This window comes from Bufo gargarizans, chromosome 5 (assembly GCF_014858855.1).
Source record: "Bufo gargarizans isolate SCDJY-AF-19 chromosome 5, ASM1485885v1, whole genome shotgun sequence".
NCBI classification, from domain to species: domain Eukaryota; kingdom Metazoa; phylum Chordata; class Amphibia; order Anura; family Bufonidae; genus Bufo; species Bufo gargarizans.
Window position 1 is genome coordinate 467,013,019 of NC_058084.1, and position 144,179 is coordinate 467,157,197.

Genomic DNA, 144,179 nt, shown 5'->3' on the forward strand with positions numbered 1-144,179 from the left:
TATCCTGTGTGATACTGTCTGCTGAGCTGTGTATCTAATCCTATCCTGTGTGATACTGTCTGCTGAGCTGTGTATCTAATCCTATCCTGTGTGATACTGTCTGCTGAGCTGTGTATCTAATCCTGTCCTGTGTGATACTGTCTGCTGAGCTGTGTATCTAATCCTATCCTGTGTGATACTGTCTGCTGAGCTGTGTATCTAATCCTATCCTGTGTGATACTGTCTGCTGAGCTGTGTATCTAATCCTTTCCCGTTTCGTCCTCCGGCAGCACAGAATGGGTTAACTTCGTTGTCATCTTTTTCCAGGACCGCCCACCTAGAACATATTAGTTAATAATTAATCAATGAATTAACTCTCCTATAAAATGCCTCCTTGTGTTTTTTTTGTCCTCACCTGAGGATGAAGCCCACCTATTGTCCGGCCGTTATACCTTGTTGTGACAAGGTTCAGAGGCCTCAGTATGGGGACAGCCATGTGTTCATGGCTCCATGCTTGACCAGCTAGCGCCAGGTTTTGATTGCAAGCACCGGCAGTGAGCGATGGCAGTGTGGAGACAGCCATGGGTTCCTGACCTGACCGCTAGCGCCTGCTTGGATCGGGGTCTGAAGTCTTCACAATAGGAGCCGCATGTACCTGCAGTGGGAGCTCCGATGGCCGCACTTCCAGGTTCGTGGAACGCATATGGAACGCAGACGCAGGCAGAGCGTCTGACATAATCTGAAGCGGCCTCCCTCCCGGTCTGGCGCCAAATTTGAATTGAAAAGTGCGGTTTTGCAGAGCTCCGGTGCCTGTGTGCCTGGCAGCCAAGCTCTAGCGTTTTTAAAGGTATAGGCCTGTCCTATTGTCAGGCAAACCTTGTGTTAAATGTGGTATCCTAGTTCTTTATTCTGCTTAATATTTAAAATTCTTAATAAATCAGTTTTTTTCTATTCAGATGTCCAGTACGTCCGGCAGAGGGGAAAAATGTTCCCGCAAGAGTAGGCACAGGATGTGCCAGTCATGTGAGCAGCCACTTCCAGATGACTTCCCTCAGGACCTCTGCATAAGGTGCCATCGGGATACCCAGGAACCCTCTCCGCCAAGAAAAAAACGGAGAGCCAGCTCCCCCGTCTGTATTTCTTGTCTCCAGCCCCTACCGGATAACCACGCCACCAATATCTGTGAGCAATGTTCTCATGCTGATGAGTCTTCTGATGACGAAACAAGCAAAATGGTTTCCCTCTTTAAATCCTTCCTTAAAAAATCCAAGGCAAAGAAGAAAGGTACCAAGAGGAGACCGCATTCCCCATCCTCGTCCGAGAAATCGTCACGCTCCGAAGGAGAGATCTCCTCATTTTCTGATTCTCCCGTTATGGAGGATAATTTTTTATTTGATAAGGCGGACACAAATCAGCTGATTAAAGAGGTCAAGAATATTATGGAAACCAATAAAGAAAAATGCAGCAAACATAATGAAGAGGATCTTTTTTATTTTCCTAAAAAGAAGGCGTCAGTGTTCCCTGGGCACCCAGTCTTGGATGCGGTAATGTCTAAAGAGTGGGAACATCCGGTAGGAAGAATAAACCTAGGTTACAGATTCAGAAGTGTATACAAGACGGATCCAGTGGAATCATCCTCCTGGGGTACCCCGGCTAACGTGGACCCGGCTGTAGCTAGATTGGCTAAAAGATAATTTTTTCCTTCTGACGATTCATCCTTGTTGAAGGATCCTATGGAAAAAAAGCCTGATGGTCTCCTCAAAAGACAACATACATATCTTGCTTCTCTTAATAAAGCAGCGATGGAGACCGTTCCTGTTGCTCGAGCACTTAGAGTGTGGCTCAGTCATCTGGGCAGGGATATTGAAGATGGGGTATCAAGAGAAGAACTTCTCAAACAATTACCTACACTCAAATCAGCAGCAGAATTTCTCTGTGATTTCCCGGTTGACACAATACTTTTATGTGCCAAGAACATGGCGTTAGCCCACTCGATCCGTAGATTTCTCTGGCTGAAGATTTGGTCTGGCGACTCTTCTTCGAAAAACAACCTGTGTGCCCTCCCCTTTGAACCTGGGAAGCTGTTTGGATCACAGTTAGATAAACTGCTGGAGGCTAATAAGCAAGATAAGGCCTTGAACTTTCCGCAACCCAGACGCAGGGACAAGACCAGGTTTTTTCGTCCCTATAGGGGACAAGATTCAAGAAGATCAAGTTTCAGAGGACAGTCTGGACGAGGAAGATCTGATCGAAGAGCCTGGACCTCCTCAGAAAAGTCCAAAAGAAAGGGAGAGGACATCAGACCTCCAAAATCTGAGTTCTGACGCCAGAAGACAGAAAGTAGGAGGTCGGTTGTCTCTCTTCTACGAGAACTGGTGTCACATCACTTCAGACATCTGGATCCTAGAGATAAGAAGAGGTTATTGATTAGAACTTGATCATATACCAAGAAACTGATTTGTACTCAGCAAAGGAGAGAATCCACACGTCTTTCTACTACTAAAAGAGTTCCTAGGCAAAGGAGTTCTGGAAGAAGTTCCAAAGTCTCCGAAAAATTTGGGGGTATACTCCAGGATCTTCTGTATTCCAAAAAGAGATGGCAAAAGTCGGTTGATTATAGACCTCCGCTACCTGAATCGTTATATGAAGAAAATTCACTTCAAAATGGAGACAATAATTGCCATTTGGTCTATGCTCAGCCCCAAGAGTCTTTACGAAGATAGCTGTTGTAATTGCAGTGACACTGCGCCTCCAAGGGATTCAGATATTCCCCTACCTGGACGACTGGCTAATTTACAGCAGAATCGGAAGGCCTACTACATTTACATCTAAAGAAGACTATAGAACTCCTACAATCGGTGGGATTCCTTGTGAACTGGGAGAAGTCGGATATCGTCCCAGCTACCTCCAAGACCTTCTTGGGATTCACAATAGACACAAGGGCTATGAAGCTCTATCTTCCCCTGGGAAAGTAGGGACCCTGAAGAAGGAAATAAAAATATTGCTGTCGCTTCATTCCCCATCAATCCACAGAGTGATGAAGACACTCTGCCATCTCACGTCAGTCTCAGATGCTGTTCCCTGGGCGAATATTCACAGCCGAGATCTGCAACAAGATATGCTACGTGCCTGGCGTCGGAAGAAATTCAAATTGGACGCAAGAATGAGGATGAGACCCTCTACTATCCAGAGCCTCAGATGGTGGCTACGCACGAGCCATTTGACTATAGGAAAGAATTTCCGGTTTCTTACCCCAGTGATCATCACCACAGATGCTTCCGGTCGAGGATGGGGGGCTCACCTCCAGGACAAATGGGTGCAGAGTCTCTGGTCTTCCAAGGGAAGGAAACAATCCTCCAACTACAAAGAGATGAAAGCAGTCCTGTTAGCCCTTCACCGGTTCAAAACCTATGTATCAGGGAAACCAGTGTTGATCCGGTCAGACAACCTACCAACCGTATTTTATTTGAACAAGCAAGGTGGAACAAGAAGCTCTCGTCTTCTGAGGCTATGCAAGAAGATATTCAAGTGGGCAGAATTACATCTGCTGGAATTAAAAGCAATGCATATCAGAGCTTGCTACAATACTCGAGCGGACCATCTGAGCAGGAAGACGATCAATCAAGCCAACTGGGAGCTCAACCCAATCATCTTTCAACAGATCATAGCCAGATGGGGGACGCCAACCTGGGATCTGATGGCGTCAGCAAAAAACAAGAAGATGGACAGATTCTGTTCTCTAAACAGTCACGACAACCCCACGGTGATAGACGCATTTTCCATGAATTGGAGACACCTGACAGTCTACATCTTCCCTCCAGTTCCCCTTATCCCGAGAGTCCTGAGGAAAATAGTAGAGGAGAAACCTCAAGCCATAATAATAGCTCCTTTTTGGCCAAGGAGATCGTGGTTCCCTCTCCTGTATCAGCTGTCCAAAGGCCACTTCTGGAAAACTTCCTCCACGTCCGGATCTTCTGAATCAGAATGGGTTGCATCACCAGAGTCTGGGCCGTCTACACCTTACTGCTTGGAGGCTGAAAGAAATAGATTAGAGGAAAAAGGCCTCTCTCAATCAGTTGTTAATACACTGCTTTCTTCTAGGAAAGACTCTACGAATAGAAAATATGCTAAAGTCTGGAGAAGGTTTATGTCCTGGATGTCGGAGACTGGCCATGAAAATATTAATGTTTCCTCCATCCTTCAGTTTCTTCAAGATGGATTCCAGAAAGGGCTGAAGCCCAATACCCTAAGGTCACATATGACCGCTATAAATTCCATGACTGAGAATAAATACCTCCATCATCCGTTGATCGTGAGATTTTTTACAGCGTTCAGAAGACTTAATCCTACGCATAGGGATCCGTTTCCGGTCTGGGATCTTTCCTTGGTTCTGAAAAGACTGACCCTTTCTCTATTTGAACCATTGGAAGAGGCTGACCTCAAGTGGCTCTCTTACAAAGCACTTTTTCCTCACAGCAATCACTTCTGCAAAGAGACTGGGGGAACTCCAAGCCTTGTCGTCCAAGTTTCCATACTTGCGTTTCCTTCCGGATGGAATTCTGCTCCGCACCATGCCATTCTTCATGCCCAAGGTTCCGTCTTCAGTAAACAAAAACAGGGAAGCATTCCTTCCTGTATTCTGTCCGGAGCCTCTTGATGAACAACAGAGTCTCTGCCATACCTTGGATGTGAAGAGAGCATTAGAGATCTATCTCCAAAGAACAGGAGAATTCAGAAGCAGTGAAAACCTATTCGTTCTTTTCTCTGGCCCAAGGAAAGGACTCTCTCCTTCCAAAGATACCCTTGCGAGATGGATAAAGTCCACGATTCTGGAAGCTTATTCTCTTGAGGCCATACCTCCTCCTTTCCCCATCAGAGCACACTCCACCAGAGCCACAGCCACTTCCTGGGCAGAGATGGCGCAGGTTCCGATAGAAGAGATTTGCAATGCGGCATCTTGGTCTTCATCTCTCACCTTCGTGAAACACTACCGTCTGGACATCAACGCTACGAGCTCAGCCTTTGGCACTGGAGTGTTGTCGGCAGCTCTTTCTGAAACTCCCCCCCTTTGAGGTCTATGAAAATCCCATTCTGTGCTGCCGGAGGACGAAACGGGAAAGGGAAAATTCTTACCGGGATTTTACTTTCCTTGAGTCCGGAGGCAGCACAAGTATACCCTCCCTAATAAATAAAAAATTTTTGGGCATCCACTATGTGTCGGAGTCTATTCTTTTAAACACAAGGAGGCATTTTATAGGGGAATTAATTCATTGATTAATTGTTAACTAATATGTTCTAGGTGGGCGGTCCTGGAAAAGGATGACGACGAAGTTAACCCATTCTGTGCTGCCTCCGGACTCAAGTAAAGTAAAATCCCGGTAAGAATTTTCCCTATCCTGTGTGATACTGCCTGCTGAGCTGTGTATCTAATCCTATGTGGTACGGTCTGCTGAGCTGTGTATCTAATCCTATCCTATGTGGTACGGTCTGCTGAGCTGTGTATCTAATTCTATCCTATGTGGTACGGTCTGCTGAGCTGTGTATCTAATCCTATCCTATGTGGTACGGTCTGCTGAGCTGTGTATCTAATCCTATCCTGTGTGATACTGTCTGCTGAGCTGTGTATCTAATCCTGTCCTGTGTGATACTGTCTGCTGAGCTGTGTATCTAATCCTGTCCTGTGTGATACTGTCTGCTGAGCGGTGTATCTAATCCTATCCTGTGTGATACTGTCTGCTGAGCTGTGTATCTAATCCTATCCTGTGTGATACTGTCTGCTGAGCTGTGTATCTAATCCTATCCTGTGTGATACTGTCTGCTGAGCTGTGTATCTAATCCTATCCTGTGTGATACTGTCTGCTGAGCTGTGTATCTAATCCTATCCTGTGTGATACTGTCTGCTGAGCTGTGTATCTAATCCTATCCTGTGTGATACTGTCTGCTGAGCTGTGTATCTAATCCTCCTGTGTGATACTGTCTGCTGAGCTGTGTATCTAATCCTATCCTGTGTGATACTGTCTGCTGAGCTGTGTATCTAATCCTATCCTGTGTGATACTGCTGCTGAGCTGTGTATCTAATCCTATCCTGTGTGATACTCTGCTGAGCTGTGTATCTAATCCTATCCTGTGTGTACTGTCTGCTGAGCTGTGTATCTAATCCTATCCTGTGTGATACTGTCTGCTGAGCTGTATCTAATCCTATCCTGTGTGATACTGTCCTGCTGAGCTGTGTATCTAATCCTATCTGTGTGATACTGTCTGCTGAGCTGTGTATCTAATCCTATCCTGTGTGATACTGTCTGCTGAGCGTGTATCTAATCCTCTCCTGTGTGATACTGTCTGCTGAGCTGTGTATCTAATCCTATCCTGTGTGATACTGTCTGCTGAGCTGTGTATCTAATCCATCCTGTGTGATACTGTCTGCTGAGCTGTGTATCTAATCCTCTCCTGTGTGATACTGTCTGCTGAGCTGTGTATCTAATCCTATCCTGTGTGATACTGTCTGCTGAGCCGTGTATCTAATCCTATCCTGTGTGATACTGTCTGCTGAGCCGTGTATCTAATCCTATCCTGTGTGATACTGTCTGCTGAGCCGTGTATCTAATCCTATCCTGTGTGATACTGTCTGCTGAGCCGTGTATCTAATCCTATCCTGTGTGATACTGTCTGCTGAGCCGTGTATCTAATCCTATCCTGTGTGATACTGTCTGCTGAGCCGTGTATCTAATCCTATCCTGTGTGATACTGTCTGCTGAGCCGTGTATCTAATCCTATCAGTGTGATACTGTCTGCTGAGCTGTGTATCTAATCCTATCCTGTGTGATACTGTCTGCTGAGCCGTGTATCTAATCCTATCCTGTGTGATACTGTCTGCTGAGCCGTGTATCTAATCCTATCCTGTGTGATACTGTCTGCTGAGCCGTGTATCTAATCCTATCCTGTGTGATACTGCCTGCTGAGCTGTGTATCTAATCCTATCCTGTGTGATACTGCTGCTGAGCTGTGTATCTAATCCTTCCTGTGTGATACTGCCTGCTGAGCTGTGTATCTAATCCTCTCCTGTGTGATACTGCCTGCTGAGCTGTGTATCTAATCCTCTCCTGTGTGATACTGCCTGCTGAGCTGTGTATCTAATCCTCTCCTGTGTGATACTGCCTGCTGAGCTGTGTATCTAATCCTATCCTGTGTGATACTGCCTGCTGAGCTGTGTATCTAATCCTGTCCTGTGTGATACTGCCTGCTGAGCTGTGTATCTAATCCTATCCTGTGTGATACTGCCTGCTGAGCTGTGTATCTAATCCTGTCCTGTGTGATACTGCCTGCTGAGCTGTGTATCTAATCCTATCCTGTGTGATACTGTCTGCTGAGCTGTGTATCTAATCCTATCCTGTGTGATACTGTCTGCTGAGCTGTGTATCTAATCCTATCCTGTGTGATACTGTCTGCTGAGCTGTGTATCTAATCCTATCCTGTGTGATACTGTCTGCTGAGCTGTGTATCTAATCCTCTCCCGTGTGATACTGTCTGCTGAGCTGTGTATCTAATCCTATCCCGTGTGATACTGTCTGCTGAGCTGTGTATCTAATCCTATCCCGTGTGATACTGTCTGCTGAGCTGTGTATCTAATCCTATCCTGTGTGATACTGTCTGCTGAGCTGTGTATCTAATCCTCTCCTGTGTGATACTGTCTGCTGAGCTGTGTATCTAATCCTCTCCTGTGTGATACTGTCTGCTGAGCTGTGTATCTAATCCTATCCTGTGTGATACTGTCTGCTGAGCTGTGTATCTAATCCTATCCTGTGTGATACTGTCTGCTGAGCTGTGTATCTAATCCTATCCTGTGTGATACTGTCTGCTGAGCTGTGTATCTAATCCTATCCTGTGTGATACTGTCTGCTGAGCTGTGTATCTAATCCTATCCTGTGTGATACTGTCTGCTGAGCTGTGTATCTAATCCTATCCTGTGTGATACTGATCTGCTGAGCTGTGTATCTAATCCTATCCTGTGTGATACTGTCTGCTGAGCTGTGTATCTAATCCTATCCTGTGTGATACTGTCTGCTGAGCTGTGTATCTAATCCTATCCTGTGTGATACTGTCTGCTGAGCTGTGTATCTAATCCTATCCTGTGTGATACTGTCTGCTGAGCTGTGTATCTAATCCTATCCTGTGTGATACTGTCTGCTGAGCTGTGTATCTAATCCTATCCTGTGTGATACTGTCTGCTGAGCTGTGTATCTAATCCTATCCTGTGTGATACTGTCTGCTGAGCTGTGTATCTAATCTATCCTGTGTGATACTGTCTGCTGAGCTGTGTATCTAATCCTATCCTGTGTGATACTGTCTGCTGAGCTGTGTATCTAATCCTATCCCGTGTGATACTGTCTGCTGAGCTGTGTATCTAATCCTCCCCTGTGTGATACAGTCTGCTGAGCCGTGTATCTAATCCTATCCTGTGTGATACTGTCTGCTGAGCTGTGTATCTAATCCTATCCTGTGTAATACTGTCTGCTGAGCTGTGTATCTAATCCTATCCTGTGTAATACTGTCTGCTGAGCTGTGTATCTAATCCTATCCTGTGTGATACTGTCTGCTGAGCTGTGTATCTAATCCTATCCTGTGTAATACTGTCTGCTGAGCTGTGTATCTAATCCTATCCTGTGTAATACTGTCTGCTGAGCTGTGTATCTAATCCTATCCTGTGTGATACTGTCTGCTGAGCTGTGTATCTAATCCTATCCTGTGTGATACTGTCTGCTGAGCTGTGTATCTAATCCTCTCCTGTGTGATACTGTCTGCTGAGCTGTGTATCTAATCCTATCCTGTGTGATACTGTCTGCTGAGCTGTAGAATGTATATCAATAAATTAGAATATAAAAAAAAATGCATTTATTTCAGTAAGTGACCTCATATATTCTATAGATTCATTATACAAATGTATAGATTATATGAAGTCACTTTTTGAATTTAATTACTAAAATAAATCATTTTTTTATGATATTCTCATTTATTGAGATCAACGTGTAAACCAGTCCTGTGGCATCCGGAAGCGTACTCCCAGAAGCGTACTACAACCACCATCATGCGGTGCCTCTCGCTATGATACATGTGTTGCCATTCATAATAAAGTGATCATTTATTGAAGTATTATAGATACATTGTATAAGACGTTAGTTTATGATTTGCAGTTGGATTCTCTGACTACGACTACAGCGATTTTATCATTTCTCACTCTGATTATACGGAGCACATTTGAAGTATGCGATTACTTTTTTGCGGTGCGGACAGACCACGGACCTATTCAAGTTGAATGGGTCCGCATCCGTCTGCAGAATCCGCACGGATTTTGCCCGTGCATTGGGGACCGCAAATTGCGGTCCTCAATGCACAGAACGGCCAATCAACAGCCGTGTGCACGAGTTACAACGCACACGCGGGTCGTGACACACGTGAGTAATGTGGACGGATCGCCCGCCCTGAACTGACCCTTACCATAACTACTCTGCTACAATATGTTCCTGGCAAACTCAGCTCTGCTGACTCCTATATAATGTGATCTGGTGAAGGTTTTGTTGCGGATGGGGCCCGATGTTTACATACCACGGGGCCAATTCGCTGAACACTTGTGGGGTGCGGCAGGTTGTGGGCGAGGACCTCCCGCACTATACTGAGACTACACGCTGTCATTTCCAGGGTTTTCTTGTCTCACTGCCCGAGGACTTTCCTCTTCCAGAACCTGCTCCATCTTGCCGGCTCTCTATTTCCCTGACTTGGGCCTCCTGACCGGCTTCTCGCCCGCTCACCCTTCCAACCGACGCTGCGGGATGTGTTGCGTCCTTGCTCTTTGTCGCCAAGTCTATGCCTACTATTGGGGAGCCCAAACCTTGCCGCCATTTGCCTTGGGTTCCTTTCCACTGCTGCAGAAAGCTCAGGACCCTCTCGGGAGGGCCGATCAGATCCAGCGAGTTGTTGGTGCCGGGCGCTGAACAGATGTCACGCCCAAGTAACAACCTCTGGATCAGTTCCTCATCAGCGCCGCGCGGCAGTTCAATGTTTGCTTCCCGAAGACCACGGTGATAAGCGTCAAACATCCTCATTGCGTCATTACACGCCTCTTTGAAGAGTTCTGGCTGCGCCGGTGTCTGGGGGGTCAATGTGATGCTGGTAAAGCCGTCGCGATTTCTGAATTTCATTTGGATATTGCGTTGTCTAAGAAAGTGATCGATGGCGTCTTGTCGACATGTTCTTAGGTATCTGACGACTGCAGGGTCTACATGGAAGGTATGGGACAGCAATGTGGCGGCGTCGGCGGTCTGGATGCGCGTTGGCGTCGGCGGTCTGGCTACTTTTGGGGACGAGTTTTGAGGACTCGTCCTTGGATGTTGGGTTGTGCTACCAAGACGGTTGCGATTATCTTCTGTGACATCTTGTGCCAAGTGTCCTCTGCCCTCGGGCCGTCTTCCGCTGGATGATGAGGGTGACTTCCGGTCTGGGGTTGTGGACGGATTCTGGGGGGCTCGTCGCCCCCTATCTTCTGAGCGATTTCCGCTTGCTGCAGGTGAATTGTGTTTAGGTTTCTCCCTAGAGAGGATCCTGTACAGGTCCTGGCAACATCTCTTCAAATCGCAGAACTCCCCTTGGATGCCAAGGACCACATCGCGCTCACAGTATACACTAAGCTTATGTTGTAGCAGGAGCCGCTTCACCTCTGGCACATCGCTGAAATACGACAGGTCCAGGAGAGTCTTCACGGGCATGGAAAACTGTGGTGCAAGCCAGAAGGTGAAGGGTTAAAAAAAAACAAGACGATCGCCAAGTCCCGTGCTAATGAAGTTCTGCAACTTTCCAATACTTTGTGTTCCAATTTCTTATTGTTTCCAAGATCTCAGCTTGCTGTTCATAGATCTGATCCTGATCACACAGCTGAGGGTTTGTTACAATGTATCAGTCCAGGGTTCAGGACTGGAGAGATATATTACTGCTGCTGATGACTATATCGAGCAGGAGCAGGCGGTTCAGCTCTGGATTTATATTGTTTCCATTCATTGACAGCAAGCAGAAAATAACAAGTAATTGAAACACAAAAGTATATGAGAAAGTCTATTTTACCAGAAGTCGGAGTAGAGCGGTGTCACAGTCCTCCAGACTCTGGGACTAGTGCCGGACTGTGCGGAGAACGACCGCGCTGACTGATCACCTACCTGTGAGCCGCGAGGCTGGGGGCGCCTCACCTCCAGAGGGTGGGTACAGTCCTCTATTACCAGGGAGTGCTTCCTGCCCAGAATCCTCTTTGCCACTATAATAAAAAGTGCGTTACTTTGTGCGCCAACACTTCATAACCTGCTGCAAATTAAAGGGGAACTCCACCTACAAGATAAAACATTAGTGTACACAGCTCCGACGCGGATCCATGCGCTGCCAGACAATCCCGGTGAAGTGTCATCTTCCATATAGTCGGGGGCAGAGGAAAGGGAGCACGTGATCAGACTACACGGGGGTCGCTTGTCGTCTGTTACCATGGAGACGCATAGGTCTGCATGGGAGCTGTGTACAATGCGCAAAACCTAAAGAATAGCAGATAGTAAATCACCTTCCTCGTCTTCAAACACCAGCGAGGCCACGCCCTCCTCCCCCGTGGGGTATCGAACCTCGACTTCATATGCGCCCCCATTTCTCGGTCGCAGGAAGTGCAATAAAAGCTGATCTCTGATAAAATCGTCATCGTACGGGCGGCGGGGGAGGCCGGACACTTCTATCACTCGTCTGTCAGCCATGGCGGCGGCGGACTAGTCCGAAAAGAGATAACAGAAGACTAGACCAAGCATGGACCATACAGACCGGCAGTGCAGGGGTTACTACATCTATACAGACCGGCAGTGCCGGGGTTACTACATCTATACAGACCGGCAGTGCGGGGGTTACTACATCTATACAGACCGGCAGTGCCGGGGTTACTACATCTATACAGACCGGCAGTGCGGGGGTTACTACATCTATACAGACCGGCAGTGCGGGGGTTACTACATCTATACAGACCGGCAGTGCAGGGGTTACTACATCTATACAGACCGGCAGTGCGGGGGTTACTACATCTATACAGACCGGCAGTGCGGGGGTTACTACATCTATACAGACCGGCAGTGCGGGGGTTACTACATCTATACAGACCGGCAGTGCAGGGGTTACTACATCTATACAGACCGGCAGTGCAGGGGTTACTACATCTATACAGACCGGCAGTGCGGGGGTTACTACATCTATACAGACCGGCAGTGCGGGGGTTACTACATCTATACAGACCGGCAGTGTAAGGGTTACTACATCTATACAGACCGGCAGTGCAGGGGTTACTACATCTATACAGACCAGCAGTGTAAGGGTTACTACATCTATACAGACCAGCAGTGCAGGGGTTACTACATCTATACAGACCAGCAGTGCAAGGGTTACTACATCTATACAGACCAGCAGTGTAAGGGTTACTACATCTGTACAGACCGGCAGTGTAAGGGTTACTACATCTATACAGACCGGCAGTGTAGGGGTTACTACATCTATACAGGCCGGCAGTGCAGGGGTTGCTACATCTATACAGACCAGCAGTGTAGGGGTTACTACATCTATACAGGCCGGCAGTGCGGGGGTTACTACATCTATACAGACCAGCAGTGTAAGGGTTACTACATCTATACAGACCAGCAGTGTAAGGGTTACTACATCTGTACAGACCGGCAGTGTAAGGGTTACTACATCTATACAGACCGGCAGTGCAGGGGTTACTACATCTATACAGATCGGCAGTGCAGGGGTTACTACATCTATACAGGCCGGCAGTGCAGGGGTTACTACATCTATACAGACCAGCAGTGTAGGGGTTACTACATCTATACAGGCCGGCAGTGCGGGGGTTACTACATCTATACAGACCAGCAGTGTAGGGGTTACTACATCTATACAGACCAGCAGTGTAAGGGTTACTACATCTATACAGACCAGCAGTGTAAGGGTTACTACATCTATACAGACCGGCAGTGTAGGGGTTACTACATCTATACAGGCCGGCAGTGCAGGGGTTACTTGCACCACTCGGCCGTTGCCTGGTAACCAGTAGCTCAGCCGTTACCTGCTCTGAGTGTCCCGCTCGCTGATTGGCTGGTAACAGCTACCACTGTGTCTATAGGGGCCTTCTACGGGCCTTTAACCCTTCATCTTCCGGTTGCACGTTTTAGATAATCACAGGACGGCGGTAAAACAGCGGCTGCAGTGTGGACGGCGTTCTGTGTCCCTGAGAACCGCCCGGGCGCCCCTCACCTCAGCGGGTTCCAGGCGCGCTGCCTCCAGAGGTGGCTTCTGACTCCAAGAAGCGAAAGTGAAAGTTCCAACAGAAAGTTCCCGCCCACATTGCAACTGACTGCACGCCCCCAGTATATAGTGAGTGGTTTATACAGGACACAGGGCAGGATATAGAGAACAGTATATACAGGACACAGGGCAGGATATAGAGAGCAGTATATACAGGACACATGGCAGTATATAGAGAACAGTATATACAGGACACAGGGCAGTATATAGAGAACAGTATATACAGGACACAGGGCAGTATATAGAGAGCAGTATATACAGGACACATGGCAGTATATAGAGAACAGTATATAGAGAACAGTATATACAGGACACAGGGCAGTATATAGAGAACAGTGTATACAGGACACAGGGCAGTATATAGAGAACAGTATATAGAGAACAGTATATACAGGACACATGGCAGTATATAGAGAACAGTATATAGAGAACAGTATATACAGGACACAGGGCAGGATATAGAGAACAGTATATACAGGACACAGGGCAGGATATAGAGAACAGTATATACAGGACACAGGGCAGGATATAGAGAACAGTATATACAGGACACAGGGCAGTATATAGAGAGCAGTATATACAGGACACATGGCAGTATATAGAGAACAGTATATACAGGACACAGGGCCGTATATAGAGAACAGTATATACAGGACACAGGGCAGTATATAGAGAACAGTATATACAGGGCAGTATATAGAGAACAGTATATACAGGACACAGGGCAGTATATAGAGAACAGTATATACAGGACACAGGACAGGATATAGAGAACAGTATATACAGGACACAGGGCAGGATATAGAGAACAGTATATACAGGGCAGGATATAGAGAACAGTATATACAGGACACAGGGCAGGATATAGAGAACAGTATATACAGGACACATGGCAGTATATAGAGAACAGTATATACAGGACACAGGGCAGGATATAGAGAACAGTATATACAGGGCAGGATATAGAGAACAGTATATACAGGACACAGGGCAGGATATAGAGAACAGTATATACAGGACACAGGGCAGTATATAGAGAGCAGTATATACAGGACACAGGGCAGGATATAGTAGAAAATTGGTACCTGGAATTTTACTTTCCTTGAGTCCGAAGGCAGCACAGAATGGGTTAACGTTGACCTCTTTAGTTTCCTAGGACCGCCCACCTAGATTTAAACAATCAAACAATTAGTCAATCACATAATCAGTACACCTATAAGGTCTGGTGAATGCAACTGCCCCTTGTATTAAAAAATAGATCCACACAGTTGCAGAACAGAATACAGTTTATCGGGGAGGGTACGCCTGTGCTGCCTGTGCTGCCTGTGCTGCCTGTGCTGCCTGTGCTGCCTTCGGACTCAAGGAAAGTAAAATTCCAGGTACCAATTTTCTACTTTCCCTTATCGTCCTCGGCAGCACAGAATGGGATTTTTATAGATTCCAAAGGGGGGGATTATACTGAAGCTGAACTTAGAATGCCTGTGCCAAAGGCTGAGCTCCTGGACTCGATGTCGAGGCGATAATGCTTTGCGAAGGTGGAAGGAGTGGACCAGGAGGCTGCGCTGCAGATTTCTTGTATAGACACCTGTCCATATTCCGCCCAAGAGGCTGCTGTCGATCTTGTGGAATGAGCCTTGATGGAAAGTGGTGGAGTTTCCCCCTCTAACAAGTAGGTTTCTGTGATGGTGTTCTTTATCCACCGGGCGAGTGAATCCTTGGATGGCGTTCGCCCTCTTCTCGGTCCAGAATAAAGCAAAAAAAGACTTTCGTCTAACCGGAACTCTTCCGTTCTTCGCAAATATGTTTCCACTGCTCTCTTTACATCCAGCATATGTAACTGCTCCTGTTCTTCATCCGCCGGATTTGGAAAAAATGTAGGCAAGAAGGTTTCCCTATTAATATTCATAGTGGAAGGAACCTTTGGTTGAAAAGAAGGCATAGTTCTAATCAATATCCCATCGGGAAGGATTCGTACATACGGATGTCTGGAAGATAACGCTCGTAGTTCCCCCAATCTTTTCGCCGAAGTAATGGCTACAAGAAACAGGACTTTGCAGGAGAGATATCTGATGTCCACCTGTTCCAACGGTTCAAAGGGTGGCTTTGTGAGTCCCCTTAGTACTAGGGATAGGTCCCACACAGGAAATGGTTCGAGCACCACTGGTCTCAGCCTCTTCAAGGCCTTGAAGAATCTGACTATCAGAGGATGGAATAGATATTTATTCTCTGTCAAGATATTAATGGCAGTCATCTGGGATTTTAAGGTATTCGGCTTCAAGCCCATATCAAATCCTTCTTGAAGGAACTGAAGAATACTGGAGATGGTTATTTCCGCATATCCTTTCCCAGACAACCAAGACCGGAATTTTCCCAATACTTTGGCATATTTCACGTTGGTAGAACGCTTGCGGGAATTCATTAGTGTGTCAATGACCGAAGCTGGTAGGCCCTCTTCTTCTAATCTGCTTCTCTCAACATCCAGGCCGTGAGGTGTAACCGGTCTAGGTTCTGATGGAATAGACCCTGCTGGAGGAGAAGGTCGGGAGCACATGGAAGCTTCCAATAGTTCCCTTCGGACAGCTGGAGAAGAAGAGGAAACCATGACCTCCGGGGCCAAAATGGTGCTATCAATATTACTTTGGGTCTTTCTACCGCAATCTTCTGTAGAACCCTCGGTATGAGGGGTACTGGCGGAAATAGGTAGACGAATAGGTGACTCCAAGACATCGAGAAGGCGTCTACCACTGTCGGCCCGTCGTGCTTGCTCAGGGAACAGAACTTCTGGAGTTTCTGATTTTGTCTGGAGGCCATCAGATCCCAGGTTGGACAACCCCATCTGGCTATGATTTGCTTGAAGTAAATCGGATTCAAACCCTACTCGCTCGGACTGACTGTCATCCGACTCAGACGATCCGCTTGTATATTGTAACAGCCTCTTATATGAATCGCTCTTAATCGCAAAAGATGTGATTCTGCCCAGGTGAAAATCCGTTTGCATAACTTCATTAAGGACGGGCTCCTCGTTCCTCCCTGTTTGTTCAGGTAGAACACAGTGGAGAGGTTGTCTGAGCGAACCAGCACCGATTTTCCTTCCAGGAGAGTCTGAAAATGGACCAGCGATTCCAGAACAGCCTTCATCTCCTTGAAGTTCGAGGACTGTTGCAGATCCTGGGGAGACCACTTCCCTTGGATCCATCTGTTCTGTACATGAGCTCCCCAGCCTCTGGCTGACGCATCCGTGGTGATTACCATCGGTGACAGATACTGAAATGATTTCCCCACTGTGAGCTTCTCCGTCTGCAACCACCAGTCCAGACTCTGAATAACGGATGGTCTCAGGCTGACTCTTCTCTCCAAGTCGCAATGACTGGTGCGTCTTGCCTGTATCATATTCCATTGAAGGTGTCGCATATGGATCTTCGCCCAGGGGACTGCATCTATGGTAGAAGTCAGATGACCCAAGGTCTTCATCACTCTGCGTACAGATGGCTTGTGAATGGCTCTTAAGGTTCTCACTTCCTCTCTGATCTTCTGACTCTTGTCTGAAGGAAGGAAAACCTTCATGCAGCGGGTGTCTATCACCATCCCCAAGAATCTTTTTGACGTCGTAGGGGAGAGCTGAGATTTCTTCCAACTCATTATGAAACCGAGGGACTGGAGAAGAGAGATGACTGTACGGAGATGAAGTTGTAGCTGTTCCTCCGTTGCTGCTGCCACTAGCCAGTCGTCCAAGTAAGGGTAGACTTGAATGGCCTGTAAGCGTAGATGTACTGCAGCCACCACTGATATCTTGGTAAAGATTCTGGGCGCGGATGTCAGCCCGAAGGGCAATGCTTTGAATTGAAAGTGCAGGATTCTCCCTGCTCTCCTGACGGCTACTCTTAGGAATTTCCTTGAGGAAGCTCTTATGGGTACATGCAGGTAGGCGTCCTCCAGGTCCAGGGAGGCCATGAACTGATCTCGCTGAAGAGTGGACACCACCGATCTTAATGTTTCCATCTTGAAATTGATTTTTTTCAGAAAATGATTCAGGTATCTGAGGTCTATAACGAGACGCCAATCCCCGCTTGCTTTTGGGACTAGAAACAACCTGGAGTAGACTCCCTTTTTTTCTTGACCTCTTGGTACCCGTTCTAAAGCTCCTTTCTTTAGAAATTGGTCCACAAGGTGATCTATACGAGGGTCTTCTCTTTGATACAGAAATCTGCTTCTTGGCTGATGAAGAAACTCTAGCGAGTATCCGTCTCTTACGAGATCCAGAACCCATTTGTCTGTAGTGATTCTCTCCCAGTTGTTGTAGAAGTAGGATAAGCGCCCTCCTACAGACTGGCTTTCGACATCAGAAATCAGTCTTGGAGTTCTTACTGATGTCTTCCTTTCCTCTCGCTTTTTCAGACGAACTGGGAAGGATTCTTCTGTCTGACCGGCCTCTGCTAGATCGCCCGCGATAGCCTGTTCTGCGGTAAGGCTGCCTGTTAAAGGGACGAAAACTCCTCGGACGATTCTTGGTCTTAAACTGAGGGAACTTCAGGGATTTCTCATCCGAATTGGATTCTAACAGCTTGTCTAGCTGAGAGCCGAACAATCTCCCAGGCTCAAAGGGTAAAGCACAGAGGTTGGTCTTAGAGGCAACATCTCCTGCCCATAGCTTGAGCCACAAGGTTCTTCTTATTGAATTTGAGAGAGCCATATCTTTAGCCAGGAATCTCAGCGAATCCACTGGAAAGTCGCACAAAAATTCAGCGGCCATTTTAAGGGACGGCAGTTGAAGAAGCAGGTCTTCTCTGGAGACTCCGTCCTCAATGTCCCTTCCTAGGTGACTTAGCCAGATTCTGAGGGCCCGAGCCACTGGTACTGCGGCCATGGCTGCCTTACTTAACGTGGCCAAGTAAGAATGCAGCCTCTTTAACAAGTTATCCGCTTTTCTGTCCATCGGATCCCTCAGCAACGCGGAGTCATCTGCAGGAAAAAAGGACCTTTTAGCCAGCCTTGTTACCGCAGGATCAACTCTGGAGGGAGCCTCCAAGCTTGAGGACTCAGAGGAGTCGATTTTATAGACCGAGCGGAATCTTGAGCCAGGATCCATCTTTTTCAGGGGACCTTTACATTCCTTCTGGAATATGGAGTCCAGCACTGGATGGCTTGGGAGGACTGAAGCTTTTTTCTTTGGAAAATAGAAGAGACTCTCCTTGTCCTGTGCAGCGACAGGGTCTTCCTTAGTCTCCATTATTCCCTTTACTTCTCTAATTAAGCGATTCGCATTCTTCCTATCAAAAAGGAAATTTTCCTCCATTTTAGAGACTTCCCAATCGGAGTCTGAATATTCGCTCTCAGCCGTCAGAGACTCGTCAGAGGATGAGGAGACAGGATCGCGCTTTCTCTTTTTGGCCTTCTGTTTCTGCTTTGTCAGAAAGGACTTAAAGAGGCTCATTAGCCTTCTGGACTCTGCGTCAGACTCGACCTCCGGCTGAGTACAGGAAGCGCAGATATTGGACCGCGAATCCTCAGGTAAGGGCTGAATGCAAGAAATGCAGCGGGACTGCTTCCTCCTAGACCTCTTGGATCCAGACGATCTATGAGAATGGACGGAATCCGCCGCCGTACAGTTGTCACAGTAGTCCTCTCGCTGCTCATCAGGTAGGGGCTGCTCACATGACAGGCAATATCTGTGTCTGTGCTTCTTAGACTTCTTTCTCCCTGAACCAGGAAGCCCAGACATCTGGAACAGACAAAACAGACATACAAATGAGCAGAACAGCAAGGTGATCTCTGTCAGAAGGGACCCAGCTGACACAATACCTTAAGTTCACAGGAGCTCGGCTGCCAGGCACTTATGGCAGCTTGCTCCAGCCTGCATCCACTTTAAATATTCGAATCTGGCGCCCTGGACGCCGCCTGGTGACGTCAGCCGCTCCTGCGGCTTCCTATTGGCCCCCAGAGGGCGCGCTGACTGATGACGTCAGACGCTGCCCGAACCCGGAAGTGCGGCGGCCTCCGATCCTAGAGGCATGCTGGGGATGTTAAGCGCCAGGCGCCGGGCGCACACGCTGGGGAGTTAGGTGCCGGGCGTCGGGCGCACATGCGCAAATCTTCGGCAGGGTAGCGGCTATCAGACCGCAACGGATCCCTCCTGCCGGTGCGCACATCGTGGATGCGGCATAGTGCCAGCGCCAAGGACACACCCGTGGCACTGCTGGACACTTGGCCTGGAGCCTGGGACACACCCCACGGCATAGATGGCCGATCTTCACCACACCAGACAGGTGGGCAGATTCCTCAGACATGAGGACATAAAAAAAATACAAGGGGCAGTTGCATTCACCAGACCTTATAGGTGTACTGATTATGTGATTGACTAATTGTTTGATTGTTTAAATCTAGGTGGGCGGTCCTAGGAAACTAAAGAGGTCGACGTTAACCCATTCTGTGCTGCCGAGGACGATAAGGGAAAGAGAACAGTATATACAGGACACTGGGCAGTATATAGAGAACAGTATATACAGGACACTGGGCAGTATATAGAGAACAGTATATACAGGACACTGGGCAGTATATAGAGAACAGTATATACAGAACAGTATATACAGGACACAGGGCAGTATATAGAGAACAGTATATACAGGACACAGGGCAGGATATAGAGAACAGTATATACAGGACACAGGGCGGTATATACAGGACGGTATATAGAGAACAGTATATACAGGACACAGGGCAGTATATACAGGACAGTATCTAGAGAACAGTATATACAGGACAGGGCAGTATATAGAGAACAGTATATACAGGACGGTATAAAGAGAACAGTATATACAGGACACATGGCAGTATATAGAGAACAGTATATAGAGGACAGTATATACACATGACACAGGGCAGTATATAGAGAACAGTATATAGGGACACAGGGCAGTATATACAGGACGGTATATAGAGAACAGTATATAGGGACACATGGCAGTATATAGAGAACAGTATATAGAGAAGAGTATATACAGGACACAGGACGGTATATAGAGAACAGTATATACAGGACACATGGCAGTATATAGAGAACAGTATATAGAGAAGAGTATATACAGGACACAGGACAGTATATAGAGAACAGTATATACAGGACACAGGGCATTATATATACGACGGTATATAGAGAACAGTATATACTGGACAGTATATAGAGAACAGTATATACAGGACACAGGGCAGGATATAGAGGTCGCGGCAGTATATACAGGGCAGTATATTGAGGATACAAGACAGTATATAGGACACAGGGCAGTATATACAGAACACATGGCAGTATATAGAGGACACGGTAGTATACACAGGACGCGGGGTAGTATATAGCTGGTCAATGGGCAGTCATACTGAGAGTTATAGCCGTATAGTTGCATTTTGTGTATTGTAGTCTCCGTTATATAGAGACCAGGACCCCAGTATGTGACACGGGCGCTGCCCTCAGACACAGGGGGACGTGCAGGAGTGACTACATCTATATAGACCGGCAGTGTAGGGGTTACTACATCTATATAGACCGGCAATGTAAGGGTTACTACATCTATATAGACCGGAAGTGTAGGGGTTACTACATCTATATAGACCGGCAGTGTATGGGGTTACTACATCTATACAGACCGGCAGTGCAGGGGTTACTACATCTATACAGACCGGCAGTGCAGGGGTTACTACATCTATATAGACCGGCAATGTAAGGGTTACTACATCTATATAGACCGGCAGTGTATGGGGTTACTACATCTATATAGACCGGCAATGTAAGGGTTACTACATCTATATAGACCGGCAGTGCAGGGGTTACTACATCTATATAGACTGGCAATGTAAGGGTTACTACATCTATATAGACCGGAAGTGTAGGGGTTACTACATCTATACAGACCGGCAGTGCAGGGGTTACTACATCTATATAGACCGGCAATGTAAGGGTTACTACATCTATATAGACCGGAAGTGTAGGGGTTACTACATCTTTATAGACCGGCAATGTAAAGGTTACTACATCTATACAGACCAGCAGTGTAGGAGTTACTACATCTATATAGACCGGCAATGTAAGGGTTACTACATCTATGTAGTACAGCAGTGTAGGGGTTACTACATCTATATAGACTGGCAATGTAAGGGTTACTACATCTATATAGACCGGAAGTGTAGGGGTTACTACATCTATACAGACCGGCAGTGCAGGGGTTACTACATCTATATAGACCGGCAATGTAAGGGTTACTACATCTATATAGACCGGAAGTGTAGGGGTTACTACATCTTTATAGACCGGCAATGTAAAGGTTACTACATCTATACAGACCAGCAGTGTAGGGGTTACTACATCTATATAGACCGGCAATGTAAGGGTTACTACATCTATGTAGTACAGCAGTGTAGGGGTTACTACATCTATACAGACCGGCAGTGTAGGGGTTACTACATCTATATAGACCGGCAATGTAAAGGTTACTACATCTATACAGACCAGCAGTGTAGGGGTTACTACATCTATGTAGACCGGCAATGTAAGGGTTACTACATCTATGTAGTCCGGCAGTGTAGGGATTACTACATCTATACAGACCGGCAGTATAGGGGTTACTACATCTATATAGACCGGCAGTGTAGGGGTTACTACATCTATACAGACCGGCAGTGTAGGGGTTACTACATCTATACAGACCAGCAGTGTAGGGGTTACTACATCTATACAGACCGGCAGTGTAGGGGTTACTACATCTATACAGACCGGCAGTGTAGGGGTTACTACATCTATATAGACCGGCAGTGTAGGGGTTACTACATCTATACAGACCGGCAGTGTAGGGGTTACTACATCTATACAGACCGGCAGTGTAGGGGTTACTACATCTATACAGACCAGCAGTGTAGGGGTTACTACATCTATACAGACCGGCAGTGTAGGGGTTACTACATCTATACAGACCGGCAGTGTAGGGGTTACTACATCTATATAGACCGGCAGTGTAGGGGTTGCTACATCTATACAGACCGGCAGTGTAGGGGTTACTACATCTATACAGACCGGCAGTGTAGGGGTTACTACATCTATACAGACCGGCAGTGTAGGGGTTACTACATCTATACAGACCGGCAGTGTAGGGGTTACTACATCTATACAGACCAGCAGTGTAGGGGTTACTACATCTATATAGACCGGCAGTGTAGGGGTTGCTACATCTATCTACATTTCTCAGATGAAATGCAGAATGTAAAAGTAAATTCCCCATTAAAGTGTCCTGTCTGACCCATGAAGAAGTACATCAGCGACTTAAAAAGATTAAAATAGACAAATCGCCAGGACCAGATGGCATACACCCCCGTATCCTAAGGGAATTAAGTAATGTCATAGCCAGACCCTTATTTCTGATATTTGCAGATTCTATATTGACAGGGAATGTCCCACAGGATTGGCGCATGGCAAATGTGGTGGCAATAATCAAAAAGGGTCCAAAAACAGAGCCTGGAAACTATAGGCCGGTAAGTTTAACATCTGTCGTGGATAAACAGTTTGAAGGTTTTCTAAGAGATGCTATGTTAGAGCATCTCAACGGAAATAGGCAAATAACGCCATATCGGCATGGCTTCATGAGGGATCGGTCATGTCAACCTAATTTAATCAGTTTCTATGAGGAGATAAGTTCTAGACTTGACAGCGGCGAATCAATGGATGTCATATATCTGGACTTCCCTTTCATCCTAACCAGCAGCACAAGTGGGGTATTTGCCCCTGTGAAGCTGGTCAGGACAGGCGGAATTTTAAATGAACAAAAAATTTCTGCCTAAGTATCCTAATTAGTAATTAACTAATTAAAGGGCTTCTGTCACCCCACTAAAGTGATTTTTTTTTTTTGGGCTAGTGAAATTAGTTATATTGCGATATATGACAATATAATTGTGTTACTTACTTTGATCCAGCAGTTTCTGCAAAAAACGAAGTTTTAATATATGTAAATTCGGTCTCTACCAGCAAGTAGGGCGGCTACTTGCTGGTAGCTGCTGCAGAAATCCGCCCCCTCGTCGTGTTGATTGACAGGGCCAGCCGGGATCTCCTCCTCCGGCCAGCCCTGTCGGCATTTCAAAAATCGCGCGCCTGTGTTGATTCGGCGCAGGCGCTCTGAGATGAGGAGGCTCGTCTCCTCAGCACTCCCTCAGTGCGCCTGCGCCGATGACAAGAAGACGTCATCGGCGCAGGCGCACTGAGGGAGTGCTGAGGAGACGAGCCTCCTCATCTCAGAGCGCCTGCGCCGAATCAACACAGGCGCGCGATTTTTGAAATGCCGACAGGGCTGGCCGGAGGAGGAGATCCCGGCTGGCCCTGTCAATCAACACGACGAGGGGGCGGATTTCTGCAGCAGCTACCAGCAAGTAGCCGCCCTACTTGCTGGTAGAGACCGAATTTACATATATTAAAACTTCGTTTTTTGCAGAAACTGCTGGATCAAAGTAAGTAACACAATTATATTGTCATATATCGCAATATAACTAATTTCACTAGCGCAAAAAAAAAAAATCACTTTAGTGGGGTGACAGAAGCCCTTTAAGCCCCTACCCCATATAACCCGGCCCCTAACTGGACGGGGTAGCTTTTTTATTGTCCTGTGGACTCCAGGACAGGCTAGACTCCTTACTGGAGTCTCCCATAGTTATATTTGTAGTGTTATAATATTATAATATTTTAATTCTGCCTTCTTATCTCCTAGGTATTCGGAGTGTGTCCTGCCCTCTCCTGCCTCGGGTGGGAGCGTGCCTCCGGTGGATAACTTCTGGGCCCATCTACTCTTCCAGTCGTTTAATTAGATTCCAGTCACAGTGCCATACTTTCTTACCTCCGCTGTGTCGCAGAAGCAGTCGCTTCCGCGCTCCTCCGTCGTCTCACAAGAACCGGAAGTGCGTCATTGACGTCACTTCCGGTCCCCGGCTCCGTCCTCCAGCGCTGTGTTCAGCGCTTCGTTTGTATAAAGTTTTCTTAGGTCCGTGCCCTCAGATGGGCTGGGGCACCTAACTGGGGGAAATGGAGAGTTTATATTATTTTAATTAAAGTTGCGATTTTAAGTCTGGAGATCCACCCCCAGGGTGGGGGAGTGACTATAGCTCTTCCCCCTTGCACTATTTAAGGCACCTGTGTGAGGCAGGTCAGTGTTGCTCTCAGTTTTCTGAGCTCAACTGACTTCTGCTGTTTGACTACTCCTGCGCTCAGGAAGTTCCTTGAAGTCACCTTGCTTTTTCTTTCTAAGATGGCATCACCACCTCATGGTAAGGTACTGCTCTCTTTTTAGAGCCATTCTTGGGTCCAAATTCTTATCCTGTTGTCTGTTTCTTAGGCAAATCCACTCACAAGCAGAAACATCTCGCCTGCTCCAGCTGCAGCACCCCGTTGCCGGATTCGTACGAATTCCATCGATGCCCGGGCTGCCGACCCAGACCAATGGACCCAGAACCAACGGTGGTGGAGATGTTTTCCTGGATGAAGCAGTTCATGGATACGTCCATTGCCGAGATCAAGGGAGCAGTCTCTAACAAGAGGCCCAGACAGGCTTCTTATGGTCCTGTACCCATGTCTGAAGACGTCATTTCCATTGAGGATAATTCTTCCTCTGAGGAAGAGAGTTCGGCCTTCCTCTTTCCGGCCGAAAAAACTCAAAGACTGTTACGCTCCATCAGGTCGAGGGACCATGATGTTGAGCAAGGGGAAGCTCCACAGTCCACCTCTAGGGGGCCAAGGGCCTTTAAAGTGGATGAGTCTTTAAAGAAATTAATGGCAACCGAGTGGAAACACCCGGAGAAGGGTCCAGTGTTAACAAAGAGGTTTAAACTAATGTTCCCTCTACAGGATGCGGATTCTTTAGTCTGGGTTCCACCTCCGAAGGTGGATATGGCCATATCGAAGCTCTCCAAAAGAACTCTAGTCCCCTCAGACGACGGCAGCAACCTAAAGGACCCCCTAGACAGACGAGCAGAGTGCACGCTTAGACGCAACTACTCGGCTGCCTCTGCCTCGGTTGCTATAGCGTGCTCTGAAGTATCAGAGTTTATCCGTGTGCGCACTCTCAGAATCCAATCGGACTTGGATTCTGGGGTTGCCCGGGACGACATCCTGGACCAATTTAAGACTCTCTTACTGGGGATTGATTTCTTATCAGATTCCTCCCAACAACAATTAAAATTAGCGGGCAAATCTATGGCGCTTTCTTCAGCCAGCAGGCGCCCACTCTGGTTAAAACCATGGGCTGCAGACAATACATCCAAGTTTAACCTTTGCTCCCTTCCCTATGAACCGGGTACATTGTTCGGTTCTGAATTAGATTCTCTCATGGAGAACTTAGCGGACAAGAAAGGTAAATCCCTCCCCCAGCAGTCCTTTCGGGGTCGAGGAAGAGGTAGAGGAGGAGGTAGATTTCAGGGGGGAGATAGAAACCAAAGGCGTTCTGAAGGTAGTAAGAGAGGTAGGGGTCGCGGTCGTGGAAACGGCAGGGCTGATCTATGACTCTCTACAGCCCGTCAATTCCCCTTTCCCACCCCCCGGAATTCCAGAGGAAGGACCAGTTTTCAGTCCCCCAGTCGGTGGACGTTTGAGTTTATTCAAAAGTTTTTGGATGCAAAAAATTCCAGACCCTTGGGTGCTACAGGTGATAGCATCAAGGTACAAAATAGATTTAATTTCCCTTCCTCGGGACAAGTTCGTCCTAACAAGGACTTTAGCACCCGACAAACAATCAATCCTGGAAGACTCGGTTCTCCAGTATATACGGAAAGGAGCATTAGAGGAGGTTCCTCCTCGCGAATGGCGGCAGGGGGTTTATTCTCCCATCTTTCTGGTACCAAAACCATCAGGAGACTGGCGGATGATCATCGATTTACGTTACTTAAATCGTTTCATCAGGAAGAAGCGTTTCCGGATGGAAACCATTCGCTCTGTATTAAACATCCTGAACCCAGGAGATATGATGGTAACTATAGACCTGAAGGATGCTTACCTTCATGTTCCCATCTACCCAGCACACAGGAAATATCTCAGAGTTGCTGTGGCCTTGCAAGGGGTAGTGAAGCACTACCAGTTTGCTGTATTGCCCTTCGGCATATCCTCAGCTCCGCACACCTTCACAAAGGTAGTGGCTCCTGTGGTTGCCCATTTAAGACTTCTTGGGCTAGAGGTCGTACCGTACTTGGACGATTGGCTTTTAAAAGCCGCAAACGCAGGCGTTCTGCAGAGTCAGCTTCAACAAGCTCTCCAGATTCTCCAGGGTTTGGGTTGGCTGATAAAATGGGACAAGTCGCACTTAGTCCCGTCAACCACGAGAATGTTCTTGGGGTTTGTAATCGATTCACAACTGATGACCCTGTACCTGTCCCCACAGAGGAGGGACAGAGTAATAAAAGCTGCACAGTCTCTTATACCACCCAGATGAGTCTCCATAAGGGTTCTTATGAGGATGTTAGGCCACATGTCAGCTTCTGCAGAGGCAGTTCCTTGGGCCTTATGGCACTTACACCCACTTCAGGAGGAGGTCTTAGCAGCTTGGAGTCGCAAGCCCAAAGACCTAGACAGAATGCACTCCCTGTCGGTAGAAGTCCGTTCTTCGCTCAAGTGGTGGAAGAACCTAAAAGATGGGAGGTCTCTGGTTCAACCTCGTTGGATCACGTTGACCACGGACGCTTCCCTGCTGGGCTGGGGAGCCCATCTGGAGGACAACCCAGTACGAGGTACTTGGAATCCCCAGGAGAAAATCCTCTCATCCAACTGGAGAGAGCTGAGAGCAGTCAAACTAGCCCTCCTTCATTTTGCTCCTCTCATCCGCGGTCAGGCGGTGAGAGTCCGGACAGACAACACAACTGTGGTCGCTTACCTGAACAGACAGGGAGGGACGAAATCCCAAACCCTCCTGAGGGAGGTGGGTTCTATTCTCTCTTGGGCAGAGATCAACCTATCCCACCTAATGGCAGTCCATATCAAAGGAGATCTCAATGTGGTGGCAGATCGCCTGAGTCGGGGCCTACCGGTTCCAGGAGAATGGTCCCTGAACAAGAGTATCTTCTCCATGATAGTCCAGCGGTGGGGTACCCCGGAAATCGACCTGATGGCTACCCGATTGAACGCCAAGGTGAGCAAGTTCTGTTCCCTTTACAGGGAGGACAACCCGGTAGCGATAGACGCTCTGTCCATAACTTGGAGGTTCAGGCTGGCATATATCTTCCCTCCAATTTCCATGATACCGAGGGTATTGATGAAGATCAAGCAAGACCAGACCTCGGTGATTGCCATCATGCCATTCTGGCCGAAGAGGTCTTGGTTCACCCAGCTCATGCAGATGAGTCAGGGCAATTATTGGAGACTTCCCCTAATACAGGACCTTGTGTATCAGGACACAGGTCCCTGTCTAGATCTGAGGAGGCTCAATCTGACAGCCTGGAGATTGACAGGTCCCTTCTAGAAGCTAGAGGGTTATCTGTGGAGGTCTTGAGAACAATTTCTCACTCCAGAGCGGAATCTACAAGCAAAAAGTATTCTAGAATCTACAGAATATTCCTGCAATGGTGTAATGACAGAGAGGTAGTTGCCTCAGACCCTCCTCTCTCCGCTATTCTACAATTCCTCCAGGATGGTCTAGACAAGGGTCTAAGCCCATCTACACTCAGAGCTCACGTCTCTGCCTTATCGGCATGCCTTAGCAGACCGATTTCTCAGGACCACCTAATCAAGAGGTTCCTGAAGGGAGCCGAGAGGCTTAAACCCAGAATCTTGAGACCAATCCCGCAGTGGGATTTAACAGTAGTTCTAAAAGGGTTATGTGTTCCCCCTTTTGAGCCTTTGAATGAGGTAGACTTGAGGTTCTTATCTCTAAAGATCACCTTCTTACTGGCTATCACATCAGCTAAGAGAGTTGGGGAACTTCAGGCTCTGGGGGCTTCCGAGCCCTATTTAAAATTCCTTCAGGACAAGGTCCTGTTAAGGTTTTTGCCAACCTTTTTGCCAAAGGTTCCTACCTTTTCCAATATCAGACGATATGTCTACCCACTTTTTTACCGGCTGCGTCTTCTCCCGAGGAAGAAAGGCTCCGTACATTGGACATCTCAAGAGGTCTTAGGGTGTATTTGGACAGAACAAGCGATTTTAGAAGATCGGAAAACCTTCTTCTGACCTATTCAGGGAAGAACAGGGGTCTGAAGGCCTCCAAACCCACTCTGAGCAGGTGGATTAAAGAAGCAATCCGTCTGGCTTTTCTGTCCCAAGACTTGACGCCTCCTTCCTTTGTCTTGGCCCATTCTACCAGGGCTGTATCCACCTCTTATGCTGAAAAGAAACTGATCCCTTTAGACCAGATTTGTGCAGCCGCTTCTTGGAGTTCTTGAACACCTTCATCTCACATTATCGTCTAGAGGCCAGACGAGCGGAGGGAATGGCCTTTGGACAATCCTTTTTAAGTGCCACCCTCTCCTAAGTGGGGAGTAGGGAGCCCTCCCAATTTGGGTGAGGTTTCTTGCTACTTCCCCACTTGTGCTGCTGGTTAGGACGAAAGGGAAGCGTCAATTTTGACGTAAATTTGTTTTCCCTTAGTCCTAACAGCAGCACACAAATATCCCTCCCCTTGTGTGATTTATTATCAGTTACTTGTTATAAAGCAACCCCGTCCAGTTAGGGGCCGGGTTATATGGGGTAGGGGCTTAATTAGTTAATTACTAATTAGGATACTTAGGCAGAAATTTTTTGTTCATTAAAAATTCTGCCTGTCCTGACACAGGGGCAAATACCCCACTTGTGCTGCTGTTAGGACTAAGGGGAAACAAATTTACGTCAAAATTGACGCTTCTCCAAAGCATCTGACACTGTACCACATAAAAGGTTAGTATATAAAATGAGAATGCTCGGACTGGGAGAAAATGTCTGTATGTGGGTAAGTAACTGGTTCAGTAATAGAAAACAGAGGGTGGTTATTAACGGTACACACTCAGATTGGGTCACTGTCACTAGTGGGGTACCTCAGGGGTCAGTATTGGAGGGGTCACTGTCACTAGTGGAGTACCACAGGGGTAAGTACTGGAGGGGTCACTAGTGGGGTACCTCAGGGTCAGTATTGGAGGGGTCACTGTCACTAGTGGGGTACCATTGGGGTGAGTACTGGAGGGGTCACTGTCACTAGTGGGGTACCACAGGGGTGAGTACTGGAGGGGTCAATGTCACTAGTGGGGTACCTCAGGGGTCGGTATTAGGCCCTATTCTCTTCAATATATTTATTAATGATCTTGTAGAAGGCTTGCAGATGACACTAAACTATGTAAAGTAATTGACACTGAAGAGGACAGTATACTGAATATATACTACAGAGGACAGTATACTGTATATATATATACTACAGAGGACAGTATACTATATATACTACAGAAGAGAGTATACTGTATATATACTACAGAGGACAGTATACTGTGTATATATATATATATACTAGAGGACAGTATACTGTATATATACAGTAGAGGTCAGTATACTGTACATATACTACAGAGGACAGTATACTGTATATATATACTACAGAGGACAGTATACGGCTACAGAGGGGTTTGGATAGATTGGAGGCTTGGGCAGAGAAGTGGCAGATGAGGTTTAACACTGACAAATGTAAGGTTATGCACATGGGAAGGAATAATGCAAGTCACCTGTACATACTAAATGGTAAAACACTGAGTAACACTGACATGGAAAAGGACCTAGGAATTTTAATAAACATGGTGATGGTGAGTACAATAAAGGAAGAGGGGCCTGGATGTATTTATGGAGGGTAATAATATTACAGGCTATAGCTACTAGAGAGGGGTCGTTGATCCAGGGAGTTATTCTGATGCCCGATTAGAGTCGGGAAGGAATTTCTTTTTGCCCCTAAGTAGAGAAAATTGGCTTCTACCTCAGTTTTTTTGTCTTCCTCTGGATCAACTTGCAGGATAACAGGCCAAACTGGATAGACGGAGGGATTTTGGGGCCTTATACCTAAACTATGTTACTATATAGTCTGGCAGTGTAGGGGTTACTACATCTATACAGACTGGCAGTGTAGGGGTTACTACATCTATACAGTCCGGCAGTGCAGGGGTTATGACATCTATACAGACCAGCAGGGTAGGGGTTACTACATCTATACAGACCGGCAGTGTAGGGGTTACTACATCTATACAGACCGGCAGTGCAGGGGTTACTACATCTATACAGACCGGCAGTGTAAGGGTTACTACATCTATACAGACCAGCAGTGCGGGGGTTACTACATCTATACAGACCAGCAGTGCGGGGGTTACTATATACACAGGGGCAGCAGTTGTACCCCAGTATTCACCTCTGGGGGGCTGACGCCAATCACCCTGTGTTATGAGGGGAAGCTGGATCTGGGGTAACACAGACCTCACTCCTGTTCGTCAGCGTCCACGTGGGACATACCACAGATTCCACCCGTTCTATAGATGGATTTATAATCTGCACTGCGGATGGAATGATAATGGCGTTTTTTTTCTGGCCCAAATCTGCAGAGCGTCTGCTAGTTGTGAACATGCGGTGCCCGTAGGACATTTAGCTGTGCTGTGAAAGGGTTAAGGGCTGCCTGGTGCTGATGCCCGACCCTCTCTTCAGAGAGAGCGCCCGCTGTAGTGTAATGTACGGACAGACCGCCCGCTATAGTGTAATGTACGGAGAGACCGCCCGCTATAGTGTAATGTACGGAGAGACCGCCCGCTATAGTGTAATGTACAGAGGGACCGCCCGCTATAGTGTAATGTACGGAGAGACCGCCCGCTATAGTGTAATGTACGGAGAGACCGCCCGCTATAGTGTAATGTACGGAGGGGCCGCCCCCGCTATAGTGTAATGTACAGAGGGGCCGCCCCCGCTATAGTGTAATGTACAGAGGGGCCGCCCCCGCTATAGTGTAATGTACAGAGGGGCCGCCCCCGCTATAGTGTAATGTACAGAGGGGCCGCCCCCGCTATAGTGTAATGTACAGAGGGGCCGCCCCCGCTATAGTGTAATGTACAGAGGGGCCGCCCCCGCTATAGTGTAATGTACAGAGAGACCGCCCGCTATAGTGTAATGTACAGAGACCGCCCGCTATAGTGTAATGTACGGAGAGACCGCCCGCTATAGTGTAATGTACGGAGAGACCGCCCGCTATAGGCCTCATGCACACGACCGTTGTGTGCATCCGTGGCCGTTGTGCCGTTTTCCGTTTTTTTTCGCGGACCCATTGACTTTCAATGGGTCCGTGGAAAAATCGGAAAATGCACCGTTTTGCAGCCGAGGCCGTGATCCGTGTATCCTGTCCGTCAAAAAAATATGACCTGTCCTATTTTTTGGACGGACAACGGTTCACGGACCCATTCAAGTCAATGGGTCCGTGAAAGAACACGGATGCACACAAGATTGGCATCCGTGTCCGTGGCCGTAGGTTGCTTTCATACAGACGGATCCGAAGATCCGTCTGCATAAAAGCTTTTTCTGATCTAAGTTTTCACTTCGTGAAAACTTATTTCCGACAGTATATTCTAACACAGAAGCGTTCCCATGGTGATGGGGACGCTTCTAGTTAGAATACACTGCAAACTTGGTACAAGACTGCCCCCTGCTGCCTGGCACCACCCGATCTCTTACAGGGGGATATGATAGCACAATTAACCCCTTCAGGTGCGGCACCTAAAGGGGTTAATTGTACTATCATATTCTCCTGTAAGAGATCAGGGCTGCCAGGCAGCAGACCCCCCCTCCCCAGTTTGAATATCGTTGGTGGCACAGTGTGCGCCCACCATCGCCCCCCCCTTCCTCCCTCTATAGTTAAAAATCGTTGGTGGCACAGTGTGTGCCCACCATCGCCCCCCCTTCCTCCCTCTATAGTTAAAAATCGTTGGTGGCACAGTGTGCGCCCACCATCGCCCCCCCCTCTCTCTATAGTAGTAACAACCATTGGTGGCAGTGTGCGGCCTCCCATCTCCCCCCCCCCCCCCCCCCGATCATTGGTGGCAGCGGAGTTTCCGATCGGAGTCCCAGTTTAATCGCTGGGGCTCCGATCGGTAACCATGGCAACCAGGAAGCTACTGCAGCCCTGGTTGCCATGGTTACTTAGCAATAGTACAATAGTAGAAGATTCATACTTACCTGCTTGCTGCTGCGATGTCTGTGACCGGCCGGGAGCTCCTCCTACTGGTAAGTGACAGTTCTTTAGCAATGCACCGCACAGACCTTTCACTTACCAGTAGGTGGAGCTCCCGGCCGGACACAGACATCGCAGCAGCAAGCAGGTAAGTATGAATCTTCTACAATTGTACTATTGCTAAGTAACCATGGCAACCAGGGATGCAGTAGCTTCCTGGTTGCCATGGTTACCGATCGGAGCCCCAGCGATTAAACTGGGACTCTGATCGGAACTCCGCTGCCACCAATGATGGGGGGGGAGGGGGGGGGAATGGGAGGCCGCACACTGCCACCAATGGTTGTTACTACTATAGAGAGAGGGGGGGGGCAATGGTGGGCGCACACTGTGCCACCAACGATTTTTAACTATAGAGGGAGGAAGGGGGGGGCGATGGCGGGCACACACTGTGCCACCAACGATTTTTAACTATAGAGGGAGGAAGGGGGGGGGCCGATGGTGGGCACACACTGTGCCACCAACGATTTTTAACTATAGAGGGAGGAAGGGGGGGGGGGCGATGGTGGGCACACACTGTGCCACCAACGATTTTTAACTATAGAGGGAGGAAGGGGGGGGGGGCGATGGGGGGCGCACACTGTGCCACCAACGATATTCAAACTGGGGAGGGGGGGGGGGTCTGCCCCCTGCTGCCTGGCAGCCCTGATCTCTTACAGGAGAATATGATAGTACAATTAACCCCTTTAGGTGCCACACCTGAAGGGGTTAATTGTGCTATCATATCCCCCTGTAAGAGATCGGGTGGTGCCAGGCAGCAGGGGGCAGTCATGTACCAAGTTTGCAGTGTATTCTAACCTGAAGCGTCCCCATCACCATGGGAACGCCTCTGTGTTAGAATATACTGTCGGAAATGAGTTTCACGATGTAGCTCATATCCGACAGTATATTCTAACGTAGAGGCGTTCCCATGGTGATGGGGACGCTTCAAGTTATGTTCGGGTGTCCGCCTGGCCGTGCGGAGGCAAGCGGATCCGTCCAGACTTATAATGTAAGTCAATGGGGACGGATCCGTTTGAAGATGACACACTGTGGCTCAATTTTCAAACGGATCCGTCCCCATTGACTTGCATTGTAATTCAGGATGGATCCGTTTGGCTCCGCACGGCCAGGCGGACGCCAAAACGACTTTTTTTTCATGTCCGTGGATCCTCCAAAAATCAAGGAAGACCCACGGACGAAAAAACGGTCACGGATCACGGACCCCGTTTTTGCGGACCGTGAAAAAAAACTGTCGTGTGCATGAGGCCATAGTGTAATGTATAGAGAGACCGCCCGCTATAGTGTAATGTACGGAGAGACCGCCCGCTATAGTGTAATGTACAGAGGGGCCGCCCCTGCTATAGTGTAATGTACAGAGGGGCCGCCCGCTATAGTGTAATGTACAGAGGGGCCGCCCCCGCTATAGTGTAATGTACGGACAGACCGCCCGCTATAGTGTAATGTACAGAGGGGCCGCCCCTGCTATAGTGTAATGTACAGAGACCGCCCAATATAGTGTAATGTAAAGAGACCTCCCGCTGATAGTGTAATGTACAGAAGGACCGCCCGCTATAGTGTAATGTACGGACAGACCGCCCGCTATAGTGCAATGTACAGAGGGACCGCCCGCTATAGTGTAATGTACAGAGACCGCCCAATATAGTGTAATGTAAAGAGACCTCCCGCTGATAGTGTAATGTACAGAGAGACCTCCCGCTGATAGTGTAATGTACAGAGAGACCGCCCAATATAGTGTAATGTAGAGAGACTGCCCGCTATAGTGTAATGTACAGAGGAACCGCCCGCTATAGTGTAATGTAGAGAGACCGCCCGCTATAGTGTAATGTACAGAGGGACCGCCCGCTATAGTGTAATGCACAGAGGGGCCGCCCCCGCTATAGTGTAATGCACAGAGGGGCCGCCCCCGCTATAGTGTAATGCACAGAGGGGCCGCCCCCGCTATAGTGTAATGCATAGAGGGGCCGCCCCCGCTATAGTGTAATGCACAGAGGGGCCGCCTCCGCTATAGTGTAATGCACAGAGGGGCCGCCCCCGCTATAGTGTAATGCACAGAGGGGCCGCCCCCGCTATAGTGTAATGCACAGAGGGGCCGTCCCCGCTATAGTGTAATGTACAGAGGGGCCGCCCCCGCTATAGTGTAATGTACAGAGGGACCGCCCGCTGATAGTGTAATGTACAGAGACCTCCCGCTGATAGTGTAATGTACAGAGAGACCTCCCGCTTATAGTGTAATGTGCAGAGAGACCGCCCAATATAGTGTAATGTAGAGAGACTGCCCGCTATAGTGTAATGTACAGAGGGACCGCCCGCTATAGTGCAATGTACGGACAGATCGCCCGCTATAGTGCAATGTACAGAGGGACCGCCCGCTATAGTGTAATGTACAGAGGGACCGCTTGCTATAGTGTAATGTACAGAGGGACCGCCCGCTATAGTGCAATGTACAGAGGGACCGCCCGCTATAGTGCAATGTACAGAGGGACCGCCCGCTATAGTGTAATGTACAGAGGGACCGCCCGCTATAGTGTAATGTCTGGACAGATCGCCCTCTATAGTGTAACGTACAGAGAGACCGCCCTCTATAGTGTAATGTACAGAGACCACCCAATATAGTGTAATGTACAGAGACCTCCTGCTTATAGTGTAATGTACAGAGACCGCCCAATATAGTGTAATGTAGAGAGACCGCCCGCTATAGTGTAATGTAGAGGGACCGCCCGCTATAGTGTAATGTACAGAGACCGCCCGCTATACTGTAATGTAGAGGGACCGCCCGCTATAGTGTAATGTACAGAGACCGCCCGCTATACTGTAATGTACAGAGGGACCGCCCGCTATAGTGTAATGTACAGAGAGACCGCCCGCTATAGTGTAATGTACAGAGAGACCGCCCTCTATAGTGTAATGTACAGAGAGACCGCCCTCTATAGTGTAATGTACGGACAGATCGCCCGCTATAGTGTAATGTACAGAGAGACTGCCCACTATAGTGTAATGTACGGGCAGACCTGTCACAGTCTCTCCCGTGACAGGGGCAGAAGATCTAAGAGACTGGCTCACGTGATGTGATCTGACAGCCTCTTAGGTTTCACTGTTCTGTGTTGTTGGTAATGACCACACTTGGTCTCAGGTGTAGCTTTAGTGGTCTTTCCCACTCCTCTATTTAGTCTGGTCTCACCGATCATGCTATGCGGTTGATAGCTCCTTCTGGTTGTGGAAGTGCTGTTTGGTAATTCTTTGAGTTCCTGCTCATCCACATACTTCGGAGTTGTCATTTTCCCTATTTCTTGTATTCCCCTATCTTTTGGTATTAGGCCTGAGGGGGTATCCTGTTCCTTCAGCTGGGAAGGAACAGGTAGTCTTTTGTCCTGACACTCTCCAGGCCCCTTTAGGGTCAGATAGGGCTCTAGGTTCCTGCGTATGAACATTCCTACCGTCAAGGTTTGTTCACACTGATAGTAGTCAGGGCTCAGTTTAGGGATTCACTAGGAGGTGACCTTTCCCTCATTTCCAGGCCTCGTACCTCTTCCCTTCTGTGTAGAGTTTACCACACACACCGTGACAAGACCGCCCGCTATAGTGTAATGTACAGAGAGACCGCCCCGCTATAGTGTAATGTACAGAGAGACCGCCCAATATAGTGTAATGTACAGAGAGACCGCCCAATATAGTGTAATGTACAGAGAGACCGCCCAATATAGTGTAATGTACAGAGAGACCGCCCAATATAGTGTAATGTACAGAGAGACCGCCCAATATAGTGTAATGTACAGAGGGACCGCCCAATATAGTGTAATGTACGAAGGGGCCGCCCGCTAAAGTGTAATGTACGAAGGGACCGCCCGCTATAGTGTAATGTACGAAGGGACCGCCCGCTATATTCCATTTCCCGCTGTTAGTCCCTTAGAATTTAGGATCTATAGGAATTTATATCAATGACCGATTCTCAAGACAGGTCAATGTCAGATCGGCAGGAGTCAAATACCCAGGACCCCCGTCGTTGCTGGATGTCCGTGAGCGCAGTGGCCTTTTCCTTGACCATGTGACATCACGGTACATCAGTCACAGCTCAGCCCCATTCAAGTCAATAGGACTGAGCTGCAATACTAAGCACTGCCACTATATAATACACGGCGCTGTAACTGGTGTGCTGCTGGGAGTCGGCTGTGATCACTGTGGCTCCCTGAAACAACTCAGACCTCCCCCGATGGGATATTGATGACCTATCCTGAGGTGGGCTGCACTACTGCCCTCCCCCAATGGGGCTAATCCTTGCGCAGAACCCCTCCCTATCAGCACACGTGAGGCGTACTGCACACAATTCTGCTGCTGGAGCATAGCCTAAAGGGCAGGTTCACACAAAGGATTTTGATAATGGACCTGTACGTTCTTGGTGCAGTCTAGAAAACCACCAAAAATTCTTGGCCGCATGAACTGCAGCACCGAATCCACATACAAAATCCTCCGCCTGAACATCCCGAGGCAACATGTAAATAACTTAACCGTACCGCGGCGACCGACCGACAGAGGATTACGTTCCTGCAGACTGCGCACCTGACCGCATGGCTATGCAGCAATAATATCTTGCATACATGAGGCAGATCTCCATGTACCGCCATACGGCTGCATCATGCGCTGTGTGGATGGAGAAATCCTCTGCTAGAAGCAGAATCTAACAGAAAATGTCAGGAACACACAGACCACCAGGAAGATGCATTCCACACCAGACCCCGTCTGTGGGGGTCTCCTCCTCCATCACAGCGCAGGTCTGGCAGATATAGAGTGGGTACATTTTATCCTTCATACTATGAAGCTGTTGGGGGCAGGGGTCTAACGTACCGCTATACCGTGGACAATATCAAAGGTGCACGGCTCATTAAAGACTATGTACGAGCGGAATAATCTGGAGGTCCAGGCCCGTGGCATCCTAGGAGCCACAGAACATAAGCTGCACCACACGTTACATGTAGATATTTTATTTTCCTTGATGCTACAGGCGTCAGACCCAGCCGGCGACCGACACCTTCCTCATGGTCAGTTCTTTATGAACAGGCGGCAGAAAATCCGGATCCAGCAATCGTCTGCGGCTTCCAGACTCATCCTCCTGTAAGGAAAAAGCAGAAGGCGGATTAATAAAGGGACAAGAGAAAGTGATGCCACCCGATCCCATGTTTACAACCCCCTTTAAGCCCTTAGTGACCACCCATGCGTCTTTTTACGGCGGTCACTAAGGGGCCTTATGCTGGGCCGCCGCGTCTAAGGGCTGCATGGGTCACCGACTCTCACATGTGAGCCGAGGCCCTGCTATAACAGCCCGGACAGGCAGGAGTGCCAATCCGGGCTGTTTAAACACATTAAATGCCGCAGGCAATGGCACCTGCCGCATGTAAAGTGCTGACAGAAGGAGCGGACTCCCTGTCTCCCATCGACACCCCACAAATGCGATCGTGGGGTGTTAATGTGTGCAAAGGCTGGCAGGGGTCAGATGTAGGCCCCAGACCAGCCTTCAGTGATTTACAGCAGCCTGCTGGTCAATAGCAGAATTGCTAACTTATTCTTAGTTGCCACCGAAAAAAACGTAATAACAAAAACGATCAAAAAGCGCCATTGACTCCAAAATGATAACAATGAAGATTTCAAGTTGCGCTGCAAAAATCAAGCCCTCACACATCTCCACAGGAAAATAAAAAATACAAAAGTTATAGGTCTTGGGAAGCGGCAAAGGGGGTTTATTGCAAAAAAAGTAGTAAAAAAAATAAATATGTATTTGGTATCACTGTAATCGTACTGACCCAGAGAATAAAAGATATTTATACTGAAAAATGAACGCCGTAAATTTTATAACGTAAAAACGCAGTGGCAGTATTGCCGTTTTTCCCCATCTCCCTCCCAGAAAGTAAATCAGAAAGTTATGTGGACCCCAAAATGGTGCCATTTTAAACTACAACTTTTCGCACAAAAAAAAAAAAAAAAGCCCTCAAAGCTAAATAGACTGAAAAATAAAAAAAAAGTTATAGCTCTTGGAATGAGTCAATGAAAAAAAAAAAAATAAAGAAGAAAAATGATTGGTCAGTAAGGCCCAAAAAGGCTGGTTACTAAGGGGTTAAAACACAGGGGCCCGATCCCGCAATTATAGGACTGTACTAGGAAAGACTATAAAAGGACAGCATGAAGTTCCCATAGAACAGACCAAGGACGTGTCTGGGATTTCTATAACCTCCCCCCAATGCAGCAGGGAGAGGCCTCAAACCGTCCCAGGGCTGATCTAGCAGCATCTACAGGAACGGACAGGACTACTACAAGCCCCACCATGCTGGAAGAGCTGCACCCGCTCATCCCCAGCAATATCCCGGCATCTTACCTTCCGATCCAGCTGCACCGTCCTCCTGCTGTCTGTGACCTCTATCAGCCAGGTGTACGTTGTGTGGTTTTATTGCATCATGGCGGATACAGCTGAGGAAAAGAATCAGAGTAAATGCTGGGGTCCTGCAGATATAATACCGCCCTATAGCGTCCATATAACACACACTGGGTGTCTGGGATTTCTATAACCTCCCCCCGGTGCAGCAGGGAGAGGCCTCAAACCGTCCCAGGGATGATCTCGCAGCATCTACAGGAATGGACAGGACTACTACAAGCCCCACCATGCTGGGAGAGCTGCCCTGAGGAGCTTCCCGAGGAGCATACCCACCTTGTACGCAGCTCCACCACCGAGGCGTCAGACAGTCCATCTCCTGAAAGACATGAAAGTAAACGTTAAGCGCAAAGTCCTATTAGGCCAAGAAATAGAACAGGAGAGAAGAGCCTCCAATAGGGGGCGTCAGCGCTGCTGAGGACAGGAGAGAAGAGCCTCCAATAGGGGGCGTCAGCGCTGCTGAGGACAGGAGAGAAGAGCCTCCAATAGGGGGCGTCAGCGCTGCTGAGGACAGGAGAGAAGAGCCTCCAATAGGGGGCGTCAGCGCTGCTGAGGACAGGAGAGAAGAGCCTCCAATAGGGGGCGTCAGCGCTGCTGAGGACAGGAGAGAAGAGCCTCCAATAGGGGGCGTCAGCGCTGCTGAGGACAGGAGAGAAGAGCCTCCAATAGGGGGCGTCAGCGCTGCTGAGGACAGGAGAGAAGAGCCTCCAATAGGGGGCGTCAGCGCTGCTGAGGACAGGAGAGAAGAGCCTCCAATAGGGGGCGTCAGCGCTGCTGAGGACAGGTGAGAAGAGCCTCCAATAGGGGGCGTCAGCGCTGCTGAGGACAGGAGAGAAGAGCCTCCAATAGGGGGCGTCAGCGCTGCTGAGGACAGGAGAGAAGAGCCTCCAATAGGGGGGCGTCAGCGCTGCTGAGGACAGGTGAGAAGAGCCTCCAATAGGGGGCGTCAGCGCTGCTGAGGACAGGAGAGAAGAGCCTCCAATAGGGGGCGTCAGCGCTGCTGAGGACAGGAGAGAAGAGCCTCCAATAGGGGGCGTCAGCGCTGCTGAGGACAGGAGAGAAGAGCCTCCAATAGGGGGTGTCAGCGCTGCTGAGGACAGGAGAGAAGAGCCTCCAATAGGGGGTGTCAGCGCTGCTGAGGACAGGGGAGTGTCTGGGATTTCTATAACCTCCCCCCGATGCAGCAGGGAGAGGCCTCAAACCGTCCCAGGGCTGATCTAGCAGCGTCTACAGGAACGGACAGGACTACTACAAGCCCCACCATGCTGGAAGAGCTGCACCCGCTCATCCCCTGCAATATCCCGCCATCTTACCTTCCGATCCAGCTGCACCGTCCTCCTGCTGTCTGTGACCTCTATCAGCCAGGTGTACGTTGTGTGGTTTTATTGCATCATGGCGGATACAGCTGAGGAAAAGAATCAGAGTAAATGCTGGGGTCCTGCAGATATAATACCGCCCTATAGCGTCCATATAACACACAACAACCCGGATGCAACCTTAATACTATTTTGTCGGGGGAACACAGAAAGATAGGGTTCTCCACAGGAGAGCGCCTGGATCTCTCCTAAACGTCTAGCTGACGTTATGGCTATTAAGAAGGCAGCCTTGAGCGTCAGATATTTTACAGAAATGTCCTGTACGGGAGTAAATGGTGGTTTCATTAGTCCTTTCAGGACCCGGTCTAAGTCCCACTGAGGGGCCCTAGGTGTTATGGATGGTCTTAATCTCGAGGCAGCCCTTACAAATCTTCTCACCCATCTATGGCTGGCCAGGTCTGTGTCATAGCATGTTCCTAAGGCCAAGATCTGTACTTTAAGTGTACTAGGTCTCAAGCCCAAATCCAGCCCCTTTGGAGAAAATCAAGAATATTTATGATGTTTGGGGGGAGAATTTACCAGAGGGTTCAGACCCAGCCTGTTGCAGCATTTCCTCCAGATATATATGGCGGAGGTGACTTTTTTCCTGCTGGATTTAAGGGCATTGATGACCTTTTCGGAAAGACCCCTACTTTTTATTACCTCGCGCTCAGGATCCATGCTGACAATTTGAATAGTCCTGGATTCTGATGGAGGATCGGACCCTGCGATAACATGTCCTCTCGGAGGGGAATTCGCCATTGTTCCTCCAGCACTAATTCCTTTAATATCAGGAACCAGTTTCTCTTTGTCCAGTATGGATCCACTAGGATCACTGTTACGGGTTGGACCTTATCTTTCGTAGTACTCTAGGGATTAATGCCCACAGAGGGAAGGCATAGGCGAGATCCCAGGTCCATCTGATCGAGAATGCGTCCACCGCCCAAGGGTTTTCCCTGGGGTTTATGGAGCAAAAGTGCCCAACCTTCGCATTTTATTTTGCTGCGAAGAGATCTATCTGAGGGGTTCCCCACCTTTTGGAGATCTGTCTGAACACCTCTGGATTTAGGGACCATTCCCCAGGATCTATGGTCCTTCTGCTGAGGAAGTCTGCTTGTATATTTTCCATACCTTTTAGGTGAATAGCCGTGATTGAGGATACATTTTTTTCCTCCCAAAATAATATTCTCTGCGTCAGTTCTAGACTTTGAGATCTTGTGCCTCCCTGGTGTTTTAAGTAGGCTACTGCCGTCACATTCTCGGAGAGAATCTTCAGGTGCTTTCAGAGGACTATCTTTTGAGATGACCTTAGCGTCTCCCCGATTGCCCTTAGTTCTTGGTAGTTTGAAGATATTGCTTTTATGTTGTCTGTCCATCTGCCCTGGTAGTTTGAGGAACCTACTCTCGCCCCCCATCCAGTGCCGCTTGCGTCCGCGAACACCTGAATCTCTGGAGCTTTTATCCAACTTACACCTTTTGACAGGTTTGTCTTTTCTATCCACCAATTCAAATTGGATCTTACGTTAAGGGGGATGGATATGTTTTTCTCTAAGGAGGACTGTTTCTTGTCCCAATTCCTCAGGGTCCAGGACTGGATTATCTTGGTATGAGCCTGGGACCACAATACCGATGTGATGCAGGAGGTCATTGTTTCCAATAGACTCATAGCATTGCATATGGAGCACTTGGTCTGGCCCTGAAATTTTTTTGTTTTTCCTATGAAGGATATACATTTTTCCTGAGGAAGAGATGTCATCTGAGCTCTTGAATCTAAAAGTACTCCTAGGAATTTCATCTTTGTTGATGGGACCAGGCAAGATTTTCTCCCGATTTATTATCCAGCCCAACTCTGAAAACCGATGAATTAGGTAGTTGGGGAGACTGGACGCCTCTGACTGATTTTCCCAGAATGAGGACATAGTCTAGATACGGGAAGATTTTTATTCCCTCTGATCTGAGAGGAGAGATCATTTCACTACTAGCTTTGTGAAAACTCTCGGGGCTGAGGAAATTCCGAAGGGTAAAGCCGCGAACTGGACGTGGTTTACCACTCCGGTGCTGTCCAACAGGACAAACCTTAGATTTTTTGCGAGTTTTCGTGTATGGGAACATTAGTAAGCATCCTTTAAATCTATGGACGTCATGTAATCTCCTGCTTGGATAAGAGGAGTGATGGACGTTATAGATTCCATTTTGAACCTCCTATAAACAATGGACGTATTTAACCCATTCAGGTTAATGATGGAATGAAAGGAGCCGCCTGGCTTCTGTACCAAAAACAGGTTGGAATAATAGCCCCTTCCTTCTTCTGAATAAGGGACTTTTACTACCACGCCTGACTAACTGCAAAACGCCATGCCAAATCCTTTCCAGAACTTGAGCTGTGAAAGGTTATCGAAAACTTTTTTGGAGGGATTGAGGAAAATTCTATCCGATAACAGTTTTTTAAAATACCCAAGGCCCGGGGGTTCTGGGTCGTGGTTTCCCAAAAGGTTTGAAATCTCCTCAACCTTCCCCCCCACTCTGGCGTCATTGCTTGTCAGGCTGTTTGTTTTGGGGATTAAGGAGGAAACCTCTGCCCTTTCCTCCTTTTTGGTAGCTCCACCTACCCGTTTCCCCCTATAGGACCTGGATTGGGTGTTAAGGGACAAAAGGGCTTCTTTTTGTTTTTCTCAGGAAATCCCTCCTTTTTATCAGCCGCTTTCTAGAGTATAGAATCCAGTACGGGACAGAAAACATATTCCCCTGAAAAAGCGATAGAGCATAACTTAGACGCTCTATCGCGTCCCCAAGATTTCATCCGCAGGGCCCTCCTTGCGGAATTTGAAAGAGCAGCATCCTTGGCAGCAAACCTCACGGACTGGACTCGGCTGAGGCATCCGCCAAAAATGCTGTAGCCGATTTGAGGAGAGGAACGGAATTTCCTCTCAGGGTTTTATTCTTAATATGGTTTTCAAGCTCGTTAAGCCAGAAGTACATGGATCTAGCTACGGAGGTTGCAGCTATGTTCGTTTTTATACCGAACATGGATGCTTCCCAGGACTTTTTGAGGAAAGAATCGGCCTTTCTCTCCATCGTATCCTGTAATTGGGAGGTCTTCTTTTTTGAATCAAATCGTTTTTATTAAACCAATAAAGACAGAAGTTCACAGATCAATACAATGTCTTTTCTTACTTCATCCATATCACGGACTCAGCGTACATTGGTATCAAGTCAGTACCGACACATTTATGAATCAAGTATCTGCATGTACAATATATCCATATATAAAACAATAGACACCAGGCATTATAAATGTCTAGACCCTCCCAGACCCCCTCCCGCCACCTCCCCCATCCCAACACCCCCCCACCCCCCCACCCTGTAAACTAGTCTTGTATCAATCTGAGCCTATATAACCACATGGGTATGAGATAACCAATCACTCCACAGTTTGTCAAACTTTTGAGGACACCCTCTTTTCACATACACCCCTTTCTCTAATATCAACATATCATGCACCTTCCTCTCAAACTCCTCCAATGTAGGCGGACTTCCCTGGATCCATCTCATAGCCACCAGCTTCCTGGCCACATACAACAACCGTCCAACAGCCACCCTGACCGATTCATTCCCTCCAATCTCAGACACATAACCCAATACACATACCTTAGGGTCATTTTGAATAACTAACATCATTTTACTATTAATCATGCTCCTTACAGCATCCCAATATTTCCCAATCACCGGACAAGACCACAACATATGCAGCAAATCCGCACCATCTTCCATACATTTCGGACATCTATCATCAGGTCTTACACCCACTTTTTTTAGGAATACCGGTGTTTTGTACACTCTATGTATGATAAATAATTGGGACAATTTACCCTGTTCACTCAAGGACACCCTGGGGACACCTTCCAGTATATCCTCCCACTCATCCTTAGACATAACGCCCAAGTCTGCCTCCCATTTCTTCATTCTCGAGAGCGGAAACCCCTCCAAGAATTTACCAAGTAAAAGAGCGTATACCTGTGATATCAGCCCTCTCTTCCCTCCCCCTGTCAGAAGGACAAGCTTATGAACTGCCTCCATTTGGGCTATCCCACATCCTTTCCGCAGCGTGACCTCAAGAGCATGCCTCACCTGAAGATATTTATAAAACCATCCCTTAGAGATATCAAATTCCTGCTGCAGAGTCTTAAATGATTTACATATCTTGCCCTCAATTAACTGGCCAATTCTCATCACTCCCTGAGCTTCCCAACCTCCAAGTCCAGACAAGTTAAGAAATTCAGGCAATAGATGATTATTCCTAATAGGGGAGAGCTCACTGATTCCACCCACACCTCTCAATTGCTTCACCCTTGCCCAAATCTTTTTCATGAGTTCGATAAGAGGAATTTTCCCCCTCTCAACATGCATACCTGATCCTTCCAGAATACCCATGAGGTCCCTACTACCCAACCAATGCTGCAAAATCTGTCCAGTCATATCCGGCATCTGGAAACTAATCCATCCCTTGAAATGCTGACACTGGGAAGCCAAAAAATAAATCAATGCATTAGGAACAGCCAGGCCTCCTTCAGACTTAGCGTACTGCAATGTTTCCAATTTAATCCTAGCCTGACCGTACTTCCAGATAAGATCCCTAAAAATAGAGTGAATTTTCTTAAATCTATCCAGGGGGATCCATACGGGAGCATTATTCAGTATGTAGAGCAGCTGAGGCATCATAACCATTTTTAACAGGTTCACTCTACCCACCACAGAGAGAAAGAGCCTACACCATGACCTCACCTTAAGCCTGAAAGTAGCCAACAACGGGGACAGATTGAGGACCTCAAAATCCGAAATTCTAGGTGTTATAAAACAGTCCCAAGTATTTAAATTTATCCACCCAGGGAACCAAACTATCTGCTTGTCTACCTGACAGGGCCTGCCCATCAATTGGCATCAGAGAGGATTTTTGCCAATTTATCCGAAGGCCAGAAAAGCCACCAAATCTATCAATCAATGCCATGGCCGCATCCAGGGATGCCCCAGTATCACCCATAAAAAGCAGAGTGTCGTCTGCGTACATAGCCACTTTGTTGTGTAGCCCACCATATTTAAATCCCAGTATATTCGTTGATAGACGAATATGTGCCGCCAGCGGCTCTATTGCAAGAGCAAATAATAAGGGCGACAAAGGGCATCCCTGCCTGGTGCCCCTGGTCAGGGCGAAACGGTCCGACAACCCTCCATTGGCTCTAATTCTCGCCTTGGGACTAGAATACAGGACCTTAACCCACCGGATGAACCGCTCTCCAAAGCCCATGCTTCTCAAGACCCCCCACAAGTAACTCCACTCCACACTATCAAATGCCTTGGCGGCGTCGAGAGCCAGCAAAGCCCTATCTCCACTATTATCTGCCGGGATACTCAGACTAGTGTACAACCTACGGAGATTAATAGCTGTCGATTTCCCAGGCATAAACCCCGTCTGGTCCGGATGTACAATAGTCAGAATCAATTGGGAGGTCTTCTTGACCATCTTTGCCACCTGGATGTCGATTTTCGGAATGTCGTTAAATATTTTTATGTCGGTTGGGTCAAAGAGTAATCTATTTTTCAATTCTCTGGGGACCCCCAGTCTCCTCTCAGGGTCCGTCCACTCAGCCATGATCATATCCTTTATATTTTCGTTTACTGAAAATACTTTAGATTTCTTGGCTCTGAGCCCCCCAAACATCTCGTCTTGGACCGATCAAGGTTTTTGTACCTCCTCTATGCCCATGGTTGCCCTTACGGGACCCAATAATTCTTTCATCTCTTCAGAAGAAAATAAATACTTTTTCCTGTCCTCCACTATCTCTCCCTCTGACAGTGCATTTCCGTTCTGTCTAGAGGTGGAAGCGTCTTCGTCCATGTCCTCTGATTCAGAGGAGGATGGAACGGACACCCGCAGTTTTTTCGCAGGCGGAGTCGGAGGGGCAGATCTGAGAGACGCTAGCGAGGATTGTATCTCGCTCTGAATCCATGATTTGACCTCCATAAGTATGGATGGTTGCTCCTCTTTAACAAGCTCATTAATGCAGACTTGGCAGAGCTTCTTCTTATGATTTGCCGGCAATCTTTTTGCGCATCTAGGGATTTAGGCCTTAGTTCTGGGCTCTTTCATTCCCTAAAAGAGGAGCAACCCGGTAAGCTATTGCAAGAGGTAGCATAACATGATACATGTTTTTCTTTCCCCACAGTGGAACTCACGATCTGAGTCCATCTGGTCTGCAGGGGTATCAGGGGCCGACATCTGGAGCAGGAGCCTTTACTGGGACGCTAGTCCTTTCAAATCTCCCGCCTTGCAGCGATGGATGCGGCGTCTGATGTAATCTTTGTGCGCGCACACGGACCCAACCATCGGCCGGAACAAGGAACGACGCTGCGGCTTCACACAATGAGTCCGCGAGCAACGCGTTCGACGGGTGCGCGGTCAGCTTCCTTCAGGAAGGAAAAGGGGGACCCTGCACTTTGGGGAGGGATTCAGGCCCCCGCAAGAGCAGGAACGAGATCCACTCCATAATCCTCCTCTGCCCAGCTTAGGACTAAGCCGCCGGAGGGCAGAGGGAAGGGATCCCAAAAGGTACTAAAAATAAACGCTGTAATCTTCTCACCTCCAACAGGAGGTCTCTCTGTGAGGTCCCCCCCCGTAGGGACAGGAAACACTGAGGGTGAGAGTGGGTGGTGGCCTTTTAAACTCTGTGTTCCTGCTTAAGCCTATGGCGACTCTTGTGTAAATGTATGGCTTGTGGCTCCTGGTGGTCATACGTTTTGTTTTTGTTTTTTGCCTTTTTCTGTTTGTAAGGTTGGCCACCCCAGGTCTATAGGAATGGACAGGACTACTACAAGCCCCACCATGCTGGAAAACCTGCACCCGCTCATCCCCAGCAATATCCCGCCATCTTACCTTCCGATCCAGCTGCACCGTCGTCCTGCTGTCTGTGACCTCTATCAGCCAGGTGTACGTTGTGTGGTTTTATTGCATCATGGCGGATACAGCTGAGGAAGAGAATCAGAATAAATGCTGGGGTCCTGCAGATATAATACCGCCCTATAGCGTTCATATAACACACAACAGGTGTCTGGGATTTCTATAACCTCCCCCCGGTGCAGCAGGGAGAGGCCTCAAACCGTCCCAGGGTTGATCTCGCAGCGTCTACAGGAATGGACAGGACTACTACAAGCCCCACCATGCTGGGAGAGCTGCCCTGAGGAGCTTCCCGAGGAGCATACCCACCTTGTACGCAGCTCCACCACCGAGGCGTCAGACAGTCCATCTCCTGAAAGACATGAAAGTAAAACGTTAAGCGCAAAGTCCTATCAGGCCAAGAGATAGGACAGGAGAGAAGAGCCTCCAATAGGGGGCGTCAGCGCTGCTGAGGACAGGAGAGAAGAGCCTCCAATAGGGGGCGTCAGCGCTGCTGAGGACAGGGGAGAAGAGCCTCCAATAGGGGGCGTCAGCGCTGCTGAGGACAGGGGAGAAGAGCCTCCAATAGGGGGCGTCAGCGCTGCTGAGGACAGGGGAGAAGAGCCTCCAATAGGGGGCGTCAGCGCTGCTGAGGACAGGGGAGAAGAGCCTCCAATAGGGGACGTCAGCGCTGCTGAGGACAGGGGAGTGTCTGGGATTTCTATAACCTCCCCCCGATGCAGCAGGGAGAGGCCTCAAACCGTCCCAGGGATGATCTAGCAGCGTCTACAGGAACGGACAGGACTACTACAAGCCCCACCATGCTGGAAGAGCTGCACCCGCTCATCCCCTGCAATATCCCGCCATCTTACCTTCCGATCCAGCTGCACCGTCCTCCTGCTGTCTGTGACCTCTATCAGCCAGGTGTACGTTGTGTGGTTTTATTGCATCATGGCGGATACAGCTGAGGAAAAGAATCAGAGTAAATGCTGGGGTCCTGCAGATATAATACCGCCCTATAGCGTCCATATAACACACAACAGGTGTCTGGGATTTCTATAACCTCCCCCCGATGCAGCAGGGAGAGGCCTCAAACCGTCCCAGGGCTGATCTCGCAGCGTCTACAGGAATGGACAGGACTACTACAAGCCCCACCATGCTGGGAGAGCTGCCTCATGTGCCAGGTCACATGACCAGTACAGAACCATTATACCCAGCACCACCCTGTGCAATATCATGTCAGTCCCACGACCAATGGAGAATCTCGGTAAAACCTCGTCTACTTTGTTGGTCTTCAGTGCACTGCTGAGGCCGGTGATTGGCTGCAGGTAAGTAAGTAGAGATGTGCTGGAAGAACCGGAGCGGCGGGGGACTCTTTATTACGGGTCAATCCCGAGTGGTCAGGACAATCCCCTTAAGGGCTCATGCATGCGGCAGTCAATTTGCGGTCCACAATGTACGGTCGACATCCGTACGCTTTCCGCAGATGGATCCAGACCCAATCAACTTGAATGGGTCCGTGGGCAAAAGAGTAGTGCATGCACCCACGGGAGCGCTCTGTAGAGCTTCCGTGCCGCACCGGACCTTCCAGAATGCGGGCCACAATACGGGCACAGCTGTGTGCATGAAATCTGCAGTCACATGTTGTGGCGGCAATCACGGCTGCAGCGGACACACGTGACGAGACGCAAACCGTATATACAGAATTTGTTACTGCGGCAAATACACAGCAAGAAATCCACGAGAAAATCTGCAGCAGATATGGCAAATGTGAACACGGCCTTACACCCAACACACGCTGGGCTGTAACCTCACAGCTTATGGGACCAGATACAATCAGCTTACTGGCCGCAGGACGGATCCGGAGCGAAAGGCGTCAGGTGACATCACACCGTCACAAGTAATTATAACGAGTCGCCACGCCGTCAGTCACATGACCCCAAACTTATAAGTATATAGATACTATTCTATATAATGTACAGATGGCTTGTAATAAGCTTATTACGTACAGCCGGTCATTTACCCACCAGGTCAGCTCTGCGGACGCCCATCATCCTCATTCTTCCTCTGTAATTCCTGAAAGACAAAACAACATCCACATAAGAGCCGAGCAGACGCCTCACCCCAGACCCCGGCCTCAGCCCGCCGCTCACCCGCCTCACCCCAGACCCCGGCCTCAGCCCGCCGCTCACCCGCCTCACCCGAGCTCCGCCACGTGCAGACTGAGCTCCCGGCCCCTCGCACCGCCGCTTCCTTCCTCCCGGCCGCCCCACTGTAACCACAGGATGATAGGAGCGGACACTACGCCGTCTACGGCTCCCACCGGGGGATCACAGACACAGGGCGGTTTATTATATCGTTCGGTGCGAAGGTTTTATCTAATCTGTGCGCAGTGCTGTGGGGAAAGTCGAGTTAAAAAAGGCGGACCCCCCTCCGAAGGCCGAGAATGGTACGGTCTGGATGGATGCAGTACTCGCGTCATACAGCAGAGGGCGCAGGGAGAGAGTCTGTGCACATGCAGAGCTGACTACACATGTGGCAGAGCTGAGGTCTCTATTTGGGGGCTTCAGGGCGACAATACATTATATCAGAGGCTGCAGAGGGAAGGGAATGCAGGCTGTAGAGACATTGTCCTATCACCTGCTAAATCCAAAGGTCATTCCCCGTACTATAGGTCCTTCAGAATAAGTACCCCCACTTACTAATAGAGGGGTCCACCCCACGGTGTCTGGGCAGGGGCCGCTCACTGGTCCAGTCCTTGGGCAGGGTTCACACTGCAAATTTTCAGTGTGGAATTGAACGCAGAACATATCCATGTAAATATCCCCCACAAATATACGCAAATTATATAGGCACAATGCGGCGGAATCTCCCGCAGCATTATTTATTGTGAACGGTTTGAGACAAACTCTGCTCTGCTACATCCGTTCACATCATACACAACCTCCGCTGGGCGACTGGACGATCAGACATTCCACCAATTCTGTATTCATGAATATGGCAGCCATAGCCCTGGGGCCCAGACTCTGAGATGTGTCCTCACTACAAGTCCCAGCAGGCTGTGTGTAGCGGAGGGGGCTGCAGCTGGAGGGTGGAATACGGTTTAGGGTCCGTTCACATCTGACAGCGGCAATGTGCGTTCCGCATTTTGCGGACTGCACATTGCCAGTACTAAGAGAATATGCCTATTCTTGTTCGCTATTGCGGACAAGAATAGGACATGTTCTATTTTTTTCTGGATCGGTAGTGCGGGTCCGCAATCCCGGATCGGCCCCATAGAAATGTATGGGTCCGCAATTCCGTTCCGCAAAATGCGGAATGTAATTGTGGATGTGTGAATGAACCCTTATTCTGAACGCGCAGCGTGCCGCACTGCGTGGTTCCCCCTCCCTGCAGAGGCTGCCATAGCGGCTCTCCTCCCTGCAGAGGCTGCCATAGCGGCTCTCCTCCCTGCAGAGGCTGCCATAGCGGCTCTCCTCCCTGCAGAGGCTGCCATAGCGGCTCTCCTCCCTGCAGAGGCTGCCATAGCGGCTCTCCTCCCTGCAGAGGCTGCCATAGCGGCTCTCCTCCCTGCAGAGGCTGCCATAGCGGCTCTCCTCCCTGCAGAGGCTGCCATAGCGGCTCTCCTCCCTGCAGAGGCTGCCATAGCGGCTCTCCTCCCTGCAGAGGCTGCCATAGCGGCTCTCCTCCCTCTCTGCTACGGCTCTGTTCACATTACATTTCAGCCTTCTGCAGAATGGGGCCCTATGAACACGTTCTGTACACGCACCAGGAGCTTTCCCTGCACCTCAGACTAATGTAATGTGAACAGAGGCTCCGTGCAGTCCGGACCCCCACATCCCACCTCCAGGAGCTTTCATCACCTCCCCTTCTACATCCACAGGCATTATTATGGAGTTGCCCCCCCCCCCCCCCATGCTCCTCTGGGAAGGGTTTCTACATGGTTTTGGGAATTTTTGCCCCTTCATCCAGAGGAACATTGGAGAGGTCAGACCCTGCTGTTGGAGGAGAGGGCCCGGCTCGCAGTCTCTGGATGGGGTTGAGGTCAGGACTCTGCGGCCGGTCAGGTTCTTCCAGACTCCTCCAGCCATGTCTATATGGAGCGTGTGCACCGGGTGCAGTCATGGAGGAGCAGAAAAGGGTCTCCCCCAAACTGTTCCCACAAAACTGTCCACAATGTCTTGTCTGCTGAAGATTTAAGATTTCCTTCACTGGAACTAAGGCCCCGAGGCCGACCTCTGAAACCCTCCATAGCAATGCCCCTCCTACACCAACCCCTGAAGACCCCCCCATAGCATTACCCCTCCTACACAGGACCCCTGAAGACCCCCCATAGCATTACCCCTCCTACACAGGACCCTGAAGACCCCCCCATAGCATTAGCCCCTCCTACACCGACCCCTGAAGACCCAACCATAGCATTACCCCTCCTACACAGGATCCCTGAAGACCCCCATAGCATTACCCCTCCTACACCGACCCCTGAAGACCCCCCATAGCATTACCCCTCCTACACCGACCCTAAAGACCCCACCATAGCATTACCCCTCCTACACAGGACCCCTGAAGACCCCACCATAGCATTAGCCCCTCCTACACAGGACCCCTGAAGACCCCACCATAGCATTAGCCCCTCCTACACTGACCCCTGAAGACCCCACCATAGCATTAGCCCCTCCTACACCGACCCCTGAAGACCCCACCATAGCATTAGCCCCTCCTACACTGACCCCTGAAGACCTCCTGATAGCATTACCCCTCCTACACGACCCCAAAGACCCCCCCCATAGCATTGCCCCTCCTACACCGACCCTTGAAGACCCCCCATAGCATTGCCCCTCCTACACTGATCCCCCCCATAGCATTACCCCTCCTACACGACCCCGAAGACCCCCCCCCCATAGCGTTGCCCCTCCTACACTGACCCCTCATAGCATTAGCCCCTCCTACACCGACCCCTGAAGACCCCCCATAGCATTACCCCTCCCCCTCTCAGCTGCACAATGCAGTCAGGCAGGTAACGCTCTCCTGGTATTCACCAGACGCCAGATACAGAAGAGTGATTGGTCAGTGCACAGAAGCTGTCTCCTCTGCTCCAGAGTCCAGTGGTGGCTTTACCCCCTCCACCCCACGCCTGGCATTGTGCTCGGTGATGGAAGGCTGGCATGCTGCGGCCATGAAGCTCCCGGCACAGTTCTTGTGCTGATGGCGGAGGAGGTCCGGACTCTGCGGTTATGGAGTCACCAGAGCGCTGGGACTTTTATGCACTTGCTCCTCAGCACTCGGAGACCCCGCTCTGCAGCTTTACGTGGTCTCCACTTCGTGGCTGAGTTTCTGTGGCTCCTTACACTTTATGTGGACTATCTAGAAGGGTAGACACGTCAGGAGGCCTTTCACAGTGCCACTGTTTTGGCTGAATGCTATATGAAACTTGATTTTCTTTCCTCCTTGGACGTTGCAATGGTCTGCGTTCTCCGTGATTAATACTGCCATACCACGCTCAGCATAGCTCCACCTGCCATAGAGGATACCTAGGGCCACGGCCACTCGGCACAAACATCTGTCCAGGTCGCAGCGGCCTTTTATTTAATGAATTAAGACTGCACTGTACGGCCTGTCTTCATTGTTAATGGCTGCTCATAACCTTCAATACCGCAGGAGATGAGGGGACACTGATGACTGTGACACACGGCAGGGGATGAGAGGACACTGATGACCGTGACACACGGGGGGGGGGGGGGACACTGATAACTGTGGCGCAGGGGAAGATGAGGGGACACTGATGACCGTGACACACGGCAGGGGATGAGAGGACACTGATGACCGTGACACACGGGGGGGGACACTGATGACTGTGACGCAGGGGAAGATGAGGGGACACTGATGACTGTGACGCAGGGGGAGATGAGGGGACACTGATGACTGTGACGCAGGGGGAGATGAGGGGACACTGATGACTGTGACGCAGGGGGAGATGAGGGGACACTGATGACCGTGACACACGGGGGGGGGGGCAGATGAGGGGACACTGATGACCGTGACACATGGCAGGGGATGAGGGGACACTGATGACCGTGACACACTGTGGCGGGGATGAGGGGACACTGATGACCGTGACACACGGGGGGGGGGGGAGATGAGGGGACACTGATGACCGTGACACACTGTGGCGGGGATGAGGGGACACTGATGACCGTGACACACGGGAGGGGGGGGGGAGATGAGGGGACACTGATGACTGTGACACAGAGGGAGATGAGGGGACACTGATGACTGTGACGCAGGGGAAGATGAGGGGACACTGATGACTGTGACGCAGGGGGAGATGAGGGGACACTGATGACTGTGACGCAGGGGGAGATGAGGGGACACTGATGACTGTGACGCAGGGGGAGATGAGGGGACACTGATGACTGTGACGCAGGGGGAAATGAGGGGACACTGATGACTGTGACGCAGGGGGAAATGAGGGGACACTGATGACTGACGCAGGGGGAGAAGAGGGGACACTGATGAGTGTGACGCAGGGGGAGATGAGGGGACACTGATGACTGTGACGCAGGGGGAAATGAGGGGACACTGATGACTGACGCAGGGGGAGAAGAGGGGACACTGATGAGTGTGACACAGGGGGAGATGAGGGGACACTGATGACTGTGACACAGGGGGAGATAAGGGGACACTGGTGACTGTGACACGGGGGGAGATGAGGGGACACTGATGACTGTGACACAGCGGGAGATGAGGGCACTGATGACTGTGACACAGGGGGCGATGAGGGGACACTGATGACTGTGACACAGGGGGAGATGAGGGGACACTGATGACTGTGACACAGGGGGAGATGAGGGGACACTGATGACTGTGACACACTACCGAACTGTATAGCCAGCGGTCTAATTGACCTTGCGGTTCTCGGCTGCGTCCTGAGCGGCCATGGCGGCACTGTGTGGTCAAACCCTACTAGGTAATCAGGAGGAAGGAACACCCTGCGCGGAGCCTTTCAAACCAATCTTTCAACCACCGTCCGGCAGTTTTCTCAGGAAGCCCCGGTTTGTCGCACTGGGGGACGCCGTAAAACACACTAATTTCCATACAAAGAAAAGCACAAAGTTGTCATCTGCGGCGCAGTAAAAAGAAAACCAGCAATATACTAAAACAGAATTTACAAAACTGTTCAGGGTTAAAGGGGGTTTCTGACTTTACGTAAATAAATCCTGCAACATGTTTAGTGTTTTTCTTCCCCATTCTAAGATCTCTGCTTGCTGTCACTGCTTACACACAGAGTGTTGCCATTTCTTTACTTAAGAGATAGGATAACCGGATTAAGTTGCTTCTGAACTTCTCTTGTGGATTACAGCAGATCTCTGATGGAGGACAAACTCACACAGGCACCATGCTTCTTGTTTCCTCAGGAACACACACTGCTTCTCACTGAGCAGCCTCTTTTTTTTTTTTCTCTGTGTGTGCAACTTTATTTAAACACTTCCTGGTTAACAAACAGACAACATATTCATATGACTGTAGATCGATAGATAAGCTGTATAAGGGCATATAGATAAATGTCATATATCTTAACACCCCCACTTGCTCTAATACTGCTTATGGTACTTTGCTCTCTATTCGCATACATCTTGCCATCTCTATCAGTGTTCTCCAGTTTCTTTCAGCCGTTCCATTTTGATGCGGTGAGTAAGGAGCTGAAGTCTCACGTCTTATGCTCCTCTCTATGAGTAGTGACTGGAAGTCATTCGATGTGAATTCGGTACCATTGTCAGACCTCATTCTCTTGATGGTCCCATAGGGGGCAGTATCAGCGATAAACTTCTCTGTGGCTAGAACTGTGTCCCTCTTGTTCTTCAGAAAGTATACAAACACTGCACCAGAGTAATCATCAGTGAACGCTATGATGTATTCGAATCCGTCCTTTGCAACTGGCTCTATAGGACCTGCTAAGTCTGTGCGCACTAGTTCACGTGGGTATTTTGCACGGGTGTCAGACGCTCCGTTTCTACTCTCCCTTGGGTACAAATCTCACACTTCAGTTTGCACTTATCAGCCTTACCTTGGAGCTTCATTCCATCTACTAGATTCTGTCGTTTCAAGATATCGTCGTAATTACAATGACCAAGGATTTTATGCCATATCTGAATATCGTAACAACTGTCTTCACATCCCTTATAGGTGTCCAAATAGAGAAGCCTGTTGTATTTCTTTATAATACATTTTGTACCATTCTTATGAGCCAGAATACTGTCATCTTGTCGGAATTCCACAGACGCCCCATTCCTTGTTGCTGCTTCAACTGAGAAAATGTCTTGTGGGTATGTGGGGATAAATAATGCGTTTTGTAGCAATGTCCTCATTTGCTTTCCCTTACTGTCCATTAGCTACACTTCTGCGCCGCCTCTCCCGAGTGCGACACCGGAAGTGCTTTTCCCATCTGCCAACTCCATGTAGCGTTTCTCTGGCCTAAACGAGGTGTCAAATCTTTAAAATTTCTTAATGTCTGTAATAATATGCGATGTTGCTCCTGTATCTACCATCAGGCTTTTAGTTACGGGATTGCTTAACTGGTCTTCGCTTATTTTAAAAGCAAATGTTTGTTCTGTATCATCCACTACTTGCTTTACATTGTCTCATGCTTTCCATCTGCACAATGTCTCGCTGCGAGTGGAGCTCCTGCAATAATGACACCGCTGCGTCTTCCCTTTATTCACTCTGCTTGGACATGCGTTGGCTTTGTGACCTTCCTGATTACAACTGTAGCAGATGATGAGGTCTTTCCCCTTTGTTGGTATCACAGGGCTGCCGACCTTCATGACATTGTCAGTGCTCGTGCTGCTACGATGCTTTTCAGTGTCCTCAAAAATCCTTAACTGGGTTTTAAAGTCAGTAAAAGTCATATCTTCTTTACCTTGTGTTTTATGGATTGCAAATGGTTTGAATGATTCGGGCAGGCCTTTAGGAATCATAGCAACTAATAGTCCATCACTGAGGGTCTCTACTGCATGTCTCAGAGCTGTGATAGCGGTTCCTGTGCGTCTGATATAGTCTGTGACACTCGGTGAGATGTTAGTTCTGTGTATAAGTTTATGACACGTGGCTTACCTTGGCCAGCGTAATGATCTCTCAGGATTTTCAGCGCTTTTCTTCCATTATCAGTCGCTTCTCTCATTATAAGAGATAGACTTTTATCATCTAGGAATTAGTTCAGCATAAGCTTCTTCATTCTTACTCCTATCTTGCAGAGGGTCTACTCCATCTGCTGGTTCACACAGGATGGTTTCTTTAAGGTTCATCAGGCGTAGATGGCCTAGGAACTTTGTCTCCCACAGCTCATAATTCTTCTCATCTCCATCGAAAAGTAGCCTGCTCCATCGGCTCGTTCCCTCTCTCCTGGGCCCGTAACCTAAAGCCATTTCTTTACTTAAGAGACAGGATAACCGGATTAAGTTGCTTCTGAACTTCTCTTGTGGATTACAGCAGATCTCTGATGGAGGACAAACTCACACAGGCCCCATGCTTCTTGTTTCCTCAGGAACGCACACTGCTTCTTAGGGCTCTTTCACACCTGCGTTCTTGTCTTCCGGCATAGAGTTCCGTCGTCGGGGCTCTATGCCGGAAGAATCCTGATCAGTTTTATCCTAATGCATTCTGAATGGAGAGAAATCCGTTCAGGATGCATCAGGATGTCTTCAGTTCCGGAACGGAACGTTTTTTGGCCGGAGAAAATACCGCAGCATGCTGCGCTTTTTGCTCCGGCCCAAAAAACTGAAGACTTGCCGCAAGGCCGGATCCGGAATGAATGCCCATTGAAAGGCATTGCCGGATCCGACGTTTAGCTTTTTTAGAGTGGTTACCATGGCTGCCGGGACGCTAAAGTCCTGGCAGCCATGGTAAAGTGTAGTGGGGAGCGGTATACTTACCGTCCGTGCGGCTCCCGGGGCGCTCCAGAGTGACGTCAGGGCGCCCCAGGCGCATGGATGACATGATCACATGGCACGTCATCCATGCGCATGGGGCGCTCTGACATCACTCTGGAGCGCCCCGGGAGCCGCGCGGACTGTAAGTATACCGCTCCCCACTACTACTATGGCAACCAGGACTTTAATAGCGTCCTGGGTGCCATAGTAACACTGAACGCATTTTGAAGACGGATCCGTCTTCAAATGCTTTCAGTACACTTGCATTTTTCCGGATCCGGCGTGTAATTCTGGCAAATGGAGTACACGCCGGATCCGGACAACGCAAGTGTAAAAGAGGCCTTACTGAGCAGCCTCTTTTTTTTTTTTTTTTTCTGTGTGTGCAACTTTATTTAAACACTTCCTGGTTAACAAACAGACAACATATTCATATGACTGTAGAGCGATAGATAAGCTGTATAATGGCATATAGAAACAATGTCATATATCTTAACACAGAGGCTGACAATCAGTGACCTGAGCCTAGAAGAGAGCGAGAAGCTAAAAAACACCATAAACATTTATTGTAGAATCAATAAATATCAGCACATCACAGGAAATACAACAGTCAGCCCCAAAATACCGGGGATCCCCCCCCCTCCCCCATGTCCGGTGCGGGTCCTCAGATCATCCACTGGTCCTGGTCCTGCTCCGCTCCCTCCATGTCGGCCTGAGGAAGAGGAAGACAAGTGAGTCCTGGACCCGCGGGGCACGGAGACGTCACGGGATCGGGCGTCCGCTCACCTCAATCTCGCCGTCGTCTGGAGACTCGTTGTAGTCATTCATCTCGTCCATGTCCTGCATGTCCTCGTCATCCTCAGAGTCTTCCTCACTGTCCTCATCATCCTCGTCGTCCTCCTCTTCCTCCTCGTCGTAAGGCTGGCAAACACAAGGGGGCGCCGTTACTACTACATGGAATGGTACGGCAGCATGAGAACGACCCCGAACCTGAGCGGACACGAAACATGACGTCACAGGCCACATCTCTGCTGCAGTGCATTGTGGGAGAGCTGGTGTTTCCATCAGGACCACACCTCAAACTGAGGCAGAGTGCAATGCATCATGGGAGATCGACCGAGCTGTACAGCCTGCAGCTCTGGATGTGATTGGAGTATGAAACACGATGCAACAGCTGAATTGTAAATGCAGCTCTGAAAGCAACTAGAGAATGAGGCATGACGTAATAGCAGAGTTGTGAATGTAGCTCTGGGTATGACTAGAATACGAGACATCCCGTAACAGCTGAATTATGAAGGCAGCTCTGGATGTGACAAGAGTATGAAACATGACATAACAGCAGAGTTGTGAATGCAGCTCTGGGTGTGACTGGAGTGAAGATCAGCATGTGATCTTCACTCCAGTCACACCCAGAGCTGCATTCACAACTCTGCTGTTATGTCATGTTTCATACTCTTGTCACATCCAGAGCTGCCTTCATAATTCAGCTGTTACGGGATGTCTCGTATTCTAGTCATACCCAGAGCTACATTCACAACTCTGCCCGTACAAAGTCGGGTGACGTCGGCCACTCCGCACGATTCACCCACAGACAGAACAAGGCGACTAATCTAACCCCCCCCCCCCCCCCCCCCCCCCCCCCCCCATCATTACAGCTCTCACCTCGGAGGCAGGCTTTCCTATCGGCACCAGGTTGTTGTCTTTTTCTGCGATGCTCTGCAGCTGTGGAGACAGGTGGCATTAGTGCGGGGGGCGAGGGTCTGGCAGGGGGGCTGCCACCTGCACTCACCCAGGCCTGGTGCTGCTGCTCCTGCTGCTGGAGCTCGTTCTCATCCACACACGGCCGATCCAGGTTAAACCACAGCGACTCCGTGACTTGTGGGAAGAGCGACGGGAACAGCGTGGACATGATCTGCGGAGACACGGGGGTCACCCCCAAACCTATAGGGGGCCCCCGATAACAGCTCAACAGGTGACACCTGGATTACTGCCCCTCCAGTGTCAGTCATCGGCGTCCCCTCACCTCCCCCCGTGTCACAGTCATCGGCGTCCCCTCACCTCCCCCCGTGTCACAGTCATCGGCGTCCCCTCACCTCCCCCCGTGTCACAGTCATCGGCGTCCCCTCACCTCCCCCCGTGTCACAGTCATCGGCGTCCCCTCACCTCCCCCCGTGTCACAGTCATCGGCGTCCCCTCACCTCCCCCCGTGTCACAGTCATCGGCGTCCCCTCACCTCCCCCCGTGTCACAGTCATCGGCGTCCCCTCACCTCCCCCCGTGTCACAGTCATCGGCGTCCCCTCACCTCCCCCGTGTCACAGTCATCGGCGTCCCCTCACCTCCCCCCGTGTCACAGTCATCGGCGTCCCCTCACCTCCCCCCGTGTCACAGTCATCGGCGTCCCCTCACCTCCCCCCGTGTCACAGTCATCGGCGTCCCCTCACCTCCCCCCGTGTCACAGTCATCGGCGTCCCCTCACCTCCCCCGTGTCACAGTCATCGGCGTCCCCTCACCTCCCCCGTGTCACAGTCATCGGCGTCCCCTCACCTCGTGTCACAGTCATCGGCGTCCCCTCACCTCGTGTGTCACAGTCATCGGCGTCCCCTCACCTCGTGTGTCACAGTCATCGGCGTCCCCTCACCTCCCCCGTGTCACATCATCGGCGTCCCCTCATCCCCCCGTGTCACAGTCATCGCGTCCCCTCACTCCCCCCGTGTCACAGTCATCGGCGTCCCCTCACTCCCCTGTGTCACAGTCATCGCGTCCCCTCACCTCCCCCCGTGTCACAGTCATCGCGTCCCCTCACCTCCCCTGTGTCACAGTCATCGCGTCCCCTCATCTCCCCGTGTCATCATCGGCGTCCCTCATCTCCCTCTGTGTCACAGTCATCAGCATCCCCTCATCTCCCCCTGTGTCACATTCATCAGCGTCCCCTCATCTCCCCCTGTGTCACATTCATCAGCGTCCCCTCATCTCCCCCTGTGTCACATTCATCAGCGTCCCCTCATCTCCCTCTGTGTCACAGTCATCAGCGTCCCCCATCTCCCTCTGTGTCACAGTCATCAGCGTCCCCTCATCTCCCTCTGTGTCACAGTCATCAGCGTCCCCTCATCTCCCTCTGTGTCAGTCATCAGCGTCCCGATCATCTCCCTCTGTGTCACAGTCATCAGCATCCCCTCATCTCCCTCTGTGTCAACAGTCATCAGCGTCCCCTCATCTCCCTCTGTGTCCACAGTCATCAGCGTCCCCTCATCTCCCTCTGTGTCACAGTCATCAGCGTCCCCTCATCTCCCTCTGTGTCACAGTCATCAGCGTCCCCTCATCTCCCTCTGTGTCACAGTCATCAGCGTCCCCTCATCTCCCTCTGTGTCACAGTCATCAGCGCCCCTCATCTCCCTCTGTGTCACAGTCATCAGCGTCCCCCTCATCTCCCTCTGTGTCCCAGTCATCAGCGTCCCCTCATCTCCTCCTCTGTGTCACAGTCATCAGCGTTCCCCTCATCTCCCTCTGTGTCACAGTCATCAGCGTCCCTCATCTCCCTCTGTGTCACAGTCATCAGCGTCCCCTCATCTCACCTCTGTTGTCACAGTCATTCAGCGTCCCTCATCTCCCTCTGTGTCACAGTCTATCAGCGTCCCCTCATCTCCACCTGTGTCACAGTCATCAGCTGTCCCCTACATCCTTCCCTCCCCCTGTGTCACAGTCATCAGTGTCCCCTCATCTCCCTCTGTGTCAGTCATCAGTGTCCCCTCATCTCCCCCCATGTGTCACATTCATCAGTGTCCCCTCATCTCCACCTGTGTCACATTCATCAGGGTCCCTCATCTCCACCTTGTGTCACATTCATCAGTGTCCCCTCATCTCCCCCTGTGTCACAGTCATTAGTGTCCCCCTTATCCCCCCCCGTGCACTTGTCACGGAGACCCTATGACTGCACACATGTATGTACACAGGGCAGCCTTCTGCTCACCTGACGGCGTCTCCTCTCGTTGGCTGACCTGCCTCCAGTAAGATGGCGGATAACGGTCCTGTAAACTCCACCCTCTCACGACACTTACCATGGAGTTCAAATACTTCCGCTCACTCCGGCCGGGTGGATGACGTCAGTCCTCCCGCCACGCCCCGTCCCCTCACACACTTTTCTTGTTGCGCTGGATGCTGGGAAGTCTACACCCAACATGGCAGGAGACTTGCAAAGAATCTGTGGCGCCCGGCGAGAGGAAGAGGAGGACGCCTGAGAGGGGGACTGTGAGTGACCCCCAGTGCACCCTGCAATACTGAGTGCCCACCATTAACTGTCCCCTCCTATCACCAGTGTGTCTCACTATTATCTGCCCCCTCCTATCACCAGTGTGTCCCACCATTAACTGTCCCCTCCTATCACCAGTGTGTCCCCTATTATCTGCCCCTCCCATCACCAGTGTGTCCCACTATTATCTGCCCCTCCTATCACCAGTGTGTCCCACCATTAACTGTCCCCTCCCATCACCAGTGTGTCCCACTATTATCTGCCCCTCCCATCACCAGTGTGTCCCACTATTATCTGCCCCTCCTGTCACCAGTGTGTCCCACTATTATCTGTCCCTCCTATCACCAGTGTGTCCCACTATTATCTGTCCCTCCTATCACCAGTGTGTCCCACTATTATCTGTCCCTCCTATCACCAGTGTGTCCCATTATTATCTGTCCCTCATATCACCAGTGTGTCTCACTCTTATCTGCCCTCCTATCATCAGTGTGTCCCACTATTATCTGCCCCTCCTATCACCAGGGTGTCCCACTATTATCTGTCCCTTCTATCATCAGTGTGTCCCACTATTATCTGTCCCTCCTATCACCAGTGTGTCCCACTATTATCTGCCCCTCCTATCACCAGTGTGTCTCACTATTATCTGCCCCTCCCATCACCAGTGTGTCCCACTATTATCTGCCCCTTCTATCACCAGTGTGTCCCACTATTATGTGCCCCTCCTATCACCAGTGTGTCCCACTATTATGTGCCCCTCCTATCACCAGTGTGTCCCACTATTATGTGCCCCCCTATCACCAGTGTGTCCCACTATTATGTGCCCCTCCTATCACCAGTGTCCCACTATTATGTGCCCCCCTATCACCAGTGTGTCCCACTATTATGTGCCCCTCCTATCACCAGTGTGTCCCACTATTATGTGCCCCTCCTATCACCAGTGTGTCCCACTATTATGTGCCCCTCCTATCACCAGTGTGTCCCACTATTATGTGCCCCTCCTATCACCAGTGTGTCCCACTATTATGTGCCCCTCCTATCCACCAGTGTGTCCCACTATTATCTGCCCCTCCTATCACCAGTGTGTCCCACTATTATCTGCCCCTCCTATCACCAGTGTGTCCCACTATTATCTGCCCCCTCCTATCACCAGTGTGTCCCACTATTATCTGCCCCCTCCTATCACCAGTGTGTCCCACTATTATCTGCCCCCTCCTATCACCAGTGTGTCCCAATATATCTGCCCCCTCCTATCACCAGTGTGTCCCACTATTATCTGCCCCCTCCTATCACCAGTGTGTCCCACTATTATCTGCCCCTCCTATCATCAGTGTGTCACACTATTATCTGTCCCCTCCTCCTATAATCAGTGTGTCACACTATTATCTGTCCCCTCCTCCTGTCACCAGTGTGTCCCACTATTATCTGTCCCCTCCTCCTGTCACCAGTGTGTCTCACTCTTACCTGTCCCCTCCTCCTGTCACCAGTGTGTCTCACTCTTACCTGTCCCCTCCTCCTGTCACCAGTGTGTCTCACTCTTACCTGTCCCCTCCTCCTGTCACCAGTGTGTCTCACTCTTACCTGTCCCCTCCTCCTGTCACCAGTGTGTCTCACTCTTACCTGTCCCCTCCTCCTGTCACCAGTGTGTCTCACTCTTATCTGTCCCCTCCTCCTGTCACCAGTGTGTCTCACTCTTACCTGTCCCCTCCTCCTGTCACCAGTGTGTCCCACTATTATCTGTCCCCTCCTCCTGTCACCAGTGTGTCTCACTCTTACCTGTCCCCCCCTCCTATCACCAGTGTGGCCCACTATTATCTGTCCCCTCCTCCTGTCACCAGTGTGTCTCACTATTATCTGTCCCCTTCTCCTGTCACCAGTGTGTCTCACTCTTATCTGTCCCCTTCTCCTGTCACCAGTGTGTCTCACTATTATCTGTCCCCTTCTCCTGTCACCAGTGTGTCCCACTATTATCTGTCCCCTCCTCCTGTCACCAGTGTGTCTCACTATTATCTGTCCCCTCCTCCTGTCACCAGTGTGTCTCACTCTTACCTGTCCCCCCCTCCTATCACCAGTGTGGCCCACTATTATCTGTCCCCTCCTCCTGTCACCAGTGTGTCTCACTATTATCTGTCCCCTTCTCCTGTCACCAGTGTGTCTCACTATTATCTGTCCCCTTCTCCTGTCACCAGTGTGTCCCACTATTATCTGTCCCCTTCTCCTGTCACCAGTGTGTCTCACTATTATCTGTCCCCTTCTCCTGTCACCAGTGTGGCCCACTATTATCTGTCCCCTTCTCCTGTCACCAGTGTGTCTCACTATTATCTGTCCCCTTCTCCTGTCACCAGTGTGTCCCACTATTATCTGTCCCCTCCTCCTGTCACCAGTGTGTCTCACTATTATCTGTCCCCTCATCCTGTCACCAGTGTGTCTCACTCTTATCTGTCCCCTCCTCTCGCTCTTTGGTTTTCTCCCTCGCCCCCAGTGACGTCCATGTTTTCGGTTCCAGATGCGGGTCACACGTGGATGCTGTCACTAGTTTCCATTTCCACGGCTCCAGTCATCTTGCTCCAGCGAGTCTGCCTCCCCACCACACGGCTCCATATTTGCACAGTCCTTCACCTGTGGCTGCTGGGCTGCAGGCATGTCATTGAACTCCCCATCACGGGCGACAGCGACACCACCCCCCACCTCTCCCCGCTCGTCATCTGCCGCCCAGGACCGCAGGAGGAGGAGACTCTGCAGGTGAGAGATGGAAGATGACGGCAAGAAGGCAAAAAAGGTAAGCGGGGGCTGCGCCTCAGGCGGCAGTATGTGGAGGGTAAGCTCTTGGGCTCTTCTTCTGTAATATAAGTTACACGTATTTGTAGACACGGGGTAATTGTCAGCTTTATTTTCAGAGGATTGGGACCACCGTTCGTGTGGCCGTTGTGGGGAGTTATAATGCTGTACATTTACTCCAGTCACATCCAGAGCAGCCTTCAAAGTTTTGTTGCTTTCTTGATGCCTGTCAGGTGGAAGGTCCTCATGATGTCTTCCTGCTGGTTTCTAACTGCAGAATAGTGAGTGCAGCTCTGGAGTACAATACAGGATGTAACTCAGGATCAGTACAGGATAAGTAATGTATGTACACAGTGACTGCACCAGCAGAACAGTGAGTGCAGCTCTGGAGTATAATACAGGATGTAACTCAGGGTCAGTACAGGATAAGTAATGTATGTACACAGTGACTGCACCAGCAGTATAGTGAGTGCAGCTCTGGAGTATAATACAGGATGTAACTCAGGATCAGTACAGGATAAGTAATGTATGTACACAGTGACTGCACCAGCAGAATAGTGAGTGCAGCTCTGGAGTATAATACAGGATGTAACTCAGGATCAGTACAGGATAAGTAATGTATGTACACAGTGACTGCACCAGCAGAATAGTGAGTGCAGCTCTGGAGTATAATACAGGATGTAACTCAGGATCAGTACAGGATAAGTAATGTATGTACACAGTGACTGCACCAGCAGAATAGTGAGTGCAGCTCTGGAGTACAATACAGGATGTAACTCAGGATCAGTACAGGATAAGTAATGTATGTACACAGTGACTGCACCAGCAGAATAGTGAGTGCAGCTCTGGAGTATAATACAGGATGTAACTGAGGATCAGTACAGGATAAGTAATGTATGTACACAGTGACTGCACCAGCAGATTAGTGAGTGCAGCTCTGGAGTATAATACAGGATGTAACTCAGGATCAGTACAGGATAAGTAATGTATGTACACAGTGACTGCACCAGCAGAATAGTGAGTGCAGCTCTGGAGTATAATACAGGATGTAACTCAGGATCAGTACAGGATAGGTAATGTATGTACACAGTGACTGCACCAGCAGAATAGTGAGTGCAGCTCTGGAGTATAATACAGGATGTAACTCAGGATCAGTACAGGATAAGTAATGTATGTACACAGTGACTGCACCAGCAGAATAGTGAGTGCAGCTCTGGAGTATAATACAGGATGTAACTCAGGATCAGTACAGGATAAGTAATGTATGTACACAGTGACTGCACCAGCAGAATAGTGAGTGCAGCTCTGGAGAATAATACAGGATGTAACTCAGGATCAGTACAGGATAAGTAATGTATGTACACAGTGACTGCACCAGCAGAATAGTGAGTGCAGCTCTGGAGTATAATACAGGATGTAACTCAGGATCAGTACAGGATAGGTAATGTATGTACACAGTGACTGCACCAGCAGAATAGTGAGTGTCCTCGCTGTATCAGACGTTATTAATGTGTTTTGCTTGTAGAATTGTGTAAATGGCGCCTGGACTTTGTATTTTCCGGGTGACATGCTTTTTGCGGTGCCTGTTTAGTTGGAGGCTGCCCTCTCCCCCTTATAACCCCACACGTCGGACCAGTCTCCCTGCGGTGTCTGACACTTTCTAATAGACTCGTAATCACTTTTGCCAGTAGACATCGAAATCTACGCATCCTATAATTTACACCAATTTCTGCATTAAATTTTTAAGTTTTCAAGATCTGTACTTGATGTCAGTGAATGGAAACATTCTTGTGTACATTCAGAGCCCCAAACGTTTTCTAACCTGCTGTTTCTGAGGGTTTGGTACAGTTGTATCCAGTCTAGACGAGCACCGATCTCTCTTCAGTCTCAAAGATTTCTTATAATGTTTCAGTGCAGGTAAAATGTATCTGTGACTGTAACAAATCCACAGCTGTGCGAAGTCTTAGATAAGCAGCTTCTCATTATTTACATAGGACTGAAATGACGTGACCAGGACCCTGTGGTTCATGTCTGCGTTTTGTGGCACGTGCAATGCTCCACCTGCTGGTAACAACGTCCTATCCACCCCGGACTGCCCAGCAGCGGTGGGTGACTTCATACCCTGCACAGGTACTAATCTGGTCCCCTGTAGGCCCCTCAGTATAATGCACTGAAGAGGGTTTTCAATTAGGGGAGCGTCTCTCTGCAGTGACCCTCGGCACTTACTCTTTTAAGGGGGGTTCTTTTCTAAGTATGTGGATGGACAGACAGGGCCAAACTGATGAAGGTGTAAATAAGGACCACCTTTATCTGTGCAGTCATATTCTTGTTGTCCACCAGGTGGAGCCATAACTCACATTTCTTTTCCAGGCAGATCTATAGGGAGTTCTACAGGGGAGTGATTATAATGTATGATGTGTGTAAATCGGGGACGGACTGGCCATAGACCCTACAGGGAAGTTTTTGACGTGTCGCCCACTTGTGACATCACCTCAAAAGTCAGAGGGAAGCTAAGACAGTCGGCCATTAAAGGGCATCTGTCAGCAGTTTTGTCCCTATGACGCCGGCTGACCTGTTACATGTGCGCTCGGCAGCTGAAGGCACCTGTGTTGCTCCCATGTTCATATGTGTTATCTGTAACTGCCATGCCCCCTCTCTTTGACAGGACCAGGCAGTAAAAATGTGATCACACCTTACCCTGACCTCTCTTAAAGTCAATTAAAGTGCAGAGGAGGCGCCAGTTGCAGAGAGAGCAGAGCCTCTAGGTGTAACGGCAACGCCCCCATTGCTCTTAGAGGTTCATTTGCATGTATTAAAATTTCATTTTTCACAGCTATGCCGGCATGTATGGACATGAGACCAACACAGACGCCTTCAGCTGCCGAGCGCACATGTAACAGGTCAGCCGGTGTCATGGTACAAAACTGCTGACAGATGCCCTTTAATTTCCTGACTGTGAATGACATTCCCTTCTCCAGATCCTTTCCAAAATGACACTTGAAGACTATTCCTGACCTTAAGGCTCCATTCACACGTCCGTAGAATGGGTCTGTATCCGTTCCGCAAATTGCAGAACGGGTGCGGACCCATTCATTCTCTCCCCATTCAATTGCGGACAAGAATAGGTAGTTCTATGGGGGGTGACGGCCGTGTGTATTGCAGATCCGCAATACACTACGGACTTGTGAACGGACCCTAATTATGACCAGAGGTTGACTTGTAAAGCCTCAAGTCGCTCCTGCCATTGCTGAATTCATTTATGTATTACTTATTGCTTCTGTGCCACTGGGCTGCAGTATAAAGCATTAGGGATAGACAGATTGCCAGCTTTGGAGAAAAGCGTTCAGCCCTTTCTTGGGGTGGCACCAGTGCGACTGATACATCCCGGTATTTGCCCTGTACTTAGTCAGCCAACATGTCCAAAAGGTGAGATCAGAAAGACGCCAGTGACCGACCGCACAGGACATAATGAATCCGTACCACCCGCTCTGACCGAACTGCACTGTTTAACCCCTTAAGGACCCTGGGATTTTCAATTTTAGCATTTTTTCGCCTTCCCATAGTCCTAACTTTTTTATTTTTCCGTTCACATAGCCTTATGAGGGCTTATTTTTTGCGGGACAAGTTGTACTTTCTAAAGGCAGCATTTGCAATTCTGATAAAGGTTTTTATATATTTTTTACACTGTACACTATGCGGTAAAATTGACCTGTTATCTTCATTCTCCAGGTCAGTACGGTTACAGCGATACCACACTTGTATAATTTTTCTTGCGTTTTAATACAGGAAAAAAAAAAAACTTTGAGGAAAATTTTTATTTTATTTTTCATAACCATATCCTGACCCCTATAACTTTTTTTGTAGCTATGTGTACGGGGCTGTGTGAGGGCTCATTTTCTGCGGGGCGATCTGTTCTTTTCAGTGATACCAATTTTAAGTGTGTGCGACTTTTTTTTAATTCACTTTTCATGAAAAAATTATTGGGTAGTTGAAGTGACAAAAAATTGCAAATTGGCTGTTTTTATTTTTTCCCCCACTACACCATTTGCTGTATGCCATTAATATTGTTATATTTTAATAGTAGGGGCGTTTTCGCACGAGGCTATGCCTATGATGTTTACTTTTTTTTATTAGTTAAGTACTTTTATTTTAAAGGGGTATTCTCATCACGCAGTTTTATACTTACCTGCTCTCGGCGCATTGTCCACTTCCTGGTTTCGGCAGGGGGCGGGCTCCATCTTGATTTGAAGTCTTCTCCCGGCTGGGCCGCGCGCTGGACTGAACACGCACGCCGCCGCGCATGCGCCCTGGTGACTTCTTCCAGGCAAGTATACTATACTGGCCAGGAAGAAATCACTATAGCGCATGCGCGGCCTCGGCGTGCGCTTTCGGGACTGAGCGCGGCCGGCCGGGAGAGGAGCGGCCAACCCGATTCCTGAGAAGAGCGGTGGCCGTAACCAGGGGAGAATTGGTTAACCAGGGGTGGGAATTGGTTAATTAAATATATTTAGAAAAATGATCACCGTTAAATCATTAACAGATTTAACAGTGATCATTAAGATGATAATACCCCTTTAAGGAAAGGGGGGGTGATTTAGAACTTTTTTATTTATATATATATATATTTTTTATATTTGTAAAAAAAAATATAATATGTATACTTTTTTTTTTTTTAAGTCACCATGGGTGACAATAACTGGCAATCATTCGATTGCCCATAGTATTCAGTGATGGCTAAATAGCCATCATTGAAGACTTCATTTGCACTATATCAATACAAGGCTGCCACCTAGTGGCCTGTATTGATATATACATCTAATTGACTGAAGTCGGCTTGAGGCTTCGGTCAATTAGATCGAGGTAACGGGTACCCCGATCTCAGCCGGGGAACTCTGTTACCAGACCGGAAGTGCGTGACTTCCGCTTCCGGTCTGCGCAGATGCCGTGGTCACATTTGACCACGGCATCTGAAAGGTAAGAAGTATGCGATCAGCCTTATGACTGATCGCATACATGCGCCGCGGGTCTCTGCTATTTTAAATAACTAAGGCGCCCGCTGCACGTGCGAGCGGGCGCCATGTTTAGGGATCGGACCCATGACGTACAGCTACGTCATGGGTCCTTAAAGGGTTAACAGTAAATCAACACCAATTCGAATATTTTGCTCCTAATCAGTCACTGCTGTGTGTGAATAAACTCAGACACCAGCCCAAAAAAGCGGAAAACACACAGCAACATAATATATAAAATTATGGTTCAATCTCTTTTTTATTAAATCCTGTTCATCATCCAATAAACACGGGTTGAGGCGACCTTGGTTCTACAGCGGTAGAGAGGAGGGAATAGCCGAGTCATACACCAGTGTAATGGAGAGGACGTCACCTAGGCTCATAAGGAAGAATGTGGAGGGAACGAGTCAACCTGGATGAAATCCTAGCGTGAGGTAAGTATCTGAATTATGCAGTATGGAGACAAAGAGCAGCTAGGAAGGAGTTCTAAGACATGACATGGACTGACATAGAAGGGGGAGGGAGAGGTGAGAGTATATAAGGTCAGGGGAAGATATGGAGACACATCGGCCATTATATTGACCAATTAGAAGGCTTACGAGGACGTAACGCTAGGGGTCAAACAGGTCGAGAATTGTGCGGATTTACGGAATAGAAACCATGGCTCCCCCATTTGTGCAATAGCAGATCCCATACCTCTATCTTCTGCACCCAGTTCCTCCATGCGAACTAGGCCGTCCAGCTTATCTTCTGGAGCTTCTCAGTCGACCTCCATCTACGAGGTATAATCGGCCTCATCGCTAATACAAAGAGCCTAAGTGGGCCTTTCTTGACCTGTTGTAGCCCGTGAATACGGATAGTAGGGCTATCGTAGGTGAGGGACGTACATTAGTCAGGTAAAGGGAGTTGTATAAGGCGAAAACGTCCTCCCGCAGGTGTGCGACTCCTGGGCATTCCCACCGTATGTGTAACATGGAGCCTAGACCTGCTGAGCATCGCCAACCTGTATCCGGCACTGAGGGATAATACAGGTCCTTCTAAAAAAATCAGCATATTGTGATAAAGTTCATTATTTTCTGTAATGTTCTGATAAACATTAGACTTTCATATATTTTAGATTCATTACACACCAACTGAAGTAGTTCAAGCCTTTTATTGTTTTAATATTGATGATTTTGGCCACAGCTCATGAAAACCCCAAATTCCTATCTAAAAAAATTAGCATATTTCATCCGACCAATAAAAGAAAAGTGTTTTTAATACAAAAAAAGTCAACCTTCAAATAATGATGTTCAGTTGTGCCCTCAATACTTGGTCGGGAATCCTTTTGCAGAAATGACGGCTTCAATGCGGCGTGGCATGGAGGCAATCAGCCTGTGGCACTGCTGAGGTGTTATGGAGGCCCAGGAGGCTTCAATGCGGCGTGGCATGGAGGCAATCAGCCTGTGGCACTGCTGAGGTGTTATGGAGGCCCAGGAGGCTTCACTGCGGCGTGGCATGGAGGCAATCAGCCTGTGGCACTGCTGAGGTGTTATGGAGGCCCAGGAGGCTGCAATGCGGCGTGGCATGGAGGCAATCAGCCTGTGGCACTGCTGAGGTGTTATGGAGGCCCAGGATGCCTCGATAGCGGCCTTAAGCTCATCCAGAGTGTTGGGTCTTGCGTCTCTCAACTTTCTCTTCCCAATATCCCACAGATTCTCTATGGGGTTTAGGTCAGGAGAGTTGGCAGCCAATTGAGCCCAGTAATACCATGGTCAGTAAACCAGTTACCAGTGGTGTTGGCGCTGTGAGCAGGTGCCAGGTCGTGCTGAAAAATGAAATCTTCATCTCCATAAAGCTTTTCAGCAGATGGAAGCATGAAGTGCTCCAAAATCTCCTGATAGCGGCTGCATTGCCCCTGCCCTTGATAAAACACAGTGGACCAACACCAGCAGCTGACATGGCGCCCCAGACCATCACTGACTGTGGGGACTGGACACTGGACTTCAGGCATTTTGGCATTTCCCTCTCCCCAGTCTTCCTCCAGACTCTGGCACCTTGATTTCCGAATGACATGCAAAATTTGCTTTCATCCGAAAAAAGTACTTTGGACCACTGAGCAACAGTCCAGTGCTGCTTCTCTGTAGCCCAGGTCAGGCGCTTCTGCCGCTGTTTCTGGGGAATGCGGCACCTATAGCCCATTTCCTGCACACGCCTGTACACGGGGGCTCTGGATGTTTCTACTCCAGACTCAGTCCACTGCTTCCGCAGGTCCCCCAAGGTCTGGAATCGGTCCTTCTCCACAATCTTCCTCAGGGTCCGGTCACCTCTTCTCGTTGTGCAGCGTTTTCTGCCACACTTTTTCCTTCCCACAGACTTCCCACTGAGGTGCCTTGATACAGCACTCTGGGAACAGCCTATTCCTTCAGACATGTCTTTCTGTGTCTTACCCTCTTGCTTGAGGGTGTCAATGATGGCCTTCTGGACAGCAGTCAGGTCGGCAGTCTTACCCATGATTGCGGTTTGGAGTAATGAACCAGGCTGGGAGTTTTTAAAAGCCTCAGGAATCTTTTGCAGGTGTTTAGAGTTAATTAGTTGATTCAGATGATTAGGTTAATAGCTCGTTTAGAGAACCTTTTCATGATATGCTAATTTTTTTAGATAGGAATTTTGGGTTTTCATGAGCTGTGGCCAAAATCATCAATATTAAAACAATAAAAGGCTTGAACTACTTCAGTTGTGTGTAATGAATCTAAAATATATGAAAGTCTAATGTTTATCAGTACATTACAGAAAATAATGAACTTTATCACAATATGCTAATTTTTTTAGAAGGACCTGTATTGGTGGAGCTTTACCGGGGTCCTGTACCACCTTATAGTTGAGTTCCTGTAATCTGCATGACGTTGATGTTTTGTGGGTACATAAGGGCCTCCTCCGTGCTCTTCTGGAAAAGTGACACCTAGTTCTTCTTCCCAAGCAGACATAAACTGAGGAGCATTTACCGGGGCGTTGGCTGCTTCGTCCCCGAACTCTCCGGTTTTTAGCATCTTATATATGAGGAGTGCAATAGGGCGTCCAGGCGCTGCGTCTGCTGCACACAAGTTTGAGAAGTTGGACTGTAGCTTCGGCCGAGGTGCCAGGGATCTGAGGAAGTAATGAAACCAGCGTCCACGAGGGTGTGGGAAGAGATGCAATACATCACTGAGAGGGCGCAGGTCTTCATCACTATATATTTCCCCAATTTTAAGTACATTTTCACTTGTGGACTGAAAAGTGGGAAGGGATTTAAGGCCCGGGGGTAAGGTTGGATGGTCTGCTATGATTGTAAGAGGACCCGGTACAGTGACTAGGCCGAGCGTGGTGGCAGACTTACTCCACAAGTATTAGTGGCGAGGTCTGGAGCTGTTATCTGACTAGTGGGGAGCCGAAAAATTCCCGAAGCTGGAGCTGGTGCTAAATTGTGTTCTATTTCCACCCACAATTTCGTAGAGCGATTATGTACTTGATCAAGTATACAGTTTGCGATCACTGCCTGTAATATGTGAGGAAATTAGGGAGACCCACTCCCCCGTGGCTCCTGGGGCGCGTTAGTAATCTGTAAGTTTCGTCCCCTTGACCTTTCCAAATAAACTGTGAGGTCAATCTCCTAAGGCCCGTTTAAAATGTTTGTCTGGGTAGTATGTCCATCCTGAGGGCGCTTATCTTGCCGAACCAGGAGAGTTGGAGAGGTGACCGTTTCTGCAGATCTAGCTCCACAGATCCCAACAGGAGTTTATAATTAACCACTTCAGCCCCGCTAGCTGAAACCCCCTTAATGACCAGGCCACTTTTTACACTTCGGCACTACACTACTTTCACCGTTTATCGCTCGGTCATGCAACTTACCACCCAAATGAATTTTACCTCCTTTTCTTCTCACTAATAGAGCTTTCATTTGGTGGTATTTCATTGCTGCTGTCATTTTTACTTTTTTTGTTATTAATCGAAATGTAACGATTTTTTTTTGCAAAAAAATGAAATTTTTCACTTTCAGCTGTAAAATTTTGCAAAAAAAAACGACATCCATATATAAATTTTTCGCTAAATTTATTGTTCTACATGTCTTTGATTAAAAAAAAAATGTTTGGGCAAAAAAAAAATGGTTTGGGTAAAAGTTATAGCATTTACAAACTATGGTACAAAAATGTGAATTTCCGCTTTTTGAAGCAGCTCTGACTTTCTGAGCACCTGTCATGTTTCCTGAGGATCTACAATGCCCAAACAGTAGAAAAACCCCACAAATGACCCCATTTCGGAAAGTAGACACCCTAAGGTATTCGCTGATGGGCATAGTGAGTTCATAGAACTTTTTATTTTTTGTCACAAGTTAGCGGAAAATGATGATTTTATTAAAAATAAAAATTTTCTTACAAAGTCTCATATTCCACTAACTTGCGATAAAAAAATTCTAGGAACTCGCCATGCCCCTCACGGAATACCTTGGGGTGTCTTCTTTCCAAAATGGGGTCACTTGTGGGGTAGTTATACTGCCCTGGCAATTTAGGGGCCCAAATGTGTGAGAAGAACTTTGCAATCAAAATGTGTAAAAAAATGGCCTGCGAAATCCGAAAGGTGCTCTTTGGAATATGTGCCCCTTTGCCCACCTTGGCATCAAAAAAGTGTGACACATCTGGTATCGCCGTACTCAGGAGAAGTTGGGGAATGTGTTTTGGGGTGTCATTTTACATATACCTATGCTGGGTGAGAGAAATATCTTGGCAAAAGACAACTTTTCCAATTTCTTTATACAAAGTTGGCATTTGACAAAGTGAGGGGCATGGCGAGTTCCTAGAATTTTTTATTTTTTGTCGCAAGTTAGTGGAATATGAGACTTTGTAAGGAAAAAAGAAAAATCATAATTTTCCGCTAACTTGTGACAAAAAATTCTAGGAACTCGCAGTGCCCCTCACGGAATACCTTGGGGTGTCTTCTTTCTAAAATGGGGTCACTTGTGGCGTAGTTATACTGCCCTGGCAATTTAGGTGCCCAAATGTGTGAGAAGTACCTTGCAATCAAAATCTGTAAAAAATGGCCTGCGAAATCCGAAAGGTGTACTTTGGAATATGTGCCCCTTTGCCCACCTTGGCTGCAAAAAAGTGTCACACATCTGGTATCGCCGTACTCAGGAGAAGTTGGGGAATGTGTTTTGGGGTGTCATTTTACATATACCCATGCTGGGTGAGAGAAATATCTTGGCAAAAGATAACTTTTCCCATTTTTGTTTATACAAAGTTGGCATTTGACCAAGATATTTTTCTCACCCAGCATGGGTATATGTAAAATGACACCCCAAAACACATTCCCAACTTCTCCTGAGTACGGCGATACCACATGTGTGACACTTTTTTGCAGCCTAGATGCGCAAAGGGGCCCAAATTCCTTTTAGGAGGGCATTTTTAGACATTTGGATCCCAGACTTCTTCTCACACTTTCGGGCCCATAAAAAGCCAGGGCAGTATAAATACCCCACATGTGACCCCACTTTGGAAAGAAGACACCCCAAGGTATTCAATGAGGGGCCTGGCGAGTTCATAGAAATTTTTTTAGCGGAAATTTTTTTTTTTTCTCACAAAGTCTCACTTTCCGCTAACTTAGGACAAAAATTTCAATCTTTCATGGACTCAATATGCCCCTCAGCGAATACCTTGGGGTGTCTTCTTTCCGAAATGGGGTCACATGTGGGGTATTTATACTGCCCTGGCTTTTTAGGGGCCCTAAAGCGTGAGAAGAAGTCTGGAATATAAATGTCTAAAAATGTTTACGCATTTGGATTCCGTGAGGGGTATGGTGAGTTCATGTGAGATTTAATTTTTTGACACAAGGCTCCATTCAGACCCTGTAAGGCTCCATTCAGACATTTTTTTGGCCCAAGTTAGCGGAAATATATATATATATTTTTAGTTTTTTTCTTACAAAGTCTCATATTCCACTAACTTGTGTCAAAAAATAAAATCTCACATGAACTCACCATACCCCTCACGGAATCCAAATGCGTAAACATTTTTAGCGAGCGATCGCCGCTGGCAGGCTGGAGATCCACTCGCTTACCTTCTGTTCCTGTGCGCGCTATAAGTGCAAAATGAGAGAGGCGCCTTCATGGTGGGTGGATTTATGTCCAGTTTGACTTATTGGTCTTATCTCCTATCCAAGCCAAGAACAAAACAGGAGGAAAGAACACAAGTCGGGGTGAAAGTATGAAAGTTCAGATGAAGTATTAGGACAAGGGGAGTAAGTAAGTCGGCCCGGGACACAAAACTACTAATCAAAATCCGCACTAAGGGTCCATTCACACGTCCTGTTTTTTTTCATCCTGAAAAACGGTCCGTTTTTTGCGGATCCGTTGTTCCTGAAAATGTTTCCGTATGTCATCCGTTTTTTGCGGATCCGCAAAAAACGGGAGCATGTATACATTTCAATAATCAAATAAAGTTGTTTGGATTTCTTTGAAAAAAAATTTAAAAAAAAAAAAAAAAAAAAAAAAAATTTGTTATGTGTTTCCAGGAACGGAATCCGCAAAAAACGGATGACATACGGAATGACATCCGAATGTCATCCGTTTTTTGCGGATCCATTGACTTTGTATTGTACCAGGATCCGATTTTTCAGGACAAGAATAGGACATGTTTTATATTTAAACGGACATGCGGAACGGAACAACGGAAACGGACAGCACACATTGTGCTGTCCGATTTTTTCCAGGACCCATTGAAAATGAATGGGTCCAGATCTGGTCCTGATCTGTTCCTGAAAAAACGGAACAGATCAGGAAAGAAAAAACGGACGTGTGAATGGACCCTAAGTGCGGTAATCCCTATGTTGGGTGGGAGAGGTCAAGGGCTGGACAGCAGCCTTACTAATCTCCAGCATTAATACAATCTGCATAATGTGAAGTCTAACAGGACAATTATCTGGATTATAACGGGTAACAGTGGCTAGCCTCAAATACAACAACTTCTAACCGTTATAGGAGAACTTTAGCTCTGAGGAAGTGAAACAAACGCAAATGGAGCCAGTCTAAGTTGGCCTTTAGATGTGCCCTCACGGCGTCTTGAGGAGCTAAGGCGCTTGGCTGAGGATGGCTGCCATCTGTCACGGTGCGGGGCGGCTTGGGTCGTACAGGAGATCTACAGGTGGCAGGTCGAGTGTTTCCAGTATGATTTACACACTGCTGTTTTCCAATCCTTCCTGGCAGTCAGTTGGAAAGGCTATCCCCATCTGTAGACAATGGAGTCATCTCTGAGATTTACCAGAACGGGTTGTAAGTCCTTGCGTATCCTTAAAGTACGTCTGGCAGGATCAGGTAATATGAGGAGGTCCTTATTTCCAGAGGTAGGCGACTCAGAGTTTCTTGCTGCTTTATGGATGGCTTCCTTGTCCTTGTAAACAGGAATCCGACATATCATGTCCCGTGGTCTGGAAGGGTCACCAAGAGCCCTGCGAATCCTGTCTATTTCAGTGGGGTTGCCTGCGTCTCTGTGCCTGCGCTCATGGGTCCAGGTATTGTGGTCTGTCAGGGTGCTGGAACGCCCGGGTTCTGTGCAGGACCGTCTGTCCCGCGCTCATTCTCCCCCAACATGGCCTCCGTTCTGGCTTCGGCCCTATCTGCTGGCTGACCGGAGGAGCCGAAGAAGCGGGAGATCCTTCTCGTCCCGGGGTCCGCTGGTGCAGGGGTTGCTGCGTGTTTTCCGTTTTTCTGGGGTGGTATCACTGATTAACAGTAGCCACACCTCAGGCTTGTCGGACGGGTGGTGTAGACCGGGCCTCTCTCTGTATAATCTAATCCATCAGTAAGACGCCGCTCTCCGGATTCCTGCACCTCCCCCGCCCCGGGCGACATGGTGTTTATTCAGAGCAGGTGAGCAGCGCTCCGTCCTGGAAACTCTCCGAGTCCTGCACATTCTCAGGCCCGTCAGTTGATCTGCGTTTCCAGCACCGCTGCCAAAACATTCAAAACAGGAAAGCAGAACATGCCGGGTGTTGTCTGCCGCAGATCTCCTGCCTTACCTTGTGTGCCCCCTATGGGTGTGCAGTCCCCGGACCACAGCGCAGCCGCAGACACCGGGACCGCGTGGTATAATCGCAGCAGCAAGGAACACGACACGTGGCCTGCATCTGTAACATAATGCGCCAAGTACCAGCGGGGGAAGGGAAGCGACAACTGCACTGAGCAGACTTCTGTGTCTCAAATGTGATTGTCAGTATGAAAGACGATTTGGACATAGACTTAAAAAACTAGGCTGGAGAACGTGACTATACCAATAACTGTAATACAGTGCCCGCCATCTGCAAGAATATCCAGTGCATTAATCGTCACACCCTCACTGTCCTCGCATTGTGTTCTCTCGCTCCTGGTTCCCCATAGTGAGAAGGTGAGAAATCTTTACTGAGAGGAAAACTAACCTCTCACATGAGCATAAGTCTTCAGCCCCTCTGGCAGTGATTCCAGCCTCCAGTCTTCTTGGAGATGATGCCACAAGGTTTACTCCCGGATGTGGGGATTTTCTGCAGATCTTCTCCAGTTCTGTCGGGTTGGATGGGGGCCGTCGGTGGACAGCCATTTTCAGGTCTTTCCAGAGATGTTCTATTTGGTTCAGGGCTCTGGCGGGGCCCCTCAAGGACATTCAGGGTTGTCCCTAAGGCTACTTTCACACCTGCGTTTAGGTGCGGATCCGTCTGGTATCTGCACAGACGGATCCGCTCCTATAATGCGAACGCTTGTATCCGTTCAGAACGGATCCGTTTGCATTACCATGAACAAAAAAAAAATTATGATAATGCAAACTGGTCCGTTTTGACTTGCATTGAAAGTCAATGGGAGGCGGATCTGTTTTCAATTGCACCGTATTGTGTCAGTAAAAACGGATCCGTCCCCATTGACTTACATTGTAAGTCAGGACGGATCCGTTTGGCTCAGTTTCGTCAGACTGACATCAAAACGCTGCAGGCAGCCTCCAGAGTGGAGTGGAGGCTGAACGGAGGCAAACTGATGCATTCTGAACGGATCCTTATCCATTCAGAATGCATTGGGGCTGAACGGATCCATTTTGGGCCGCTTGTGAGAGCCTTGAAACAGATCTCACAGCGGACCCAGAAACAGCAGTGTGAAAGTAGCCTAAGCCGCTCCTGTGTTGTCTTGACTGTGTGCTTAGCAGTATTATAACTATAATACTGCTCCTATGTACAAGAATATAACTACTATAATACCGCTCCTATGTACAAGAATATAACTACTATAATACTGCCTCCTATGTACAAGAATATAACTACTATAATACTGCTCCTATGTACAAGAATAAACTACTATAATACTGCCCTATGTACAAGATATAACTACTATAATACTGCCTATGTACAAGAATATAACTACTATAATACTGCTCCTATGTACAAGAATATAACTACTATAATACTGCCCTATGTAAGAATATAACTACTATAATACTGCTCCTATGTACAAGAATATAACTACTATAATACTGCTCCTATGTACAAGAATATAACTACTATAATACTGCCTATGTACAAGAATATAACTACTATAATACTGCTCCTATGTACAAGAATAAACTACTATAATACTGCTCCTATGTACAAGAATATAACTACTATAATACTGCTCCTATGTACAAGAATATAACTACTATAATACTGCTCCTATGTACAAGAATATAACTACTAATACTCCTATGTACAAGAATATAACTACTATAATACTGCTCCTATGTACAAGAATATAACTACTATAATACTGCTCCTATGTACAAGAATATAACTACTATAATACTGCTCCTATGTACAAGAATATAACTACTATAATACTGCTCCTATGTACAAGAATAAACTACTATAATACTGCTCCTATGTACAAGAATATAACTACTATAATACTGCTCCTATGTACAAGAATATAACTACTATAATACTGCTCCTATGTACAAGAATATAACTACTATAATACTGCTCCTATGTACAAGAATATAACTACTATAATACTGCTCCTATGTACAAGAATATAACTACTATAATACTGCTCCTATGTACAAGAATATAACTACTATAATACTGCTCCTATGTACAAGAATATAACTACTATAATACTGCTCCTATGTACAAGAATATAACTACTATAATACTGCTCCTATGTACAAGAATATAACTACTATAATACTCCTATGTACAAGAATATAACTACTATAATACTGCTCCTATGTACAAGATATAACTACTATAATACTGCTCCTATGTACAAGAATATAACTACTATAATACTGCTCCTATAAATACCTGCTCCATGTAGAATATAACTACTATATACTGCTCCTATGTACAAGAATATAACTACTATAATACTGCTCCTATGTACAAGAATATAACTACTATAATACTGCTCCTATGTACAAGAATATAACTACTATAATACTGCTCCTATGTACAAGAATATAACTACTATAATACTGCTCCTATGTACAAGAATATAACTACTATAATACTGCTCCTATGTACAAGAATATAACTACTATAATACTGCCTCCTATGTACAAGAATATAACTACTATAATACTGCCTCCTATGTACAAGAATATAACTACTATAATACTGCTCCTATGTACAAGAATATAACTACTATAATACTGCTCCTATGTACAAGAATATAACTACTATAATACTGCTCCTATGTACAAGAATTAACTACTATAATACTGCTCCTATGTACAAGAATATAACTACTATAATACTGCTCCTATGTACAAGAATATAACTACTATAATACTGCCTCCTATGTACAAGAATATAACTACTATAATACTGCTCCTATGTACAAGAATATAACTACTATAATACTGCCTCCTATGTACAAGAATATAACTACTATAATACTGCTCCTATGTACAAGAATATAACTACTATAATACTGCCTCCTATGTACAAGAATATAACTACTATAATACTGCTCCTATGTACAAGAATATAACTACTATAATACTGCTCCTATGTACAAGAATATAACTACTATAATACTGCTCCTATGTACAAGAATATAACTACTATAATACTGCTCCTATGTACAAGAATATAACTACTATAATACTGCTCCTAGTACAAGAATATAACTACTATAATACTGCTCCTATGTACAAGAATATAACTACTATAATACTGCTCCATGTACAAGAATATAACTACTATAATACTGCTCCTATGTACAGAATATAACTACTATAATACTGCTCCTATGTACAAGAATATAACTACTATAATACTGCCTCCTATGTACAAGAATATAACTACTATAATACTGCTCCTATGTACAAGAATATAACTACTATAATACTGCTCCTATGTACAAGAATATAACTACTATAATACTGCTCCTATGTACAAGAATATAACTACTATAATATCCTATGTACAAGAATATAACTACTATAATACTCCTATGTACAAGAATATAACTACTATAATACTGCTCCTATGTACAAGAATATAACTACTATAATACTGCTCCTATGTACAAGAATATAACTACTATAATACTGCTCCTATGTACAAGAATATAACTACTATAATACTGCTCCTATGTACAAGATATAACTACTATAATACTGCTCCTATGTACAAGAATATAACTACTATAATACTGCTCCTATGTACAAGAATATAACTACTATAATACTGCTCCTATGTACAAGAATATAACTACTAATACTGCTCCTATGTACAAGAATATAACTACTAATACTGCTCCTATGTACAAGAATATAAACTATAATACTGCTCCTATGTACAAGAATATAACTACTATAATACTGCCTATGTACAAGAATATAACTACTATAATACTGCTCCTATGTACAAGAATATAACTACTATAATACTGCTCCTATGTACAAGAATATAACTACTATAATACTGCTCCTATGTACAAGAATAAAATATAATATAATACTGCTCCTATGTACAAGAATATAACTATAATACTGCTCCTATGTACAAGAATATAACTACTATAATACTGCCTCCTATGTACAAGAATAAACTATAATACTGCTCCTATGTACAAGATAACTAATAATACCTCCTATGTACAAGAATATAACTACTATAATACTGCTCCTATGTACAAGAATATAACTACTATAATACTGCTCCTATGTACAAGAATATAACTACTATAATACTGCTCCTATGTACAAGAATATAACTACTATAATACTGCTCCTATGTACAAGAATATAACTACTATAATACTGCTCCTATGTACAAGAATATAACTACTACAATACTGCTCCTCTCTATAGAAGTATATCCTCTGACATTTCTTGTCAGTGGGTTGTGATATTTTGCAGTGTGTGGCCCTCAGTCCTCACTGAATTTCCCATACAGTGGTGGTATGGGGCTTCCTCCTCCCTCTGTCCTGTGTATGGCGGTTTTTCTCTGGGGGAAGCTGTTGTCCTCGGTGCCGTCAGTTCCTGGGAATTGTCCTTTCCTCCGGTCTCAGAGGCGTGGCGCCTCCTCCCTGTGTATAAGAGCGCAGGCTATATTTATCGTGCACACAATGGATACCGCCGGCCTCCGCAGCTTCATCTGAGGGCTCTCCGCTCCTCGTGTCATGGTACGTCCGTCACCCACGTCCTGGGGTCGCTGTTTTTGTTTCCACACGTTTTTAGTTTACACTGGATGTGGGTGACAACCACTGATGGCTGTCAGTAAAGTGCTCGTACAGGTTGTCAGGCAGCATTTGAAACAACAATGCATGTTATGTCCGCCTGTGTCCTACCTCTTTGTCTGTATGTGTGTCACTATTGACTGTAGTTCTTTAATTCTATTCATGATCCTATTGGCAGAGGATAAGCCAAGCTGTTTGCAGTATGATTTAGAAATAAGCTAATGCGACTTGCGGAATAAAAATAAATCAGTATTGGCTGATACATGTTACCTGCACTGATACATTGCAACGAACATTCACCAGGCTGCTGACATGTTTGCCTCATGGGATTGTCTAGGCAGTCGGAGCAGTTTCTCTTCTGTGATATTTACTGGATCAGATATGCACAGAGAAGTCCAGCTCACTCAGTCATCTGAATCGCCCGCGTGCACGGAACAGGCAGGTCGCCTATGTAGCATTAATCGTAGAGCAAAGTTCCAGCACTCGCGTTTTCTTGGTAGCCAAAATCCTCAAACTTTGTTCGAAGCGCGTCAATGTTGCTACACTAGTGGGTGCATGTCCTGTATATTATTTTCTACTGCCTGAATAAAGAGGAGGATTTTAGCTACCAAGAAAACGTGAGTGCTGGAACTTTGTTCTATTGTTAATTTACTGGATCAGAACTGTTTTCATATTTCTATTCACTGACAGGAAGCAGAAAGTTAATCCATGCGAAATTTGCAGTTGAACATCATCACACATGGAGTGTATATGAATGCTGTGGGCCCCAGCATATCCCAGTCTACATTCACTAGTATGGGGAGCTCATTGCCTTCAGATTTATACAGCTCCTGTTGAGTTCTATACTGGCGCTATAATCTGTATGCAGTGAGCTCCCTCTAGTGGTGGCTGTATAATCTGTATGTAGTGAGCTCCCTCTAGTGGTGGCTGTATAATCTGTATGTAGTGAGCTCCCTCTAGTGGTGGCTGTATAATCTGTATGTAGTGAGCTCCCTCTAGTGGTGGCTGTATAATCTGTATGTAGTGAGCTCCCTCTAGTGGTGGCTGTGTAATCTGTATGTAGTGAGCTCCCCCTAGTGGTGGCTGTGTAATCTGTATGCAGTGAGCTCCCCCTAGTGGTGGCTGTGTAATCTGTATGCAGTGAGCTCCCCCTAGTGGTGGCTGTGTAATCTGTATGCAGTGAGCTCCCCCTAGTGGTGGCTGTGTAATCTGTATGCAGTGAGCTCCCCCTAGTGGTGGCTGTATAATCTGTATGTAGTGAGCTCCCTCTAGTGGTGGCTGTATAATATGTATGCAGTGAGCTCCCTCTAGTGGTGGCTGTATAATCTGTATGTAGTGAGCTCCCTCTAGTAGTGGCTGTATAATCTGCATGTAGTGAGCTCCCTCTAGTGGTGGCTGTATAATCTGCATGTAGTGAGCTCCCTCTAGTGGTGGCTGTATAATCTGTATGTAGTGAGCTCCCTCCAGTGGTGACTATAATCTGTAGGTAGTGAGCTCCCTCTAGTGGTGGCTGTATAATCTGCATGTAGTGAGCTCCCTCTAGTGGTGGCTGTATAATCTGCATGTAGTGAGCTCCCTCTAGTGGTGGCTGTATAATCTGTATGTAGTGAGCTCCCTCTAGTGGTGGCTGTATAATCTGTATGCAGTGAGCTCCCTCTAGTGGTGGCTGTATAATCTGTATGCAGTGAGCTCCCTCTAGTGGTGGCTGTATAATCTGTATGCAGTGAGCTCCCTCTAGTGGTGGCTGTATAATCTGTATGCAGTGAGCTCCCTCTAGTGGTGGCTGTATAATCTGTATGCAGTGAGCTCCCTCTAGTGGTGGCTGTATAATCTGTATGCAGTGAGCTCCCTCTAGTGGTGGCTGTATAATCTGTCCGCAGTTAGCTCCCTCTAGTGGTGGCTGTATAATCTGTATGTAGGGAGCTCCCTCTAGTGGTGGCTGTATAATCTGTATGCAGTGAGCTCCCTCTAGTGGTGGCTGTATAATCTGTATGCAGTGAGCTCCCTCTAGTGGTGGCTGTATAATCTGTATGTAGTGAGCTCCCTCTAGTGGTGGCTGTATATCCTGTATGTAGGGAGCTCCCTCTAGTGGTGGCTCTATATCCTGTATGTAGTGAGCTCCCTCTAGTGGTGGCTGTATAATCTGTATGTAGTGAGCTCCCTCTAGTGGTGGCTGTATATCCTGTATGTAGGGAGCTCCCTCTAGTGGTGGCTCTATATCCTGTATGTAGGGAGCTCCCTCTAGTGACGAATGTATAATCTGTTGGTGGGGATTGTATTTACCTGTTGTCCACCGCTGGGTTCTGACTCTGCAGCTCCCGTCTCTCTCGTCATTAGCATCCTGTCGCTGGATCACATGCTGCACAGGGGACAGGTCACTGCTGCGGTCAGTGATTGGTTGCAGCAGTCACGTGTCCCCGTCTACAGTATGTTGATGCTTAGAGAGAAGGAAGCTGCAGAGACGGTGGAGGAGCCGGATCCCAGTGGTGGGGACCAGGTAGGTACGATCGCCACCATGGTCTGGCCATTCTCAGGTCTGAAAAAAACTTTGGATCACCCCTTTTAATGCGGACTTCTTTAAGCCACTGAGCTCCTGTACAGAAATATTATGAAATGAATGATGGGTAGAAGGGCCCCTAATTGTAAGACTGTGGGGCCCCATGAAATCTGTCAATACCTCTGATGGCAGCAATCTGTCATCTTCAGTTAGAGTTGCTCTCAATTTAATTCTGAGGACGCTTGCTCAGTACATTGTAACTGGAGACGAGGCTTCCCGGTGCCTCGCGCCGCCGCCACCCTGCACCTCGCGGCCTCCTCTTACACCAGATGCTGCATTGTGCTGTTTGGCAGGAAGCTGTGGTCCCCGCTCCTTCCTCCTCAGTGACTGGCGTGCGAAGAGTGCAAGTGTCGGGGCCGACGTGAGATTTCATGCAGACGCGTGTAGTCACCGGCTACATGTATACAGATGGAGGGAGAGGTAGGAGGAAGGGAAGGCGGAGGGGAGCTGCGGGGTTTGGCACCTCCATAGATCTCAGCTAGAAATGTTGCAATATTCCTTAAAACTGGATGTTTAGATAAGAAGTACGTGTGCCTGTTACATTCCATTCTTATGCTTGGCTGCTTGGTTCATGAATCAAACTCCAAAAGTGCAGTGAGGACTGACACTGAGCAGGAGCAAGGGTAAATGTATATATCTATGGCTGACAACCCTTATTCATACTGTAATGGAGGGGGATACTGGTTGTCACCCAGATAACGGAGAAACCTCTAAATTGGGTATTCAAAGAACATAGCACAAGGACTGATATTTTTTGGTGATTTTTGGGGGAGGGAGGGGTCCCTGCTCTTTGTTTGTGCTGTCACCCCGTTGTGCAGAAGGATTGTGGATGAGGCGTTGTGTGTGTTTCGCCAGATTGTGGGTTCATTGCTGCATCCTCCTTCTCACCGTGCAACGCCCAGTTCCTGTTACTTAAGCTGGTAGTCCTCTGCAGGTGCCGGTCACAAATCATGGTCCCAAATGTTCTCAAAAGATGCAGACATAAAATTTAAGGGGTCTTTACCATTTCCAGAAATCTAATTACTACTACAGCCTGCGATGAGGACTGAATCACTGAGACAGTAGAGATATTAATGATGTCGTTAGGCAACACTTCCCTAGCAAACAGTCTGTCTCCGATTGCTGGTTTCTTCAGGCAGTGCTGACGTCAGACTTCTCTCTTCCCAGGCTGTAGTAATCAGATTTTTCATGATTTCTTCAGGCAGTGCTGACATCACACTTCTCTGTTCCTGAGCCGTAGTAATCAGATTTTTCATGATTTCTTCAGGCAGTGCTGACATCACACTTCTCTATTCCTGAGCCGTAGTAATCAGATTTTTCATGATTTCTTCAGGCAGTGCTGACATCACACTTCTCTATTCCTGAGCCGTAGTAATCAGATTTTTCATGATTTCTTCAGGCAGTGCTGACATCACACTTCTCTGTTCCTGAGCCGTAGTAATCAGATTTTTCATGATTTCTTCAGGCAGTGCTGACATCACACTTCTCTGTTCCTGAGCCGTAGTAATCAGATTTTTCATGATTTCTTCAGTCAGTGCTGAGGTCAGACTTCTCTCTTCCCAGGCTGTAGTAATCAGATTTTCCATGATTTCTTCAGGCAGTGCTGAGGTCAGACTTCTCTCTTCCCAGGCCGTAGTAATCAGATTTTTCATGATTTCTTCAGGCAGTGCTGACATCACACTTCTCTGTTCCTGAGCCGTAGTAATCAGATTTTTCATGATTTCTTCAGCCAGTGCTGACATCACACTTCTCTGTTCCTGAGCCGTAGTAATCAGATTTTCCATGATTTCTTCAGGCAGTGCTGAGGTCAGACTTCTCTCTTCCCAGGCTGTAGTAATCAGATTTTTCATGATTTCTTCAGGCAGTGCTGACATCACACTTCTCTGTTCCTGAGCCGTAGTAATCAGATTTTTCATGATTTCCTCAGTCAGTGCTGACATCACACTTCTGTTCCTGAGCCGTAGTAATCCGATTTTCCATGATTTCTTCAGGCAGTGCTGACATCACACTTCTCTGTTCCTGAGCCGTAGTAATCAGATTTTTCATGATTTATTCAGGCAGTGCTGACGTCACACTTCTCTGTTCCTGAGCCGTAGTAATCAGATTTTCCATGATTTCTTCAGCCAGTGCTGACATCACACTTCTCTGTTCCTGAGCCGTAGTAATCAGGTTTTCCACGATTTCTTCAGGCAGTGCTGACATCACACTTCTCTGTTCCTGAGCCGTAGTAATCCGATTTTTCATGATTTGACCTCTCGTCTCATCCTCTCTCCCAGCAGCCTGGAATTGTGTCTCCATTCAAACGTGTGTTTCTGAAGGGAGAGAAGGGCCGGGACAAGAAGGCTCAGGAGAAGGTGACGGAGCGGAGGCCCCTGCACACAGTGTCCGTGTCACAGGCGGAGCATCGCGTGGAGCCGGACGTGCTGCTCAACGATTACATAGAGAAAGAAGTCAAGGTGAGAGGAGTGCGTGGGGGCGTACGAGGGCCGCTGTACACCTGATGATCCGGGTCACGTCCATAGTATTGATTGGTGCAGGTTCCCGGTGCCGTACCAGCAGGGGACAGTGTATGTGGGGAAAAAGGTTGACGTGAACTCTGACTGTTGTGACTGTGACGAGTCACCAGGGGGCGATCTAATGTGTCTCTTCTCCAGTATTTAGGGCAGTTGACCTCAATCCCCGGATACCTCAACCCTTCCAGCCGCACAGAAATTTTACAACTTCTTGACAATGCAAAGGTGCGTGACAGACCTTATTGAACCATATATCATACTGCTCCAACAGCTTATGCTCTTTCCTCCCACCATACTTTACACTGCAAATCGTCTTGTTCTGATTGGCTGCAGTGTATAAACACAAGCTGAGCAGGAAGTCGATGCGTAGAGAGAGGATTACATTATAGTGTGGACTGAAGATTATAAACGCACAGATTGAGGGGATGGACCTCTATAAGGGGTGGGGCTTTGGTAAGGGGGAGGGGCCTCATCTTCAGGGGGGATTGGGAGGAATCAGCCCCCAGCCATATACAGTGACGTGCGCTGCAGTGCATTGTGGGAGATGTAGCTCATACCAGATTATTGCACTCTCCCAGTCTTCACATTATTGTCTTGGTTGCTCAGCGCCTGCACCAGCTTCCTGCGCAGCTCACCCAGGAGCACGACGCGGTCATCAGCCTGTCCGCCTATAACGTCAAGGTGGTGTGGCGGGACGGCGAGGACATAATACTGCGAGTCCCCATCCATGACATCGCCGCCGTCTCCTACATCCGGGACGACTGCCTGCACCTGGTGCTCCTCAAAACAGGTACGAGACGCAGGCGATTCCTGTAATCCGCCATCTGATAATCCAGAAAGTCTGATTTGCGTTTCTGATCTGCAGCCCAGGACCCCGGCATCTCTCCCAGCCAGAGCCTGTCCGCCGAGAGCGCCAAAGCACTGACCTCTGGATCCCTGTCGGAGTGCGGGACGGGCCCCGTGGAGTCCTGCTGCCTGGTCATCCTGGCCACAGAGAGTAAAGTAAAGACTTCCGCCAACGTACTGACCCCCGGTTCCGCACGGCGAGCTGTCGCTTACATTCATGTCTTCTTCCTCCCGCCAGGCGGCTGCGGAGGAGCTGTGCTCCCTGCTCGGACAGGTCTTTCAGATCGTGTACACAGAGTCCACCATCGACTTCTTGGACAGGGCCATATTCGATGGGGCGTCCACCCCCACCCGCCACCTGTCGCTACACAGTGGTACGTGGAACCTGCGCACCTTGAAATGTCTCTTTACAGATCATTAAAGAGGACCTATCAGCAGGATCAGCCCTATTAAACCAGGCACAGTGCCCGCTGCGGGTACGTTTCTGATGTAAATCGGTTGTGTTTATTATTATTATGCACATTAGGTGTTCGGTGCACCAAGGGACAGGCCTGAGCCCCTAGGAGCACCTTAGCTCCCCCCCTTGAATGATAGGCGAGGAGATGTAATCCCGCACCATAGATTGCGCATGCGCAGTACGCCGGCAGATGACTACTGCATGTGCACCTATACTGTAAGTCATGGAGCAGGAACAGGATTTCAGGCCTAGGCAAGTGAGGCTGTCAATCAAGGGGAGGAGGCAGCGTGGCAACCGAGACACCGCATCTGCGCTACGGTGCACCGAGTGTCTTGGGTCTGCCCCTTAGTGCACTGCGCACCTAATTTGCATGATAACTAATTGCACATGAACAGTGCAACCGATTTACATGAGAAACGTTTGCTTTCCCTCCGCAGGACCAACCCTACCACATCTGGTGCCACCTTTCAATAGGGTTGATCCTGCTGACACGCTCTTTTAAAGGGATTGTCTGGGATTTTAATATTGATGACCGATTTAGCCAGTGGAAGAGGCCGCAGTGAGAGCCACATTCAAGTGAATCTACATGTAGTACCACTGACAACCACTATAGAATAGATGGCGCTGTACCTGGTGGTGAAGATGCTGTGGCGTTTATCTAACAGCTGAGAATGACCCCCTCGTGGCGTATCCTAAGGATTAGTGAAAATCCTGCACAACCCCTTTCCGGTCAGAAGGTGCTATGGTAAATCTGAGGGGCTGTCCCTGCGGCTTCTGCTACACGTTGCGTCCTATCTGGGGTCCAGTCAGAAGAATGGCAGGTGCAGTCCTATGTAAATAAGACGTAATCGCTGAACCGTTCCACATCTTCCTCATAGACTTTGTGTTTCCATTCATCGTAATTTCCTCTGCTGTCCTGCAGTGAATAGGAACATAGTTATAAATATGCAGAGATTTAAAAATATCCTGCACAGACCTAATAACATCTCAAGGCTGAGGGGTTGTCACAATGTATCCAGTCCGGACAATCCTCGGAGCTAGACACCTCAGCAGCACAGATCTCCTGTCACAATGTGTCGGTGCAGGTAAAAGCGTCACATAGGTTCAGCTCTTCAGCCCCCGATGTAAACCAGGATGATTCCATTCACTGACAGCAAGCAGAGAGGATGAATGGAAGAAAATTGCAGAACTTGTCCTTTAGAGATTACGGTTCTTGCAAAAACGGCGCCATCCTGTCTCTACAGGTGGTGTGTGGTATTGCAGCTCAGCCCCATTGGTGTGAGCTGCAGTCCCATGTACAACTTGCGCACAGATGTGGTGCTGTTTTTAGAAGGGATCGGTCATGTCTTTCTAATCCAGTGTGACCCCCTCCCCCCTTTAACCAGGCTGCTCTCATGCTGCCCCCCTGGTATCCGTATTAATGGCGGTGTGTTTATTTCAGATGACTCTTCGAATAAGGCGGAGGGGAAGGAAGCCTACGACCTGGATGCGGGAGCCTTGTAAGTCATCCTTGTGCCAGTGCATTGTATATACGGAGTGCCCCTTTTACTGCAGCGCCTATGGCTTGCAGGAGGGGGACCCCCTGATAAGCTGTAGTAGAGCATATGACAAGAGCGCCCCCTATTGCTGGATGTATCGGCCGGAAGAAGGGTTTTTCCCAACCTGTAGCTGATGCAAAACTACAACTCCCAGCATGCTCGCCATTAATGACCCTCTCACGTTCTGCATGGTCGTCTTTCCTGACAGCTCCTTTCAGGACTCGCCAGATATCGAGGGAAACTCTCCGCCTCACAACAAGACGGCGAGCGAGAGCGAGCTGAGCGCCACGGCGGCGGAGCTGCTGCACGACTACATGATGACGGTGAGGAAGTGGTTGGGTCCGTCGCTCTAGGATCATGTGACCACATCCTACGGGACATGTGGACCCCGATACCTGTCTGAGATGTGACCGCAATTCTATTCAGTCACCTCTTCAAGGGAAAGTATCTGGAAAAGCTGGGTGACAACCAACGTGGCTAACTTTACACCTCCCCTCAAAAGTTGTCACTCTGTTTTCTCAGGCCTCTCAATGGCAAATCTGTCCAAACAGGTGAGGAAAACCTCCCCCGCTCATAACTAGCGAGATGCTGTCAGCCAGAGGTCTAGGGATGGTCACCCAGCTTTTCCAGGGACAGATGGGAGTAAAGCAGGCTGTGGTTTCATTGCTTGTTCATGTCCTGTTTCAGCTGAGGACGAAGCTTTCCTCCCAGGAGATCCAGCAGTTTGCGATGCTCCTCCACGAGTACCGGAACGGCGCCTCCATCCACGAATTCTGCATCAACCTCCGGCAGCTGTACGGGGACAGCCGCAAGTTTCTGCTGCTCGGTAAGGAGTCGGCAGCGGGCAATCGCTAGCTAAAAACGGGGAAATGACGCGCAGCGCGTTCCTGTACATCACCAGTGTGCCAGCTGGCGACTTTCTCAAGCACTCGCGAAGTCCGCGTGAAATAAAAAGCCTGCGCTGATACATTGTAACAAACATACAACTGACACCTTGTAACAGTCCGGTCTGCTGTAGACTTGCCGCCTCTGTGGATCTGGGTGACGACCACTAATATAGCTGTAGTCCAGACCCTCTGCACACGAACCTGGAGGCGCGGGATGTGCAGAGGTAGAGGCGCGTGCGTCGCAGTGTGACCGGCAAGATTAATGACCACGGACTGATGCGTTTTAGCTGCGCTGATACAGTGTAACAAACTGTCAGCACAGGAGAGAGATTTGTGCAGCTGCCTTCAGCTCCCGGAGGACTGGGTAGAGTACAATTCAGGGCAGGTTTTCAGTCTCTTGCCGTGAGCGAAAATATTCATATTTACTGACAGCAAGCAGAGATCTTGGAAAGGTTGAGGAAAGTAAACACAAAGCCTGTAAGAAAGTTGCAGACCTCTTCTTTTTCCGTTTTCCAGCTCCTTTAACGCCACTTTCCTCTTATCTTCTGCTCAGGACTTCGGCCGTTCATCCCCGAGAAGGACAGCCAACATTTTGAGAATTTCCTGGAGACCATCGGTGTGAAGGACGGCCGCGGCATAATCACGGACAGCTTCGGCAGGTACAGGAGGACCATGAGCACCGCCTCCAACTCCACCACAAACGGCAACGGCGCGGCGGAGGGATCAGACGACCAGTCGGTGCCGTCTGAAGGAGACGAGTGGGACCGGATGATCTCCGACATCAGCAACGACATTGAGGCTCTGGGGTGTAGCATGGACCAAGACCCCCCACCACCGGGGCCCCCAAATTACTCCTGATCCCCACCCAGGACTGAGTCGTCGTCAGGTCAATGCCACTGGCGGGTATTGACGCGTTTCCACGCCTCCCGCCCTCCATATTGCAGGTGCTGTCCCTAAGCTGTTGGAGCATCGGTGCCCACTAGATGGCGCCATCACCTTCCCTTTATTACTACAGAGAAACTTTGGTACCCAAATTTTGTTGCGCCACAAGACTGCGTCAGTGACCCTCATGTGGGCGACTTTTCTACTCATTTGTTACACCCCAACCCCTTCGTACATTTTCGGCGGTTTCTACGATGAAGTTTTCTACTTTGCACAAGAACTTTTTTTTGTTGTTTCGCTTGTTTTTCAAGTTGTGTTTTTTTTTTTTAATATAAAGTTCAAAGATGAAAAGAAGAAAAAAAAACAAAAAGTTTACCACAATGTGAATCCGGACAGACGGCGTGTGCTTGTGTATGTTGTATTCTCACCAGTATTTGCCAGCTCCAGGGGCATGGGCCTGCAGCTCAGCAGACAGGGCAGGATGGGCGCAGCCCTTGGTGGTGCCCTAGGGTTACACGAGCTGGATCTCAGGCTGGCGGCCCGGGGCACCGCTTCTATTTATAGATTTTGTTATCGTTTGTAGGACATTTTTGTGCTGTTTACAAGAATCGGATCCCGGTTCTACCACATCGTCTCTGTCTTAGCAGTGGGTTCTGCCAGCGTGCCAACGCCTCGTCTCATGGTCTGGTGTAAAGCCTGCAGGTTGCAATAGTATTCAACCCCTTGGATTCCGCGTGTTTCTCACTCTTTTACACTAGTCTCATCCAGAGCTGTGTTCAAGGTTTTCCACTCTCCTTGACCCTGTTCACACATGTCAGTCTCTTAGTGCCCGCTCTGCAGCGGTGCATTGAGGGAAATGTAGTGCACCAGACTGTATACATTGCATTTCCCACCACATTGTGCTTAGTGATGCCATTCAGGCTGCAACTGTGAGAACGGTGCGGATGGTTTCCGAGGATAACCAGCGGAACTGCTAATGCAGCTCTGGATGTAACTAGAGTACAAGCTATGAGTCTGAATTAGTACAAGATAAATGCTGCAAAGCATTTACCTAGTTCCATAATATTATATAGAGGTGTAACCTGTGGGTCAGTGGTCTCTAACCCTCCAGCTTTTACAATGTATACTGGGAGTTGTAGTGCCATGACGGGTTGAGAGCCACAGGTTGCAGACCACTGCTGCTTTCAAATATACTTTGTTCAGTATCAACGCTTGCTGTCAGTAATTAGAAGCCTTGTCCTGTTCTGGTCCTACTCGTGCAGCTGAAGGTTTATTACATACGAGCTTTCATCAGCAAGAACATGAATGTACAGATACATTGCAGCAGACCCTCAGCTGTGTGGGTGGGACTACGCCTCTGAATGTAAACAAAAATCCTAATATTCACTGACAGACCCTCAGAATCTACATTCTGCAAGTGTTTGAACGATGAACCCCATATTCCAGGATTTCCCAGAATTCCCTGCAACCCGGTCAGATAGCTGTGGGAGCCAAGATAGGCAGGCCGATTGGCTTACAATTGTGTTGGGCCACGAGGACTGTGTACTACGGGGTTACAGGCCGCACCCTGAGTCTGAGGAAAGCTCTTACAGTTCGTCCTAGCAGAGTCATGCCAGTACAGCTATTTCCTTTACATTTAGCCAAGGTGGAGTTCCCCTTTAGTCCTATCCTACTCCCGCGAGAGCACAGGTAAGTCTGCGGCGGCTATCTTTAGGTCAGGTGAGGCGGCTGGTGATTTGAAGGTTTGTACTTTGAAGTTTGTCTTTTTTTTTGTTTTACTTTTGGATTTTTAGTGCTTTTTATATGCTTTGTTTACTTATATGTAATATTTTATCTGTAAATATACACAAGCATCTAACCCGACTCCTTCCTGACTCCGCACCTGATGCCAGATCCGGAAACTGCACTGCAGATCCTGCTCCGCCATGTGGTTACATAGTAGCGCCAGAGGCTGCACGGAATTAAAGGGGTGTTCCCAGCTTTTACAATGTAGCATATCCCTAGGATACACCATGACACAGCGGGTGCCCAGCGCTGTGACTCCGACTCCTTCATGAATGGCCAATAATTTAGTAATAAACTTCCCATAGTAAAATGGTGGCGACTTAGACCTTATTTATCAGAATAGAATTTCTGACGTTTCCTGCATTTAATAACTGGGAAATGCAATAATTGTAAGAAATCTATGAATTTTCTCAGAGGGCTCCCTACGTATGTCCTGGAAATGTAAAGAATTGTGCTAACTGGGAATAGAAACCTGTAAGAAGTGCAGCTGCTGTATTCAGGGGCTGTCTGGGAACAAATCATTTTTCACAGAAGGCTGCAGCCTCCGCTATAGGAAGATTCATACTTACCTGCAGCTCTGGTCCTGTGCGCCGGCTCCCGTGTGTCTGTCTTCTGGTCCGCGGCTCGTTTACTTCCTCTCCGACATGATCATCTGCTCCGCTGCAGCCAATGACTGGGTTTAGTGGTGACGTCTCCCCACAAGACAATGTGTTATTGCGCTGCAGCAGAGCAGAGGATCGTACCCATTCCGGGGACCAGAAGATGGACTCGCAGGAGTCTGCAAGTAGAACCAGAGCAGCGGGACGCAGGTAAGTATGGGGCTCCTGTGAAGGAGTTACTTATTCCCAGACAACCCCTCTAACGCCCCTTTAATCCTGTTCTGTTTAGCAGTTCTGAGATGACTGCAGGCATGCCCAGTACTGAACGTCCTCCTCTGGTCTTCACCACTGAGCATGTGCGGCACAGAATCTGGCCTTGTAATTTAAGGGCCTTGGAGAAGCATAAAGATATCTAGTATAAGGGAGAGGTGAGAACTGACTATCACCACTAGAACACCCTTTTTAAAGTTTGGGGGCAACACAGGAGGTGAGAACTGATAATCTATCATCACTAGAACACCCTGCTTATCACTGTTTATAGGATATGGCACAGGAGAGGTGAGAACTGATAATCTATCATCACTAGAACACCCTGCTTATCACTGTTTATAGGATATGGCACAGGAGAGGTGAGAACTGATAATCTATCATCACTAGAACACCCTGCTTATCACTGTTTATAGGATATGGCACAGGAGAGGTGAGAACTGATAATCTATCATCACTAGAACACCCTGCTTATCATTGTATATAGTAGAAGGACAGGAGAGGGGAGAACTGATTTTATTACATGACACGGAGGCTCCTATTGCTTTCTCTTTCTTTACTAAGGACCAAAAATACAAAACCAAAACAAGTTAACAAGGCCCTCCCCCATATGACCCAGTATAATAGTCCTGGATCCCAAAGACTCCTCCTCTTTCTTTGCTGCTGCTGTCCACAGATAAGTACTCATTGTGTGGGCAAATCATTTGGGGGGCTTGGTACTGAACGGGGACTTAGAAATATCCCCTCATATCAGTTTTCCTTACATTTGATCCCCTCATATCATTTTTTCCTTACACATCTATTCCTTCGGCCGCTAAACGCCTTTGTCCGTTATCGCCATTTCAAAATGGAGGGCATTCACCTCCTCAGGGACATGCTCCTACACGGAGATTTGATGGTCAAGTTAGACTTGAAAGATGCCTATCTAACGGTTCCAGTATCCGAAACATCCAGGGACCTCCTTCGTTTCCGATGGGACAAGGAAGTATGGCGATTTACATGTCTTCCCTTCGGACTTTCCTCAGCTCCTTGGGCTTTTACAAAGTTGCTACGTCCTGTTGTCTCCTGCCTCAGCAGTCGAGGAATCCGTTTAATTATCTATCTAGACTATATCCTCCTCATGGCCCAGGACCGATTAACCCTGCTGACGCACTTAAACTGGACTATGGACCTCTTATCCCGGCTAGATTTCCTACTCAACCTGGAGAAATCCTGCCTGACTCCGGCCCAGGTATGGAATTTTTGGGCTTCACGATAGACTCGAACACAGACGCTCAGCCTTCCATCTTCCAAAGTCCGAGCTATCCGCAAGGAGCTTTGCCACTCTCTTTCCCTCCCGCAGGTCTTTCCAGCCCCCCTACAGTACCGTGCCATACAACGCCTCAAGATCGTCCACCTTCAGGCGGGTCTCTCTTATGCGGACTTGATCACCCTGGACAAGGCAACCAGGGCCAAGTTGACTTGGTGGAGCCACAATTTGGAGGCCTGGAACGGCAAGGTGATTTTCGGCCCTCGTCCAGACTTTACGATCGATTCGGATGCGAGCCTGCTGGGATGGGGCGCTTACTGCAACGGAGTGACCACCGGAGGACGCTGGTCTGCGGAGGCATCCACCTTACAGATCAACGCTCTGGAACTTCTCGCGGGCTCTTTCGTGATTCGCAGTTTTGCGAACAGGCTGGCCAGGGCCTGCATCAGACTGCGGATGGACAACATTTCAGCAGTTCGCTACGTCAACGCCATGGGAGGCACGCATTCGACTACCCACCTAGCTCTGGAATTTTGGACCTTCTGCCTCGCCAGGGACATCACCGTAGTCGCAGAGTATCTGCCCGGCCTCCACAACACTCACGCAGACTGGAGTTCACGTTTTCTCTCTGACTCCAGCGATTGGAAGCTAGACACGATGGTATTCTCTTCCATATCCTCCCTATGGGGACCTTTCTATTTGGACCTCTTCGCGTCCCGCTTGAACACTCAGCCTCTCCGCTTCTACAGCTGGCGTCCGGACCCAGACGCGGAAGCGATAGATGCCTTTTTGCAAGACTGGTTGGGAAATCTCATGTATGCCTTCCCACCATTTGCTATGATTCCCTGAGTCTTAGCTCAAGTTCGCCAACAGAGGGCCGAACTAGTCCCGATTGTCCCGTTCTGAACCACCCAATCTTGGTTCCCTCAGCTATTGGAATGCCTGATACAGTATCCTCTGCTTTTCCCAGCGTTTCCAGACCTCCTATTAGATCCCTCAGGTCTACAATATCCCCTCATACTAGAGGAATCCCTGCAGCTCCTGGCCTGCAGAGTCTCGGGGAACCCTGGCACGTCTCAGCGGTTTCGGATTCAACTAGACTTCTTCTGGAAGACGCATGGGCTCCCGGAACCAGACGATCCTATCGTGCGGCCTGGAAATCTTGGACTGACTGGTGTATGGTTAGGCACGTGGATCCCGTTTCAGCCCCTGTAACGGAGATTCTGGAGTTCCTCACATCTCTTTATGATAAGGGGAAGGCGTATCGTACGATCAATTTGTTTCGTTCGGACATTTCTGCCTCTCATCAGGGTTTTAATGGAATTTCTGCGGGTCAGCACCCTTTGGTATGCCGCCTTCTTAGGGGCTCCCGCCTCTTGCGCCCTCCTAGGCCCCATTTTTCGTCCACCTGGGACGTGTCTTCAGTCTTATCTCTATTCTCGACCTGGCCGATCAACACAGACCTCTCCTTTCGACAGCTTTCCGCTAAACTGGTTTCCCTGTTCTGTTTGATCTCTTGTAAGAGAGTCTCGGACGTTAGGGCCTTTGATTACGACGCTCGTTCTTTTACACTGGAGGGTGTGAGGTTTAATATCATTCGACGCACCAAGACCAATATTCGGTCGGTGTCTTACCCGTGTTTCCCGGAAGCTCCGTCTCTCTGTCCGGTCGCCTGTCTGAGAGAATATGAGTCTCGTACTGCTTCATATCGCGTTTCCACTTGCCCTCAGCTTTTTCTATCTTACCACCGTCCTTTTCACCCCGTTACCAGCGTCACCTTGGCTCGAGGGGTAAATGGGTTATGTCCCAAGCGGGAGTGGACACCGCGGTATTCACCGCACATTCCACCAGAGGTGCTTCAGCGACTTCCATGGCAGTCGCAGGGGCACGATTGGAGGACATTATGCGACTTGCAGACTGGTCACAAGTTTCAACGTTTCGTGAGTTTTATTTTCGTCCTCCTCATGTTTTCTCCTCAGTTGTGAGTCAGCTTTAAACTCGCAATAGGAGCCTCCGTGTCATGTAATAAAATTGCATGATTTTCCTAACCTGTGACGTAAAGTCATGATTTTATTAAAGACACGGAGGCGAGTATTGCCCCTCCCCCGTTTTTTCTACCCTCCCTTCTTACTATGTTTATCATTATTTATTCTTTAGAGCTTGTATTATCCTTGTACTGTACTTAGAGTATCGATATATTGGTAGATATCTTACTAGACTATGCCTTATCCACATTCTTACAAGGTCAATTACCCTTTGTTTCTATGATTTTTCTTTTCATAGGATAAATCTACTATTTGCACTGCAAACGATGATTGTCGTTTCTTCATCTTCGTTCTTTAACAACTCTGGTTCCATGATGGTTTCGTCTTAGTTTTTTGTTTGGCTGGAGTTTCGAGTTGTGATGTTCAGTTTTCAAGTAGAGAGTCATCATCAAAGAAAGAGGAGGAGTCTTTGGGGTCCAGGACTATTATACTGGGTCATATGGGGGAGGGCCTTGTTGCCTTGGTAACTTGTTTTGGTTTTGTAATTTTTCTTTGCTGCTATTGGTCACAGTAAAGAAAGAGATAGCAATACTCGCCTCTGTGTCTTTAATAAAATCATGACTTTACGTCACAGGTTAGGAAAATCATGCAATTATCTATCATCACTAGAACACAATACTTATCACTGTTTATAGGATATGGCACAGGAGAGAAGACAGGAGAGGTGAGAACTGATTATCTATCATCACTAGAACACCCTGCTTATCATTGTATATAGTAGGACAGGAGAGGTGAGAACTGATTATCTATCATCACTAGAACACAATGCTTATCATTGTATATAGTAGAATGACAGGAGAGGTGTGAACTGATTATCTATCATCACTAGAACACAATGCTTATCATTGTATATAGTAGAAGGACAGGAGAGGTGAGAACTGATTATCTATCATCACTAGAACACCCTGCTTATCATTGTATATAGTAGGACAGGAGAGGTGAGAACTGATTATCTATCATCACTAGAACACAATGCTTATCACTGTATATAGTAGAATGACAGGAGAGGTGAGAACTGATTATCTATCATCACTAGAACACCCTGCTTATCATTGTATATAGTAGAAGGACAGGAGAGGTGAGAACTGATTATCTATCATCACTAGAACACCCTGCTTATCATTGTATATAGTAGAAGGACAGGAGAGGTGAGAACTGATTATCTATCATCACTAGAACACAATGCTTATCACTGTATATAGTAGGACAGGAGAGGTGAGAACTGATTATCTATCATCACTAGAACACCCTGCTCATCATTGTATATAGTAGGACAGGAGAGGTGAGAACTGATTATCTATCATCACTAGAACACAATGCTTATCACTGTATATAGTAGAATGATAGGAGAGGTGAGAACTGATTATCTATCATCACTAGAACACAATGCTTATCATTGTATATAGTAGAAGGACAGGAGAGGTGAGAACTGATTATCTATCATCACTAGAACACCCTGCTTATCATTGTATATAGTAGGACAGGAGAGGTGAGAACTGATTATCTATCATCACTAGAACACAATGCGTATCACTGTATATAGTAGAATGACAGGAGAGGTGAGAACTGATTATCTATCATCACTAGAACACAATGCTTATCACTGTTTATTGGAGAAGGGAGAACTGATTTATCACCTAGAAAACTGCTTATCGCTGTTTTTATAAATTAGGGTCTTTACATTGATAGAACATAAAATATATTTATGATTTCTAAATTTATATGAAATTTAAACAACTAATTACACAATATTATTAATAACCTAATATGTTTTTTTGAAGCTGGGGTCATTACATTTCTGCCAACTTTACCCAAAACTAGCGACTCTACAGCCATGCTGGTACCCCCGTGATCATAAGAATTAAGGGGAATGCAGTGATAAGTTAGCGCTGCCATCCCTATGTTTTCCCTTCACTGTGGCTCCCCAGCCATCAGGGAACTGCAGTGAGAGACCCTTAATGGGGCTGTGCTGCAGTCCTCTGCCGTCCTTTTTAGTCTCAGCCTTGCATCTATCCTGAAGAAAAAAGCTATTATTTTTTGTGTATACAGCTCTAAGACAGAGCAATTTTCTCTGTGGTTGCACATAATTAACCGTCCCTCCTGAGTGCTGTAGTGCTTCCACATTAGAGATATCAGCTGCATAATGAGAGGGGGAGGTCTAAGCTCTGATCCTGCAGGAACACTAGCAAGGGATGCCTACTGGGCTCTAAAACTGCAGCACTGCGGGCAGGGAACACCCACTGAGCTCTGTACTTGCAGCACTACAGTGAGGGATCCTCCTGGAGCGTTGAACCTGCAGCACCACTAGCAGTGAATGCCCACCAAGGGTACTTTCACACTAGCGTTGTTCTTTTCCGGCATTCAGTTCCATCACAGGAGCTCAATACCGGAAAAGAACTGATCAGTTTAATCGAAATGCATTCTGAATGGAGAGCAATCCCTTCAGGATGCATCAGGATGTCTTCAGTTCAGTCTTTTTGCCATTTCGGGACGGAGAAAATACCGCAGCATGCTGAAGTTTTCTCTCCGGCCAAAAAGACTGAACACTTGCCGGCATTAATTTACATTGAAGTGTATTAGTGCCGGATCCTGCGCAGACTGAAAAAAATGCAAAAATAAAATACAATGTAGACCGGATCCGTTTTTTCCAGATGACACCGGAGAGAGGGATCCGGCATTTCAATGCATTTGTCAGACGTATCAGTTTACATACGTTTTGCCGGAGCCGGCAGGCAGTTCCGGTGATAGAACTGCCTGCTGGAATCTTCTGCTGCAAGTGTGAAAGTAGCCTTAGCTCTGAAAAAGCATTGCAAGTCAGGAATGCCTACTGAGCTGTGAAATTGCAGCACTGCAAGCAGGGACCACTCACTGAGCTTTGAATCTGCAGCGCTATAAGGGTGCATTAACATCACCGTTTAGCTTTCCGTTCTTTTGTTCCGTCAGAAGTAGAGGGAGAGAGAAAAAAACGGATCCTGTTGCATCAGTTATGCATAGGATCCGTTTTTAGTTTTTTTTACAGGATCCAGTTGCATCAGTTTGAGCCATTTCTGTCTGAGATGCGTTTTTTTAGGGTACTTTCACACTAGCGTTTTTGTTTTCAAGCATTGAGTTCCGTCCTAGGGGCTCAATACCGGAAAAGAACTGATCAGTTTTATCCTAATGCATTCTGAATGGAGAGCGATCCATTCAGGATGCATCAGTTCAGTCCCTCTTACGTTTTTTGGACGGAGAAAATACCGCAGCATGCTGCATTTCTCTCTGGTCAAAAATCCTGAACACTTGCCTGAATGTATTAGTGCCAGATCTGGCATTAAAATTGTCGCATTGACGGATTCGTTCTTCCTGTCCGCGCAGACCTTTAAAAATGTGAAAAAATAAATACCGGATCTGTTTTTTCCAGATGACATTACATTCAGATCCGTCTCACAAATGCATCCGTTTGCGTCCAGATTGCCGGATCCGGCAGGCAGTTCCGTCGCCGGAACTGCCTGTCGGAATTCTCTGCTGCAAGTCTGAAAGTAGCCTAAAAAGTGGATGATAACTGATGCAACGGGATCTGTTTTTTTACAGGATTTTTTTTTCTCTCTTCTTCTGACGGATCAGAAGAACAGAAAGCTAAACAGTGATGTAAATGTACCCTAAGCAGGAAAATGTCTATCGAGCTCTGTGCCTGCAGCAAAACACATGGGGACCGCTCACTAAGCTCTGAGCCTGCAGCAAAACACATGGGGAACGCTCACTAAGCTCTGAGCCTGCAGCAAAACACATGGGGAACACTCACTAAGCTCTGAGCCTGCAGCAAAACACATGGGGAACGCTCACTAAGCGCTGAGCCTGCAGCAAAACACATGGGGAACGCTCACTAAGCTCTGAGCCTGCAGCAAAACACATGGGGAACGCTCACTAAGCTCTGAGCCTGCAGCACCACTAGCGGGAAACTCCCACTAAGCTCTGAGCCTGCAGCACCACTAGCGGGAAAACACCTACTGAGCTCTGAACCATTACAAGCACCTTGTATCTGCAAAACTTGCTTTGCTCCCCAGTATGAACCAAGCCTGTGAGATAATGGATTTCAAGTCCCCACTTCCATCGAATGCCATGATAAAAAAAAAAAGAAACCCTCAGGGCCGCGCTGTATCAGGCAAGGTTTATTGAGCAGCTTTGTTGGTGCATCGTAGTAGGAATATATGCAGGTCTAGTACAGAGGCAGGTAATGAATAGCTGTGCATCTATACAGGAGTGTGGCGGGAGGATCCAGCATCACATGCAGCCCAGCAGCTACATGGTTAATTCCTGCAGAGCAGAAGAAATTAGTTATCCCAGGAGCGGATATATCTACAAATAATGTCAAGTAGCTGCAAGTTATGCTCCAGTCACACCCAGAGCTGTATTCACAATTCTGGCTCCTGCTTCGGATCACTGTGCCTACAGATTCAACCCTACAATCCTAGCCGTAATGCTCTGCATTTCTCGCCCGCTGGCACATTATATATGTACACCATGCATTCTCCATTGTGTGCACCGATGTAACACAGAGAGAAGAAGAAGAATAGCTCCTACGATGCATCTGTGCTCTGCATTATAGGAGCCTGTATACAGCATGCTGCTGGAGTGGTGACTAACAGAACTGTGAATGCAGCTTTGGGTGTGACTGAAGATGTGAAGTAGCACATACTATAGTCTTGCAGCCTTACTGCAGCTTTCACTGTGAGTTGAGGCGGAGTGACTGTACTCACCATGATGGCGTTGACGATGTCATTGTTGTTGTGCCTCAAGGCTCGCACTGCCTTGGCCCGGGAGACGTTGGCCTGCGCCATCACAAGCTCAATGTCCCGCACCTCCAGTCCGGTCTCGTCCACCTGCCGAGGAGAGAAACAAGGTCAATGGAATCAGCTTAAAGGAGCCCTCCAAACAAAACTGAGGGGACAGAGCATGACACAGGCTTCTACACCCTGTGCAGCGTGCCATACAAAAGCGTGCACTAGGTCACGGTCTATCGCAGGGTCTCTCTATAAGGGCTCATGCACACAACCGCTGTTTTGCGGTCCGTTTTTCACGGATCCGTTGTTCCGTATCAGAGTTTTTTTTCTCTGATTTAAGTCCTCTTCCGTTCCGTTATTCCACAAAACATATCCGTATGCGATCCGTTTTTTTTGCAGATCGGAAACGAAAACAGTAACTTATTAATCACCATACACATGAGCAATATGGGCTGGGCATAGCATTTCTACAATATGGATCCGCGAAATACGGATGTTTTCCATGTGCGTTCCGTATTTTTTGCGAACCCATTGACTTGAATGGGGCCTCGGACCATGATTTGCGGACAATAATAGGACATGCACAACTTTTTTTGCGGAACGGAAATACGGAAACGGATTGCACACGGATTACCTTCCGCTGTTTTTGCGGACCCTTTGAAGTGAATGGTTTCGCATACGGAAGCGGAAAGAAAATACGTTGGTGTGCATGAGCCCTAAGAGAAGGGCCCCCTATAAACCAATCCCAGTCCCTCCGGGCCAGAAGGCACCTGCAAGGGTCTGGGACTAGTAGCCATTCCTCAGCCGAAGCTGGACAAGCGCCAGTCTTGCTCTGGCTGCCACCCCAGGTGTTGGCCAAGAGCCGAAGTCGAGGTTTGGCCAAGGGGTTTTGCCCCCTGAGGACCTCAATCAGGAAGGTTGGCAGCGTCTCACCTCCTCCTCCTCCTCCTCACTCTCCTCCTTGATGGTCAGGGTGGGCGCCGTCTCCGTGATCAGCGGCGAATGCTCCATTGGGACTTTGAACTTCTCGGCGGCCGCTTTGTGCACTTGCTGCGAGAGATCTTCAATCTGATGGACAAGAGAAAGCGAAGATTCAGAGGCAAGAAGATGGCTGCCACCAGTGTGTCCCCCCGCCCTACGGTGCATGTAATGAGGGTAGGGTGGTCAGGATTGGGGAGTATGAGGTCACGTGACACCAGTGGGGTCACAGAAGAGCAGATGTTACTGAGCAGGTGCGGGTCTATGTCAGAGGTAGGGCAGGCTCTCCTGATGCCTGGTGCAGCGGCCCATCCTGCATGGCGCCCTAGACAGCTGTCTACTTGGCTAACCCCCCGGTCTACGCCTGTCACCTTGGCTTCTCCAAACACGATATAGATGTCAGATGCAGGACTCTTGAACACGTCTGGCTTGGTTATGACGAATAAGATGTTCTTGGATTTCCGGATAGTGATCCTGCTGACGCCGTGAATCTGCCGGAGGCCGAGCTTGGACATTGCCTGGAGGAAAGGTGGAAATGGGGTGATTTATGGTAGAAAAAAGGTAAATGTGAAGTAGTCATCATCTTTCGGAAGAAAACATGGAGGCATTCTTCTAGAAACAGCGCCTCTCTTTTCCACAGGTCTTGTCTCGTATTGCAGCTCGGCTCTGTTGAACTGAATAGGTCTGAGCGGCAGTACCAAACCCGACCTGTGGAAAAGAGTGGTGCTGTTTCCTGAAGCAAGTCACCATGTTTTTCTAATTTCATATTAATTTCTTTAAACAGATCAGCCGTTTCTGGGAGAGTTGGTTGAGATTTAATATGGCCGCCACTACAGTTCCCATATGGGCTGTCTCCCAGCTCTATGGAGACCACCATCCAGGAGTCTGGGAAAGCTGGGTGATCAGCCCTTTAGAGACACTTTTCATACAGCTGGACTCTGGAGGGTTAACGTCTGTACACATTAAGCATCATGTTTGCTTCTTCACTCCTGATCTTCATAAACCTGTGTTGTGCTTGCTCTGGGGTTGCCATGGGAGCATCAGCAGACTCCGTGGACTTCCTGTCATGTGACCTCCACTCTTATGAATGTGGGTTTATGAGCCGAGGACTAATGACGGGAAGTCCAAGTGGAGTTAGTCAGTTGATGCTACCATGACAGCAGCACAGAGGAAATTAGGAAAGAAGATAAGTTGAAGATTAGTAAAAGTTCATTTTTAACATGGAGCTCAGTGGATTTATCAAAAGTTAGCTGCCCATAGCAACCAAACAAATGCCAATTTTTATTTTCCCAGATCTCATAACAACCAGAGTGCAGCTTTCATTTTACCAGAGCCAATAACAACCAATCACAATGCAGCTTTCAATTTACCACAGCCAATAACAATCAATCACAGTGCAGCTTTCATTTTACCAGAGCCAATAACAACTAATTACAGTGCAGCTTTCATTTTACCACAGCCAATAACAACCAATCACAGTGCAGCTTTCATTTTACCAGAGCCAATAACAACTAATCACAGTGCAGCTTTCATTTTACCACAGCCAATAACAACCAATCACAGAGCAGTTTTCATTTTACCTACCAGAGCAGTGATGTGACTGGTTGCTATGGGCAACAGAAGCAGTTTTCCTATTGGACAGCTTTATCAAGTCTCTTGAGCCCTACCATTTTAAAGGCACAGAAGCCCTTTTCACAGATAAGATGGAAAATTCCTCAGACGTACGTCTACCATTAGTGGCCGTGGTCTGGGGGCTGCAGCCATGTGTCACTTATAACCCCCAAACACTTCTGTCCTCTTAAAGCACTAGTATTTTTTAACCCACTCGTGCAATAGACCTCAGAAGCGAGTGCGCCCCCTGGAGTTACACTACTGATCACAGCACTGTCCCTTTAAGAGCGTCAAGCGTTCCTTCGCAGGCAGCAGCCATTAAAGGGCTGTGTCTGTGTGAACCATTTCCATCGACCACCTCATGAATGATTCACTCACCTTCCTGGCCTTCTTCTCGCTCCGGCTCTGCTTGGCCTTGCTGATGGATTCCTCTCCGGAGCCCACGCAGTGCGCCAGCTGGTTCTGCAGGAAGACAAATGGACGAGCGGCAGTCAGAGAAGTTTACCCGCTGATCGTCCCCTGAAGCCTCTCTAAGAAAAGCCGAGCGCCAGTGAAATGTTCTGCAGATATCTGCTCACCAGCAGTCACCGGCCAGAGCCAGAGGTTCCCAGCATGGAGGTGCCAGGGCGGGCTGGGAGAGTCAGGAGCCCGCACGTCTTCACGTAGTGGGCATATTTACCAAGGTTTCTGTTGGTAAAATTGGGACGTATAAACCCGCCCTTGGGAACGCTCCGACCGCCAGGGAACACCCATTTATGGCCGGGGTTTGTGTTATCCCCACCCATTTTCAGCCGAGGATATCACAAATTTGCTAGGACAGTCTCCAAAAAGCAGGGATAGTCCTGGCAAATTCGGGACAGGTGGCAACTATGCATGGGTCAGCGGCACAATACCTGGCTGGAGGTGCTCCGGGGCTCCGTCAGATCGGCTTCTTCCAGCTCAGGGAGCGATTCATCGTTACTTTCTGTGTCATTACAGGAACCTGCAGAAAAGGCAAGTATTCAGAGGCAAATCCTAACCATTTTTCAGACAGAAAGGTTGCAAGTCACCAGTTCTGTAGGCGCTTCGTTTGCCTGATACAGAGCTCCAAACCCTGTGCATAGACATAGTTACATGATGCAATCCTGTCTGCAGCTATCCACCACTAGAGGGAGCTGAGGAGATTACTACATACAGATATATACAGCCACCACTAGAGGGAGCTGAGGAGACTACTACATACAGATATATACAGTCACCACTAGAGGGAGCTCAGGAGATTACTACATACAGATATATACAGCCACCACTAGAGGGAGCTGAGGAGACTACTACATACAGATATATACAGCCACCACTAGAGGGAGCTGAGGAGACTACTACATACAGATATATACAGCCACCACTAGAGGGAGCTGAGGAGATTACTACATACAGATATATACAGCCACCACTAGAGGGAGCTGAGGAGATTAATACATACAGATATATACAGCCACCACTAGAGGGAGCTCAGGAGATTACTACATACAGATATATACAGCCACCACTAGAGGGAGCTCAGGAGATTACTGCATACAGATATATACAGCCACCACTAGAGGGAGCTGAGGAGATTACTACATACAGATATATACAGCCACCACTAGAGGGAGCTGAGATTACTACATACAGATATATACAGCCACCACTAGAGGGAGCTCAGGAGATTACTACATACAGATATATACAGCCACCACTAGAGGGAGCTCAGGAGATTACTACATACAGATATATACAGCCACCACTAGAGGGAGCTCAGGAGATTACTACATACAGATATATACAGCTACCACTAGAGGGAGCTGAGGAGATTACTATATACAGCCACCACTAGAGGGAGCTCAGGAGATTACTGCATACAGATATATACAGCCACCACTAGAGGGAGCTCAGGAGATTACTGGATACAGATATATACAGCCACCACTAGAGGGAGCCGAGGAGATTACTGGATACAGATATATACAGCCACCACTAGAGGGAGCCGAGGAGATTACTGGATACAGATATATACAGCCACCACTAGAGGGAGCTCAGGAGATTACTGCATACAGACAGATATATATATATATATATCGCCACCACCTAAAGCCCTGCTACACAGTAACGCCTGATATAGAAATATGTGGTCACCATTTGGCAAAAAGGGTTATAGGTTGAACATGAACAGGATAGGATTATACAGTCCAGCTGTAAATGAAAATGTTCCCGTCCACCGACAGCAAGCAGAGATCTTGGAAATGGTGTGGAATTGAAACAAAGCGCATTACCAGATGAGCGCTTTAACTGAGTATAATGAATATTCAGTGCAATTCAATCTGCTCCATCTGACTCTGCTCATGCCTTACCTCTGTGACTGAGCGCCTCACACCCTTGCTGCCTCAGAAGAGGTTTGCTGATGCCCAGCAGGGTCACTGCCGAAGTCTCCCGCAGCAGGTGCATCTCCTGCCCTTGGGACGTTAGCTCGCTGTCACTGGAGGAGGTCGGTTCAGATGGGGGGAAGGTCATTTGGGTTTTCTTTCCCACCTGTTCTTGGCTATGTACGGTTCTTGGAAACCGGCTGACCTCTGTGCTCAGATTGGGGGTTGTAGTGCTGCCTTCAGGAGCTGAAGGCAATAATATGAAATGTATTGATAATGAAACAAGTGACAGAAGAAATATATTGTAGTCAATTATAACAGGGGCCCCTCCCCCAGGATGGTCTTCTGACTATGACTACATTACCTAATGCAGACTTGGGGGGCAATATGGGGTACACAAAGTAGCCCTCATCTAGATGACCTGGTATGGATTCAGGAATAGTTGACCTGATGTAACAGGCAACCAAGTAAAATTACCTGATGCAAGCTTTTTGGAATCCAGGTGTTCAGGAGCAGGCAGGTGCTTGATTACTTTTTGATCCTGGGGTTTACCATCAGGAATGGGGGACAGAGAATTCATGGGAGGCACTTTACTTATAGCAGAGCCAGGGTTCATAGAGTCTGGAGTAGGCGATACAGCAGCTTCAGTTTTGGGCGCTACATGCAGGCAGAGCTTGTGGTCAATGTCCACTTTGGACAGCTTGCCCTGGTGGTCACTATTAGTTGGGCTCTTGCTGAGGAGGTTAGTGGTCCTCAGTTCCTGTTTAGGCTTGTTCTCCGCTTTCTTCACCTTATGGGATGACTGATCATGTAAGTTTTCAGGCGCAAGACAAGTCTTCTCTGCAACTTTCTTTTCCTTCAGGGGGCTTCTATCTACGTTGCCAGACCTCAATGTCTTATCCTGACTTATCTCGATCCTTGGCTGTGTTTCCATATCGTGTGTAAATCCAGCCATTTGCTTCCTGGATTCTCCATTATTCGCCTTAATTTTCTTGTTTTCCGATGAAGCTACGACCTCAAGATCAACATCTCTACTATCAATGACCTGAGTGGTTTTAGTTGAGGATATGGAAGAACTGACTTCTGAAGAACTTGACCGACTAATTAGATCCAATGCCTCCAGTTTACCGAATGAACCTTGCAGCAGCTTGGACATTTCCTGAATGTCTTTAGTCATCTCCATTTTGTCTGTCCTTGGTTTGGACGTTAAACCTGACAAGGCAGTGGCCAACAGTGGAGGGTCGCCTTGTCTTGTGTCACCACATAGTTCATGTTGTGTACTCATTCCTTCCGTTCTGTTAGATATCGATGGAGAACTTTTTAACTTGTGATGAGTTTCTTCTAGTTTCCGAGCTTTACTAGCCGAAGTTCCTTCTAAGTTAACATTTGATAGCAAACTGCGTGACATGTTCTCATCTTGTGAATTATTGTTACATAGCAGCTTGACCTGCTCTGTGGCGTCTGGACACATCAAGGCAGATTTGTGATTTTCTGAACAATTTTTATCTGAACTGTCAGTGCAGAGAAGACTTTGGTGGAGTGAGGAAGATGGAAGGGTCATTGGGTAATATGCAGTATCTCCTATGCTTGGTGAGATACATGAGTCTGGATCGTTATCAGTGGTTGATTCATTTTCTAGGGTCTTGTCTTCTTTACCATTTTTATCATGAGACAGATTGTTTTTGTTGAGTTGCCTATTTCCTTCTTCAAGTTCCAAAGTTTTTGCCAATTCTGTAATACTGGTTACTGTAATGTCAAGTTCTGGCTGACTATCAAATTCGAGAGCTTCTTGACTATCTCCATTCTTCTCAGCTTGTTTGCTGTTCTGCAGAACATCTTCCCTGTCTGGTGGTTCCTTACAAACAGGATGATCATGTAGATTACTTGACTCGCTTGTTTTGGAAACTTGGCACCCGATGGGTCCTTGGTTGTCCTCGGCTACTGACTCATCAGGTTTGGAAGGACATACAGTCAACAATTCCCTTTCCAAAGAATAAGGACATTTTTTAAAGCTCTCCAGTAACACGTTACTTGTTTGTTGGTCATCTTGTTCATTGGAAACTTTATTTGACTTTACTAATTGATCTGTGGGATTCTCTGAAGTTTTCAGAGATGATGATGGAGATATAGCATGAGTTGTTGGTACATGGATTGGTAGGCTAATGTCCTCAGCTTTAGTTAAGAAGTCATTTTGTTCAATAGTGAATGAAGATGTATTTTCACCCAACCCAGACATTTCACTTGTGATTGCTCTGGAAGAGTCCTCTGTAAAATCATCCACAACCAAGGCCATGTTGGATCCCTTCTTATTAGTTCTTGCTGTACTTGAATGGTTGCATCTATCAGCAATGGCCTTATCTGCACTGGTTGCTGCAGAATCTTCTATAGTTGATCTGTCGAGACGCGTCTGTTCTTCCTCTATGTTACAGGACAGTTCGTCTGTAATATAAGCAGCAGCAGCTTCTTCTTGTTGTTTTTGTATTTGAGCAAGAAGTGAAGATCGATCCAAGAGTTTCACTTCTTCTGGGTCTTCTTCAGATTCATAGCATGCAAACAACTCTTCATTGGCTGAATCTTCTACATGAGCATTTTCTTCCTCACTTCCATCTATGTCTACAGGTTCTACAGTACACACCTGTTCTTGGGAGACACTGCTATCCTCTTTATTTTCACATTTCACTGTGAAATATCTTTCATCTTCAGCCAGATGCATAGCCATGGAAGTTCTCCTTCCGTTCTCATCGTCTAGTGTCTTGTCATCTTGGTGGGTTTGTCCAGTTGTGCACAAAGGAGGTAAAGTATCCAACTCTTCATCCGTATCAAAGCAAGCAATCAAACATTCCCCAACATTGCCAATTCCAGCTTGAAGAAGATGGTCCATTTCAGAGGATGATGAGGATGACTGTTGTTCTACAGGGCTATCAGACCATGTCCGCTCTGCTCCTTCTTTTAGCTCCTGAGATAATTCAGAATTAGATTCCATTTTAGCTTCGGTTGTAAGAACTAAAGTGCTTCTTATGGGTTCTTCACCTGCATCTTGAGGCGCTTTGCTAGTACTTGAGTCTTCAAGCTCACTGCAGCTGTCTTGCGTGGTGGAAGGATCTTCAGAAAAAACTTGTGCTAGATGGGATAATCTGACCCCTTCATCGTGTTTTTCACTCCTAAGTCCTTTCTCTTCATTTGTTACATCACTGACTTTGACAATTTGTTCTTCAATTCCAAGAAGATCTTCACCATTCACATCCAGAGCCGTAAACACTGCACAGTCTTCCTCTGAGTCAGAGAGATCGGATGATGTCTCCATTTCGCTCTCACAGCCAGAATTGGAAGAGTCATGTTGGCCTATCACTGGGCCCTCTGTGCTCTGAACAGCAGGGTCCATGGTCACCGCATACTCCTCTGTGCCATAGCGTTTATCATCCTCTTCTCCATCATAAGAGGCTGAATCTGAGGACTCTGAGGTGTCATCCTGATATGCAAATGATTCATCTACCCCTTCATTGATTGAGGTCTCAGACAATGAGTGAAGATATGATGCTGAGGTGCCATCATCCTCATCATCAACTTTCTCTTCTCTATCGATGGCCTCACTTTCGGCTGATTCTCCTTGAGGGAATAATGTGATCTCCATCGATTCGGCCTCAAATATTAAACTTCCCCGGAATGGAAGCATAAAAGCGGGAATCATGTGATCATTCTCAGCGCTTGCCAAGCTTACCGTGTGAACTTCCTGCAGGCTTGCTGGCTGTAGGGTACCCTCAACATTTCCAGAGCAGCCTGCCAAAGATGCTTGCTGGGGCTCCTGTACTGAAGACACCGTGCTCATGAATTCAGGACATAGAGGTATGCTCGTAAAAGATGGGGCAAAGTCTGTTTCCCATTCATCTTCATCTTCTTCCTCTTCGCTAGAATGGATGTCACAAGGGTACCCATCTATGAGATCATCATTGGCTGGAGAGAAGTCTTCAGGGTCCATATCTCTGTTAAAGAGTTCTGGAATATCTTCATCTTCCAACATGTCTGGAGACATGCAACATGGGTCCTCACACAGACTTTGGTTGTCCGGATAAGGGGTGGGAGATTCAATATTGTCCACATCCGCCATTAAATTTGGGGAACATGAAGGAGAGCCACTAGAGGCGGCTGAGGACATCCAGCTGCCACCTTCTGCAGTGACATAGGATCCAGAGGGTGATGTTGGAGGAGAAGACATATTGTCATTGTCAAGGTCGTTGTGTTCTTCATTGAGGTGGCTCTTGGAGTAAGAGTGGTGTTTATACTGGCTGTAGGCAGTTTTTACTGGTGTGGATGGAGCGGTGGTGTACGGGTCGGAGTCAGTGGGAAGCTTAGCTTTTGATGAGTGGACATCTATCCCTGTGGAGCTGAAGGGCGACTCTTTGGTGGGTTTGAGAAATGAAGGCACATCAGCTACAGATTCACCCTGAGAAAATAATTCAGCTTTCAATGCAAATGCTCCACTGGTCTCAAAGTGCAAATCGTCAGTGGACTCGGACACAATGGCTTTGTCAAGCTCTTGTACTGCATTCCCTTCCACTTTAGGGTTACTTAAGTGCAATGTTACTTCCTGCAAAGCATCCCCAAATACCATCTCCCTCTCAGGAATTGTGTGCAACCTATTTATATTCCCTTTTTCCTCAGGGCTACAAGATGTCTCTTCCCCCATCACAATTCTGGTGTCCAAAGCATCCGGCATTATAACTTCTTCAGGACGGTGTTGCTCAGTTTCCACTGGCTCTTCCTCTTGGGTCACAGTTGACTCCTCCGATGTCTCGGAAGGAAGATGCAGAGTACCAATGGTGTTCCCAGGAGGGATCTCACTGCTTGCACCCTCAGGCTGAGGTCTGTGTCCTTCTTTGGCCTGGAGGCATGGAGTCACCAGGGCTATGTTGGGGGAACATGTTGGGCTAACCAATGGAGATTCTTCTAATGGGCTTAAACACTTGGGGGTGGTGGAGTCGCTACTTGGAGTTGACGCCATGGAAGCAACTGGAGAAGAACCTGAAAAGAAGAAGAGACAAACACAAATGAATTTATGCTGTATGTGGACTGTAATAATACTGCGATGTCTTGCGATACTTCAGTAAAATAAGGCTGTAGGTGGTGCTAGTTTACATTGGCTAGGCTAGGAACCTACACAGATCTCATAGGGCCCCATAGCAAAACTTGGTATAGGCCTCCTGTCCCACCCAGTTTCCCAGTACCCATAAAGAAACATGCAGCATACTAGATTTCCGATTAATTAGAATTTTTCAATCAAGTGAAAGTTAAATAATTGTAATAAAAAACTGTCCGCTCTGACTCTGGGAGTGCACAGAGACTGACACAGTTACCATTGAATGCAATGAAAGCTGTAATAAAAACTCCCCCTCATGACCGCTGCATGAAAATGTCCTCAGGAATCAGGAACTGAAGTTCAGCGCCGCACCCTTTTACCCCCATCCTCCCAGGTCCCATAGCAGTCATGTGGTCTGGTTCCATGGAAGATACACCACTAGTCACAACCAGTTCATGTAATGTCAGGATTCAGCATGCTGGGATTTCATACTCTGTGAGAGGCAGATAGAGCTGCACCATGCAGGTGTCACGATACAGAATATGAGACCCATCATTTCCGAAAACTGAACATATCAGGTGATTTACATATGCCGCAGATACTGAGGATTACACCCGGTATACAGGACAGGAGAAGTGGTACTGTGCAGTGTATATATACAGAATAAGAGCGGATACTGAGGATTACACCCGGTATACAGGACAGGAGAAGTGGTACTGTGCAGTGTCCATGTATACAGAATAAGAGCAGATACTGAGGATTACACCCGGTATACAGGACAGGAGAAGTGGTACTGTGCAGTATATATATACAGAATAAGAGCAGATACTGAGGATTACACCCGGTATACAGGACAGGAGAAGTGGTACTGTGCAGTGTCTGTATATACAGGACAGGAGAAGTGGTACTGTGCAGTGTCCTTATATATACAGAATAAGAGCAGATACTGAGGATTACACCCAGTATACAGGACAGGAGAAGTGGTACTGTGCAGTATATATATACAGAATAAGAGCAGATACTGAGGATTACACCCAGTATACAGGACAGGAGAAGTGGTACTGTGCAGTGTCCATATATACAGAATAAGAGCAGATACTGAAAATTACACCCAGTATACAGGACAGGAGAAGTGGTACTGTGCAGTGTATATATATACAGAATAAGAGCAGATACTGAGAATTACACCCAGTATACAGGACAGGAGAAGTGGTACTGTGCAGTGTCCGTATATACAGGACAGGAGAAGTGGTACTGTGCAGTGTATATATATACAGAATAAGAGCAGATACTGAGAATTACACCCAGTATACAGGACAGGAGAAGTGGTACTGTGCAGTGTCCGTATATACAGAATAAGAGCAGATACTGAGGATTACACCCAGTATACAGGACAGGAGAAGTGGTACTGTGCAGTGTCCATATATACAGAATAAGAGCGGATACTGAGGATTACACCCAGTATACAGGACAGGAGAAGTGGTACTGTGCAGTGTATATATACAGAATAAGAGCAGATACTGAGGATTACACCCAGTATACAGGACAGGAGAAGTGGTACTGTGCAGTGTCCATATATACAGAATAAGAGCAGATACTGAGGATTACACCCAGTATACAGGACAGGAGAAGTGGTACTGTGCAGTGTATATATATACAGAATAAGAGCAGATACTGAGGATTACACCCAGTATACAGGACAGGAGAAGTGGTACTGTGCAGTGTCCATATATACAGAATAAGAGCAGATACTGAGGATTACATCCAGTATACAGGACAGGAGAAGTGGTACTGTGCAGTGTATATATATACAGAATAAGAGCGGATACTGAGGATTACACCCAGTATACAGGACTGGAGAAGTGGTACTGTGCAGTGTCTATATATATACAGAATAAGAGCAGATACTGAGGATTACATCCAGTATACAGGACAGGAGAAGTGGTACTGTGCAGTGTCTATGTATACAGAATAAGAGCAGATACAGAGGATTACACCCAGTATACAGGGCAGGAGAAGTGGTACTGTGCAGTGTCTATATATACAGAATAAGAGCAGATACTGAGGATTACACCCAGTATACAGGACAGGAGAAGTGGTACTGTGCAGTGTCCATGTATACAGAATAAGAGCAGATACTGAGGATTACACCCAGTATACAGGACAGGAGAAGTGGTACTGTGCAGTGTATATATATACAGAATAAGAGCAGATACTGAGGATTACACCCAGTATACAGGACAGGAGAAGTGGTACTGTGCAGTGTATATATTGTGAGACAGTGACAGGTCTCACTCAGGTTAGAGGCAAGGAAGGGGTGGATAGTTCGGTCCACACCCCTGTTCCACCACAGGTAAGAGAAGCTGGAGGTAATCAGGCTGCACAAAGCACCTCCCAGAGTGTCAGAAAGGGGGTAGTGTGTTACCTGTGGACAGAGGCCTGGAGGCTCTGTCTGTGTGGTCTCAGCTGGGCAAGGCTGAGGGACCACAAGGCTGTGAGATAGCCTGGAGTTGGGGGACGCAGCGACGCCTAGGAGGGTCGCAGGGCCATAGTCAGGCAGACTACTGAGCCCCAATCCCCCACAAGAAATACTGAACTGGAGACAGTGGGCGTACTGTGCTCTGTACAGCCAGGAGGCTGTGGGACATTGGCTGACAAAGCCGCATGAGTTCACAGGGTGTGAACTGGGCCCTAGGTGAGTCAGGAAACGTTATATTTAGTTAGAGCCTGGACGGGCGAGTGTTTATTATTTTGTCATTTTATTGTTGCTGGTGTTGAACAATAAATACACGGTTTGGACCTGAAACTTGGTGTCCTAAAGGCGTATCTGTGAGAATGACCCCCGGAGAAGAGCTAACCCCCCACAATTGGTGTCGGATGCGGGCAGGTGTCCCTGCTGAGAAGTAAAAGGGCCGGAAGCCTGCTAGTTTGCAGAGCAGAGACTGCTGGTGTTAAACTGGACTTTTTTTTTTCTGTGGTGCAAACAGTGCAAGATTTAAAGGGCCAGAAGCCCAGTACAAGAGAATGAGCAGTGGAAATGGCTGAAAAATGGTATAGCCCGTGGGAGAAATCCTGCGAGTTAGTGATCGGTGGAATCCCGCTGGGGGTCATTCTAGACTCCCGCCAGCAAGTGTCTCGGGTCCTGCCTGAAATTCTGGACTTTGTAACAAGGGGGCCAGAGACAAAAACTACAGTGTCACTGACCTTTGTGACGGACTATGGCTCTGTGCAATGGGAGCTGTTAAAATGTGAGACACTGGAAGTGGAATTTGTACTGGGCAAGGACTTTCCATTGTTTGGGCAGTTGTGGAGCGGAGTTCCTGATAAAAGGCAAAGATATGCCGTTGCCAAGGGCAACCGCCGGGAAGACAAAGAGGTGGAGAGCGGTGCGGTTCTCGGGAGTGCATATCTTCCCTGCGACTGTGCCCGGAGTCCTAGAGAGGAAGTGCGGAGGTGCGGTAAAGCTGTTGCTAGGAGCAACCACAACCTTGATGAGTCCGCGGGAGAGGATGTCACTGCTTTACCAGAATGGTTGATAACAAAGGGTAAGACTGTTCCTGGTATTAACCATGTGGCAGAGCCAGTGACAGTGAGCCGGCGGCAGGGGATACGTGGCAGAGCCAGTGACAGTGAGCCGGCGGCAGGGGATACGTGGCAGAGCCAGTGACAGGGAGCCGGCGGCAGGGGATACGTGGCAGAGCCAGTGACAGTGAGCCGGCGGCAGGGGATATCTGCTGGGCCGGTAGGTGATAAGTCACACAGAGAAAAGGCTGTGTCTGGACAGGCGGATAAGCCGGCTATGATGGCACCCTCGCAGAAACCCGCAGGGGAGAAGGTTTCTGTGTTTCCTCAGTTGCCCATGACCAAAGCTAGTTTTGGGATGACAAGGATCCGGGATCCCATGCTAGCCCGGGTAAGGGGTAGCACAATATTGAAACCAGAGACTGATAAAATATTAAAGGTGCTGGACAGTCGTGCGGATAAGGACTATCCACTGATTTTCACTGAGCGCGAGACTCCAATGAGAACAGAGACTGATGAACTTGATGTTACAGATACGCTCATGCATGAGGGGGTGTTGGGCCGTGATATCGGTTTGTTGCTGTGGGGTAAGGTAGACACTTCTGCAGATAGTGCCGAAACTCCTGCAGAACCTGTACCTGTCCCTTTAAGTGAGGATCTAAGGGAGCTGCACTTTGACCTGCATGGGGAAAGAATATTGACCATTGGAAACAATGGTGCTGGTCAAGTGCAAGGTGATGGTGACAAAAGTGTGGAAATGCATAAGGAAAATATGATGTCATGTGAAATATGTGGTGACAGTGATATAACTTTTCCGTTGCAGGTTGTGGTCAGGGGAGAAGCGCCCCCTGGTGGTAAAAATGTAAATGATGATGAAACTTTATTTTCTGCATCTGCTATGTTTCATGAAGCGCGATATGACGTAATCAAAAGGTTTGAAGACGTGCATATAAGTGGTGTGGAGCAAAGCCCAGCTCCGTGTTTGAAGGTGCAGGAAAATATGATCGGGTTAGAGGGTGCACCGCACGTACCAGAGGTGGAAATGCAGTCTCCACAATGTTGGTCGGTTACTAAGGAAGTGTCCCAGGTGGGGATTAGCTCATCGGTGCCCCTAGAGGTCAGAATTAATAATGACACGAGCGGTATAGGTGACGTATGTGCTGTGACCGACTCAGAGAGTGAAGCTACCATGTCAAGGTCCTGCGAAACAAAGGTGGTTACTAGTAGCGACCAGACAGTTATATCTGACGAGATGGGAATTAAGTCGGGTGACATCAGCCTAGATTCTGAAGCCCATATCCAGACAGTTGTAGGTGACCTGACACGACAGTACAGCTGCAAACAGGAGGATGATCTCTCTCTCTCCTCACGCTCCCTAGAAACGTTAGAGACGGGACTAGCTGTCTTCACGGAGCAACTGAAGAAAATTTCAGAAAGGGCAAAGAAGGGGAGCCAGAAAGAGAATGGTGATACTCCTACATCTGCTGCAGCAGAGCCGAGCAAGGAGCAGCTGGAACCGGAGGCCAAAAAGCGGCGCACTTCCCACAAGCTTGTGCAAAAAGCTGAAAAGAAACTGCTGAAAAACATGGAGTTGGTGGTTCAGCGCCTGGAGAAACAGGGTGTGACTTACAAAAAGGTGGAGAAAACAAAGAACAAACTTCAGCGAGGATTGGATGATCTGATGGTGGACCTGGACCACCAGAAGCAAGTTATGTCTAATCCAGCAAAGAAACAGGAGAAGTGTGACTGGCTCCTAGCTGAAGAGAAATACATCTCGGCTCGATATGGTGAAAAACGTGACCAAACAGAGACTGATGCTTGGGAAAAGGAGACCAAGGCCCTCTCCTTGGCTAAAGCCCTGGAAGAAGCGCTTGAGGAGCATGCTGAATTGGAGAGGCTGAACAAGCAACTCGGAACAAGCAACTCAGAGCAGAGACTGAAAATCTCATGAGCTTAAAAGATGAGTTGGAGAAATCTAAGTGTGCTCTCGAGCAGCAGGTAGAAGGTGAGAAACCTGAAGAGGAGAGTTCTCTGGAAGACGTCAAGAAGCCAGAGCCTGTTAAAAATGGGACTGGAGAGGGTGGCATTGTGGTGCTGGCTGTGGCAGAGAAAATGGAAGATGCTTCTGCTAAACCAGTTGATGGGGCTGATGTGGATGCTGAAGACCACAGACCCGTGGTAGCGTGTAGCCTAGGCCTGGAAGATGTCCCCTCTGCATACAAGGCCTTCCAAATAGCCAGCAGGCTGCTGGGGAAGAAGTACAAGGAGGTGAACGATCAGTTTTCGGATCCGGGCTATTACAATGGCCTGTATCTCCTGACTCCTCTACAAAATGAGAACAGGGTCCTGGGTGAGCCTCTGGGGAAAATAAAAGAAGACGAGGAGTCTGCTGAAGACCCTGGTGCCTCCTGCCTCAATGAGAAAGAGGGGGAGGGGTTAACAGGGCAAGTGTATGGTGCCATGTCCGAGAAGGATGAGAAGGCGGTCAAAGAGACTGGAGACTTCAAGAAGACAAAGGCTGAAAAAGTTAAGGCCGATATGTTGGTTGACATGAAGTCCCCAGGTTCTACAGAGGCCAAAGTTAAGCCAAAGGGAGCCGCGGCCGAAGTGGAAAAAGCCGCTAAAGAAGCAGAGGTCTCTAAAACTGCCATAGTAGCTGGGGTAACTACTGTTGGAAAGAAGGAAGAAGTGACCCAGATGCACTTAAAAGAAGCAAGTAGGGGTAAGCATGCTCTGCTGAAGGAGCCCTGCAAAGCAAAGGAGAAAGTCTCGGGATATGACCATGACTGGGAACAGTTCAGGCAAGAGCTGCAGCAGTCCAAGAAAGGACGTGAGGCGCATGTACAGGAGCCAGAGGATCTAAAAAGAGAGAGAGATCAAAATATACGACAGCGCATCATCACTCGGGAAAGAGTAAGAAAAGAGTATCTGGCCATGAGATGGGCACATGAGGCCTTTAGGCAGTTTCGGTTAGGCAAGATGTTGGTTTTGGTGATAAACCAAGCTCTGATGGCGTGGGTCTGGCAGAACAAAGGGAAGGTACGTGTCACTGAGGTTCCTGGCCTCGGTGAAATAAGAACCGGTAATTTTCTGTGTCAGCGGCAGCTAGTGCTCGCTGACACTGGGTTACTTAGTATGGCTGTAAAGACAATCTGGGCCGGTTCTTATTGGGAGCAGCCAAAGAGCAGGGTGGGTGGCTGTTCCCCACGTCCAGGCCAGGTCTATACCCTCTCACCAGCCTCCCGTGGTTATGCAGGTGTTCACCCTCACGGGCTTGAACAAAGGGGGGGGGATATGTGAGACAGTGACAGGTCTCACTCAGGTTAGAGGCAAGGAAGGGGTGGATAGTTCGGTCCACACCCCTGTTCCACCACAGGTGAGAGAAGCTGGAGGTAATCAGCCTGGCACAAAGCACCTCCCAGAGTGTCAGAAAGGGGGGAGTGTGGTACCTGTGGACAGAGGCCTGGAGGCTCTGTCTGTGTGGTCTCAGCTGGGCAAGGCTGAGGGACCACAAGGCTGTGAGATAGCCTGGAGTTGGGGGACGCAGCGATGCCTGGGAGGGTGGCAGGGCCATAGTCAGGCAGACTACTGAGCCCCAATCCCCCACAAGAAATACTGCACTGGAGACAGTGGGCGTACTGTGCTCTGTACAGCCAGGAGGCTGTGGGACATTGGCTGACAAAAGCTGCATGAGTTCACAGGGTGTGAACTGGGCCCTAGGTGAGTCAGGAAACTTTATATTTAGTTAGAGCCTGGACGGGCGAGTGTTTATTCTTTTGTCATTTTATTGTTGCTGGTGTTGAACAATAAATACCCGGAGAAGGGCTAACCCCCCACAATATATACAGAATAAGAGCAGATACTGAGGATTACACCCAGTATACAGGACAGGGGAGGTGGTACTGTGCAGTGTCCGTATATACAGGATAAGAGCAGGTACTGAGGATTGCACCCGGTATACAGGACAGGAGAAGTGGTACTGTGCAGTGTGTATATATATACAGGACAGGAGAAGTGGTACTGTGCAGTGTCCGTATATACAGGACAGGAGAAGTGGTACTGTGCAGGGTGTATATATACAGAATAGGAGCAGATACTGAGAATTACACCCAGTATACAGGACAGGAGAAGTGGTACTGTGCAGTGTCCATATATACAGAATAAGAGCAGATACTAAGGATTACACCCAGTATACAGGACAGGGGAAGTGGTACTGTGCAGTGTCCGTATATACAGGACAGGAGAAGTGGTACTGTGCAGTGTCCGTATATACAGGGCAGGAGAAGTGGTACTGTGCAGTGTCTCAGTTCTGCTGCTGCCAGGGTCTAGTATGATATGCTGCATTGTACACGGTTAGCAGAGCTGAGCTGGCGCTTTGTGTTTCTGTATCTGGTGCCGGGTGACTACCTCGTCTTGTCCCCCGGGAGCTATTAAACAATCTGCACATTCACTGCTGACATCACAAATCTCCTCCTTACTTTCTGTTTTTGGGCTGAATCCAAAGAAAAACCTTAAAGGGGTATTCCAGCTTTTTGATACTGTTGATGCATCATCAGGTTATGTCATTAATATACGTGGAGGTCCTTCTCCTGTCAGTCACAATCAGATGTTTTGCGCCGCTGCCATCACCAGAATAAAGTAAAATATGGAGCTGGAGGCAGAAGGCGCCATCATCTGTGCACTGGTCGGTCTGGGGTACTGCAGCTCAGCTCCCATTCACTTGAACCTGTTTAGTTTCCAATGCCGACACCTGCACAACCCAGCTGATCGGTGAGGGAGCGAGGTGTCGGACCCCCACCGATCTGATATTGATGATCTATCCAAAGGATACAAAATGTCATCAATATCAAAAGCCGGAGTACCCCTTTAACCCTCCACAAACTCATCTCCAAGCATAAGACAATACCTAAGGGCCACATCCACAAGTATCACATGCTGCATGGTGTAGGATCCAGTCACGTATAGCAGTGCCAGTACGACACTATAACAGCTCTGCACTACTCCGTCTTCACCCTGCTGTGTTCTCACATGGAGAAGGAACCTGTAGGCCCCTCATGAAATAGGGCCCCAAACTGTGCCCCATATTCCCTGAGCAAACCCCTTTTCATGGAAAGTTATAATGGAAACAGCTATATGGAAAATCAGAGGAGAGACATCCATGGGGCCCCCATAACAGAGCCCTGGACAGATATCCTATATCCGTGCCCTACACAGTGCCCCCATAACAGTGTCCTACACAGTGCCCCCATAAGTGTCCTACACAGTGCCCCCATAAGTGTCCTACACAGTGCCCCCCATAAGTGTCCTACACAGTGCCCCCCATAAGTGTCCTACACAGTGGCCCCCATAAGTGTCCTACACAGTGGCCCCCATAAGTGTCCTACACAGTGGCCCCCATAAGTGTCCTACACAGTGGCCCCCATAAGTGTCCTACACAGTGGCCCCCATAAGTGTCCTACACAGTGCCCCCATAACAGTGTCCTACACAGTGCCCACATAACAGTGTCCTACACAGTGCCCACATAACAGTGTCCTACACAGTGCCCACATAACAGTGTCCTACACAGTGGCCCCCATAAGTGTCCTACACAGTGCCCCCATAAGTGTCCTACACAGTGCCCCCATAAGTGTCCTACACAGTGCCCCCCATAAGTGTCCTACACAGTGCCCCCCATAAGTGTCCTACACAGTGCCCCCCATAAGTGTCCTACACAGTGGCCCCCATAAGTGTCCTACACAGTGGCCCCCATAAGTGTCCTACACAGTGGCCCCCATAAGTGTCCTACACAGTGGCCCCCATAAGTGTCCTACACAGTGGCCCCCATAAGTGTCCTACACAGTGGCCCCCATAAGTGTCCTACACAGTGCCCCCATAACAGTGTCCTACACAGTGCCCACATAACAGTGTCCTACACAGTGCCCACATAACAGTGTCCTACACAGTGCCCACATAACAGTGTCCTACACAGTGGCCCCCATAAGTGTCCTACACAGTGGCCCCCATAAGTGTCCTACACAGTGCCCACATAACAGTGTCCTACACAGTGCCCACATAACAGTTTCCTACACAGTGCCCACATAAGTGTCCTACACAGTGCCCCCATAACAGTGTCCTACACAGTGCCCCCCATAACAGTGTCCTACACAGTGCCCACAAAATAGTTCCCTCCACAGTGGCCCCATTACAATATCCTCTACAGTGCCCACATAACAGTGTCCTACACAGTGCCCCCCATAACAGTGTCCTACACAGTGCCCACAAAATAGTTCCCTCCACAGTGGCCCCATTACAATATCCTCTACAGTGCCCTCCATTGTGCTCCCATTACAGTGCCCCATAACAGAACCCGCTGCAGGGCCTAGAGCAGAGATGTCCATTGGCTCCCCATCCACAATGTCTTCTAGGAGAGGTAGCCATAGTGCCCCCATGACAGTGCTCCCATAATAGAACCCGCTATAGAATCTTCACAGCGGAGCCTCATAACAGTGCCCTCCACAGACCCCCCCCCCCCCATGACAGTGTCCTCCACAGTGCCCCCATGACAGTGTCCTCCACAGTGCCCCCATGACAGTGTCCTCCACAGTGCCCCCATGACAGTGCCCTCCACAGTGCCCCCATGACAGTGCCCTCCACAGTGCCCCCATGACAGTGCCCTCCAGTGCCCCCATGACAGTGCCCTCCACAGTGCCCCCATGACAGTGCCCACCAGTGCCCCCATGACAGTGCCCTCCACAGTGCCCCCATGACAGTGCCCTCCACAGTGCCCCATGACAGTAATCTACACAGTGCTCCATGACAGTGCCCTCCACAGTGCCCCCATGACAGTGCCCTACACAGTGCCCCCATGACAGTGCCCACCACAGTGCCCCCATGACAGTGCCCACCACAGTGGCCCCATGACAGTGCCCACCACAGTGGCCCCATGACAGTGCCCACCACAGTGGCCCCATGACAGTGCCCACCACAGTGCCCCCATGACAGTGCCCACCACAGTGGCCCCATGACAGTGCCCACCACAGTGGCCCCATGACAGTGTCCACCACAGTGGCCCCATGACAGTGTCCTACACAGTGCCCCCATGACAGTGTCCTCCACAGTGCCCCCATGACAGTGTCCTACACAGTGCCCCCATGACAGTGTCCTACACAGTGCCCCATAACAGTGTCCTACACAGTGCCCCCATAACAGTGTCCTACACAGTGCCCACATAACAGTGTCCTACACAGTGCCCCCCATAACAGTGTCCTACACAGTGCCCACAAAATAGTTCCCTCCACAGTGGCCCCATTACAATATCTTCTACAGTGCCCCCATAACAGTGTCCTACACAGTGCCCCCCATAACAGTGTCCTACACAGTGCCCACAAAATAGTTCCCTCCACAGTGGCCCCATTACAATATCTTCTACAGTGCCCCCATAACAGTGTCCTACACAGTGCCCCCCATAACAGTGTCCTACACAGTGCCCCCCATAAGTGTCCTTCACAGTGCCCCCCATAACAGTGTCCTACACAGTGCCCCCATAACAGTGTCCTACACAGTGCCCCCCATAAGTGTCCTTCACAGTGCCCCCCATAACAGTGTCCTACACAGTGCCCACATAACAGTGTCCTACACAGTGCCCACATAACAGTGTCCTACACAGTGCCCACAAAATAGTTCCCTCCACAGTGGCCCCATTACAATATCCTCTACAGTGCCCTCCATTGTGCTCCCATTACAGTGCCCCATAACAGAACCCGCTGCAGGGCCTAGAGCAGAGATGTCCATTGGCTCCCCATCCACAATGTCTTCTAGGAGAGGTAGCCATAGTGCCCCCATGACAGTGCTCCCATAATAGAACCCGCTATAGAATCTTCACAGCGGAGCCTCATAACAGTGCCCTCCACAGACCCCCCCCCCATGACAGTGTCCTCCACAGTGCCCCCATGACAGTGTCCCCCACAGTGCCCCCATGACAGTGCCCTCCACAGTGCCCCCATGACAGTGCCCTCCACAGTGCCCCCATGACAGTGCCCTCCACAGTGCCCCCATGACAGTGCCCACCACAGTGGCCCCATGACAGTGCCCACCACAGTGGCCCCATGACAGACGCCCACCACAGTGGCCCCATGACAGACGCCCACCACAGTGGCCCCATGACAGACGCCCACCACAGTGGCCCCATGACAGACACCCCATAACAGTGGCCCCATGACAGACACCCCATAACAGTGGCCTCCACAGACACCCCATAACAGTGGCCTCCACAGACACCCCATAACAGTGCCCTCCACAGACACCCTATAGCAGTGCCCTCCACAGACACCCCATAACAGTGCCCTCCACAGACACCCTTGGTGCTGATCACTTATGTGGGCGCCACTGAACCCCCTGACTTACCCACCCACCTGAAGTCCTCCCTATTCAGACCACACACCATCACCCGCCCCAAGGTGTATATCTAGGTGAGAATCAGCCCAGATGAGTGCTGGGTCGCGGCTGTGGCGGAGGGCGGGTGCGCCGGGCCACAGGGGGTCGGGGCCTGGAAGGATCTTCTTCCCCCCATTGTTAATCCCCGAGGCCTGGAGATGCAGCCGGGCTCGTGAGCAGGATTCCCCGCCAGGTACCGACGATCCCTCCCTCCGGAGCCCCGCACCTGCTGCAGCCCTGACGTCCTCCTCCTTCCCGGCCTCCAGCGGCATCTTTCCTGCTCCTTGTGAGGATCCCGGGGAGAGGACGAGCGGGAGCGAAGGATGAATGAGACCTAGAGCCGAGGAGCCGTCAGCATCCCTCCTGCTGGGAGAGACTGGAGGCTGCGCACTGACTGCGGCTCCGGCAGGAGGGGCCGAGGATGCACTGTCATCCCGCATGATGGCCGCGGGCTGCACCTGACACTGCGGAGGAAGAGCCGGAGCCCCGGCACACCGGAGCCGGACGCAGATACCGGAGCCGGACCCAGATACCGGAGCCGGACCCAGATACCGGACCCCCGGCACACCGGAGCCTGACCCAGATACCGGAGCCGGACCCAGATACCGGAGCCGGACCCAGATACCGGAGCCGGAGCTTGGCCCAGATACCGGAGCCGGACCCAGATACCGGAGCCTGCCCCAGATACAGGACCCCCGGCACACCGGAGCCTGACCCAGATACCGGACCCCCGGCACACCGGAGCCTGACCTAGATACCGGAGCCTGGCCCAGATACAGGACCCCCTGAGCCGGACCCAGATACCGGAGCCCGGCACCGGGGAGATGAGGCTGACTCTGTGCCTTTAAATCTGCAGATTATTACACCACTGACCTCTGGAGATCTGCAGAACATCGCTCTGTCCCCTCCACCTCCTGACAGATACATAGTGATGATATATCCTGCAGATTATTACACCTCTAACCTCTGGAGATCTGCAGAACATCGCTCTGTCCTCTCAACCTCCTGACAGATACATAGGTGATATATCCTGCAGATTATTACACCACTGACCTCGCTAGAGATCTGCAGAACATCTCTCTGTCCTCTCTACCTTCTGACAGATACATAGTGATATATCCTGCAGATTATTACACCTCTGACCTCTCTAGAGGTCTGCAGAACATCGCTCTGTCCTCTCTACCTCCTGACAGATACATAGTGATATATCCTGCAGATTATTACACCTCTGACCCCTCTAGAGATCTGCAGAACATCTCTCTGTCCTCTCTACCTCCTGACATATACATAGTGATATATCCTGCAGATTATTACACCTCTGATCTCTAGATATCTGCAGAACATCGCGCTGTCCCCTCCACCTCCTGACATATACATAGTGATATATCCTGCAGATTATTACACCTCTGATCTCTAGATATCTGCAGAACATCGCTCTGTCCTCTCAACCTCCTGACAGATACATAGGTGATATATCCTGCAGATTATTACACCACTGACCTCGCTAGAGATCTGCAGAACATCGCTCTGTCCTCTCTACCTCCTGACAGATATACAGTGACATATCCTGCAGATTATTACACCTCTGACCTCTCTAGAGATCTGCAGAACATCGCTCTGTCTTTTCCACCTCCCAACATATACATAGTGATATATCCTGCAGATTATTACACCCCTGACCTCTAGAGATCTGCAGAACATCACTCTGTCCTCTCTACCTCCTGACAGATACATAGTGATATATCCTGCAGATTATTACACCACCGACCCCTCTAGAGATCTGCAGAACATCGCTCTGTCCTCTCTACCTCCTGACAGATACATAGTGATATATCCTGCAGATTATTACACCCCTGACCTCTAGAGATCTGCAGAACATCGCTCTGTCTTTTCCACCTCCCAACATATACATAGTGATATATCCTGCAGATTATTACACCCCTGACCTCTAGAGATCTGCAGAACATCACTCTGTCCTCTCTACCTCCTGACAGATACATAGTGACATATCCTGCAGATTATTACACCTCTGACCTCTCTAGATATCTGCAGAACATCGCTCTGTCCTCTCTACCTCCTGACAGATATACAGTGACATATCCTGCAGATTATTACACCTCTGACCTCTCTAGAGATCTGCAGAACATCGCTCTGTCTTTTCCACCTCCCAACATATACATAGTGATATATCCTGCAGATTATTACACCCCTGACCTCTCTAGAGATCTGCAGAACATCGCTCTGTCCTCTCTACCTCCTGACAGATACATAGTGATATATCCTGCAGATTATTACACCCCTGACCTCTCTAGAGATCTGCAGAACATCGCTCTGTCCTCTCTACCTCCTGACAGATACATAGTGATATATCCTGCAGATTATTACACCCCTGACCTCTCTAGAGATCTGCAGAACATCGCTCTGTCCTCTCTACCTCCTGACAGATACATAGTGATATATCCTGCAGATTATTACACCCCTGACCTCTAGAGATCTGCAGAACATCGCTCTGTCTTTTCCACCTCCCAACATATACATAGTGATATATCCTGCAGATTATTACACCCCTGACCTCTAGAGATCTGCAGAACATCACTCTGTCCTCTCTTCCTCCTGACAGATACATAGTGATATATCCTGCAGATTATTACACCCCTGACCTCTCTAGAGATCTGCAGAACATCGCTCTGTCCTCTCTACCTCCTGACAGATACATAGTGATATATCCTGCAGATTATTACACCCCTGACCTCTCTAGAGATCTGCAGAACATCGCTCTGTCCTCTCTACCTCCTGACAGATACATAGTGATATATCCTGCAGATTATTACACCCCTGACCTCTAGAGATCTGCAGAACATCGCTCTGTCCTCTCTACCTCCTGACAGATACATAGTGATATATCCTGCAGATTATTACACCCCTGACCTCTCTAGAGATCTGCAGAACATCGCTCTGTCCTCTCTACCTCCTGACAGATACATAGTGATATATCCTGCAGATTATTACACCCCTGACCTCTCTAGAGATCTGCAGAACATCGCTCTGTCCTCTCTACCTCCTGACAGATACATAACTTTAAAATGCTTTTACTTATCCCGGCCGTTCTGAGATTTCTCGTCACATATTGTACTTCATGACGCTGGTAAAATGAAGTAAAAAATATATCATTTTTATTTATAAAAAAATTCCAAATTGACCCTAAAAAATTTAAACATTTCAATTTCCCTACTTTTATAATACATAGGTTTGGATCATTGTAATACTATCTACCGGTACTTCATGTTTGGTTCATTTTGTAAATGACTTTTTTATTTATTTTTATTTTTCCCTTTTTTGGGACGTTAGAAGTTTAGAAACAAATCTTTAAATTTTTTATGAACATTTCCAAACCCCAATTGACCAGTTCAGATATTAAGTCACTTTCTGGGGCTTACATAATATAAATCACCCCATTTTAGAAACTACACCCCTCAAGCTATTCAAAACTGATTCTACAAACTTTGTTAACCCTTTAGGTGCCCCCACGAGAATGAAATGAAAATGGGAATGAAATTTCAAAATTTCTCATTTTGTTTAGCAGATTTAAAATTTTAATCAAATTTTTTTGGCAACACATTAGGCTGGTTTCACACGGGCGTTGCAGGAAAAGAGGCGGGTGCGTTGCGGGAACATGCGCGATTTTTCCGCGCGAGTGCAAAACATTGTAATGCGTTTTGCATGCGCGTGAGAAAAATCGTCATGTTTGGTAGCCAAACCCGAACTTCTTCACGGAATTTCGGGCTTGTGATCGGTGTTCTGTAGACTGTATTATTTTCCCTTATAACCTGGTTATAACGGAAAATAATAGCATTCTGAATACAGACTGCATAGTACAATAGCGCTGGAGGGGTTAAAAACAAATAATTTTTTTTTAACTCACATTAATCCACTTGTTCACGCAGCCGGCTTCTCTTCTGTCTTCTTTCTTCAGGACCTGGGTAAAGGACCTGTGATGACGTCACTGTGATCATCACATGGTCCATCACATGGTCTTTTACCATGGTGATGGATCATGTGATGAACGTAGTGACGTAATCAAAGGTCCTATTCCTCACAGAACAAGACAGAAGAGATGCCGGCTGCGCGAACAAGTGGATTATAAAATAATAATGATCGGGTTCCTAGCTCGATCGTCTCCTAGCAACCGTGCGTGAAAATCGCACCGCATCCGCACTTGCTTGCGGATGTTTGCGATTTTCACACAGTGCCATTCACTTCTATGGGGCCTGCGTTGCGTGAAAAACGCAGAATATAGAGCTTGCTGCAATTTTCACACAACGCATAAGTGATGCGTGAAAATCACCGCTCATGTGCACAGCCCCATAGAAGTGAACGGGTCCCGATTCAGTGCAGGTGCAACTCACGCATTGCACCCGCGCGGAAAACTCGCCGGTGTGAAAGGGGCCTTAAGGGTTAACAGCCAAACAAAGCTCAAAATCTATTACCCTGAATCTGGAGTTTACAGAAAACACCCCATATGGGCTCAAAAACTGACGTATGACGCTATGTCGCATGTGAAGACACTCTGAGGTGGCCCCCCAAAAAGTGACCTCATTCTGGAAACTACACCCCTCAAGGAACATGTCAAGGTGTGTAGTGAGCACTTTGTCCTCAAAGGTGATTCATGGAATTGGCAGTGAAAATTTAAAATTAAACATTTTTCCAGAAAAATTGACTTTAGGTGCTTGTATACTGCTATATGGGCGTCCCACAGGGGTCAGAAGGAAAGGAGCACCAAATGGCTTCTGGAAGGCAGATTTCACTGGAATAATTGACAGGCGCCATCTTGCAATTGAACACACCCTGGGGTGGCAACCCCCAAAATGTCACCCCATTCCGAAAACGACACCCCTCAAGGAATATTTCAAGGTGTGTAGTGAGCACTTTGACCCATCAGGTGTTTCACCGAATTAGGAAACGCTTGGCTGTGAAAATGAAAAATCAAATTGTTTTCCAGAAAAAGTTGCTTTACACCCACATTTTTCACTTTCACAAGGGGTAACAGGACAAAATGCACCCCACATTTTGTTCCCCATTTCCCCACGAATACGGCAACCCCCATATGTGCTCATAAAATGATGTAGGGGCGCACGGCAGGGCTCTAGAGGCAAACCGCTAAATATGGATTTTGCTGACCTGAATTGGCAGACATGGATTTTAGCTGCCATGTCGCATTAAATTAATTCCTGAGGTCCCTAGAAATTAAAGACCCCAATAAGTGACCCCATTTCAGAAAGAGCACCCCCGTACGAACATTTTAAGTGGTGGAAAGGGTAGTTTTTAGCAAACAGGTGTCTCACAGAAGCGTCAATTTTGACGTAAATTTGTTTTCCCTTAGTCCTAACAGCAGCACAAGTGGGGTATTTGCCCCTGTGAAGCTGGTCAGGACAGGCGGAATTTTTGTTGAATAAAATTCTGCATCATCAATAATTAGTTAATTAATTCCCCCCCCCCCCCCCCCCCCCTTATATAGTCCGACCCCAACAGGGCTAGTTACTTTTTTAACAAGTAATCATAACAGCATAGAGGGAGGGATATTTGTGTGCTGCTGTTAGGACTAAGGGAAAACAAATTTACATCAAAATTGACGCTTCCCTTTCGTCCTAACCAGCAGCACAAGTGGGGAAGTAGCAAGAACCTTACACAAATTTTGGGAGGGCTAAAGGACTTCCTACTGACTAGTTGAACTATGCCACAGGAGTTAGGAATCTGACTTATGGGAGAGCAGTATTTAGCACAGACCATCCAAAGGCTGTTCCCTCTGCACGCCTGCTGTCTAGGCGATAATGGGAAATAAAGGTATTTTGCGTACTCCACGAGGCGGCAGCACAAATCTGCTCTAAAGGGATTAGTTTCCTTTCTGCATATGACGTAGAAACTGCCCTAGTAGAATGGGCAGATAAGAAAGATGGCGGTGGTAAGTCCTGGGACATAAAAGCCAGCTTAACCTCCTCAGGACCGCCGTACGCAGGATTGCGTCCTGGCGGCGGCCCTGCTATTCTGGGTGGACGCATATACGCATCCTCTTGCGCGCGTTCACAGGATCGGAAGGTAAGCGAGTGGATCTCCAGCCTGCCAGCGGCGATCGTTCGCTGGCAGGCTGGAGATGCAATTTTTTTAACCCCTAACAGGTATATTAGATGCAGTTTTGATAACAGCGTCTAATATACCTGCTACCTGGTCCTCTGGTGGTCCCTTTTACTTGGATCGACCACCAGAGGACACAGGCAGCTCTGTCATAAGTAGCACCAAACACCACACTACACTACACCCCCCCCCGTCACTTATCAACCCCTTATTCACCCCTGATCACCCCATATAGACTCCCTGATCACCCCCCCTGTCATTGATCACCCCCCTGTAAGGCTCCATTCAGACGTCCGTATGATTTTTTTTATTTATTTTTTTACTTCTCTTTATTGAAGATTAAATGTGCCATTACATATCATGTCTCATTATCCAATATCCTCGCTGTACAGTATGATATTCATAAAACTCTACACATGTGATGCTTTTCTGTACAGAAGGTATTGTTACATTTATTTTTTTTTCTTTTTCTCCTCCTTCCCCCCCCCCCCCCTCCCTTCTGAACTCCCTCCCGCCTTCCCAACGTCCCAAACATTTCATCTCAAGTAAGCAGGTTCTCTGGTATTAGTTTAAAGAAGAACCTATTCTCGACAGTGTCATTGCTCAATATCTTTCATTTGAAGCTATCCAACTACCTAGTCCCTCCTCCCTTCCTATCTCTCACCAATCTTTAAGCTGGCAAGTATTTTTTGTGGATCTTAAACCAAGGGTCTGCCGACTCTAACCTTAGGTACCATTCGGTGTGGATAAACGGCGTTACATGTGCTATTATCTCCCTATCGGACATTAACCCCTCCATATATAGTCTCCACTTCTTAAAAAAGGGAGTCGTCAATTTCGTCTTAGATTGCTCTGCCTCAGTCCGTTCTAAGATCATGCAATTAGTGGTTTGTTGCCCTATTTCCTCCACTCCTGGTACCTTAGGCTGCAGCCAATGATTTAGTAAACATCTCTTGGATGCCAGGAGCAAAACATGTAGAGCATGCGGAATTTTGGAGGATTCTGCCGAGTGTCCAACATGGAATAGCAGCAGCTCTGGATCTAACTGGATCTTTAGATTCCATTTAGCCTTCATCATATCTAGAACTGCTTTCCAGAAGGAGTTGACCGCTTCGCATTCCCAGAGTCCATGTGTGACATCAGTGTTCGAAAGTGTACATTTCGGACAGTGTGCCAGCCTATCCGCTGAGACCCTAACATTTGCTTTCGGCTTGTAAAATCCATATATCGCCCTATGGATTAGCTTGAAGTATGATTCCCTCCATATTTCACTACTCACTACTTTCCTTATGAGAGTCCACCCATCCAGAAGTTGATCCGGTATCATCAGATTCGGGAAAAATTTGAGCCATGCCTTAAACAGTGATGGATCCCCTAATTTCGTGTCGATATCTCTCAGGGAGCTGTATATGGTGGCTAGATCCTTTTTTGGCTCTTTGGTGAGTAAGAAAGAGTCAAAATTATTTGCTGCAAATTCTCGGGTTAACTCTTTGAGTCTAGATGTTAAGAATGACCTTACCTGCTGATATGCCAAAAAGTGAGACCTCGGTAACTGATATTTCACACTTAGATCCCCAAAGGTATATATTTGTTTTGTCTCTCGGTTCCAAAGGTGCTCAACAGAATTAATCCCTTTGGTGTTCCATTGATTAAATTGGGCATTGATGGAGAGGGCCTCAAACTCTGGATGCCCCCACAGGGACATGTGTTTGGACACCAGGAAAGGAAGGTTAGGTTTTTTCCTCACGGCCTTCCATGCCGCGATTGTATCCCTAAACATAATACTACCTCTGACCTCAAGGGGTAAACGTGAGAATTTGGTATGTAACAGTGCGTTTAAACACCAGGGTCTCGCCATCTCTTTCTCAATCTGTAAGATCGAATAATGAGATGTACTGTGTACCCAATCTAAACTATGCCTTAAGAAGCTAGCCAAATTATAATTTCTGATGTCAGGGAACCCTACTCCTCCCCTATATTTTGGCCTAACTAGAGTCTTCAGGGATATCCTGCATCTTTTTGATTGCCAGAGAAACTAACGAAAGTTTTTTTTGAAGACTTTGGATATCCTTGTGCTTCAGTAATATCGGTAATGTCTGCATGGGGTATAATAGTTTGCTAAAGCTCATCATCGTTACCAATGAACACCTACCCAGAAACGAAATAGGTAAGTTCGCCCAGGATTTGAGCTCTGTGGTAATCTTCTTAAATAAGGGGAGGTAATTCAGAGTATAGAGAGTATCAGGTGTTTTGCCTATTTTGATCCCCAGATATTTAATGTGCGTATTAGCTACCACTATTGGTAAGTTCTGCAACTCCCTAGTGTTTGTCGTAGGAGAAGGAGATAAGTTTAATAACTCACTCTTAGTTTTGTTGACTCTAAATCCCGAGAATCTGCCAAAACGTTCTAGTAAATCAAATAATAACGGAATATCAGTTTGGGGATGTGACATAAATACTAAGGGAGTCTATATGGGTGATCACCCCCCTGTCATTGATCACCCCCCCTGTAAGGCTCCATTCAGTGACCCCATTTTGGAAAGAAGACACGCCAAGGTATTCCGTGAGGGGCATGGCGAGTTCCTAGAATTTTTTTATTTTTTGTCACAAGTTAGTGGAATATGAGACTTTGTAAGAAAAAATAAAAATAAAAAAATCATAATTTTCCGCTAACTTGTGACAAAAAATAAAAAATTCTAGGAACTCGCCATGCCCCTCACGGAATACCCTGGGGTGTCTTCTTTCCAAAATGGGGTCACTTGTGGGGTAGTTATACTGCCCTGGCAATTTAGGGGCCCTAATGTGTGGTAAGTAGTTTGAAATCAAAATCTGTAAAAAATGGCCGGTGAAATCCTAAAGGTGCTCTTTGGAATGTGTGCCCCTTTGCCCACCTAGGCGGCAAAAAAGTGTCACACATGTGGTGTCGCCGTACTCAGGAGAAGTTGGGCAATGTGTTTTGGGGTGTCATTTTACATATACCCATGCTGGGTGAGATAAATATCTCGGCAAAAGACAACTTTTCCCATTTTTTTATACAAAGTTGGCATTTGACCAAGATATTTTTCTCACCCAGCATGGGTATATGTAAAATGACACCCCAAAACACATTCCCCAACTTCTCCTGAGTACGGCGATACCAGATGTGTGACACTTTTCTGCCGCCAAGGTGGGCAAAGGGGCACATATTCCAAAGAGCACCTTTTGGATTTCACCGGTCATTTTTTACAGATTTCGATTTCAAACTACTTTGCACGCATTTGGGCCCCTAAATTGCCAGGGCAGTATAACTACCGCACAAGTGACCCCATTTTGGAAAGAAGACACCCCAAGGTATTTTGTGATGGGCATAGTGAGTTCATGGAAGTTTTTATTTTTTGTCACAAGTTAGTGGAATATGAGACTTTGTAAGAAAAAAAGAAAAAAATCATCATTTTCCGCTAACTTGTGACAAAAAATAAAAAGTTCTATGAACTCACTATGCCCATCAGTGAATACCTTAGGGTGTCTACTTTCCGAAATGGGGTCATTTGTGGGGTGTTTGTACTGTTTGGGCATTGTAGAACCTCAGGAAACATGACAGGTGCTCAGAAAGTCAGAGCTGCTTCAAAATGTGGAAATTCCCATTTTTGTACCATAGTTTGTAAACGCTATAACTTTTACCCAAACCATTTTTTTTTACCCAAACATTTTTTTTAAATCAAAGACATGTAGAACAATAAATTTTGCGAAAAATTTATATATGGATGTCGTTTTTTTTGCAAAATTTTACAACTGAAAGTGAAAAATGACATTTTTTTGCAAAAAAAATCGTTACATTTCGATTAATAACAAAAAAAGTAAAAATGTCAGCAGCAATAAAATACCACCAAATGAAAGCTCTATTAGTGAGAAGAAAAGGAGGTAAAATTCATTTGGGTGGTAAGTTGCATGACCGAGCAATAAACGGTGAAAGTAGTGTAGTGCAGAAGTGTAAAAAGTGGCCTGGTCATTAAGGGGGTTTCAGCTAGGGGGGCTGAAGTGGTTAATACCCTCCTTAATCCATCTACTCAAGGTGGGCTTGGAAACATTGAGTCCTCTGTTGTTCCCTGCATAAGCAATCAGCAGATTTTCCGATCTCCTGAATTCTTCAGTTCTGTTTAAATATATTCTGAGGACCCTTGGTATGTCCAAGGTAAGTAGTCTCTCCTCCTCAGGAGTGTTAGAAGTAGGAGAAAACACAGGTAGAGTTATCGTCTGATTGGTATTTACAAACGAAGGAACCTTTGGTAGAAAGGTAGGCAGAAATCTTAACAGGACCTTGTCCTGCAGAAATTTTAAATATGTGTCACGGCTGAGGATGGGGGAAATCCTCAGCCGTGCGCTGACGGAAGATGTCCAGTCGCTACTCGCCAGGAACACAGAATTAGGGAGCAGGTCACCTCCTGTTGCATCCCTAACGCTGACCCTGTCTCCTACCTGCATGGGCCGACCTTGATGGTAGGAGGACCCATGCGCAGGAACCTCGGAGCCCTGACTTACCCTCCGTCCGGTCCCTGGGCTAAGGAGCAAGGTAAGACAACCCACTCCTCCTAGGAACGGAGGAGCAGGAGTCTCACTGGCCAAGCAGCATGAAGATGGGGGTACATAAACAGGACTACGGATAAGACAGGTGAACCCTAACAGTTCCACACATGCCTGTCTCAGCCTAGCTGACTGGAACCCGTGCAAACGCTGTCCACACAAACAAAGGTAAACAGCACACACATGAAGACACACAGGGACCAGGACATCCATAGCTGCACAAAAAGCAAAGACACAGGACATCAACAACAAATCACGCAATAATAACATATGACCGGAAGTGTGGCCCTTACAAGGAGATAGAAATCACAGCAGGCTGCTACAGCAAAGCATGGCTGAAGCAACCTCCTGAGCCATGCCAAAGACAGAAGCTATATAGGCCTAAGTGGCCACACCCACCGGTAAGACACACCCAGTGACATCACACACACTGGGAAGAGAGTTAACCCTTCCAGCACCACAGGAAAGGGAAAACACCAACTTAAAGGAACCATGTCCAAACCCAACAAACACACTGTGGTTGTTACCGCTGGCAATGACATGGGTGTCAACCGTGTCCTGGGAGTCAGCCCAAAGGCCGGGACACTGCCACCACAAGTACACATCACCAAACGTTGCCACGGGCAACCACAGTGCAGGAAAGGTGTCAGTGCACACCACACAATACACAGAGTGCACACAGACAAACAACGGTGCATACATACACGCACACAGACTCCAATGGGACCGCACACACACCTGTTGTCCGCGGCAACCGCACCTGAGACAAGTAACATCATGCCTCAAGCTGCGGTTGAATCAACAACCCAAACCGCGGGCAACAGTATGCGGCTCCCAAGGAGTCACGGCCAAAACCATGGCCGTGACAATATGGTTCCGCTGCCCCCAGGGCCTGGAGCTCCCCAACCCTCTTGGCTGAGGTTATGGCTACTTTAACCCCTTAAGGACACAGCCTTATTTCACCTTAGGACCAGGCCATTTTTTGCAAATCTGACCAGTGTCACTTTAAGTGGTGATAACTTTAAAACGCTTTGACTTATCCAGGCCATTCTGAGATTGTTTTTTCGTCACATATTGTACTTCATGACACTGGTAAAATGAAGTCAAAAAAATTATTTCTTTTGCATAAAAAAATACCTAATTTACCAAAAATTGGGAAAAATTAGCAAATTTCAAAGTTTCAGTTTCTCTACTTCTGTAATACATAGTAATACCCCTAAAAATTGTGATGACTTTAGATTCCCCATATGTCTACTTCATGTTTGAATTATTTTGGGAGTGATATTTTATTTTTTGGGGATGTTGCAAGGCTTAGAAGTTTAGAAGCAAATCTTGAAATTTTTCAGAAATTTACAAAAACCCAATTTTTAGGGACCACTACAGCTCTGAAGTTACTTTGCGAGGCTTACATAATAGAAACCACCCAAAATGACCCCATTCTATAAACGACACCCCTCAAGGTATTTAAAACTGATTTTACAAACTTCGTTAACCCTTTAAGTGTTGCACAAGAGTTATTGGCAAATGGGGGTGAAATTTGAGAATTTAATTTTTTTGCCAAATTTTCCATTTTAACCCATTTTTTCCAGTAACAAAGCAACGGTTAACAGCCAAACAAGACTGTATCTTTATTGCCCTGACTCTTCCGTTTACAATAACACCCCATATGTGGCCGTAAACTAGTGTACGGCCACACAGCGGGGCGTAGAGTGAAAGGTGCGCCGTATGGTTTTTGGAAGGCAGGTTTTGCTGGACTGGTTTTTTGACACCATGTCCCATTTGAAGCCCCCTGATGCACCCCTAGAGTAGAAACTCCATAAAAGTGACCACATCTAAGAAACTACACCCCTCAAGGTATTCAAAACTAATTTTACAAACTTTGTTAACCCTTTAGGTGTTGCACAATATTTAATGGAAAATAGAGATACAATTTCAAAATTTCACCTTTTTGGCAGATTTTCCATTTTAATATTTTTTTTCCAGTTACAAATCAAGGGTTAACAGCCAAACAAAACTCATTATTTATGGCCCTGATTCTGTAGTTTACAGAAACACCCCATATGTGGTCGTAAACTGCTGTACGGGCACACGGCAGGGCGCAGAAGGAAAGGAATGACATACGGTTTTTGGAAGGCAGATTTTGCTGGACTGGTTTATTTACACCATGTCCCATTTGAAGCCCCCCTGAAGCACCCCTAGAGTAGAAACTCAAAAAAAATGACCCCATTTTAGAAACTACGGGATAGGGTGGCAGTTTTGTTGGTACTAGTTTAGGGTACATATGATTTTTGGTTGCTCTATATTACACTTTTTGTGTGGCAAGGTAACAAGAAAAAGATTTTTTGGCACCCTTTTTTTTTTTTTTGTTATTTACAGCATTCATCTGACAGGTTAGATCATGTGGTAATTTTATAGAGCAGGTTGTCACGGACGCGGCGATATCTAATATGTATATAATTTTTTTTATTTATGTAAGTTTTACACAAAATTCATTTTTAAAACAAAGAAAGTTTTAGTGTCTCCATAGTCTAAGAGCCATAGTTTTTTCAGTTTTTGGGCGATTATCTTAAGTAGGGTCTCATTTTTTGCGGGATGAGATGATGGTTTGATTGGCGCTATTTTGGGGTGCATATGACTTTTTGATCGCTTGCTATTACACTTTTTGTGACATAAGATGACAAAAAATAGTTTTTTTTACACGTTTTTTTTTTTTTTTTTTACGGTGTTCACCTGAGGGGTTAGGTCATGTGATATTTTTATAGAGCCGGTCGATACGGACGCGGCGATACCTAATATGTATACTTTCTTTTTATTTATGTAAGTTTTACACAATGATTTCATTTTTGAAACAAAAAAAAGAATGTTTTAGTGTTTCCATAGTCTAAGAGCCATAGTTTTTTCAGTTTTTGGGCGATTTATCTTGGGTAGGGTATGATTTTTGCGGGATGAGATGACGGTTTGATTGTTACAATTTTGGCGTACATGCGACTTTTTTGATCACTTTTATTACCTTTTTTGGGAAGTAAGGTGGGCAAAATTTCAATTTTCTCATAGTTTTTATTTTTTTATTTTTATGGCGTTCACCGTGCGGGGAAAGTAACATGACCGTTTTATAGATCAGGTCGTTACGGACGTGGCGATACCTAATATGTGTAGTGTATTTATTTTTATTTATTTTTATTCAGTGATAAATGTGTTTTTTTTCTTCATTTTTTTGACCCAGACCCACTTGGTTCTTGAAGATCCAGTGGGTCTGATGTCTGTATAATACAGTACAGTACACCATATAGGGTACTGCACTGTATTTTACTTACACTTTTTCTGAACAGATTTATGCCTTTAGCATAGATCTGTTCAGCACCATGGACAGCAGGATGCCTGAGAAGTTGCCATGGGAACCTTCCCCGTCTGCTCAGTAGTGGTCAGAATTGCGCGGACGGGGCTCTCGGGGGGCTGTTTGGGAGCTCTCTCCCATCGGGGGGCTGCAAAGGCACAGCCGATGTCAGCCGTTTATACCAGGGTGCCAGCAATGTGCTGGCACCCTGGTATACCCACTAGACGCCAACGATTATTCAATGGGAGGCGGGCGGGGGATCGCGATCCCGCCTGCCGCACCGCCCGCCTCCCGCACCGCCTGCAACCCTCCCCCTGCACCTCCCACCCGGATAAAATCATTCAGGGGTGCAGGGGGGAGGGATGCATTTATATTTTACGAATGCTAAAGTTTCTGATCCCTGCGGTCAGGGACCGCGGGGATCAGAAACTGCAGAAATCGCAGCAAACCGCAGGTCTGAATTGACCTGCGGTTTGCCACGATCGCCGACATGGGGGGGTCACGGGACCCCCCCGCGCATTTAGCCTAGGTGCCTGCTCAATGATTTGAGCAGGCACCGGGTTCCGATCACTGCCAGCCGCACGGTACCAGGACACAAGGGCGTACCTGTACGCCCTATGTCCTTAAGGGGTTAAGTCTACCTGTTCCAAAGGCTCGAAGGGGGGAGAGCACAACCCCCTTAAGACCACTGGTAGCTTCCACTCAGGGATTGGTCTCTGGATGCTGGGCCTAAGCCTCTGAGCACCTATAAGGAACCTCTTGATTAAGGGGTCCTGAGAAATTGGTTTACCAAGGCTTGCCGACAGGGCGGCAACATGAGCTCTCAGTGTAGATGGGTTTAGACCCCTGTCTAGGCCATCCTGCAGGAACTAAAGGATATCAGAGAGAGGAGGATCTGAGGCAACTACCTTTCTATCCGTGCACCACCGCATAAATATCTTGAATATGCGGGAGTATTTCTGGTTCGTAGAATCCGCCCTGGAGTGTGAGATTGTTCTCAGGACCTCCACCGAAAGTCCTCTAGCTTCTTTTTTTTTTTTTAATCAAATCATTTTTATTGAAAATTTTTAAGAAGGCAATATCAGGGTTCACAATCACAATATGCCAATACCACCATCACAATACAATACCATCATAGATCTCACAATTGGCAAAAATGACTATTGCAATGTCACACAATATACAGTCTCGAGTACTTGAAATGACATATAAAATACACCCCCCATAATCCACTAAGACCACTAATCATGACGATGTTCCCTAGACTAACATGTTAACACCCCTCCCCCCCCTTCCCCCCCCCCCCCCCCCCGATGAAAGGAGTAAGAAGCCTTCTAACCTAGTTTATAGCATTAGATGAGTATGTGACATCCATTCGTTCCACAACTTGTCAAACTTCTGAGGACAGCCACGCTTAACAAACACACTCTTCTCCAATATCAACATGTCGTTCACCTTCCTTTCAAACTCTTCAATCGCTGGCGGACTCCCCTGGATCCACCTCTGCGCCACCAGTTTCCTGGCCACATATAACAGTCTTCCCACCGCCACCTTAACCAACTCGCTTCCTCCAATCTCTGCCACATATCCCAGCACACACACCTTAGGATCTTTTTGCAAATTCAGCCCCAGCTTACGGTTAATCATATTCAGCACCTCATCCCAATATCTACTTATGACAGAGCACGACCACAACATATGCACCAGATCCGCTCCTTCCTTCATACATTTCGGACACCTATCATCAATCCTGACTCCTATTTTTCGTAAAAATACTGGTGTTTTATAAACTCTGTGGATGATAAAGAGTTGTGATAATTTCGCCTGCTCACTCAGAGACACTCTGGGAACTGCATCTAATATAGCATCCCACTGATCCTTCGAAACTGCACCCAAATCACTCTCCCACTTCAACATCCGTGACCTAGGGAACCCATCCAGAAACTTATCCAGTAATAACGTATACACCTGTGAAATCAGTCCTCTCCTCCCACCTTTTGAAAGAATAAGCTTCTGTACCACATCCATTTTAGCTATACGACACCCTTTCCTTACCGTGACATCATAAGCGTGCCTTAATTGCAAATACTGGTAAAACCATCTCTTTGGGACATTAAACTCTTGCTGCATTTCCTGAAAGGATTTGAATACCGTGCCTTCAAGTAATTGACCTATCCTCATCACCTCCCTAGACTCCCAGTTCCTAAGTCCCGACAGTGAAGTGAACTCTGACAATAGATTATTATCCCATATTGGGGAAAGCTCACCAACACCACCCAGTCCTCTAGCTTCTAGAAGGGACCGGTCAGTCTCCAGGCTGTCAGACTGAGCCTCCTCAGATCTAGACAGGGACCTGTGTCTTGGTACATTAGCTTCTGTATTAGGGGAAGTCTCCAATAATTGCCCTGGCTCATCTGCATGAGCTGGGTGAACCAAGACCTCTTCGGACAGAATGGAATGATGGCTATCACTGAGGTCTGGTCTTGCTTGATCTTCATCAATACCCTTGGTATCATGGAAATTGGAGGGAACACATAAGCCAGCCTGAACCTCCATGTTATGGACAGAGCATCTATCGCTACCGGATTGTCCTCTTTGTACAGGAAGCAGAACCTGCCTACTTTGGCGTTCAAACGAGTTGCCATCAAATCGATCTCGGGAGTCCCCCAGCGTTGGACTATCCTGGAGAAGATGTTGTCGTTCAGGGACCATTCTCCTGGTACCGGAAGGCCCCGACTTAGACGATCTGCTACTATGTTGAGATCCCCTCTGATGTGGACTGCCACTAGATGAGATAGATTGCTCTCTGCCCAAGATAGAATTAATCCCACCTCCCTCAGGAGGGTCCGAGATCTCGTTCCTCCCTGTCTGTTTAGATAAGCAACCACAGTTGTGTTGTCGGTCCGTACTCTCACAGCCTGATTTTGGATGAGAGGAGAGAAATGATTGAGGTCTAACCTGACCGCCCTCAACTCCCTCAGAGAGGAGTCTCTCCTGAGGATTCCAGGTATTCTGAACTGTATTGTGTCCCAGATGGGCTCCCCAGCCTAGAAGGGAGGCGTCCGTGGTCAAAATCAGCCAATGAGGTTGGGACAAAGGCTTTCCATCCACAAGGTTCTTCCACCACCTCAGGGAAGAATGGACTTTTACAGACAGGGAGTGAGTCCGATCTAGGTCCCTGGGTTTGCGACTCCAAACCGCTAAGACCTCTTCTTGTAGTGGGCGAAGATGCCACAAGGCCCAAGGCACTGCCTCTGCAGACGCTGACATGTGGCCTAACATCCTCATGAGAACCCGAATAGACACCCGTCTGGGGGATAGGAGGAACTCTGCAGCCTTTATTACTCTGTCTCTCCTCTGAGGAGACAAATATAGGGTCATTTGTTGTGAATCTATCACAAACCCCAGAAACCACCTTGTGGTAGAGAGACCAACTCTGACTTGTCCCAATTTATGAGCCATCCCGGGTTCTGCAGAGTGTGGAGAGCTTGTTGAAGCTGGACTTGTAAGACAATGTGATATATTCAGATACTGCGTTAAAGGACTTATATTATTGCAAGTTAGTGTACAGGTATTGCAGATATATGATGACTGGCACATGAAGGTATATCAATATACAGGCGCTTAGCTGGTTTTAAACAGTGTACTTGGAATGAAGGCTTCAGTTTGTGTGCCTTTGTCCGTATCCCCGTACTTAATGTCGAAGTTTTTTCCTATTTTTCTTCTTTGCTTTTATTTCTGTGTTCGTTTTTGTTTATGCTGGTAGTCAGGAACAGTCCAGATGTACTTTGGATTGGCGTGCTTCCTCGTGCCCCGGCCGGTGGCACGTTGCTGCCGCAAGTGGAGGTGTGTATGGAGGAGTGGTTCGCGCTCACTTGGAGCTTGTGAGTGACGTCACTTACAGCGGTCATGCATTGACCACCAGTACCAGGTATCTCTTACTCCGACGCGTTTCGAACAGACGCTGTTCTTCCTTTTTTGTGGTTCTGTCGCGATACCGCTGCTCTGACATATAGCATCCACTGAGCGCCACCTTAGCAACTCTTTTTTTCCTGGACTTGTAAGACGTCTGCGGACGCGGCTTTTAAAAGCCAATCGTCTAAATAAGGGACGACTTCTAAGCCTAGAAGTCTTAAGTGGGCGACCACAGGAGCCACAACCTTTGTGAAGGTGTGCGGCGCAGAGGAGATGCCGAAAGGCAACACAGCAAACTGGTAGTGCTTCACTACCTCTTTTATGAAAACAGCAACTCTGAGATATTTCCTGTGGGCCGGATAGATAGGAACATGAAGGTAAGCATCCTTCAGATCTATCGTTACCATCGCGTCTGCAGGGTTCAGGATGTTTAGGACTGAGCGAATGGTTTCCATCCGGAAACGCTTCTTTCTGATAAACCGATTTAGGTAACGCAGATCGATAATCATGCGCCAGTCTCCTGACGTCTTTGGGACGAGAAAAATGGGAGAATATACTCCCTGACCGAGCTCGCGAGGGGGAACCTCCTCTAACGCCCCCTTCACTATGTACTGGAGTACAGAGTCCTCCAGAACCAGCTGCCTGCTGGGTGTTAAACGCCTTGTAAGGACGAACCTCTCCTGAGGTTGGGAAATAAAGTTGATCCTGTATCCGGCTGTGATGACCTGCAACACCCAAGGATCTGGAATTGTTTGCTTCTAAAAAAATTTGAACCAAAACAAACGGCCTCCTACTGGAGGATTCAAACAGGGAGATTTGTGCGGAAGTGTGGGGGTGGGGACGGGGAGGTGGTGGGCTGCCGAGAGTCATTGATCAGCCCTGCGGTTCCCGCGACCTCTGCCCCTCTTATAGCCTTCAGAGCGTCTCTGGCTCCTCTCTCTTCCCTGGAATCTTGTTCCTCTGCCTCTTCCACGTCCTCGAAAGGATTGCTGAGGAAGTGATTTCCCCTTATTGTCCGCTAGATTTTCCATCAAGCGATCAAGCTCGGAGCCAAACAACCTGCCAGGCTCATAAGGAAGAGTGCACAGGTTGAACTTGGAGATATTGTCCGCTACCCAGGGCTTCAGCCATAGAGGACGTCTGCTAGCAGCAGACAAAGCCATCGATTTAGCAGCTAGCTTTAATTGCTGCTGAGATGCATCTGCCAAGAAATCTATGCCCAACAGTAGAGTCTTGAACTGGTCCAGAATATCATCTCTGGCGACTCCCGAATCTATATCCGACTGGATCTTAAGCGTGCGGGCACGAACGAAGTCAGACACTTCGGTACAGGCTATGGCCACAGAGGCAGAGGCGGATGCCGCAGAGTAGTTGCACCTAAGCGAACATTCAGCGCGCCTGTCAAGGGGATCCTTCAGATTACTCCCGTCATCCGACGGCACCAAGGTTCTCCTGGAAAGTTTGGCTATTGCCATATCCACCTTAGGTGGTGGGACCCAATCCAGGGAGTCCCCGTCCTGTAGAGGGAACATAAGCTTAAATCTTTTGGTTAAAACCGGACCTTTCTCCGGATGTTTCCATTCTGTCGCCATTAATTTTTTAAGCGACTCATCCACTTTGAAGGCCCTTGGCCCCCTAGCGGTGGAGTGTGGAGCTTCCCCATGCTCAACATCCTGGTCCCTTGACCTGATGGAGCGCAGTAATCTTTGGGTCTTCTCAGCTGGAAAGGAAAAAACCGACTCTTCCTCCTCAGAGGAGGAATCATCTCCGAGCGAGACCACATCCTCGGACATCGGAACAGGCCGAGGAGAGGCCTGCCTAGGTCTTTTATTAGAGACCGCCCCCTTGATCTCTGCGATGGAAGGTGTCCATGAACTCCTTCATCCACGAGAACATCTCCACGACAGTAGGCTCAGGATTGGTCGGCCTGGGACGACAGCCTGGACATCGATGAAACTCGTAGGAGTCTGGCAACGGGGTGC

At 47.8% G+C, this 144,179-nt stretch overlaps 4 protein-coding genes and 6 non-coding genes across 17 annotated transcripts; 1 reads left to right on the top strand and 9 right to left on the bottom strand.

Annotated features, from left to right (window-relative positions):
• Positions 1-9,102: 9,102 nt before the first annotated feature.
• On the bottom strand, positions 9,103-13,328 carry LOC122938515. Its single transcript, XM_044294067.1, has 4 exons — positions 13,291-13,328; positions 11,570-11,765; positions 11,181-11,275; positions 9,103-10,742 (listed from the first exon to the last, which is right to left on the bottom strand). The coding sequence occupies exons 2-4, from the start codon at positions 11,751-11,753 to the stop codon at positions 9,663-9,665; spliced, it is 1,359 nt and encodes a 452-aa protein (XP_044150002.1). The 5' UTR covers positions 11,754-11,765; positions 13,291-13,328; the 3' UTR covers positions 9,103-9,662.
• Positions 13,329-38,750: 25,422 nt separating this feature from the next.
• Positions 38,751-38,883, bottom strand: LOC122939710. The gene has a single exon (XR_006390148.1). It is a non-coding gene; the product is annotated as a small nucleolar RNA SNORA9 (small nucleolar RNA).
• A 202-nt stretch (positions 38,884-39,085) lies between these two features.
• On the bottom strand, positions 39,086-39,218 carry LOC122939712. The gene has a single exon (XR_006390150.1). It is a non-coding gene; the product is annotated as a small nucleolar RNA SNORA9 (small nucleolar RNA).
• An 899-nt stretch (positions 39,219-40,117) lies between these two features.
• LOC122939707 lies at positions 40,118-40,250 on the bottom strand. Its single transcript, XR_006390145.1, has one exon. It is a non-coding gene; the product is annotated as a small nucleolar RNA SNORA9 (small nucleolar RNA).
• Positions 40,251-47,422: 7,172 nt separating this feature from the next.
• On the bottom strand, positions 47,423-47,555 carry LOC122939711. Its single transcript, XR_006390149.1, has one exon. It is a non-coding gene; the product is annotated as a small nucleolar RNA SNORA9 (small nucleolar RNA).
• A 404-nt stretch (positions 47,556-47,959) lies between these two features.
• On the bottom strand, positions 47,960-48,092 carry LOC122939709. Its single transcript, XR_006390147.1, has one exon. It is a non-coding gene; the product is annotated as a small nucleolar RNA SNORA9 (small nucleolar RNA).
• Positions 48,093-48,294: 202 nt separating this feature from the next.
• Positions 48,295-48,427, bottom strand: LOC122939708. The gene has a single exon (XR_006390146.1). It is a non-coding gene; the product is annotated as a small nucleolar RNA SNORA9 (small nucleolar RNA).
• A 9,293-nt stretch (positions 48,428-57,720) lies between these two features.
• On the bottom strand, positions 57,721-61,298 carry ANAPC15 (anaphase promoting complex subunit 15). Of its 2 annotated transcripts, none has more exons than XM_044293683.1 (5): positions 61,145-61,298; positions 58,966-59,117; positions 58,839-58,898; positions 57,963-58,097; positions 57,721-57,888 (listed from the first exon to the last, which is right to left on the bottom strand). In XM_044293683.1, the coding sequence occupies exons 1-5, from the start codon at positions 61,233-61,235 to the stop codon at positions 57,841-57,843; spliced, it is 486 nt and encodes a 161-aa protein (XP_044149618.1). In that variant the 5' UTR covers positions 61,236-61,298; the 3' UTR covers positions 57,721-57,840. The 2 variants fall into 2 exon arrangements, with proteins under 2 accessions (XP_044149618.1, XP_044149616.1); XM_044293681.1 differs by having other exon boundaries at positions 57,963-58,166.
• CCM2 (CCM2 scaffold protein) lies at positions 61,287-93,433 on the top strand. Of its 6 annotated transcripts, none has more exons than XM_044293675.1 (11): positions 61,287-61,422; positions 63,927-64,199; positions 86,729-86,908; positions 87,107-87,190; positions 87,572-87,755; positions 87,831-87,967; positions 88,050-88,185; positions 89,710-89,767; positions 90,015-90,129; positions 90,494-90,632; positions 91,247-93,433. In XM_044293675.1, exons 2-11 carry the CDS (start codon positions 64,170-64,172, stop codon positions 91,549-91,551), a joined length of 1,368 nt encoding a protein of 455 aa, XP_044149610.1. In that variant the 5' UTR covers positions 61,287-61,422; positions 63,927-64,169; the 3' UTR covers positions 91,552-93,433. The 6 variants fall into 6 exon arrangements, with proteins under 6 accessions (XP_044149610.1, XP_044149611.1, XP_044149615.1 ...); XM_044293676.1 differs by having other exon boundaries at positions 86,732-86,908; XM_044293680.1 differs by lacking the exons at positions 61,287-61,422; positions 63,927-64,199 and adding an exon at positions 81,720-81,841 and having other exon boundaries at positions 86,732-86,908.
• An 8,215-nt stretch (positions 93,434-101,648) lies between these two features.
• On the bottom strand, positions 101,649-124,659 carry LOC122938941 (dentin sialophosphoprotein-like). Of its 2 annotated transcripts, XM_044294822.1 has the most exons (9): positions 124,486-124,659; positions 107,728-112,269; positions 107,239-107,496; positions 105,763-105,851; positions 105,248-105,331; positions 103,630-103,776; positions 103,214-103,348; positions 102,257-102,379; positions 101,649-101,813 (listed from the first exon to the last, which is right to left on the bottom strand). In XM_044294822.1, the coding sequence occupies exons 1-9, from the start codon at positions 124,529-124,531 to the stop codon at positions 101,799-101,801; spliced, it is 5,439 nt and encodes a 1,812-aa protein (XP_044150757.1). In that variant the 5' UTR covers positions 124,532-124,659; the 3' UTR covers positions 101,649-101,798. The 2 variants fall into 2 exon arrangements, with proteins under 2 accessions (XP_044150757.1, XP_044150758.1); XM_044294823.1 differs by lacking the exon at positions 107,239-107,496.
• Between the last annotated feature and the right edge of the window lie 19,520 nt (positions 124,660-144,179).

What these genes read in the sequence shown, in the direction of transcription:
- LOC122938515 (XM_044294067.1), bottom strand. Translation starts at nt 11,753, where the DNA reads ATGGCTGACAGACGAGTGATAGAAGTGTCCGGCCTCCCCCGCCGCCCG. An exon ending in GGTGTTTGAAGACGAGGAAG is followed by an intron (nt 11,276 to 11,569) that starts GTGATTTACTAT and finishes TTTTTATTATAG; the next exon opens with TGGCAAAGAGGATTCTGGGC. An exon ending in CCCAGCCTCGCGGCTCACAG is followed by an intron (nt 10,743 to 11,180) that starts GTAGGTGATCAG and finishes CTTGCACCACAG; the next exon opens with TTTTCCATGCCCGTGAAGAC.
- ANAPC15 (XM_044293681.1), bottom strand. Translation starts at nt 61,235, where the DNA reads ATGGTAAGTGTCGTGAGAGGGTGGAGTTTACAGGACCGTTATCCGCCA. An exon ending in TAGGAAAGCCTGCCTCCGAG is followed by an intron (nt 58,167 to 58,838) that starts GTGAGAGCTGTA and finishes GTGTCCGCTCAG; the next exon opens with GTTCGGGGTCGTTCTCATGC. An exon ending in CAGACGACGGCGAGATTGAG is followed by an intron (nt 57,889 to 57,962) that starts GTGAGCGGACGC and finishes CCTCTTCCTCAG; the next exon opens with GCCGACATGGAGGGAGCGGA.
- CCM2 (XM_044293675.1), top strand. Translation starts at nt 64,170, where the DNA reads ATGGAAGATGACGGCAAGAAGGCAAAAAAG. An exon ending in CCACCTGTCGCTACACAGTG is followed by an intron (nt 88,186 to 89,709) that starts GTACGTGGAACC and finishes TGTTTATTTCAG; the next exon opens with ATGACTCTTCGAATAAGGCG. An exon ending in TGCACGACTACATGATGACG is followed by an intron (nt 90,130 to 90,493) that starts GTGAGGAAGTGG and finishes GTCCTGTTTCAG; the next exon opens with CTGAGGACGAAGCTTTCCTC.
- LOC122938941 (XM_044294822.1), bottom strand. Translation starts at nt 124,531, where the DNA reads ATGCCGCTGGAGGCCGGGAAGGAGGAGGACGTCAGGGCTGCAGCAG. An exon ending in TGAGGCGCTCAGTCACAGAG is followed by an intron (nt 105,852 to 107,238) that starts GTAAGGCATGAG and finishes CCTTTTCTGCAG; the next exon opens with GTTCCTGTAATGACACAGAA. An exon ending in TCGTGTTTGGAGAAGCCAAG is followed by an intron (nt 103,349 to 103,629) that starts GTGACAGGCGTA and finishes CTTGTCCATCAG; the next exon opens with ATTGAAGATCTCTCGCAGCA.